Genomic DNA, 144,179 nt, shown 5'->3' on the forward strand with positions numbered 1-144,179 from the left:
TTTTTGTGGTGCACAGGTGTGCATGAAGCTGTGAGTTCTGCTGATTTTTTACGATTTGATTGAACTAAACCTTTAAATCAACATTTTTTCACTGCTTTGCTTCCAGGTTTGAACTGGTTTGAAATGCGTCGGACAGTTTTAACCCCATTGTAGTTTCCCCTTCTCCTTATATGGAGGCCAATAATGCTGTAATAGCAGAATAACATCTTTCACACGACCACGAGATACAACAAGTGTTCCAGTGTAGCTGTTGAAGAAATGAGAAGCTAATGGCAACATCAGTTAGCATTAAATAACCCGAAGCCTGCCGAACAATATTAATAACTGCAGCAGTCATGCAGTGGAAGCACATATTTGCTTATGTAAGAAAGCTTCTTTTGGGCCAGTCGGTGTAAAAAATATATCACAAATAATAAGGTAATTTTACATTTTAAAGTCTCATCAAATAAATCTTATTCGCTACAGGCTGACCTTCACTCAGCAACACTGAGGTTTGTGCTTAACGGGACACATCGAAGAAAAATTCCGCGACATGCCAGCATGAATGTGATAGTGTGGATCGGATCCATACAGACATTTGTAATGATCACTGGTCTGACAGAATATTAGTCCCAAACTAACGCGAGCTTGTTTGAGTGTTTATGCTGTGATGCTGCATAGGTAAAGTGTTTTTAAGGGAATTTTTAACCCTTTGATTCTCTGGGAAACATAATGTCTGTGTGAGATTTAAAGCCGATCCTTAAATGAAGCATAATCGTCAAAGTCATCGTGGAACTACAAGGAAAAAGTCCAGAAATCCCCAAATGTGTTCAGGACTTTGAATCAATCCATTCTTACAGAGTGAATGTTAATGCTCTCTATTACCTTTGACTACCAAACTAGATTTTGGCATTATAACGTCATTATCGTTGTCTTTATATGAAGAGAAAATCTGTCTGGCACGAGATTTTCAGTGAGAACAATCAGGTTCATGTGTGAGGACACTGCCCTGCAAAGACACATGTTGGTTCTCTGGAGTTTTGTAAAGTTCAGGCAAGAAAAACATACACGGCAGGTCTAATAAGACTGTAGTGCATTAAAATAAACCATTTCAAGCACAGTAACGGGTCACGTCCCAAATTGCTGGAAATTTTACAAACATTTTCACTGTGAGAGGTCACCTTCGTACCCAGCAGCCTTCAAAAATCCAAACATTTCCTAGTTAATTCAAGCTGCCTGGAACCAAAATAATATTTTTAATTTGGATTTTGGTAATTTTAGTAAAAAAAACAAGAAAGAAAAGAAAATCTTGCATGTGTAAACTTGGAACGCGCGGCACTTTTACTAACATTATACTTAAACGTTAATTCAAAGTGAAATGAGAGAAAACTTTTTTTAAAGGATGTAGAAAATTCATCAAAATCGAGTTTTTAATGAGAGACGGGAGTTTAATTCTGCAGATTATCTGACGCTTCAGCGGAGAAGAGAGCAGGTTTGAGGTTTTTGATTAGTTCTGATGAAGCCAGCAGTTAAAAAATATCTCCAAAATCACCCCAGGTGATCAAATATTTGCAGGCGTGAGGCAGCCGGTACGTGCGCTCTCTTCCAGCGCACGCCGCCGTGCTGAATAAACCATGCAGCAATTAAAAACGCTGTGAATTAATTAAGTTTGCATTTCCAATTAAAGCTCTGCCCCCAAACATGCAGGCACATCCCACATACATAAAAGGGCAGAGGGTAAATTAAATTACACCGGAGCAGCCCTGCTGAGATTGGAATTCAGAGGGGGAGGCTTGCTTCGATAATAAAAACAGCCATCTCGAGTATCAATAAAAAAAAAACTGGCGGCATGCTTCAGGGAAGATCGAGGTGAAGAGGGCTGGAAAAAAAGGAGATGCCAATTACCTGCAGAGCAGATACAAATACTGCCAACGGTGAGTGTGTGGAAGTATGAATGCAAGAATGTGGTATGACTGAGACTCTGATTCATGCATCCAATTCCAGGGAACGACTCTTAGAGTTGGAGAATGTGTCATGTTTTTGGACTTTTGGCACCCTGATAGGGCGGCACAGCGGGAAGGTTTGAATCCAGTAGAGGCCTCTCTGCGTAGTTTGCATGTTCTTCACATGCCTGTGGGATCTCTCTGGCTTCCTCCCACGGTCCAAAGACATGCATGGGGTGTACTGGTGACTCTAGAGTGGCCCTTGGTATGAAAGCTTGTTTGTAATTTATGTGTTGGCCATGAGACAGACTGATGGCCCCGCCTCTCGCCCTATCACAGCTGGGACAGCCTCCAGCAACCCTGAGTTAGAAAAGCAGAAGAAAATGTACGTATGGATGATTCTGTGAATGGGACAAACTCTCGTAATTAGACTGACTGAATCTTACAGGAGGATTTGATCATTTTGGAGAATCAGTTATGGTTTTGAAGTTTTTGCTACTTTGCTGGTTAAAATACTTTAATTGCATCACTACTAAGATTTTCCACTGTTTTAGAGTCGAGTCAAAAGACACCAGAGGATGAAATTGTTACCTGGTTTCTTCAAACACGCCAGAGGATGAAACCTCTGAACACCATCTCAGGAAAAATTTCCACCCTGTCTGGCCATCTTCTCTCTGCTCAGTCTTCAATATGAAATAAATAAAGTGAGACCTGTCTGGACCTGAGAAATGTAAACAATAGAAAACATCTGGCCTTTCACGGTGCCGTTTGTGCTGTGTTAGCTTGGTTTACTCTAAAATGTCCTGCAGCAGCTCCTCTTATGTGGTTTGAATTTCAGCGATCTGGTGGTGCCGTTCTGGTTTTTAGTTTTGGTAGAAATGCATGAAACAGGTTCTGGACTGGCACTGGTGTCCCATTAGTGGGCCACCTCAACACCCACAGGAGTTACTCCACCAGTGACGCCTACGCCATGAAGCTCCCGGCACACAGTTTTTGTGCTGATGTTAATGCCAGAGGTGGTTTGCAGTTGGTCCCTTTCATGCATTCAGTGCCCCCCTCTGTAGCTTTCACTCTGTGGCTGAGTTGCTGTGTTTCCTAACACTTCCACTGTGATATAATCCACTCACAGCTGATCGTGGAATATCTTGGAGACAAGATGTCGCACAAACTGACATGATGCAATAATGGCATTCTCTCACATGACGTAACCACGGGCTGTAAAAAAGGTGGATGCAGCAGAAGCAGAACGCAGATGTAACGTCTGCTCCTATAGAAGGTCTATGGAAACCTTTCATAATGAGTTTATGGGCTCAGGCATCGTATTCGGATCAATTTTGCAAATTTTCGTCATTCTAAATGTAACAAAGCTGAAGATTTCAGTCCGATCCGTCTCTCGTCACCACATAAGGTTTCAAAACACCAAGAAAAAGATGATTTTTCTTTTCCATTAACAAACTCGATCAGTTTTGAAGTAACAGTTGATACAGTACGTCAACCTGGACCTCCACCAGGGACGACAAGTGGAAATCAGCGTCCAAGTTTTTATCACAAATTCAGAAACACAACAGAGCTGATGCTGTAGCACAAAAGAGAAAGTTATGTTGTGCCACTTTGTTCGTGTGGTCATGCAGCGTATCTCAGCGGTTAATAGAATATCACGGTACAATAGAGACCAGATTTGTTTGAGTCTTAAATGTTTGACAAAAGGCTGAAGTCACCGAGGGTTAGGAAAGCAGAGTTTTCCTTCAAGGCTGATGCACTTCAGATGAATATAAATCATTTATTTCATTTATTTAACTTTTTTGTGAGTCATAAAAACCAAATATTAAAAAAACTGAAAAAGAAAAACAGAATATCCATTAAAGCAGGAAACATTACAGCCTGGCCAGATCTCTGTAAACAAATATCGGAAACACAACTCTCTGAAACACAAGATGTAAACTTATGGAAGAAAAACAAAGAAATCAAACAGAAAGAAAAGAAAAACATGGGATTGTAAGCTTGGCAAAACACAGATTGTCATTTTTAAAGAAATGGATTAATGCTGATGATGTCGGGCACGCTGCTCTTCAGATATAAAAGAAAGTTTAGGCCCCCCCCCCCCAAAAAAAAAAAAAAAAGGCACGTTTCATCGCTGATCTGCTCACATACACACATGTTGAGTCTGCCTTCAGGTGAAGTATTAAACATCTTTTCAGGGTTCACGTGTTCGTATTTTTCGCTTCACTTCAAGCGATTGCAAACATGTAAATGGCTTCTAAACATCACCGCTCCTCCCTCCATCCAGACCGAAGCTGACGGGCGTCACACCAGCGCGACCCACCGCCGATATTTGCAATAAATTAGATTATTGGCGATCGATCTCGTTAAAGACGAGCGTGTTCTGCTGACGCCACAGCCGCCGTCACCCCTGTAACCTTCAGCAGTGCTGGACTGATGCTGCAGTGCCTTAAAAACACTCGAGTCACAGCACATTACCTTTCAATTTAAACTGCATTACAGCGGTTGATGAAAAAGCTGCGGCGCCTTTCGAAGCGCTCCGCGACCCGCTGAACCCTCCCAACACCCTCAAACTGTGTTTGCATTTAAATTGACCACAACTGTTAATTCTTCTACAAGATGAGAACAACAGCAACAATTAAGACCCGGAAGAAAATACTTTCCCACAGAGTCTCATGTAATCATCCTGTACACGCTGCATATACTGTAGGAAGTTTTATCTGTGCTTCGGACTAAAAGTGTGGATATCTTTGCCGTTTCAGCTGAAAATGCCCTTCTTCCTTTGACAGATACTCAATTTAACCATAAAGTGGCCTAAAGATAACCAAAACCTGAATCTTTCTTTTGAGATGTAAACAAAAACAATGTAAGACAATGTAGAAATGTTTTTACACAGTAAAGGTGCAGAAAATCCTTGTAAACCAAAACTATTTCCCCACTGGAAATACTTACAGACCATCTGATGTTCAATCAGGCTGACTGGGACATTTGGACTCTTCAAACCAAATAAAAGCTCCATTTACTGGGTTCTGGGTTCACCAGCAAGCAGTAGAAATCTGTACTGGTCTTCACTCTCCATTTGTTCCAAACACTGAGGTGTGGAGCCTCAGACACTCGCACTAATAATCCAAAATTAAAATCCACGGGAGAATTTCACAGCGGAACAGAGAAGCACACATCCAGGCAGAGATAACCTTTAGGTGGTTTTTATTAAACTTGACCTCTGGAATCTGGAACCACTGAAATTAAATTTATTTAAATAATTATTTATTTTATCCAAACAACTGGGCAAAGACTTCAAGAAGGACTTTGGTGTTTGGTGTCACGATTTAAGCTTCTGAAAGTCAAAGCCTTACATAAAGGGAAGTAGTGCTAATCTAGAGTAAACCTAGAGTTTATTATTAGACTGGCCAGTCCTCTACATCCAACAGAGGGGGTGAAGCAGCAGATGGAAAGGGCTGCCTCCGTCACCCCATAACCCAGGTAAGTGGTAGAAAATGGACGGATGGAACCAAACTACATCAGCCAAGCAGAAATCTGTATATGTTATAAAGCAACACACCTCCCAGATCTACTTTCTCGCGCCTCTTACATGCTAAATTTTGTCTTTGGTGGCTACAAACAGTCACAAAATCATATTTAGAAATTTCCAACAAAAAGAACAAAACAAAAGCTCCGTCACACTAAAGCAAAAATAGAAAAGCGACTGCAGATTGGTGAAGGATTGCAAATAATCACAGACTGATTCACAAACACAGTCTGAGTCAGTCTGCACAGATGTGCGTCTCTACGCAGCAGGTGCTTCACTCAGCTGGTGGCCAACGGGTTGCATTCTGGTTACATTGTTACATAAAAACAAAGGTTGCTTATATTACTGTGCAGTTAAGTTGCCGTCCTGCAGCAACTATGTTGCTATCTGTGGAGGGACTTCTGTTCCAAATCCGATGTTCTGCCTGGAGTCTGAATGCGAGTAGTCAGTGTGGGTTTCTGCGTAAGTAGATGCCAGGATGAGTGTAAAATGCCAACTTGACCCTGTCCAATGGCACACTGACTCCGTTTTACTACCTTTTTATTTCCATCATTTATCCATTTATTTCCAGAGATGTTTGTCTCCAAAGGCTGAAAGTTCATCGCCCCTGATTGCATTAATCATGGGCAATGGAGGATCTCAACTGTTTTCCTTAAAGCAGGGTTTTGTTCACCGTGCTTCGCGTTGCGGCTGGTGCCTGAGCCTGTCATATGTCAGAGCCATCACAGCTCAGCTCAGAGTTGAGGTAAATTTAATTTGGGATCTGCCTGCTTTGTACTGCTGTTAGTTTGCATTTCCCTGAGATTCCTCACTCTGTGGTCACCACGCTGCTGGAGGTCGCTGCTGCTTGGACTGTGAGCACCGCCTACATTTGCCTGCAAACCTTTTTTACGTCACTATAAGTCGAGCATGAAGGTTTTTCTGGTTGTTGTTAGTCTGAACTTAAGTATTTCCAGATGATTTCCACTATAATGTGAAAATCACACAGACAGAATCATGCAACGGGTCAAAGATGGAAGTGTAAGGGCGATAATGAAGTTGGACGAAGCTGCCAAGTGTCAGTGAAGTTACCATTGGTGCACAGTACAGTGTGCACTTTATGAAGCTGTGCAGTTGGCTCCCTTCGCTTTTGGCCGCGGATGCCTTCGTCACAGCCAGAGCTGAAACGCTGTAGATCTCCATTATCCTGTCAGGTGTAGCTGCGTGATGGATACAGCACGAGGCTGACAGAGTCATGAATGGGTGCTGAGGAGTAGAAGACGGGAAGACATGCCCTGTGTGTGAACTACAGGCGCGAGTGTCAGGTGATAAACAGAGATGGAGCTCCTCCTGGAAGCCTATCTGTCAGTGGATCTGTCACGGACGGAGCTTCATTGTTCACCAGGGGGAGGCGAGGAGATTGGAGGCAGGCGCCGCTGAGGAATGGATGCACGTCAGACATGAAAGAGTGATCGTCCCCGATCCCTTCGTTTTTCTTCTTCTGTTGGTTCCTGTTCCAATCTCATTATCAAGTTTTGCAACAGAGCACAAGTCTGAATGTGACAGGCTCTTTTTCATGTCTGCTCTTCCGCTTGCTTTAATATATTTTTACTGGAACATTCTGCCCTCGAGGTCCGTCAGATCTTTTCTATAGTTTGGAATATGAATGAGGCAAACTTTAGGAGCAACCCACAGAGCTGTTAAGCAGCACAGCGTGTTAAGTAGCATGTTAGAGTACTCAGATTACCATACACCAATGAGAACATATGTTGCTGCAGATCAAAAGCAGCACATTTAAAAAGTTGTTGAGCCAGCATGATGACAGAGCAGACGCCCTTTACACTGTGGAATAATTCATATTCTTGTGTATCAGGGTGATACTACGTGTCAGCTGCTACTTTAGAAGCACCATTACTGTTGAAGAGGTGAACTGAACAAAACCAACCTGCTCTGCAACAGAGTCAGAGCTAAACGTCCAGCAGGCTACAAATCCTCCAGACAACAATACGATCAAGCTAACTGCGAAGGAAAAACTTCAATTTTTCCATTTTGTAGCATTCAGAATTACTTTGTTGCCCGTGATGTTGTTGTAGTAATGTGAGTAACACCACCCGACTCTAATTTTACGCCATACGTTTGCTTTAAACGAAGCGTTTGCTGGAAGAACTCCAGTGATGGTTGTGTTGACAATTTTGGCAACTTTACAAAACCGATACTCGGACAACAAACACGGCGGGGATAAAGAAGGTTTAAATGTCTTTCTCTTCTTTTGTGGTTTAAAAAGCCACAAAAAGCCCGTTGGATACATTTTTAAAAAGTGCAAAGCTTTGTGAAAAACTCAAACTGTCTGCTGTTTATTGACAAAAAATCCTATTAATAAATTCCCTTTAACTGTCATGCACTGTTCCAGCTTTAGTTTTGTGGAACATAAAACACGTGACATTTGGTCCCTTTTCAAAAAATATTTGATAAATTACTCTTAATTACATTTAATTTATGCAACAAAAGTTCAATAAAAAGGCACACTGCCCAACCAGCAGCAATAAGGCTTCCTGTACGGGAACCACAAACTGGTCACACAGATACGAGTTCTCACTTCTTGGTGTCAGTCAGGATGATGTTGGCTGTGACAAACATGAGGCAGAAGGCAGCCCACAGCAAAACGAACCACACCCAGAAGCTGTGGCGGAAGGGTGACCGGTGCTTGTTGACGGCATCTCTGCCCATCACAGGCTCCAGGTGGCGCCTGGCGTAAAAGACGAGGAAGGCTGGGACAATGTACTGGATCCCTGTACCGGCATAGGCCCCCGTGATTCCCACCAAGGATTCCAAGTTGTGTGTGCAGAAGGCCACCACGATGGGGGGCACGAGCGTAATGAGGGGAAATACCACTCGGTCCACCACCCACGGGTAGGTACCTCCGTCCCGGTGGAACAGGGTCTTCCAGTTGTTTCGAAGCGTGACGGCGATGATGGGGAAGTTGGTGCTGATGGTGAAGACGGGGAACAAGCCGAGGAAGTAGCGCAGCACCGGGATGTCTAACACGTCGCAGTTGTCTGTGAAGTTCAGGGTGTACATGTCGTAGAGCAGCGCGCTATCGAAGCAGAAGATGGCGGTGAACGAGAGGAGCACGTAGAAGCCGAGGATGAGGATGTAGTCGAAAAGCACCAGCGAGCCGACGCGCTTCTTGTTGGAGATGGGCGTCACCAGGGACGGCAGCGAGTGTTGGCACATGAAGGAGTAGACGCACACCCCGAACAGGTTGGGGACCCCAGACAAGGAGGCGACAGGTGGGTGTCCTGCGCCGTGGTCTTTACCGATGCGAATTAATGCCAAGATGATCATCATGGTGAAAGCTGGAGGGACAAAAACACAACAGGAAATAGATTTAAAAAAACCCACTGATGGCAGAAAAGGTATAATACTATTGTACATTCGACCATGCTGGTAGAAAGGAGAACTATTCTGCTCATTTATAGCTCCACTTTATTTTTCTTGAATAGCTATGAAAGAAGTTAAAGTTCAAAACAATCCATAGTTGGCAAATTCAATTAACCCTTGTATGGTGTTCGGGTCTGTGAGACCCATGCCATTTAGAGGCCGTTGCCCCTTTAGGTAGTATATACCATCAAAACCTGCAAAATATGGTATAAAGATATTTACACTTGATTATAACTGATTTTATTTTTTTTATAACATTTTATTGAAAAAAAAAAAAAGAGAAGCACATTAATTCATAAATGTGACCGAACAAAGGTAAAGGGGAAAAATTAACCATGTTTGCTGTTCACATGGCTCGTAATTGGGATGAAGTAAACATCTGTTGAGTAATTTAACATAAAATTGTTTGATAGTGTTAATTGGAAAGCCAAAACTCTAGCGGGTCCACCAGACCCGTGAACACTGGCTGAGTAACAAAAATACGAACACCATACAAGGGTTAAGTACAGTTTTATTTATACAGCGCTAAATCACAACAACAGTTGCCTTAAGGCGCTTTATAGTGTAAGGTAAAAACCCTACAATAATACAAAGAAAACAGAGAAAATCCCAACAATCATATGACCCCTGATGAGCAAGTGCTTTGGCAAAAGCGGCAACGAAAAACTTCCATTTAACAGGAAGAAACCTCCGACAGAACCAGGCTCAGGGAGGGATGGCCGTCTGCCTTGACTGATTTGGGTGGGGGTTGGTGGGGGGGTTGGGGGACACACAAATATTTGCAGACAAGTTGGAGTCCTCAGTGCAACTTGTGGGTGACTGTAGAAATCTGCAAGCAACCTGAACAATCACAGGGAGGTTTTCAGTAGTACCCATATAACTCTGTGCAACCAAGTAGTAACAGGAAGCACTTGGCAACAGGAAAATACCCGTTTTCCCTTAGCGATCGGTGGTTACTACGGGGTGCCTGACCGGTCTCTAGGGCTGTGTGACTGGAGCCTCAGTGTGGTGGCTGACAGGAGTAAAAGGGAAATGTTGACCATTACACTAAATGAGTAATTTCTCTGGGTTTAAATGCCGAAATATAAGTCAAATAAATCAAATAAGCATCTTACATCTATATTAGAAACTATATAATTCTTGCAGATTATATTTTTTAAAGATGTTTAACTTGAAACTTCAAACTTGTGCAAACTATTACAGTAAATATACTTCTTACACATTTTCAATTAAGTTATTTTAAACATATGATCTGGTCATCTGGCTTTCAGTGTTGTTCAAATGCAGCTCAAAAAAAATCTAATTTAGTTAAATATCAATAACATCACTCTAACATCTACAGGGTTAAATCTAATCTTCCAAGTGTTATTAAAGATATTTAGATTGAATCTTGTGTTTGTGAGTGGAGGACTGCGACAGTGTGAGGGAGCTGTGGCTTCCTGAATAGTTATTAACTTTCCAAATAACAAATAAAAGAGATGAAAAATAGAAATGAAGGAGGGTTTATGTCAGCGTTTTTCTCACGGTCTCACTTGATTTTAATGTACTTATAAAACAGCAAAGTGTACCCAGTGTGCATGACAATGAGAGCTGAAACAGCCATGGGTCAGCTCGGGCTCAAATGATGAAACGATCCCTTTTGTTGCTCCTCCCTAATCCAAACGCTTTTGTTCCTTTACATCCTCGACTAATTTTGCCTTTTACAGAAAGAGATAAGTACACCTTTTAATTAAACCCTTGTTTCAGTGCTAATCACTGACAGATTAATGTGGTATTTTGTTGCCTTTGTGCAATCACAATGGAGCCGTCGAGATAAATTAACACCCTCCATCTTCACATTTTTCCCGGGCAAACTGGGAACACCAAGCTGCTTTTTGCTCTCTCTCCCTGGTTTTGGAGCAAAATCTCTGAATGTTTTTCAGCATGAGCCCTGTTTGATCATTTGGCATCTGGCTAACTGTTTCCAGCTGGATTAAAACTCTGGCTCACCCAGTCTTTAACTATTAATTTGGTTTAAATCCAGGCTTAAATGCAGTTTAATTCAACTTTTTAAATGAGGTATTTGGTGCATATAATCCACTCAACTCCAAATTGGCCATCAGATTATCTGAAAAGTGTGATAATTAAAAATAAAATATAAACGTGAAAATATCAGAAATAATTGTCTTTTTTACGCTTTTATTTTGAATTTTATTGGGCTGCCAAAAAACACACCATACATAAAGTTGAAGGTGAATTTGACTGATTTCTATAGTTATAAGGTGAATTCTTTCAAAAGATTAACAAGGTGAAAACTGGATATGGTGACCACATTGTATTCTGGTCTCAGTTCTCTCAGAGTTTAACTTCATGTGGATAAAGATGGCAGTGCTGAACTGCCTTCCAGCTGTTTGTTCCAGAAACATCAGGTGTAAAAAACAAACCAGCGATCGTTTCAGGGCCCAGTATAAAACCGTCCCGCGGTTCCCACTGCAGCTCCAATTGATTTCGGGAGGTGCATCTTTGGCAGCTGTGTCTAAAGGAGACTCCTGAGAGCCGCATGCAGTCCTGTTACAGGCTAACGGTCATGTGGCCCAGCACGCCATCTCTCCTCCAAATGCGCACACACACACACACACACACACACTCACTCAATCAACCCGTGACACCAGGAGTTAGTCATAGCCCAGGCCAGGAGCCAGCTCCTCAGCTTTCATTATCAGCTGTCCTTTAAACACTCGGTGACATTTAGGAAGTGCCACTCGGACCATTATATGCTGCATATCTGCAGTAAAATAATTCTATACCTTAAACTCTGACATCACTCTAAAAGACTGAGACTCACACTGTCTTTGATGGGAATATCTAACAGCTGCAGACCAGCAGCTAAACTGGAGGGATGCAATATGCCACAAGGCAAGCTTTGTTCATCTACAGTGTAGATTCTACACAGTACAAGAGGCAAAGTAACGTGTCAAGAGGATCTGCTGACCAAAGAAGAACCAGGAAAAAAAGCTCATTTTGCCTTTGTTTTAGTGTTTCAGTGTGGCTGTAGAGCTTTACAAAAGAGCCACAAAGAGCTCTTGAGGATTGAGCGGATGAAAATCTGATCTCTGAAAAGGAATATTCAGACTTTTAATGTTTCATGAAAGTTTGGCACTTTTATTCACTTGCTTAAATTTACCTGCATGCATAAAGAACGAAATCAGCACAGATTTCAGTACAACAAGGTATATATGTTTTTTATCGTGAACAATTTAAAAAAAGGCAACGAGGCGACACTGCAAGCTCATAAGGTAACGACTCATCTATCACAAAGCAGAGACACTTTAATGCGCGCCATACTTTATCTTCTGTTTTACTCAGAAAGTGAACATCATTTAACAGAGAAACATGGCGCTCATCATAAGCGTTTTAACTGAGGTCGAAAGTCAAAGGAGAAGTAGGCTAATTTTCTCATAGACCTTCACACAAACAGACTTCTTTGCAGAACCAGAGAGGTCGCCCCCTACTGGCCATTTCAAAGAAAGCAACTCCCAGAAGCTGTGTGCATCTTTTAGCTTTCTTTAAAGCTCCAAAACTCGGGCCATTGTCTCCAGAGGCTAAATTTATGAGATTATAACTGGTGGGCTGCCTGATTGAACACTTGCTGAAAATGTAGCCGACACAGCTACATTTCGCACCCTTGTTTCACGCTTGCCTTGAATTTCACATGTAAGCACAAAGTCTGTAAAACCTGTTTCACGACTGTTCAATATTTAATGCATCTTTGGCTTAGGCCCAATGTAATCTGTGGCTCTGGGGAAAGCTCTGCGACTCCCCGCTACGACCTCAACCCTCTTACACAGAGATGTCAAACGAATGGGCAACACACCAGCTTTCAAGGACAATGACACGCAAAAAAGTTCCTTAATATATCTGTGCTGTATAGATACTCTCTCTGAATTGCTCTCTCTTCCTACAAAACATCTGCAATGTGTGAAAGAGTCATCACCAAAACCATCTGTCTGCTCCCTTTGCTCCGCCTGTCTTCTTTCTCCTTCAAACTCTCATCTTTTTCCGCCTTTCTGTCTGCACGAAGCTGTGTGTGAAATAGCTGGCAACTATACCCGTCTGCCTGCGGTACACCAGGGAGACGGAGGTGCAGGGGAAGAGAAAGAAAGCTTTTCTCCATCTTGACACCAACACTCACAGGCTGCACAGGAAGGAAACTAGCACGGGGCTTTTAATTAAGAGTGCCTCAGGGTGGCTGGGCACGGTTACATTACCTAAAGCACCTTTTTCCAAGTCTGGCCAAGATTAAGATGCTGCAGGAGAGCCTGCAAGGACAACGGGGCTGGTCGTACTGGGAAGCTCCCAGTCAAATCTTATTGAAGCTTAAAAATGAAATATTACTCCAAATGCTTTTAAATTGAAGAAAAAAAAAAAAAAATCGATTGGAAAACATTTTTTTGGCCCACAATTAGAACATTTTTATGCTGATCAGAGACAAAGCACTCATTTATCCCACTAAAGTCACAGGAACCAACTCATTATAATTCAAAGTAACTGAAAGTCAATCAGATGGTAGAGAGGAGCTGAGCACTAAGAATAAAAGCCACTAGATTGAAGCCTTTCATAATGTGCTCATTTGTCACCGGCCCTCGCCTGCATAATGCTACACGAGGTGGGCAAATCACGTCCGGCCGTGACAATTTTATCGCACTCATTGCACCTATAAGCCATGAATCTCAATGCTGGAGCACTGTACAGCCGTGAAATGAAAGCATATTAGCTTTGATCACCTTAACTGAGTGTAGAAGTTTATTTACATAGTAAATTCAGTAAGGCCTCATAATTCTCTGGATTGACGTAAGAGACGAGCATAAGGGGCATTCATTGCTCCTTAAAATGCATTATTCAGTGACAAATTACAGAGAACCGGGTAGCGCATACACATGACTCTGCTTTAATCTAAACCCATCATGTCTTCTTGTAGCCATTAACGCTCCTGTCTTCTTCTGTGGTTTTTATTTGCTCGCCGACAAGACTGGAAACATTTCGCACATAAACCAAAAAATGATTTCAGGAGAATTAGACCCAAAGATAACTTTTACCAACTATGTGAGCGAGTAAAGGCCTAGATGTTTAAACTAAATAGTATTATTTTATTGCTCTATTGTAGTCTTAGCCAATCCTAAGACCTAAAAATGCCAAACCAGTTAACTGACCTGCAAATTCGGTGTCACAAACATCGATGTAGTCCACACTTGCATGTATACACAACAGGAAATGCTGTGCGCCCTGCTGAAATTACTCCTTTTGGTTTAGGTGATGGATTGAGCGTGCAAAAGGCAATGGAGCTGTTAATGCTAGTATTCGCACGTTGATGCAATCTGACATCTCATGGACTTTATCATAGGAGTGACTAATGTCTGATCTGACTGTATACTTGCATATCTACCAGTCATCAGCCATCTTTGGCCTCTGGGAGCTTATTTGGGCAGCTATACTGAAATGATGGTCACAGAGAAATAAAAATGATCTGTATTGAATCACAGGTTATAAATGTTTGAAGTTAAACTTTCACAATCACCTTCATGGACTAGATTTCAGTGCCACGTCTGTGCAGTGCACATGTGGAAACGTGAAAACAACACCCGTCTTTCAAAGCCCTGCACAACATACCATCACACAGACAGGATGAGCCATTGTCTCTGCACCTACCCGTCGAGATATGGTAATTCAATGCGCCTTCACATAGACACACTGAGCCCAGCCAATACTCTCCAACCACATTTGACGTGCGACAACAAGAGCCGAGTAAATTGAGCAACCACGTATCCCAATCCCCACGACAAGGCCCGTCCATCTCCTTGAGCCAGTGATTTATATTACCTGGATGGGAACGCGATTGACCTTGTGAGGAACGCTTCAACTTAACGACCCTCCAGAGCAAGCTGGTACGGCTGTGTTGTATCTAATAGCAAACATAGCAGATGCGGTTAGAGCCAAGGCTGGCAGACTCTCTCAATGCTCCAAGAAGTCATCGACTGCCTTGAGAGAAAGACTCCCAGCTGCTATCTGAGAAGAGATGGGAATCCTGGACTCAATTAATGAGGAGAAAATGGTAGAAGGTGAGAGGTGATCAATCTCATGTGCAGCGGAGCACAGGAAAGCTGAAAGTTGGGAGGTCCTGCTCTTTGAATGGAACAACGTGAGTACTTAAGTGTGAGCAATTCACTGATGACTGCAGGAAGGTCAAGGACTTCTGCGCTGTGTTTTGATGCTTAAAAAAGCAGCCGTGCTGAAGAGGAAATGCTGTGCAGTCAAATGTAACACAAGGTTCTGGTGATGCTGCTTGTTTTCTTGTCACGTTGGCCAATTTAAGCATCCTCCCTCTGGCAGTTTTAACGCACCACAATCTTGCCATCGCTAATTAAGAGAGTTACTCCTTGAGCACTCTTGGATAATCTCTGCAGTAATTAGTAGCTCCGGCTCTTTGCCCAGGTCTCACCAGGGTTCCAGGAATTCTCACTGTGCCGAGCCTCCATCACATCAAGCCTATCAGGAACAGAGGTAGCAAACTGCCGGGGCTGTTGAATTACTAGTATTTGTTGGGTGATAAGTGGCTTCCTCGCCTCCTAACGTGCTCTGTGATGTTGGATAGGGCTTTCTGTATACACGGCACAAAGCAGCGCAGCAGTTGGCTGCACCGTTTAGCACCCCATGCTGCAGCTGAGGTTCACAGACACGAGCCAGCCAAACCTCTGTTTCACTGATTTAAATGCTTTGATAAAGATGCTCAATTTCATTTTATTCATATAGCAACAACTGGCAACATCAGTCACCTCAAGGTGCTTTATAAAAAAGGAAACAAACAATATAAAGAAGTGGTTTAGTCTTCATTTAAAAAAAGTTTAGGTCTAAAAAAAATGACCATTTATCTGGTTCAGTCTATTTTCTCAAAAGAAATTAATAGATCTCTATACTTATACTATGATATACTATGACATAAATATGTTGATGTTAAATAACAATGATGCTTTTTTATTGTCCATGTCTTCAATCGACTGAAAAGTAACTTATAAATTAGACTGTCAGGACTCCCCCAGTAAAATGGTTTCCAGGGGAAGAACGACGAATAAATGTTAAACATGTCAAGTTTAACATGCAGTCATACGTCATCCACAAAACAACTCTGCTTCAATAAAGTATAAAACGACAATAAGAGGAAGTCCGTCTGCTATCAGTTTGCAGCTGAAAGGGGTCAAACTGGTAATGACATGCGAACTGTGATAGCACGGCAATTAACTGTGACACATCAGGGAAAATTTGCATAAACAGATATATTAACTCGCATTAAGAGTCCAGCCAATTATCAGTTTTGAAAAAACAAAAGCATAGCTCCTGTAGGACAGCAATCAACCACAAAATGAAAAAGGTGCTCAGATTCTTAATAAATAGAGTAAAACCAATTGAGCTGACTCTCCTGTTGCAAAAAGACATTGCAGAGTGCGAAAAAAATCAGCAAAGTTTTATCACCAGCTCAACACAAACTCCATGTTTGGGAAAAATCCACAGTGGATTTTGCTACTGATGTTTACGTTGCATATGTAACACTTTAGACAGTAACTAATGAAGCCCATCTTACCAAACAGGAATTTGACCATCAGGGGAAAGTACAGTCAACCTCGGTCATTAGACTCATGGAGGGATCTCTCCTCTGGATAATGTTAGCTAATACAGGTATCCACGTTAATATTTAAAAAAACCTGTCTAGACAAGGTCAGTTAATTGAGTCAGACCCTCATTGCTGGTTTAATAACTTCACAAAGCATTTTCATGTTATTTTATCAGCTAATGTTACAAACTAACCATCACCAGATTCCTGCAGTGTAGCTAGGCTACAGCTAGCTGCTTGCTAACATTGTACCGTCCTGCTATTAGCTGCTTTGTCATGTCCAACCCTACTTTCTGTAAGTATACAGTATATCCACTGGTTTTCTAGTTGTTACCCAGCAGTGAGTGCGTGCAGTGGACAGTGTCAGCAGTTTACATTTTAATCAATGTTTTTAAAAAAGCCTACAAAACATAATTCTAATATTGCACCTAAGATTAAGGTCAAATGTCAAATAAACGACAACCACAACGCTAAGTGGATTAAGCATTAACGATTTTTTTTAACAAATGGCTGAAGCTGCATCACATTTTAATCACTTTAATCAAATCTTTCTGTGTAATGATACCACCTCTGAGGTAAACAAAGACCTGACGTCAGTGTCTCTAATCAAAAGCTTAGTTAGTGGATACAGCTGTATTGGATTGTGATTCCCGAACCACCTCAAAACCATCTCAGCAGAAAATCAAAGTGGCCATCACACAAAGGAACATCAATGCTAAGCAGGGAAGGCAGGCAGACAGTAAAAACACTGTTAGAGCAGTGAAAGTGGTCGTGATCATATAACTGTTTAGATGCAAAAAAAAAAAAAAAAAAAGTTCTTTACTCCTGACAACACGAATGTCACTGAAAGCCAGAGAAGGACTGATGCTTTCCAGCTGGTCTTAAAATGTAATTTTTCAGGACCTCTGAACTGTGATTCTGGCTGCGGTTCACTTCATTAAGACCAGCTCATAACTCACCACTCGCTCTGAATGAGCAGAACCTTTCCAGTCAACAAGCCACTAGAGTCCCCCTGACCTTCAAAAACAACATCTAAATCCCTCGCCCATTTAAAATGGCAGTGGGCAGCTGTGAGCATCCCTGCGGGGAATTTCTTAGCTCTTTACATTATGTTGTTGTAAACTAAGAACATTAGATGATGGAGAGACCTGCAGATCGCTGAAACTACCAGCATTTGACTTACAGCAAAAGTCAAGTTATTTATGAAAGATGAACTCAGGACACAATCTTAAACTGTTTTAAATGAATTACACTGAAATCAAAAAGTACTATTTTTTTGGACAAAACTAAAGTCACTCCATCTCCATATCCTGGTGCCAGCCAGTAGAGCTAGAGTTTAAATCTATGTTTTCATTTTTCCCAGTAATGGGAGATGTTTCTGACCCGAGTGAACAGTTTAGTGATCGAGGATGGCCAACCGCTTCAGCCACAAACATCGAGTACAAATCTTTAAAGGCTTTCCTGTTAAGTAAGCCTCATGGCTGTTTTTGGGAGCCCCAGGATCCATATGGCAGTGACCTGGCTGTTAACTTTTTCCCTTCGTCTCATATGACTCAATAACAATTAGAGAAGCTGTGTAGCTGTAAGTGTTTGGAAAGTGTCCTTCTGGAGCACCAGTAATGATCCACTCTGCTGACAGCGGGCAGGAGGAGGCCGTCTGCAACAGGTTACAGCAATACCTGCCTTTACCTTACATTTATCAAGATTAATGTGGAAAAAAACAACTAAATATGGTGAAGACCAGTAATCAGTTACTAATTACTGATTACTTCCCCCAAAAAGTAATCCCGTTACTTTACTGATTACTTATTTTCAAAAGTAATTAATTACCTAGTTAGTTACTTTTTAAAAACATGATTTACAACCTGATCTTTCAGCCCAATTCTACTTTTTCTGCATAATCCATCATACAAAATGTAATCAAATGGAAAAGTCTCTTTTTAAAACTTGTTTTATTAGTTTTAATCTTTTAACTTTATGCATCAAGCAAAAATTAAATTATATGCAACATTCTCTGACTGGAAGAAATTTGTTTAACATTTAAACCTATTTTCTGCACATTCCAGCACATAAAATAAAATATTTTTTGTGTTTACACTCACTCTTTCAAATAGATGCAAGTAAAACACAGCAGAAAATAAATAAAATCAAAGACTCAGCGGTCCTGTTGCTCTATTTTCACCTGGGATGGCGGATGTTTGTCCTGGTGCAGGTGTGCCGCAGTGGTCAGTGGAAGAATCCGCAAGTTTCTCTGTGAATTTCCCACTCCGTGGCAGCGTACTCGGTGCTTGCTCGGAAGTTAAGGGGTTTTTTCGCTGTAAAAAGAAGTTTTCTTCCCACGCAGTGAACAGCGGACGCTAATGTTTTTGTCACTTTTTATGGAATCAAACTCAAAGTAACGTCAGTACTTCCAAGCTTTAAACGCTGCACGCTCATACTCTCTCCGCATATATTATCCATTGTTGATCTGCACACAGCTGTTGTCACGAACGTCGCACTCGCTTACGTCATTGTCATGAGACACTCTTGCAAAAAATCACAGTCTTAGTAACGCAGTAACGCAGCGTGCTTACGGAAAAGTAACAGTAATCTAATTACCGTTTTTGCAATAGTAACCCCTTACTTTACTTGTTACTTGAAAAAAGTAATCGGATTACAGTAACGGGTTACTGCCCATCTCTGGTGAAGACACTCCAACTACATCTAACTGCAGCTATGATGCACTGTGTATATATAACCCTGAATATTCATATCCAAGGTGTGCACTGTGGTTCCTCCTCTCTCTCCTTGTCCTTCACCAACATGTGAGGTACTTTTGCTGTGAGACACGTTATCGCAGAGATGCAGATGGCCCTGATGACGTCCTTTATTAGTGACTATAAAGCATTAATTTAGATTTATATGGCACTGCTGCAAACAAGGTGACTAAATGACTGCAGCTAGGAATTCTGGGTTGTATAAAAGGTGTCACGCTGACCCAGGCTAATGGTGACTCTGCTGAATATCCCAGCATGTCACCGACAGCCGAGCAGCAGGCAGGTACACCATCACTCATGTTTGGTGCAAAAATCGGGCTCTCTGGACAACAAGGTGACTACAGTTGAGTGGCAACAACTGTGACAAGGCTGGAGCCGAGGGCGGCGGGCGGGGCACCGACGCACCGGCCAGCTGCTACCTCTGACATCAAACGCACCCCGTCCTCGCTCAGGGCAGCACATGTGACTGCAGGTGCATCCGGGGACTGGTGAGTAATGGTCAGGAGGGGAGGCAGGGTCTCCTGTCTCATGTGTTCAGTGTCAACGCTTTCAAATAAAGTGGATACCAAGACCCAGGGACACAGTATAATAAACAACAACACAACATACATTTTCCAGATGGTAGTATTACAAAACATGGGGCTACGAGTACGAGCGCCCCAGCTCGCAAACAAGCTCCTTATCGTTTATTTGTTCATACTTGTTAATATTCTGCATGCAGCCTATTTGCACCAGTGCATTCACTTCTCTTTGGTTGTTCTTCTGAACATCACACTCAACAGCATTCACGAAAAGAGGCTGAATTCTAGTGGGACAATACACCGACTTATCCTCAACACGCAGCTCATGCAGAAATACTCCAACAAGCAATCTATAACTCAGACTGTGTCTACACACTGGGAAGGCTGCTCGGTGCTCCGCACGAAAAACAAAGATGCACAACTGGACAGAGCAAAGAAAAGGAACCAGGCCGATAATAAGGATTGATGGTGTGATGGACAAAGTAGGCCACGACGAGGGCCAAGACATCTGTGCACAGGTCAGCATGTACTTGGACTCTAAATGTTACAGAAGGTTATTAAGTCCTCATTCTAAAGTGTAATTCAGGGTATTGAAAGTGGAGCGTTTATTTATTCTGTCCAATTTTTCTCACATGGCAGGTGTTTAACAAAGTGGAAACTACTGGATGTAAAACATGAAAGAGTCGACGCGAAACTCAAAAATGTTTTAAAACAGCACTAACGCTTCAGCCGTCCTCTCGTAAAGAGGTCGGTGAATTTGTGCTGTGCTTGCTTCTGGATTGTTGTAGAGCGCTTTCATGTCTGAGAACAGTCCTGACTTTTACAGACACCGTGACTGATGTGTGCCGTTTGTGTAGTTGACCAAACGTACGCCACTGACAGAGCTGTTTGGTATGAATGTCAGCTGATAGCCTGCCTTTTCCCCCAGTGTATCCATCTGTTTATGCATGTCGGTAGCTTTGAAGGGTTTTTAACTTTTAGCATGTCATATCAGTATTTATCCTATACTGGTAATATGGGCAGCTGAGAGGCCCGTGCAGTTATATTTAACTACTCATTTTAGCATTTCTTATTTCACATTTTTATCCCTCAAAGAGCCGGACAATGACCGTGATCACTTTACTAGCGAGCAATTCATTCACTCTAATGTTCAGTAATCAGCTAGCCTGGTCTCATTCAGCTGCTCCCCCAGCCCAGCACGGTGACGCAGAAATTCATCCAAAGGACGAGAGACTCACTGGAGATGCAGCTGATTTTGATGCTCACGTTAAAAGAGAATTATTTAATAGTTAGTTTAAGAAAGCACATCTCTCTGCCTCTCATCTCTGTCAAAACTCTAAATTCTTTTGAAAACGGCGCACGTTTAACCAGATTCAGCGCTCCACATTTAGCGACCTAAAGTACAGCAGATCAAGAATATTATAAGTACGACAAGTTTATCTTTGGCTTTTATCAACAACTTCAAAGTGGTTTCCATGGTTTAGCTCCCGCCCTACAAGAAAAACAGGCTGTTTTTTTTTTAACGATTTGCTGTTCGGGTATCTTCCCTCGTCCACTGGAGCAGTTTTAAATCATTAGCCTGTGTTGTTTGGAGCCCTGCAAAAGTGACACAACCAATCAATTGCAGAGCCAGGGGACGCTGAGATGAAGAAGAGGGAAGGATGCAGCTAAAACCCGCGTGTTATTTAGTCAGACGATGGACAGAGCACGAATGCTGTTGTGTCTGCGTGGCGTTTACGCGAGCAAGCGTGCGGTCGTACGGGGGCGGCGGGAGTGCCATGATTCAGTGGTGTTGTGATTTTAACAGTGGACCCAGGACGGGCGGTTTATTTTCATCCGTCGCCATGTGAGTGACGGTCCAATCAAGCTTGGGACGGGCTGTCAAGCCTGTCAGGCTGAGGAATGAGAGGAGATGGGAATCAAAGACACAGAGCAGGACCAAACCATGATGGACGGACCTTAAACGCAGCAGCCACACAGGCAGGTGAAGGCAGGAGGGAGGGATGAAAGAAACTCTGAGGGAGACGCCGATAAAATGGAAATATGCGTGGGTGGAAAAAGAGGATGCAGAAATAAAGAGGTCAAAGAAAGCGAGGGGAGAAAATAGTGAAAAGAAAAACAGAACGTAATGAGGGAATATCGTAGGAATGTTTTCTTACCAATCCATCGCATGAGTGAGGTGAGAATCTGGAGATACTTTGTCTTCTGGGCGTTGAAGAAGGTGAACGGGCCCAACAAAACAGTGAACACGCTCTGCAGGAAGATCAAATGGGAAAGCACATTTAGCTAGCTGAATAAGGCTTCAGAAGTGCTTTACATTTCTTAATTAGGTCAGAAATCAATCACAGTCATGTAAAAGCTGCCTTTGAGTGCTTCACTGTTAAACCATAAGAGCTGAAAAATACAGAGAGTATTAGACAGAAGCACTTTTTATTAACCCCCAAATTAGAAAAATAGCCACGGAAAAACCACCAATGCAAACTAAAACGGCCCATTACAGCAAAATCACTCAATAAAAATAAATATGTCAGAGGAAAAAAGGTCAATAATAGAAGTAGAAATGAAATGACTCAATAAACTAGAAAAAATATATCAATAAGGAAAGTGTTTTTATAAAAAACATACAATCGTTCTAATGAATATGTCCATTATATAATGCAGAGTAAAGCAAACAGTGCAGGATGCTGAAACTAAACCAAGAGATTAACAGTAAAATCACATTTTCTGTGTTACATGAATAATAAACTGTCAATCATTCTGTTAAATGAAAGAAAATCACTTCCAACGTGATGTTCTGCTCGTCTGTATTACTGGAAGCTACTGCAGTGTAAAGTATCTCTTGTGTTCTTACACTGGGCCACAGTTCACCTTCTGTCTGATACAGGTCGTTTTAGCTCCTCCCCCTTTAATCAACAATATTCTGATCGGCTGTCACTCGTGAACATGTTTGGGCTTCTCTGCTCACAGGAATTACTTGCACATACACTGACCCCATTATTTGAAACTGTGGCCACCATTATAACGAGATATGTCACGGTTTTCTTACATATGAAAAGCAAAAATACACTTTTAATTTTCAAATGACCAAAAAGAACCATCTGCCCATTTTAAGCCAGAAAAATATCCCATATAACAACTAGAGATGGACCGATCCGATATTAAGTATTGGTCCGATACTGACCTAAATTATTGGATCGGATATCGGCGAAAAATAAAAAATGTAGCACGTTGCAGCAGTATGCGTCACGTGATAGAGCGGCTGTGTGTATTTGTAGCCTCGCTACCAAACCAGCATTTAATCTCCGAGGAAGTTATCCCAGAGAGAAGTAAAGCAAGTGTGTAAGTTCATCTCTGAATGTTTGTAAAGCGTTCCCACGTTAAGCTTAACAACCGATATATGGAGCGACTGCCTCTCTCTCGATCAGCTGATCGGCTTTTCTGTCGCGAGTCCGTCTCTCTTCTTTGTTTTTGGCCCACTTTGCACCAGAAAGAGGAAACCAACGGCGGAACAACAGCAGCACGTTTAACCTTGATAAGCTGTTGTTAGAATGTATTTAATATTACTTTCTACACCAGGATCCTTTTCTACGTAGCTGACGGCTGGTAACTGTGCAGGGGCGGATCTAGCAAAGTTTAGCCAGGGGGGCCGATAGGGCATGAACAGGGAAAAGGGGGCACAAAGACATACTTTTCTTTCTTATTCTCATTTAAAATGTCTAGCTTTTAATAAATAATTATCTGAATCTTACACCCAAAGTTTTAATCTGATGTAAAATGTATAGAAGTCCATTACTATATATAGTAACTCTTAAGTCTAATATACCCTAGTAAGCTATAGTACTTTTTCCTTTGGGAAGGTACCATCTGTGCAGTCTGCAATTCTGTAGAAGAAAGATGTTGAATCTATTTAATTATTCTTGAAAAATAATTTGTTTCTGTGCATTTTTTTTCACCCTGCATCAAATTAAAGTTGATTACATCGATTAAGCATCATGAGGTGGAGGGTGGGTGGTTCCCTATTTTTTTGTTTTTTTGCTGGGAGTTTGCAACCCTATTAGTTAGGTTGCTTAATATTTCTGCTAAGTACTCTTTAAAATACCAGAATAGGAAGGATGGAGTAGGTTTAAGTTAGGTAAGGTTTATTAGATTGATCAGTGTTGCTGAACTATGAAATATTTTGGGTGCAGTGTATTTTTTACATACAGGTATAACAGAATAGCTTTAGTGTTGTTGTTTATTTAAACTTGAGTATGAACTTATACAAAATGCAGCAAGATATTAAAAAACACACAATATCGGATTCATATCGGTATCGGCAGATATCCAAATTTATGATATCGGTATCGGACATAAAAAAGTGGTATCGCGCCATCTCTAATAACAACAGAAAGTAAGGAAATAAATAGATCTGCTTTTAGGCTACGTTCACACTGCAGGCGAAAGCGCATCAAATCCGATTTTTTGACCCTATGCGACCCATATCCAATCATGGTATGACAGTGTGAACGGCACAAATCCGATATTTTCAAATCCGATCTGGGTCACTTTCGTATGTGGTCCTGAATCCGATACATATCCGATGTTTTAGAAAGCGACTGCTGTTTGAACGGTCATGTCGCATTAAATCCGTCTTTTACGTCACTGACACAAGACAGACGCCAATTATCAGCGTCGGAGAAGCGCCCTAGAAGACATTGCGAACGCTTCCTGGCCATCCAGTGTAGATGTTAGTGAAACTGTTGGGAAGACAACGTTGGAGAAACGTGAACATTTTATTTGTACTGTATAATCTGCAGATTCTGACAGAAATCTGCAGATTATCCTTTGAAGCACCGCTCCTCTAAAACAGCAATAAGGATAATTTTTAATGTATTTACATTATTATGTAAATAACAAAATAACTTAAAGCAAAAATTGGGAAACGTAAAGTCTGAAGTCTTTATATTAAGGGCCATCAGTCAAACAACACTGTTTGGTCTGGGTCTAAACAGAGCGCGTTGTGTGTGACATCATCTTTTGTGCATGCGGGCCGCTTTGAGCGTTCACACTAGAGCGCGTTTGCTGTCGCATTTTATTTGTAGTGTGAACAAGCAGACAAAAAAAAAATCGGATTTGATCAAAAAATCGGAATTGAGCATTAAGACCTGCAGTGTGAACGTAGCCTTAGAGTCAGGGTATTTGGGACCACTGAGCAACGCTGAAGGCGCTTCAGATTTAAAGAAGAAAAAAAAATCTCTTCAAAGTAAGTTAATTTAGTTCTGTGTATAAACCTGGTAAATGATAGGAAGTTACTGTACTTGAATAATCAAGTGAGCAAACTGGTAACTGGGCTCTCCTGTCGTTTTTCTTTCCTTTTCTGTTTCATAACCTGAAAGAGGCCGAGTGGTTAGGACGTATACCACCCTGGTAAAAAGGCCCCACTTTACAGCCAGCTTTTGGCTCCAAGTCATTTCCTATTTTGCTTATTTCCTTTATTAATGACATAAATAATCATCACGACTGTTTGCTCAGTCTAAAGCATTTATAGGAAGCGTGTCCCTCTGGATATGGGTTAAACGACTTCTTTACCGTTGAGAGGTTAGAGAAAACCAGCTAATTGCAAACAGAGAAAACCAGCTAATTGCAAACTCTTTCTGGCTTCAGCATCGCAGCTTTTCCCAACTCCTGAGTCGGACTGATCCTGCAGATTTTAGCCAGCAACTCTTTTTTGTCTTGCAGTTGTGACACTGACATGCAATTCTGAAACGCTATCGAAGACGCAACATTCCTCAAGTGCTGTCAAAATCCCATCAGCGCTCTCAAAGATGGGTGAAAAGATGAAGAGGTGGTCCAATCCATAGCACAACAAAAATTTCAAATCCTCCTAGGCCACAGCTCTGATTGCCTATCAGATACTTTCTTTATCAAGAGCTGCAATCAGACGCAGCTCAGCTACTGTAGCTCCAATCCCATCAGCTCCCATCACTCCCTCTCCCCCACGCCTGCAAACGTATTGCCTTCATCCGTCTCTTCCATATCCCCGCTCTCTGACACTCTCAGGTCTGACTGCACAGTTTGAGTGGCATGTGATCTCCGAGGCAGTCGCTTGTGTGCTTTTTCATCTGAAGAGCAGCCTGCAGGCTTTCAAAGAGAGGATCTCGCCCTCCCATCAAACGCATGCAGACAGACACACACCGACACAGACCCACACACACACACACACACACACACCCCTCTGTGAGAGTGCAGGATTTCAGCCCAGCAATGGGGGTCTACAAAGAGGCTGCTTAACACCTTCCAAAGTACTTGAAAAATAAAAAGAATGAGGCGAATTTGGCACTTTTAAAATTTTGATGAAGAAAACACGGGGGGCAACCAGAATATCCCTGAACGAGGACTTCACTGGCACAAAATCAAATAATACCAGAGTTTGTATAAAAGGGTGGGTGGATGGTAACACAAAGGTGCTTTTATAATTTTTGAAGACATCGATGGAACTGCTACAAATGGGTTTCTTATTTCTTTGTTTTTTTTAATTTTCAGACCTTTACCGCCCCCAAAGGATGGGTGATAATGACTTCAGTGCTATTCTTTTACAGCAACACAAGTTTATATTAGTTTTTTCTCCATACGTATAAAATGTCTCAGGAACTACGTGATGGATTTGTTCAGACACTGAGAATGAATACAACAACGTGGGCTGTCCACGTCCTATTGATCCAAATGTACTAAAACTGGCTGCAATCCAGGAGCACCTGAAGTCCTCAACGGAGTGAATGAAGCTGAAACACTTTACATCTGCTACTAAACATAAAAAACTCCCAGTTTATTTTAGTTTTCACAAATTTAACATTGACTGCATGTGCAATTTTATAAAAACAATGGTAGCATTCTGCTAATGTATGCTAACTGGTTGGTTAAAGACTCATCACTCCCTTGATGGTGCCTGTTTCCAACTATAGACGCTAGAAGGATGGTTAAAACAAACAAAGTCACATGTGTGTATAAGAAGGAGTTTGAGTTCTCTTTGGGTGCTTCGGCATCCCTAATACTTTTCTAAAACTAAAAGCTGATGAAAGAAGGCTAACAGTTATGGACCTCCTGTGTTGAACCCCGCCATCAAAAACACAATAAAATGAAAAGACACTTTGTATATTTAACAAAATTGTGGGACTTTTTTTTCTTCACAAATCTAAACTGATAATTGACCATAAAGAGAGAAGATGGTTGAATATGTCAACCAACTAACTAACCAACTAACTAGCTTTACTAATTTGCACTAATTTGTGCAACTCCAGACCAACTTGGTGGTTCAAAGGTTCCCAAGGAGACCTTCAGCAGGTATGTCAAACTCATTTTACATCATAGGAGTTTCAGTAAAAAAGCAGTGTAAAGAACTTTAACCATAAATTTAATCCCTGATATATTTTAATATAAGGAAAAGAAGCAATTTCAGCAGTACATGTTGGTTTTTCTACATGATAAAGAAATGCTGCTGTAGTAAATGAAAGTGTGTCAGCACGACTCTTTGGGCGAAAACTATTTCAGTTTAGATTTCTTACAATGTGTAAAATGACAAAAAAAAGTTCTGGTAGCTCATGGTCCCGAGGGTCCTATAAGAATAAAATGAAAAGGTTTTCAATTTTTTTTATTTGTTTTGTTTTGTTCTACTGTGAAGCCACTGCAAACATACATTTCTATAGTAGATGGTGGAAAAACAAACTTTCTGTTATTTAATTGTTTATCTGTTATTTACATTGGGATAGTATGAATGACCACTGGTTTGGTCTTTAGGAGAAAACCTGCGAAGCTGATGAAAATATAGTTGGAAACTTATAAAATACACCCAAAAGTTGCACCTTAAGTGGCTGTAAGCGACTGCAGCTTTCAACCAGGTGTCGTCAGGTGGTGTCCAAATATCATCAGGCATTTTGACCCTGAACCAAAACGCCCTCAGGTCAGCAGCGATGACCAGTCGCATACTGAGCCACTTATGGAGGTGTTTGTTTACTTGCCTCTCGATACCTATCATTTATGTCCTACTTCACATTTTCCAAAGCAGCTCAGTGGCTCAGGTTGGAGCCTTTGGCAGGCCGATTCTGGCCCTCGAGCCTTAACTTTGACACCCCCGCCTTACAGAGTTTTTCCAAAGTTGAAATCAATGAATGAGGAAACAAAGGAGCAACTTTAGACACAGTAAGAGCTCAAAAGATGTTGAAAAGGACAGCTGGGCTATCTGTGAGTTTGACAGAAAAAACCCCAACAGCTTTTAATCCTGCTGAATAATGATGATGCCTATGTCTCTATATATTAAAGTATTACCAGCTGTCCCCTTGGCAAAGTGCAGTCTAAGCTCGGGCTGAGCCAAAGCATAAATCTGCAACAGCCATTGGAGGTAATGAATGAACCATTATGAAGAGAGATGTGTCTGAAGAAGAAAGTGAAATTAATGGCAGCCGGCTGACAGAAAGCTGTATTTTAGCCCTGAAGCATGGTCGGCCGTTCTCCTGTTCCTTTATTTTCTGTCTAAAGATCACTTTGCAAACTACAGAATGACAATGTGAGGTCTAATTTTAGACTGAATTCATCTATGGTGTGTTTGTCGCGCTGGACGACAAAGGCTGGTTCGTATCTATCTTAATCTTTTTCTTTGGATTTTGTGGTGCCAATGATGAAACTGTGCTTAGCCTAGTTTGCATATTAATAGGCACAAAGTTCACCAATCATGCGTGCAATCTGTACAAAATATACCAGCATGATTAATTATAAGTGACTTTGCATGGGCTTAATATTCTTCTATGACTTTTAATTGAAAGGGTAAATGTAACGTTTCCGTTAAAGGGGTTCTTTGATTGTAACACTTGTTTCCAGATACAATAAAACTTGAAGAATTAAAAAAAAGTATTCATCTACAAATCCTCTATATTATGTGTTTGGCTGATTGCATCCATCTAGTCAACTAACTCTGACTAAGTTTGATTTATGTAGATTATTTATCCCTCAGATGTCTTTGAGCCTGAACAATCCTGTAGCACTAAAGTGCCTCCAAACCAAATTCAATTAAGAATTTTAGAAGCTGCATGATTGCAAACAAAGGGTAATCGGACAGTTTGGCCAGGACGTCATGAAGCTCCATCATCCATCAATTAATGTGCAATAATAACAGTGTGCAATACAAATACACTTCTTTTTTTATTACTAAGTTAATCTACTGTGTTGTGTTGTTTGTGTTGCGTTGTCATGTGTCGTATCGTGTCGTGTTGTATGTAGTGCTGGCGTAGGACAGTTTTCCAATTTCATTGTACTATTGTACTATGTGTGACTGTGCAATGACAATAAGGAGTTATCTTATTTTATCTTATTAACATAAAATCATGCATAACTTTCCAGACAAGATGTATTGAGAGAATACACCTATGATGCCTTCATAGGATCAACAAAAAAAAATACTAGACATATACGGTGGCAATGGCCAACATTTGTTTGTTTAACATCGATTATTTTGATAGCTAAATAAATTTAACATTGTACTGAGAAGAGATGATGGGTGTCACAATAGCTCTTAGGTTCTACCTCATTAAGGTGCATTTCACCAAGTCATGTGATTATTTTTCCACACAAAACAGACCAATCAATCACCGCCTGCTTCAGTCAGGTGATCTGGTCACGGAGAGTTGTGAAGAATAAGGGTTGTTTTAAAGAAGACCGCCCCCAATTAGGGCTCCAAAACTTTAAACAGTGATTTCTAAAAAAAAGTGCAAAACCTTCCAAATATAAATGCTGCGCTTGAAATCATCACCAGTCCTTTAACCTGCTTATTTTATAACGAAATAAGTAAGAGTAGTCCCGTACCTGTAGAAAAACAGCTGTACTTACTCATTGGTCAATGTCTACTCCTGTACCTATGAGTCCCTGTGATCTTAGATTTGTAACTTGAATATTTTTGGTAAAAAGATAAAACAGAAAGTATGTCAGCGTCCAAAAATGTGCAATGTACTCCCTCAGGTGAGATTCTATATTTATCTTAGTGATGACAGCATCTGAACGTGACCTCCTTCAAGGCAGTTCAGATGTACAGCATCAGTTGCCGTGGTGATCGAGCCAGGTACAAGCAGAGCCACCTTTGTGACTCCGGCTTTAGGCAAAACGTGTCTTCATAACCCATTAATTTCACTTTGCAGTGCATCCCTCGAATGTGGCACAGATTCAGGTAATATCCCTGAGGCTTGTCTGTTGTTGTCTGCGTGGGACTCTCAGCAGTTTTTGGACTGATCGTGACTCAAGACCGCGCCTCCAACAGCCCGAGGACACCGGACTCCACTCAACTGGGCCTCAGCTACAAGAGTACTACAAGAAAACAGTCCAAAAATGAAGAACTGCAACACATCTTTACTGGCGTTTCCAGCTAAGGTTTGGACTTGCATCTGTATTTTGATATTTGGTGGTTTTTATCCCACACTGATCATAACCTTCAAAACATTGGTCTGAATTTATGTTCATCTGTTTAAAAAAAAGAGAGAGAAGAAAAAGAAAGAATGAGTGCATTAACTGGACAAAAACGACGAACCTACTTCGACACAATAACAAGCTCTTGATTTTGGCAGATTTGAGATCACAGGAAACAGAAGACTGGAAAGATGACAGGATGTGAGGGAGCGAGAGAGCATGGGAATGGAGCAGAAGAAAAGGAGAAGTGAGTGGGCGAGGAATCAGATGCCATGTGTTTGTGAGTGAGTCAGACCCACAGAGCTGGCATGACCCACCCAAAAGGAGAGAAACTGGTAGGGTCACACTTCACAGTTCCACTTTAAATAACACCAATCCAACCATGGACTTTATCAGTTTACCTGTAACATTAGCAAATATGTCTGAGCAGACCTTCCTGTTTTATGAATGTATTTTATGAATGCCATTTGATATTCAGTCCGTTTTAAAGCACCCACATGTCACACAGAGATACTCCGAGCTCTCCTAACTGCTCCGGCTTTTCTGGCATTTTTTAAGAAAACTGAAACATTAATGTTTCCAATTCAAAGCTAAACAGCAGCTCAGAGGCCCTGACCTTCTGCTTCTCAAGCAAACAAGCTAAAATGATTCATTCAGTGATTTACACAGGAGAAACTTAACATCAGAGTGCTTTACAAGGCCGATACACAGCACATGACTTGAAAGAATTAAAAGCAACACATTACTGAAAGATTCTGAAGATTCTTTGAAATTAAGGTAACACAAAAAGAACTAAACACACACAAAAAAGAAACAAAAAAGAAATGTGAAAGCAGCTCAAACACCAAGTACAAAGCCAACCTGGTGTATGAATATAATGTAAATTCATGTTGACAGAAACATGTCCTTAGTGACTGCCTCACAAGCTTGTACACCCAGGTTCTCTGATGCCACACGTATTGTGTTGTTTGGTTGGTGTTTTACTGTCATTACAAGCAGTGATCAAAATGTTTCAGGAAGAGAAAAGGTCCATAAAATAAATAATCTTAAAGTTTTTAAATGTTTTCATTACAAAGTCATCTCGTCATGCACGCGCCAACAGACTCGCTCTGCTCGACCCGAAGAATAACGAAACAAAAACCAGCATTCTCCATGTTCACAGGCCTTACCAACCATCGACCATCGAATGACCGGGTCGCTTTGAAACAGAACTTGATGTTTGCTCTCTGTGGAAGTTCTGGGTTTGTGACGAAGCTGTCAAACATATTTGTCCAAATTTAAATCAGGTAAGGTTTAGATTTTTCATCCATTCATTCCCCAAACGTCTGGATGACACCTTGTACAGCAGCTCAGAAACTCTGTTTTTGCCTAAACTGATCAGAGTGTCAGTGGAGCTGAACACCATCTTTACAGGTAAACTTCACCCTCAGAGCAGAGCCAGTTTTCTTGTTTGGTCGTGTCAAAAAACAAAGTGCACATAAAATTGGTGCTGAGAATGAACCGAGGAGCTGCTGCACTACACCAACGTGTTTTCCACTTCAGCACGTCCTGATGTGGAAAATAATTCAGCACCTTATATAGCAGATAAAACCGAAGCTGCACACTGAAGAGCCATCACTCATTGTCCTCTGATTATGTTCTCTCTAAACAGCAGTAACTGCTTTCAAATCAGACAGAACAGCCTCGGTGTCGTTGGAGTGTACATGGCCTGCTTTAGCTGGAAATGTCCACCGGAAAAAACAAAACGGCCAGACAGCAACAGATTAATATTACCAGGATTTCATAACGCAGACAGATTGAATGACACTTGCTTCCAATGCATTTATTCATTTAATACTTTGTTCGGGCTGCTCCAGCAATTTTGCATCCGGCTCCTGTTTGTAGGGCCAGTCTACAGATTCTGTCGGTGTTTTTGCTTTCTCGCCACAGAAACTGCTTACGTTTCACGCTCACTTTAATAAATGTCACAATAAACAAAAACAAATTCTGTCAGGAGAAAAGTGGCATGAATCAATTTAGTCTGGACGCTCACCTCACCCTTCCCACACTCAAAACCCCTGCGTTCCCTCCTCTTTGGCAGGCTGATGGGTTTTGCTCCTCCGCAGCACACCCGTCAGCTATGAGCGATTCGGGTTTGACAACAAAGACATTCTTAAAAATCGTCCATTTCTCCTCCTCAGCACGACACAACACTCTCAGCCTACTAGGCTGGCTGCAATCACACACTTCAGTGAAATGCAATAAACAGCAAGTCTGAGATGAGAAACTGCAAAGGTGACCAAAGCGACAACTGACACAAACACCGAGATCTGTCCTATTATGTCTCAGTGGAGAATACTGAGTGACGGTGCACGACTAAACACTCAGGAAAAACTGTTTTCAACAACCTGAACGCACAAATATGGGGTCAAAGCAACTGTAATGGTACAAATTTTTAGGGGGGGATCCATTTTATTTCTATTTTTGCTGTATCATATCTCCTGTTTCAGTGCTGGATGCTCATTTAAGCAAGGCCAAAGGTCAGTGTATGTACAAGGAATCCACGTGAGCCAGAAGTTCACTCAGTTTATCACATCTTTTTTCTGCTCTTGACTCTGTATGATGTCAAAGAGAGGGGATATGCCTAATATGGTCATGTTTTGTCTATGAGGGGCAGCTTGTTTCAGACAGAGGATGAACTGATGGGGTGGAATAAGAAGGAGAAGAAGACTGAGAAGATGGAGGAGGAGAAGATGATGAAGGAGAAGAAGTAGCAGCAGCAGCAGTTGGAATAAGCACATTTTACAATAAAACTTTCTCGTGCGATTAGTTACATGAAAATGATTTTCATTTTTCATGTGTTTTTATAACATGTATCTGAATGTTGGATTAAGTGAAGATCCAAATTCTCTTTTTCTTATTCACATTCAGAGAATCGCACATGTCCACTGATGCAGCACTTATGTAAACAAAGTGGAAAGTGGTACTGAGTACGCAAAAAAGTTTTTAAGAGAATTAAAGTCATGGATTGTAAAATCTGACATCTTTTTTATTAGAAAACACAATTTACAGAGGAAGCTTGGTAGCTGATTAAACAGATTGTTGGAAATTTTCCTTTAAATATTTTTTACCGGCGAGTCACTATTTCTTCTGCAGTTTGGATTTCATTAGATCAAGCTGTAGGAAAAGTGAATTTGTGTGGTCCCAATAACCTGCACTGTGAATGAGGCAGACTATTTTTTATAAGAATTAAAAAATGATTGTAATGAACCTTTAATAGTCATTTTATAGTGAGGTGTTTTGCAGTGTTGTGTTTTTCTCTCCCCACAATCAATATCTAATTTTCACAGTAAATAGTCTCAATTTTTTAGCCATCTTTTGATGATATAATCAGATTTATAGCATCCGCTGACACTGAGCATGCTCAGTCAGACCACCTCACAGCTCATCTGGTCCACTTACAAAAAAACAAGAGGCAAAACAGCAGCTCAGCTTAAAGCTTTTCAACAGGACTTCACTAACCAACAGGTGGAGTTATGGTGACTACATCATCCATCAGACTCACACTGTGATGCAAACATACGTCAACAACACGCATGTTGCCATTCCTCATCCTCGTACCAAGGGTCTCATTAAAGCCTAGGACCCAAATCATAGTAAACCACAGGGATCGGAGGGTCCTACAGCCTGACGCCTCCTGTTTTCTTAAACTAAATGTCCCATTTTCCGCATTTTTTTTTTTTTTTGCATGGCAGTCACAGTCAGATAACAGAATGCTTGCAAATCTGATCCAGGAAGAAAGTCTCACTTAAAAAATAAAAATCTGAAACAGGACCATAACAGCCGCCTTGTACTTTATGATACTGACCGTGTGACCACAGCAGCTGTGATGGAGTCTGACCGGAGATGTGTGTTGCACATCGTCCCCCTTCTCCATTCTTTCTGTTCAACAAAGTACGAAACTTTTCAAAGTGAAAAAACCCCACTTGCACTTTGTGTTGTGCCACGAAACAAAGTTATAATTTGGAAGGAGGAGATTAACGGGGCTTAGATATGGTGCATGATCTCAGTAATGGCGAAAACCCGCCACCAACTGGCAAACCAGACGATAGCTGTCAATCACTTTGTTTTGGATTTGTGTGGCTGAGAGAGTGCAGGGACTATGAAAAGGCATTTAATTGGCGGTAGATTGCGTAACTCGGCGCTCACGAGCCGTTCCACTGGTCTCTTTTAATCACCACATATGTGAGCGCCTCTCCTGAGCCACGTGTCACTTAGGCTCTTCATCCATCACAGTTGGGCCATAAGTCAACCCCTGACCGTCCACCCCATTTAAGTAATTAATCAGCATATTTTTCTCTTCTGTTGGGTCAGCCAAACACTCGTGGCACAGATGTCCTAAAGCTCTCTGATGTCACCGTAGCTGAATTCATACCCAGAAGAGTCGTTCACGACTGCCACGCTGTCAGGGATTGGGTAATTGCAGATATTGCGTGATAAATAATATTGGTCGGACGCCTCATCAGACTCAAAGCGGGTCAGGGGGAAAATACCCCGAGGACTAGCAGTGATCACCTCAGGGAGAAAGTCCAGCAGTGAAAATCCTAAGTGCCCTGATGGTCCAGCCTGGGCACTCGTAATCCCGCCCCCCCACAATCAAACAGAGAAAGAAGGATTATGATTCCCCGCCCCCAGAGTCCCAAGCTCCCAGGCCATTTGTGTCTGATGTTAATCTTTATTCTGAACAGATTTCAAACAGAAAGCGCTGGTACCGAACGTCACCACTCATCCACACTTTTATTATTATTATTATTATTATTGTTTTTTTGTTTGTTTGTTTGTTTGTTTGTTTTTACCAGGGATGCAAACACAAAGTTAAAAAACAGCTTAAAAATCATCCACCCACGTGAGGAAAACCTATGCTAAGGTCAAACTTTTACTTACTTCCTATAATTTGTAGATTCCAGAGAACGCTTAAATTAAAGTTTCAAATAACAACATGAGTGTATGTAAAAGTAATCCTGCTGCTGCTCTGAAAACTCTGATTTGTCTACTCTGTGTGTTGTCAATAAAACGGACAGAGACAGAACAGCAGCAGAGTATGGTATCGAGTTATCATATCTGAAAACTTCGGTGTCCACGCCGCCCTCCCACCCACCAGGTTCACAAGAAGCTCCAGTGTCCACCTTTAAAAATCAGGTGATCCTGGGCACTGAATGCATTTCCGGTTGCAGCTAGTTGTGCTCTGTGCAGTCGCACGCTGCTGCTGCTGCTGACAGGGGAAAGATGTTAGTGTTGTTTCTGCATGAAACTCAAGTTTATCGTCCTCTCAAACATCCCCACCTGCTTTTGATTGATTGAGCCATTCCCTCTCAGTTTCTTTGCCTCTACCCACACACAGCTGCCCTGATTAATGAAAGCAAAGTGAACGTCTTAAGTGATTGATTAATCATTTTCATGTGTTGGGCAAAGCCAGACAGGCCCATCTCATCTCATTATTATGACGTTTATGATGACCTCAATCAACATGTAATGCATACCAATACATATACCTTTGATTTATGCACATATGTTAAGGTGAGGCAGCATTACACACTGCACTGCACAACTGTGATCTATTTTCATCAATCTGACTGTAGATATGTTACAAAAACAATGAGTATTATACTGTAATTATACAGTAATGCCTCCTGCATGGAGACTCCAGCACTAACTAACACAAATATCTGTATTTTTCTCCCACACAAAGACTAACTTTATCTTTAAAGGAATATAAAAACAGATTTATATTTATTACCATCTGTAAACAAGATCCGCTTGCTCTTATTTTGAAAGTTTGACAGCTAACCAGCTTGCTGCCGTTTTGGTGGTCCTCGAAGATCATTCAGCTGCCTCCCAAGAGACTCTTCAGTCGTCCTGCAGTTAGTTTTGATTCCACTGTTGTGATCTGCAGCTGGAAATCGTAGTCTTTGTTCTGTTTTGGAAACCTGCTGTGAGCTGGAGGGTCACGCACTTGGAGCAGGTGAAGTAAGGACTAGCATCTGCAGCTGCAGTTTGACTTCATTCATAGGATGAGGACGCTTCTTGAGAGGCAGCTGACTATTGCTCCATTATTTACAGTCTATCTCCATCAGTCTGGCCCACACGGTGGCTTTGTAACACGTGGAAACTCTAAAATGCACAGATTTTCATGATGTGATGATGCCAGCACTTGTCTTCTAAACACAAATGGAAATAAGGGAAATAAGATAAGCTGTCTGAATCAAGATGTAAAATAATGTCAGTGTTTAGTTTTTGCTATGATCTGTAAATTATCACGTACATCTAATAACAGCAGACTCCGTGAATTTGGAGGATTGTTCAAACTGTACTTATGTTCTCTTAACACATCTTACGTCTCTGTTTTTGTCCCAGTGAGAGCAGTGCATTGGTTTTACTGGCCTGACCCTGTTGAGATCAAACTCGTCTGCCATGGCTGGTAGGATGTAATCTAGAAGCCATTCACCAGCAACTATTATTTTACCAGTGCATTACACTGGTAAAATGTGCACGGCGCAGTGAAATTGGATGGTACCAAAACAACAAGGGCTGGAGACTCTTTGGGATGAAGTCGACAAAGAACAGTGAGCTAATTCCCGGGGAATTTTAAGGAGTATTTTTGCTTGAAATCCTCAATCCTTTCATTTCTTACGAATGTTTTTATGAAAGTGTGCTGTCAGATTGCACCTCCTTCCTTTATAAGAGGTCTCTCTGTCATTAAACTTATCAGATGAAGATGTAAATGTATTTTTGCTAGTTACTCTGAACAAGTTTGTCTCATTCCTAGATACCTGCCTTAAGAAATGCATGAAATGTTATTATTTTTTGCTTCAAATTTTCAAAGTGTAACACTTGAAATGCCAGCTTGAATTAATTACAAGACGCATTTCACAGCAAACACAGTTAAATAGCTGCAATGCAGACAACTCAACAGTGTTTGAAATGGAGCTGAGCTGCTTCCTCTGCAAAACTGCAATTATTTAAGACCTCAACAACTGCAAGCATCATTTAACTTTAATTAAGACCTTGAGTTGAGACCTTGAACGTGTAAATCTAAGAGGTTTTTTTCCAACCCTCTGACAGAAATTAAGACATTGCTCACATTCACTGTGCGAATGAAGCAGTTTTCTTTCCATTATGGCAGACTGAAATTAATCAGCAATAAAAAAACGATTCAATTATTCAACATATGTTTAAACAGCTCGACGCCTGAAGACATGCTTTGTATGTTCATGACATGAATGAAAGCAAAGAAAGAAAGATTGTTGTTTCCCGGCAATATTTAACCTTAATGATGCACAAGAGAGTAAACCACTCCGTGACTGAATGATGCTGGAAACACCACTATGACTGCATCTTACATACAGACCACGAAGAAAAATGTATCCATTGCTACGATCCTGACATGTATGATATAAGACGTGAGGACACCCCGACAGGCAGCGAGTAGAAATGGCCTGAAATAGTCCATAAAAGCCCAAAAGATAGATGCAAATCTTCATGATAGCAATAACGAGGCGACTGATTTGCTGAATATACAGGCAGCGAGGGGGAGGAGAGGCAAGTAAGACAAAGAGTGTTGGAACATGATTATGGTGGAGGTGGTTGAGGGAGAAACAGATAACATAGATGGAGCATGGAAGAAAGCACTTTATAAGAGTGTTCGTTCAGCACCATTAATCACCTGAAAACATCCCCATCAAGCAAACGCATGTTTCATCACATTAAACTCAACGTGCTTTACATACAAAACAGGGGAAAAACATAAGAAAATGGATAAAACGGACACTCGTTAATCAGACAATAAATGCACAAATAAATTAAGCTGACCTGACGTGATTGGAGAGTTATGTTTGTATACAGCGTGTGATTACACAGACATACATTTGTATTGCTTAACCCATTATTATACATTATCTTCTTTCTTTTTAACACAAATGAAGTGACTGCGTACAAAAAAAGGATTCATTTTAGATTCATTTAAAATTTGTTTCCCTTTATGAATCAGGATAAAAAATAAAAAAAATCACAGACTGTATACAAAAGATGTAAGGATGAAGCCCATTAATTTGACTATTTGAAATCATGATTTTCACACAACTAGCTTGTTGTCATAGCGCTGCAGCCAAGACCAAATGAACCACGCCCATCAACCATCGCCGCCTGATGAGCTCAAACCACGATCACACTTGTTAACTAAACTTAACATTGGGGGGTCAAACTGCATATATATGTGTGAAAGTAGGGACCGCTTCTAATAATTACACTGAGAGGAACTGGATGTACATTAGAGAACTAGACTTTATTATCATTATTAATATTATTATCATTATGAGAATAACTGCCTGTGTTTAGCCTGAGAGAGTAGATAAACCTTGTAAATTCAACACAAAAAAAACCACACTGAGGAATGAAATGGGTTCAAATTCTGCAGGAAAACATTCCCAAAGTAGACAAGTAACAGTTTTTGTCAATCTAAACATAAATATTATTAACAAAAGACAGATTCAGGGTCAACGTTATGCTAATTCCTCATTCTGTGTGTGCATATTTGTGTTTTGTTAGACAGGATTTTGTTTGTTTGTTTGTTTGTTTTGTTTTAAAGGTGCTTATCTGCTGAAAGCAGAAGTGTCTCCATCCGTGTCTTATGTAACTGTCTCCATCAGCCCTGGATGCTCCTTTCACCCCTCTGAGTCTTTGGGCCACCATTTGGCTTCATATATTTAATTACACATTCTGCACCAACACAGAGAGTATTGGTGAATATCTAAATATATCATTGTGTCTTTCTCTCAACACGTTTTACAAAAGCAGGCTTCTGGAAGTCAGTGAACAGGCCTCTGTCAGGCCAAGGGGAAGTAGGAATGTGTCTGCCGTGATTAATGAAACTAGAACATCGAATATTGTGTATCAATAATGGCCTCAATAAGATTACAGTGAAGAACGCAACTATTTAACACCATCTATGCTCTTCAGTAAAGGTCTTTTTTAATGCTGCTTTGCTTAGACTGTGTTACTTGTTGTCCGCTTATACTAATTGAGGCCATGTCTAAAGAAGGAGCGACTTGGCCCAGGTTAGATTTGGAGTCACATCTTCAAAATCACTCATCAAACAGCAACATGAAAAACGAGGAAACATTATTTTGATGTTCTCAAAAATCCCACAAGCAACTCCAGATTTCCAGATATCCTTCAGAATCCAGGAGTCAGTTCATGCATGATGTAGAGGGGTTTACAGCCTTAGACTGCTCTCGTTAGGAACACGGCCCTGGAGACCGCCATACATATACAATTAAAGACAGGACGACAAGGAGGTGGAGAAGTGAGGACAGAGACACAAGGAGAATGGCTGATGGTGTTTCCTGCGACAGCACTGCAGAGCGGGTCATTACATTTTAAAGAGTAAGTGAATATGCAGCACAAACTAAAGTTCAGGAACAAAAACAAACAGTGGCTGGTTTGGGATGTGATTCTGACCGAGGTCGCCGTGGAGAGAGGGTAACGCCGTCTGAAGTTTGGATAATATCGCCCAACAAAAAAGTGGGAAGATTAACTATGTGACATTCAAGTTCAGACCGCAGAGCCAACGTGATGGAACAATATAGAGCAGAGACACCTTTATTTCACTGCAGTGCTCCTAAATCACACAGATCTCATCACTGTCAAACAACGACTGTTGCAATATGCAAGCGCAGTAAACGAGCTGGCTGGACCGTTTGTGGCAGAACTCGTGTGTAAAAGTTAATCACACATCGGTCATCTGCAGAGTGATTTAGAAGGTGATTAGGATGTTCCACTTCCACGATTTCAATAACAACAAAAGGTCTTTCGACAGACAGCGCTTACCTTCGGGTAATGGGGTCACATTTTCCTTGCATTCCGCTCACAAACTTATAATGAAAACTAAACAAAGACAATTCAGAAAAACAAAAACTAATGCTCCCATTAACATGGAGCATCTCTGAGGCTGTACGTCACAAAGTGATTATGGCAGTTCCCCAACATTACGCATCTGGCCAATCACCAAATAGCAAATGTTAGATTGTTGGTTTCAGATAGAAAAAGTCGTAACACCAGTTACGACATTAGAAAAATGTAGGAGAGAGTTATGGGTGTTGCACAACCATCCAGCAAGCACTTCTATTGGAATATGCTACCATCTTTGGCCTTATTATTACTGTAGAGCCAAATACATGTTTCTTGAATGCCTCCAGTCATCATAAAGATGGCTTAAATTGCTCAGAAGTGTCAACTGAGTACAGAGATAAAAACCATAAAACTGAGCCATCTGAAAACACAGAATCAATCTACAAGCAGAATAAATCGGAACAAACAACAGCAATGGGAAACAGAAAACAAACACTTTCCAGCAGTAAAACAAACGTGAATGAAGAATGATCAGTGTAGAGAGTTTTTAGCCTTCATGACTTCACATTGTTTAATCATCAGTAGTGCTTGTTCTAGTCTACAACCTCAGTGATCTCTGCTTGTGCTACAGGCACAGAAAACAGTGGTTTGAGATCGCAGCACAAATGAATGCGACTATATGCAATGAACTCAGTCTTACTGCCTTTGAAACAGGTGATTTAACCAGGTCTGCAACCACTTGCAGCCTGTCTTAAGGGCATAAAGACATCAATAAAAGAGCAACAAGATGAAGTCAGTCTGCTGTGAGTCAATCTGGCAATTAAAATGAAATCTGTTCGTCATGAATCTGTTCAGAGTCGAGCCAGAACCGTCATCAGTCCATCATTATTTGGAGACAGGCTTCCTGCTGTGTGATCAAAATGTGGTCGCTACAACTACTTGCAATCATTTGTTGAATGTGAAAAAATGAAATGCAATTACCAGATAACCCCAACCAAGAACAGCAAAGTGATGGAGTTGGTGCATGTCCCACTGCAGGACAAACTTTTTTATAATTTTTGTTTTTTGTGAAAATTTGATCAGTTCACCTGTTTTAACCCCCATTATTTAAATGCTAAGACTTAAGGTATCAGGGAGGTAAGAGACTATAATTGCTGCTGAAATAAAAATCAATAGACTCCAGCAAGATAAGTTCCTTCTGGAAAAACTGTGTTGAGGAGTCATCTTTGTACTTTAGGAGTGCTCTCTTCTGGATTATTTTGGGAGGGAATTAGTTGGTTTACTTGATAAAATATTTCAGGTACCCAGGACACCATTTCTGCCCATCCATTGGACTATGAGAAGTGGCAAGGAGCAGAAAAAAGTAATATTGCTGGTTTAAAAGTATATGGAAGTCAGCAGTTAAAGGAAAACACACAATAGACAAGATAACTTTTCAGCTGAGTCTGGAAAATATGCAATTCAAAGAGTGATGTTATCCTGGTTAGAAGTGATGAGAGAGCTGGTCGAAGATGGGAAACTTTCATGTCTTATCGATTTACAAGATTGGGCGAGTTAATGGTGAAAGAACAGATAACTGCATCTGCGCAAGTCAGTGTTTGGTTATGATGCTGACACGATTCTTGGTGTGTGAGATCGAATTTTTCTGGTGCAGGATTTGAGTTTTTTATTTTTTGTTTTCTCTCTTTGCTTTTTGTGCAGTAGAGCTCAAGGGGTAAATGGTGGTTATTGGAATATGTCTCTGACATTTTAATAGTCTGCTCTCAGCATTGTTGATTCCAACCATCAATCCACGAGAGGAGCAGGAAGTAGAGCAGGGACACAAGGAGACGACACTGAATGGGCTTCAGTTTAAATTAGACAAAGGTTTTAATTCTTCTAGACAAAGCTGCAAACTTTTAATCACTCCTCATTAATGCGGTGGAGAAAAAGCTCAGAAAAGCAACAGCAAGTGTAAATAATTTTATAATCTCGCTGGCACCACTTTCCTTTATGAACACCCATCCGTCATTACAGAAATCTGAACATTTCACACATCAGGCAGTGTTGGAAATAACTCTCAAAGGAATAATTGCTCTTTTGTCCCATAATACTCCTTTTACTGTCAAACCTGTTTGTATTCAAAAACATCAGGTCATTCATTGTGAAAGAAAATGACAGTAAAGAGTGACGTGCGTGCATTTGCTGCAGACTTTTACGGCTTTGAACAAGCTGCTGTTTTGGAGACATTTTCCTAATTAAAACCTACAAAATGCAAAACGGCCTCTCAAGAAAGAAACCGTTAAACACCTACCAAGGTAAAAATAACAAGCAGCAGGGCACAGTGAAGATTTATGACGAGCTTGAGACATATCTGGGGGGACATGAGAAATGATTATTTGCTGTTGGTTTATTAGGACGACGACCATTTCACTCCTCCTGCCATCACGAGTATTGGAAAAATGAGAGCAAAGAGAAGGAGGAAGAAGTAGGGATAAAACAGATTGCCTCCAAAATGATAGACAGAAGAAAAGAATCAGAATAAATCAATAAAATAAAGCCTTATGTGGATTTTTCTTCATTGAAAAAGACAATTGCTCAATGTTTTATTTAGCGAGGGGCATTATGGGTCAGTGGACAGCATTTAAACAGATGCTAGAGAGAGCACCGTGACCCAACTACCCAATCAATTCAGGACACTGGAATGAACTGCAGTCTTCAGCACACGATCCCCCGAAACATGCAGCAGGACACGTAATGAGCTCAAGGTTATACCAGGTCTCAGTGTAGACAGCTATTGTTAACCTGTCTGCATTTTAATTGCAGCCAAGTACTCCTGTATGTTTGATGTAAATCACATTCATTCGCCTTCAGATCCCTCTGAAACGTCCTTGTACCAGATAACCGGCTTTAGACTCCTCGCATTCTGCATGTTGATTTCCTTCCACTTCACATGGAATACAGCTCGATGAAGCAGTAAGAGAAAAAACAAAGTATATATGTAAAGGTTCTCATATGATGTCACGCACACTTTGCCCAACAATACGGCTCCTAGGTGAAAATGTATATTCCTTACTGGCTGGCAATGGTTGCAGGAAGTTGCTGGGTAAAAACTGCTAAATCAAAGAAAAAACAAAAGTGCTACTACCGCAGTTGCCTGTAGTTGTTTTACTTGCTTTGTGATAGTAAAACTTGAAAAGTTATGATGCAAACCAGTGACGGAGAAGGTTCACCTTCAAAGTAAAAGTTGTCCCTCAGCGCTGAAGCAACACGTGAACAGGTTGTTTTTCTACAGCTCAGAGAGAACCTGGGCAATGTTTGCAGAGAAGTCAGTTTTTACTATTCAAACTGCAACTAGCAATATGGTAGGAACCAAAGCAATCACAAGTTTCAACATTTTCCCCAAGCAACCAGAGTCACCCCCAAGGTCACTCACCGGTCCTGCATCACTGTGGCTTTAACAATCATTTTCCCAGCGAGTGCCATCAACCTCCATCAACCACTGGCAACACTCATTTGTCTGTTACAACTGATGGTTGCAGACGAGTCTCTAGGTCTGTGTAACTTTATTTTATTTAATTCGCTTCACTTCAGTGAAATTTTATTTCTATTGTGCCAAAGTACTTGCTTTAATGCACTATATATCAGAGGATAAAGACCCTACGATAAAACAGAGGACCCCCCAAAAATCAGATGACCTCCTATGAGCAAACACTTGGTGACAGCGGCAAGGAGAAACTCCGTTTTAACAGGAAGAAACCTCAAGCAGAACCAGGTTCAAGGAGTGGCAGCTATCTACTGTGACCTGTTGAGGGTACTTGATCGTACATTGTTACCAAGACTCTCATAATTTCAAAATGGTTAGTGGTCACATGATTAACATCACATGGTTAGTGGTCATGTGCCTATAAAAGCTCAGAAGAAACAATTGCACCACATGGGGACATCATATGACTCATTTTTTCCTTTTATGCATTTATTTTCCATCCATCTGCAAAAATTTACCATTTACTACTCTGTCTATCTAATAAGAAACAAGAACCAAACTGCAACATTTTGTTGAACCACTTGATTTTGTTGTGATCTTCTTTTACGACACATTAAACTTAAACTTCTGACTTTTTTGCATTTACTGAAACAAATGATGCTGATTCTGTGAGGACAGTCTCATCAGGTCCCCCACCCTCACACCCTCACACTGCCCTTGAACATGCTACTGCTTAATAAAGGCATGATGCGTGAGTGTACAGTACATTATCTCTCCTAAACAAGTCCCCATTATTAATCATTCTGTTTATCAGGCTACATGAAAATGGCCTGAATAACTATCTAAACCTAATTTTAAAAAATTTAAAAAGGTCCATCAGTTATTCCCCAATGACCTCTACGTCTCCTTGATAACTGCTCCCTCCTCTCCAGTCTCCACCATTCAAACAGCACCATGCTTTCCCCCCTCCCCGCTCTGATCCGCTGCTCTGATACGGCTTCCTGCTGTTGCATGGAGTGGACTCCCCCCCGTGGATCGTAGCTCCAACACTTCATCCCGCTGTGATAATCCCCATTAAACCATCTGCACTGCCGTCTCCCTGCTGCTCCGGCCCTGACTGGGATAGCCACTGCCATTACATACAGTATATATCTGTCCTGTACAAATCAAACACGACTGCTTCAGTCATGTGCAGCAGATCAGCAGGATGGAAACTGCTCTTAAATACTAGGCTCCAATATAGAAATGACACGAGCTGTCAAACTTCAAGGATAAGGAGAAATGAGCTCAGACACTGTAAAAACATCCGCTTTTTATCAAGTTCAAGTACACATTATGTGTCATTTAGAGGTTTATCTAGAGTGAGTTCACAGGGATCAGAACCAGCCCACTGAAAAATGTAAACAAGAGCTGAAACTGGGAACTTTAAACTGGAATAACATCATAAGAGTCTAAACTCTAAGCTTTGCAGACTTCTTACAAAGCCTACATCTCACACAGAGTAAATAAGCAATAGATGAGCAAATAAACTGAATATTCTTGGTTAGTCTTCCACTGAATAAAACAGAGGTTTTTGATTTTTTTTATTGCATGTTCACCATTAAAATTATTTAAAACTCAGCATTTTTGGTGAATTCACAGAAAATATCCTCTTTTTTTTTTTTTAAATCTCAGGACAAAGTGTGAGTAATACTTTTTCTGTAATTTTAGGGATTTATTTCTCAGAGTTTAAGTCTGAGGAAGCATGCCGACGGCTTTCATTGATTTACTACAGCAGCATTTTTTGTAATGGCATTAAACTCAATGAATGTGGAAAAACTGAGACACATTATTTTTCTTAAGACATCTCAGGGTGTTCATCATCACTTTGTTAAAGTGAACTTTTTAAAAAATGCATTTAAAACTTCTTTATGCTAAAAGAAAAGGTAATTTTAGTGGTCTGGTCCACATTAGATCAAACTGACCTGTTTAAAATGAGCTGCTTTTAATGCAGCATTTGACTTCATGTAAAACTTGTTTTCAGTGTTGGGATAATTAACTGTCACTAAAACAGTTCAACAGAGCAAGGAAAACAAACAGTCAGATGATCACATAGCTTTAAACAAACCAACAAACTGTGGCAGACAAATGTTTTTAGAAGAGAACAAATGCATAACAGGGAAAACGATCCCCCCAAACCGTGCACAACCATCACAGTCTGCAGAGCTACAGCCCAATAATACACTGACGACAACTAATGGCATTTTTCAGTTTCATGTCTGAATGAAGTGATTTAGATTATCAGGACAGTATGAGCCTGTTTACAAGCACTCAGTTATCCCACTACTTTTTCACATCCTGCTGTTTTGCCAGACCTACGGAATAAACGTATAAAAAGTACACATTTATCACACTGCATTTTGTCTTTTGATATCAGGTCCAAATTTGGTTTTAATGAAAGTCAAACTTTTGCTCACCACTTTCAAGGTGCATGGAGACAACCACAAAGAATGCTATACATAACTATGCAGAAAAACCTCAGGTCTGCAGAGACTCCAGGCTGCTCTAATGGTTTTCTGCATGACTTTATCAGGATCTCACAATATGACAGATCTGGACTTTGGATCATTGCAGAACCTTCATTCTTTTCTTTTTCAATAATTCAGTGGGAGACTTGCTGCTGTGCCTGGGATTATTGTCCTATTGATGACCAGGTTGGGCCGAGCTTTAGCGTAACATTTCACTGTAGAATACGTCGGAGTTCATCGATGAGCACACATCCCTCCACCATCATGTTGACAGTCGGTTTGAGATGTTTGAGCTGATATGGTGAGTTTGGTTTTCTCCAAACACAGTGCTGTGCATGATGGACAAACATCTCCTCTTTTGTCTCATGTTCAAAGGACATTGTTTCAGATGTTTTTTGTGGTTAGTTGCAAACGTTAGGTGTGCTGCCATATTCTTTTTAGAGAGCCACCCAAGCCATCTTTGGTGTTTATTTAATCTGAACAAGCCCCTAAAAACAGTCAGTGATCACTGTCGGCCTCTGTTTTTATTACCACTGTTCATTTTAAAGCTCAGTTTTTAAACCCTTCTGTTGTAACTACAGCCCGGTTTCATTTGTCCCTAACCATCGGGAACCCTCATGTTAACTTTTATCGAGTGGAAAAAAGTTAGCATTCATCCTCCAGCTTCACTGTGTTTATGTTATGCTAGCATAGCTGTGTCGCTAGCGGTCACGTAGCACATCATTATATAGCAGCTAGCCCAACTTCAGTAACCCTACAAACGTCACTGCTGTTTAGTTTTCTGTCTTCATTTATGTTGGAAGTGATAGCAGAGCTGTACGTTTGAATTTTTCATAAATCTCTCAGTCAGAACATGCTATATCATGTTTAGGTGGAAACTAGCGAGCTAACTTCCTGCTAACTTCAAACTCCGTTAAACTTCCTAAATTCTGTTTTCATGGATGCCTGGATGTTAAACTTCACTGTTACACCTGGTAAAGCAGCAACGCTGATCATTTTATTGAAGATGAAAGAATTTAGACAGTTTGTAGCTCTGAGTGATGCCGCAGTGTTCGTTTGACTTTGGGACCTGAAGCGGAGTTTGGACCCGGAAACAGCTAATGACGTCAGACTTAAAGACTGGATAGTCAGGTTTTTTTCCCCCCCACTGCATAGAGTCCCTTAGGCTACGTTCACACAGCAGGTCTTAATGCTCAATTCCGATTTTTTGATCAAATCCGATTTTTTTTGTCTGCTTGTTCACACTACAAATAAAATGCGACACCAAACGCGCTCTAGTGTGAACGCTCAAAGCGACCCGCATGCGCAAAAGAAGATGTCACACACAACGCGCTCTGTTTAGACCCAGAGCAAACAATATTGTTTGACTGATGGCCCTCAATATAAAGACTTCGGACTTTATGTTTCCCAATTTTTGCTTTAAGTTATTTTGTTATTTACATAATAATGTAAATAACCTAATAATGATCCTTATTGCTGTTTTAGAGGAGCGCTGCTTCAAAGGATAGTTGCAGATTTCTGTCAGAATCTGCAGATTATACAGTACAAATAAAATGTTCACGTTTCTCCAACGTTGTCTTCCCAACAGTTTCACTAACATCTACGATGGATGGCCAGGAAGCGTTCGCGATGTCTTCTCAGGCGCTTCTCCGGCGCTGATAATTGGCGTTTGTCTTGTGTCAGTGACGTAAAAGACGGATTTAATGCGACATGACCGTTCAAACAGCAGTCGCTTTCTAAAACATCAGATATGTATCGGATTCAGTACCACATACGAAAGTGACCCAGATCGGATTTGAAAATATCGGATTTGTGCCGTTCAAACTGTCATACTATGATTGGATATGGGTCGCATAGGGTCAAAAAAATCGGATTTGATGCGCTTTCGCCTGCAGTGTGAACGTAGCCATAGTGCATCAGGGTAAAACAGGGAAAAGAATGAAAAGGATGGTTTTTTTTAATGACGTTATTCTGAGTTATTCCCACAGATATGATACTGTTGTTGGTTATATTTGTTTCCAGTAGTTTGTTGGCGTTGCCACCATTTTCTGTAGTTTGTACTACCAAAACCAACCAGTTTTTCCTTTGTTTAACAACATCATAATTTAATTTCAGATTTGTGTTTTGAACAATTATGAAAACAAGATCGCTGGAATAAAACCAATTTAGCTTTTTTCACTACCGTGCTTGCTACAGTGCATTTCCACCTCTCCATGAAAGCTCAGACTCATTCACAGTTCAGTGCAGCGCAATTAGATTCAGATTACTAATAGAGAGCCTCTCATCAACTGTATCTATGCAGACAAAGTAAAACCAAGTTTGAATATGAAGAATACAATTTCTCTAAAAACAATAATTAAGAGTCGTATGATAAACCAGTGCTGTCCTTTAATTCACTCGAGGTGGATCCTGTTTTCACAATTAATTCTAAATAAAATACAGAGAGGTGTGCAGCAGTTGACTTTATTTTTTTTTGTGGCGTAGCAAAAATGAAGCCACGGCTTAAAGGCAGGGTGAAGGAAACATCTTGTTTCAGAGAGAAGATGAACTGAGGGGCTACACCAAGGCCATGTATAAGAGAGGGATTATTTTGAAGTGTGAATCATGCAAAGCTCTCTAGTAAAAGTTACTTAAAGTTACTTGTTTCAGGCTGTAACAGGCTAAAGTACTGCAGTAACAACAAAGTGGGCGGCCTTCAAGGGGAACAGCACTCAAGGTCAATGAAACTCCTCTTAGAATAAATCTTTATTAGTCAGTTAATTAATCAATCAGGTCTGTATTGAGGAAAGTGGCAGGTTGGGTCATTTCTGAAGCCGTGGGGGACAGGTGAGTTAAAATTAACTTTATTTCAACACGTGAAACTGTGTAATTGAAATATCTGCATGACGATAAGCCGTGAACAATGCAGCGCAAGCATAAACTGCCTCTGAGCTCATATACGCCATCGATTTTCCATCACTTCCCACATACTGGGAGAACAATAAATCAGCCATTTAAAATGTACTGGCCGTCCAGCAGGGTGGAGTGTACCAACCACTGCTTGGCTAGTCACTGTGACACAGACCCTGCGGTGAAATTCAGAAAGAAAACTTATTGGGGGACAATCAAGGACAGAGAAGTTTAATTGAGGTCTCGGGAATCTCTGCTGGAGCTCAAGCAAAAAGCCAGAAAGACCCAGCTCTTTCACGGCCGCTTAATCTTTTCAATCAAAGCTGTGTAAAGGGCCAGGATCAACACTGTGTGCTCTGTTATGCAATGGCCTCTATCGTCTCCCCTTCACACCCCGGAGCCAACAAATACTGCCAGGAAGGAAAAAAAGAACACATTCAGCCATCCATTTATCCATTTGGGTGGTGAACATGAGAATCAATCAGCAGGAGAGCAGATCGCAGGCAACAGCTTTTCAGAAGTTGAAGATGAAGCAAATCGCTGTCACGTCACACCCACAGCTGATAGTGCTGATGTGCGAAGCCGATACCGATTAAGGAAAAGATGTGACCTGATAAATTATCAACCGGGCTGCTTTCAGGCCTTATTATCGTGAAGTAATTAGTCTGTCTCTTTGTGAATTCTTCATAAAAATGAGAGGTTAATGCACAATAAAATATTCACATCACACTGAAGTGGCTTGTGGCTGAGTGAAACTAAATATGACAATGCAAGATCACAGGCAGCATGCAGCTAATTTAACTCGGTGCACTCGACAAACATCAGCCATCATCTCCCTGTGGGGAGAAGAGGCGTCGGTGTCAAGCCCGTCACTCTGGGTGACTGACAGATGGTTGGAGAACAGGCCTAAGGTGAGGCGCTAAAAACAAACCATAGGGCCTGAAACTCCGAGGGGGAAGAAAGAAAGGAACTCCGAATCAAACAGCTTAAATTCGGACCCATTTGATTACAAATGCTGCCAAAACTCAAAAACTGAACCAAAACAGGTGTCATCCTTAATGTTCTTCTCATCCCTCCTCATCTCTACAGCGCTGCTGGTAAAGGTCTAATCATCTGTACGGGGACAGCTGCTGTCAAACCTAAAAATAACCCACAATCTGTTGTCCACTGCGAACAAAGCACCCCGAGTGCTGCAGACTGTCCGTCTGGGGGAAAAATCTGCCAAAACTGTTCAACAGATTCACACATAAAAATGTAACAACGCAGCGCCCGGGCGGACGAGACGCGGCCAAACAAACCGAACGAAGCGAAGCGCCGTTAGAAACCCAGCTGCTAAACTGGTCTCAAAGATAAGATGGATTTTTATCTTATCTTATCTTATCTTATCAATCAAACAGTAAAATTACACATCTGATATTCAGATTCCTGCTTAAGGTAATCTGAATATTACTTAACATAACTCCCTTTTAAATAACTCAAATGTCTTTATTCTCATGACATGGTCATATTTGGTCATGGAAACCTTAAAACTTGGACACGGTTTAGTAGTCCAGAAGGGTGTTAACATACATACATGTCAGAAAGCATTGTCCTTTTAGCAGACAATGTTTGTCAAATTTCCAGGAGGGACAAGATTAGAAATGAGTATATCAGAGGGACAGCTCAGGCCGGGATGGACAGTGCAGAGGAGGGAGAGTTGATATATTGGGCAAAGGATGTTGAAGATGGAGCTGCCAGGCAGCGGGTGGTTGGTGTGACAGAAGATGACAGAGATAGGGTGAGATGGAGGCCAATGATAGGCTGTGGCAACCAGCCATAAAACAAAAAAAGAAAAAAAAAATGAAGATTTGTTAAACTTGAGTTTAAATGAAAATACAAAACAAGCACACTTATAACTGTGTAAAGCACTTATTACATTCTCAGGTTAAATGTGACCATGAAATGAGAATAAATACATTATAAATGTTATTTAACAGAAAGTACCTTGGAGTTAGTTGATTTTGATTTTTATGCATTACCTGCAAAGAGCAAAATAATATGAATCTAGTAAATGCAGCTCCTGAAGGGCTCTTTACCCTCAAAGCTGTTTATGCTGCTTTTAAGTACATGATGATCATTTTATCCTGTTTTCTGTCTAATCCTGTATATCGTTTGGTGGAATAACTTCTAAGAAAGATCAGAACCGTTGGTTTTTTCCAATATTTCTTAGTTACAGTTATTTTTCTAAGGTTTAAAACACACATACAGAGTATACTTTTAAACATGTCCAAGGTTTCAAATAATGTGTAACGCTTCAGACAGAAACACGTAATGGTAGGTACATTACAATAAAGAAATAATTATACTGTAATTATATTATAAGTAACTTTAATACATAATTTTTTATGTATTACATAACTTAAGGTATTATACAGGAAAGAAGAAATAATTTTTAAGTAAATGTGAAAACAAAAGTAAACTATGAAAATTATATAAGTAATTTAAGTAGTGCCTAAACTGCGTAATTTCGCGGAAAAACAAACAACCATCTGACACTGTACGTAGATATATTACTGGAAAATATTGTTTGATCAAATTATACATTGAAATTCCATTTATTTACGAGGCAATTACGCTCTTAGTCGGAGGTTGTATAATAAAGTCCTACCAGCTTTTCTATTATTCGTTTTGTAAGATGTCAGTGGGATCAGATTCTTATCAATATCACTTCAGCCAATCAGGGGACGGTTAGCTTCGAGGGAGGGTGAAGGAACCTAAAACGTCTCGTTTCACTCAGCGGATCAGCTGCAGGGTCCGTGGTATTCAGGATTTTTAAAAAAGAAATGCTTTGAGCTGTGAAAGCCACTCAAGCTCCAAAGGTACAAACGTGGAGGTGGATATGAGCAGGACAGGTCTCCTTTAAGAGTGTGAGACGAGAACGTCCTTGCAGCTGGTCTGGCTTTAGTTAAGTATGTATTATCTTTAAAACATCAAGGTTACAGAAAGATTCATTTAAATGCACAGCTTTGGTATTTTACGGCGTGTCATTTGATGCCAGTTTCAATTTAAGAGAATATCTGTCCTCTAAAAACTTAGATTAAAAAAAAAAAAAAGTGTGACCCATTAGGGTGGATGTGTGCAGGCAGACTGGAAACGCTTTTTAAAAAACATACAGCAGGAAGAAGATATTTCTACAGATAAATAAAGGTGAGATATGTATAGATATCATAAAACTCTGCCTTTCAGATGCAATTCTGAGCATAGCTTCCTGGGTGACCTGCCCTAAACTTGGCAACTGAGTGAAAGTGGTGGATCCCAGAAATAAACTCCCAGTTCAACACGATGGAAGAAGAAGGGCACCTTGAACCCTGCAACTGAGCTCCCAATGCAACACTGGAAAAGACACTTCTGGTTCTGGGTGGGGCTGGCTTTGATGGTTCCCCCTGCAGGCTAAAGAAGAGCTGATAAGAAAGAGTCAATTATTTAGAGTCATCAGTCTGGGTAGTGACTTTAGGCTAGAGCCTCTGACCCCACACAGACCTGAGTGAAGACGCAGGCCAGCCACTGTGAGCCGACCACAGGACTGTTTTATCCCCCCTCACAGAATTATGACTTATTGAAGATATGAAAGAAAGATCTGATGGATAAAAATATTGTTAAAATTATATTCCTAATGAAAAAAACAAATAAAAATGTAACAAATTATTATTTGTCAGCTGTCAGCCCATTATGATAAAGATCATATTATTTCTAGTTATTTCTAACTTATTAACACACACACTGAAAAATCTAACCCAAGGTGTGTAAGTTTAACTAATTTAGATCAGTGTAATGAACAATGAATTAAGTTTGTGTCATTACACAGATTTATATACAGTTCTCTGTTCCTCTTCATTTGTTCAAACTGCAACTTTTTGCTAGACAAGACTTATTCACATAATCCCACGCACGCACGCGCACACACACACACACGCACGCATGCACGGCGTTGACAGGTATAATTACGTGAAGGTTTATTGCCACTTCATTTCTGATAGAAATAGACGTTAAAAGTTACATCTACTCTTTCGGTGTTAGAACCCTGATGTCCATTCAAAGCGCTGTAACCGATTTTGTCTTTATCCGGTGGTGACCTCGAGCTCGCACTGAGACGGTTTGCTGCTAAGTGTGAAGTGGCTAGGATTGTGAGTTAGCACCTCCGAGTTTGAAGCTACGGGTCTGGAAAAGGGCGGAGGGCGCGCTCAGGGTTGGGAATGAAGCACCGCCCCAGGTGGAAGAGTCCTTGTCACAGGTGGGGTGAGAGCAGAGTGGGAGACTGACAGATGGATTGATGCAGCATCTGCAGTCACTGTCTACAGTGGTGTGGACGCTGTAACGTCCTACTTCGGTAAAGAGACACTTGAGCATGAAAGTGAATGTGTTAAGTATTAATTAATCTATGTCTTTACCCTCAACTACGGCCAGAAGCTGTGTGCAGTGACCAAACTATAGGTTGGTGGATAAAATGTGGCAGAAATGGGCTCCCTCTGAAGGTTGGCTGGGCTCAATCTTAGAGATAAGAGGAGCTCAGGGTAAAGCTGTCACTCCTACAAAAGAGCCAACTGAAAGGCTTTTGGTATCTGAGGATGAAACCTCCTGAACAGCACCTAGCTGAGCACTTTCCAACTGCGGCGAGTCCCCGACAGACCCAGGACTGCTGGAGAGATCGTATCTCTCAGCTGGCTTGGAAACAACTGCTTACATGGTTAGTTTGGTTTGGTGGCTGGACGGCATATTTTGTGCCTTTCCTAAACAATAGTCCATTGTTGCAAGTTTGAAATACCTCCACAGACAGCACAGTTTTCTTTTTAAGCATTTCAAAGCAACGGATAAAACTGCAGAGTAGCTGTTATTAGTGTATGAGAGTGTATGTCTTATAATTTATAGACATAATTCTGTTATTACTTAGCCATAAAAATCTTTTTTTTCCTCGTCTCACATAATCATGATTGATTGTAATGAAACTGTTGAATTAGTCTGCAAAACTGCAACTGTAAACGAAAAGTCCGGAGATCACAAATCAGCATTATTTAAATTAGTTTTATATAATAAGAAGCTTCACCCCAAAGGAGACAAAGGAGGGAAAAGTTCACTTATTAGGAAATTATTTTGTCTGCTCATTCTGTTAAATATAAGCAAGGACTGGACGAAGAGCGCGAGAGAGAGAGGAGAGAGAGAGGAGAGAGGCGAGAGGCGAGGCTCCGAAATTATTCAGGAGAAGATCAGCACATCGATCACTGTCTCAGTGCAAAGTTAAAGCTCGAGTGGAAATCACAGTTAAGACTTCAAGGACACAAAAACACTTCCTGTGGGCAGCTGAGGTGGGGTGGGTGGAGGGTGTCGGGGGAAGTTTGAGTGAAGAAGAGAACAGAAAATGTTGTTAAGATCAGAGTCTGACAGAAATGGAGGCGAGGCTGGGCACATTACGGCTTGTTCTTATGGGAGACAAAAATATCCATGCAGGGCGTACGAACATGGGCTGCTTGGGCCAAAAGAATATTTTTATCCAGTGCCCAGTGAAGTCATCACTGTGGAATACTGTTCCCTGGAAAACATGCTGTACTTGCACTGCTGAACAAACCGTATCTATTCAAACCTCTTGTACTGTCTTTGCTTTTTATGCCAGAAACAAACAAAGTCCACAAATTCACTGAAAGCAGTTTTTTCCTCACATGTGGTTCCCACATTTAACCACTGTCATGCTGTTTGTAAATGCAACTTGACTGAGGCAACACATCGAGCTGAACAGAGCCTGAGGGGACCACGAACTAAGGGGTTAGCAGGAAAGTTGTTAGCGTCTCAAAGGTCCAGAGCTGCAGCTTTAACTCCACAGGAAATACAAAATTCTCACAGATTATTGTAATAAAGAGTTAATGAATAAACAAAGTTGTGTAGAAAATGCAAACTACATGCAACAGCTTGCAGGTGATGCAGAAAATCCATAAATATATTTTTATGTTTACTGATAACAAGCTGCAGCAATTAGAAAATGGATCAGTTAATCTGTAGACCATTTACAAAGAATATTCAATCCATACAATTCATTTCACTTTGATCTGGCCACAAATTGATTTCCACATCTCCTTCATTAGGGTATGAGACAGACCTGAATGCACTCAGTGGCCTGTTCTGTTTAAATAAATGAGAAACCAACCAGCTCTGAGAAAGCCCTGAGTGATAAAATATTACATATTAACCCTTGAATTCAGAAGAATGCTGATTTTCTGCAAACATTGTTCTCTTAATTTGCTTTGGGTCTTTTTTTTTTTTTTGTGACTGAAACAGGCGGCATGCATTTTGTGCTAAGAGTCAAGTATCTACTTTTTATGTTAGCATGCTCAGAGCCTGAAGCAGAAAGCCTGAGTAACAAAGAGAGGCTGATAACCACCATCATGCCACCTCTCATCTCTGACTGGACTTCAGGTTTTGTTCCGAATGAAGCTTGAAGCGGAGAGGGTGAGCAGGTTCAAATACCTGGGCATCTACATCAGTGAGGACCTCACCTGGACATTTAACACCACACAGCTGGTTAACAGGGCCGAGGAACTTTAATATGTCACCTAAGACCCTCAGAGACTTCTACAGCTGCATGGTTGAGAGCATCTCAACACAGCAACGCCAATGCTACAACTAAACTGCCCTCTCTGCAGAGTCCACAGGACGCCTGCCTCCATCATCACAGACCCACCTCCAACATGGACTGTTCACACTTCTACCCTCATGTGGAGGTATGAAAGTGTGAAATCTAAGATGTGCAGACGAAAGAACTCTTTCTTCCCGCTGCCATTAAACAGAAGTTAACCTTGGCCTACTTTCATCTACGACTGTCTGCATTTCTCAGTTTGCACACTCACTGCTGTCTGCTGCACATACAGCTGATCAAGTACTCCAAACTGCATAAATATGCACATAACTCATGGCAGCTCAGATTCTTTTATTTTATTTCTATAGTTCTATTTTTTGCACATCTTATATTTCAACTACATTTTTGATATGCTTTTTTTAATAATCATTTTTTAATTATAATTTATTCTACTTAACTGTTTTATATGTGGATTTTGCTGTTTGCCATCTGTTGTGGACATCAATGGAAGAATGGCACAATTGTACATGGAAATGACAATAACACTTTGAGAGCAAACTGAAAAGCCTGGTTGGGTTGGACTTGTACACCAGCCAGGTGTATTCTGTTGTTGCTAACTTTTCTCAATTAGATTTTAAAAACATGTTTGACAGTTGCAAAAACCGCACATGAGAGAAACAGAAATGTGAAAACCTCTGTGGTGAAAGCTATCCACTTCTTTGCACATTTCAGCCGGAAGACAAACAAAAAGAACAAAGTTCTGCATGTCTGCTGATCCAGAGGATGCTTTCAGCTGCTATGAATACAGGCGTGGCTTTAAATTGTCACACCTTTTGGTGTGTCCCAAACAAAAACACACTATAAGTTGAATCTTTAGTTGGTGGCTTGCACCGGTTAGTTGGATGTTGGAGGGATTTGTTAGAGCAGCTACAGTATGCCAGCTCACCACAGTTTGGCCTTAGTCCTAACATTTTGAGGTCAACTGACTGTGGCTGCAGAACTGGGCTAAGTTCCACTTCCCGAGGCTTGAAAAGTGACCGTTAGCTGGAAACTGATAAAAGTAGGGTAAAAAATGAATAAATAAACCCTTACCAGAAACACTCGGTACGCATCTTTCCTCGTGACAGAGCCCCAGCACGGATCTGTGTCGTTGTACTTCACACTTCCAGCGCTGCAGGAGTGGTTTCCACTGCAGGCAGTCACAAAAAACAGAGCTTCATGTTAAACCCCGTCACCTGTCGGCTGTGTGAAACACCCAAACCGTCACCGCGGCTCTCACTCTGACTCTAACTTTTATCAAAGGTTTAATTTAAAATGTCTGTGTTTACACAACATCAGGGACAAAGATCTCCGCTGAAGGACAAGCTTTAGAGCGTATCACTTAAGAGTGATCACTAACCCTGTCACTGTTGTGTAACAAAGCAAGCGTTAGGAAAATCATCTAGTTCTGTCAGTGTTACTAGGAGGTCTCCAGTTTGTGCCTTCAGGCGAGGCACACGGCTTCTGAAGTCTCAGTTACATCTCACATTCGCTCTAGCTGGAAGGTTAGCAAGGTTGGGACCACAGTGAGGAGAATTTAATACAACGAGACCGCATCAGCATGCCACACCCTTGGACAGGATGGGGAGGTCAGTTTTGTCATCACACCAATTAGAAGAGGAAAGGACACATTTAATACTGTGAGCAACTGTGAATTTTAAAGTTATAAATTAATAAATAAAAATATTTACATTAAAATTTCCCTTCAAACTTTAAGAAAAACAAGGCAATCAAGTGTAAAGTTCATCAGTCGTTTAGTCTTGCATCTGAATGATGTCATTGAGAGGGGGCATCGCTTATATGGTCACGAGGAGAAGCCATGAACTTAAAGCGAGAAAGAAGGGAGATAAAATGACTTTTTTCATACAGATGAACGCAGAGGCCCAATTTAATAGAAACAAGGATCATTTTGAACAGGAAATCATGCAAAGCTACCCTAGCAGAGTCAAAGAACAAAAATATGGAGCTGAAAATGAGAACAACAGGTCCCTTTAAGCACATGTAGTATGTTTTTCCTTCTACTTCCATTTTGGCTTGTGTTTTAAAGCCACCACACTAGGACTGGGTGATATGACCCAAAATTCATATATCGATATTTTTAAAAAACTCGATGTATCGTCCAGTCCTACACCACACCTGTTTCCTTTACAGTAGCCCTTTTTTTGCCCCCTCTCTAAAAGCCTGAATGTTTACCAAGGGTTGGATTGTTCCCCCATTAACAGCCGAGAATAGACTGCTCTCAGACAGCTCAGTTTTACACTGCTGTTGATGATGATGACATGTTGGTACAAAAATAAGGTTCAGACATTGTAATCTTTAAAACTAGGGTTAGACGACTGGATGGATGTGTTAGCAATCCCAAGTGTCCATCACAGGTCATTTTGTTTTTTCCATCATAATCATTTGCTTACTTTGTGCTTTTTGAGAATTCAGCTCAGTAAAGCATTCTGTTGTAAAGCACAACTGTTAAACGGCACACAAGGTGGGGGTTCATTCTTTAGAAAGAGGAGATTAAGACACTTTTAAACTTACTGAGATGAAAATGATCTCAAACCGACAGAGTGTAAGGTGACCTCAAACTCACAAAAAGTCACTGAAATAAATCCGTTAATAAAGGATTGTGCATTATAGCTTCCTTAAAACTTCTTTGAAACTGCCTGAAACTATTAAAAAAAAAAAAATCACTGTCAGAAACTGTCACAATCCACAAATAATAAAACAACACTGAAGGCAGAATGACTATTTCTGTGATCTGGGCTCTGAAGGGCTGAGTCCACTATAACTATATATGAAATACCTCATTTTCACCCAGACACTCGCAATAAAAACCTTTCTGGAAGCAAATCAACACGACTCAGGCGCCAGCAGCACCGGTATGAGGTGAGCAGGCCTAAAGGTGAGAGCGAGGCTTTATTGTCTTAATCTCGGGTTCAGCAGGTCACAACAGGACTAAAGAGAAAGGACAGAGGAGCCAATGAGAAGAAGACGGGCGTGCTTCATTGTGCCAAAAGTAAAAGCACAAAGGTTATGAATACTTTTCACGAAGAATATGACCAGTAATCCCCAATTTTCAGCTTCGTATATTTAGGCTTGGACTCTACTTGAGCAGCTTTGCCACTTTAGCCCCACCCCCTTTAAGGCTGCACTCCCTATTAGCCAACTTTGTGATTGGCTGCCCCTCAAAGAGATGTTCTGAATGCCAGGTGGGCGGGGTTTCTGCACTCAGAACAGCCAGAAGTGGAACAGACGGCGATCACAAGATAATGTTTAATAAAGGAGTAATTTCAGCAAAATAGCTGAAAATTTATTACACTGGCTCCTACACCAATGTCCAAATTAATTTGAGTAAATAAATGAAAACAGTTTCAATAATACAAAAGTAAACTCAGTATTTATGTGCTTTCAGTTTTGTTATAAAGTCAATACCCATAAAAGAATTGAGACTAATACTTATTAATAGTCCCGATAAGATTCTACAACAGCACACACTCTTTTATTGGCACGCGTTTCCAAACAATAGGAAGAAATTAGAAGTGAAGTTAAACCACAACAGAAATGTCCAGGTGTTTAAAAAAAACACAGCGGATTGTGGTGGTTGAAGGTAGCTGCTCTCAGGAGGCTGCTCCCAGAAAAATGCTTTGCAGTGCTTCACCACATGTCTCAAAGCAAAATGGGGCTTGCAGCAGAGAGGACCCTTGTTATTCAATGTTAATTAATTCTGTACAACTTCACAAGCGCCTCCTATGAACTGGCCCTATGAAGTCCAGCGAGTAGAAGTTCCTGAGTATTTAGAAGTCTGACCTGAATGAAATCACTAAAGTGAGAAGAGATTACCTGTACATACACTGACCTCTATGGTTTGAAACTTTAGCCATGTTTAATCTAGAGAATAAGGACAAGCAGAGTAGGTCTACTTCTAATATGATCTCTTTATTTTGAAATAAATCCAAAAATAATCCTACCAGGCAACTTCCATCAGCGATATCGGCACAGCTGCTGCGTAGATGGCCAGGTCTCCATAAAGATAGACTATGATGCAGATGTAGAACATATTGACACCGACTGAAAGACAAAAACAAAAACATTAATGTATTAATCAGTCAGGGATGCATTGTACTCAGTGCTGAGAAAAGCTACGGACGTTAGTCATAGATTAAAGACTTTCTAAAACGATGACGCATTTTAGTCATGTGATGCAGTCATGTGACCAGTTAAACAAAGATAGCGGAGGGCATTATACAGCGGTTGTTTTGATTGCTGATTAATTCTCACTCGCTTTTGCGCATGCGCAGGACTGGAGCGTAAGCGTTTTCATCCGTTTCAATGTCGACGCACAACTCAGTGAAAACGACTGAAAACATTAGTGTGGACGCGGAGCGCTTTCAGACGAAAACGCCGTTTTCAATTCTATCCGGGCCTAGTGTGGACGTAGCCTAAGGCATTCCCTGGGCCCCAGCAAGAACACCTCACCTAGGAAGAACCCAGCAGGCATCATGGTCAAGTGGCTCCTCGAAATATGGAACCAGCTCTACTCGGAGCTCCTCACCCTCTCGCTAAGGTGAGACATCCTTCAGAGGCTCAGTTCCACCTCTTGTATCAGCAATCTCATTCTTTCCCTAACCAAAGCTGACGTAGACTGACCTGTAAATCAACAACTCTCCTTTCATAACAACAGACCAGTACGACATCCACGCACTGTGGAAACTACCTAGAACTAAGGATACTCAAAACCGCCATAAATATACTGATGGGACATTTACGTTTGAGTTTGAGGACAGGAGTCTTTTTCAGAGTTTCTGACACAAAGAAGGGTAGAGCGTTGATGGACGGTTGGTTTCCAGATTCGGTGAGGTGTTTAAGGACAACTTGGATCCAAACTGAGTGCAGATGGCAACTCAACAAATGATGGACTTTGAAATGCGCCATCAGGGATTAGCAGGCAGCAGGCAGACACGTGGACAGAGCCACCACAGCCTGGTGTGGGTCACTCCTGTGTGCACCTACCACTCCCCATTAGCTTAGAATTTGGTAATTATGTTTGTGTGACGCAGACGATCTTTACAGATCACCAAAGCACGGCTGGTTTCTCTACGCGAATAAAAACAGCAAGTAACACGAGATCAATAAGTGACAAGAAGACGCAGTTTTCATTTTTAGCAGCCATCTCAACATTTCATCATGAAATATGACCGATGGACCACGAGTGTGAAACTTTGCCATCTCTATTAAAATGTACTCTCATCTACACCTCTGCTCATTACATCCCTCCATCCCTTTTCTGGGACAGCGGCCTGCACAGCGTAAGCACGTCTTACTGGTTCAATGAAATTTATTAATAGCGTTAATCAAAAAAAACCTAATCGCTCCATGAAGGGAATTTTCCTCATCAGCTTTTACTCTTTACGAGTTCTTTAACCATCTGTCCTCCTCTCGCCATGCAGCCAAGATCGAGAGCTTTCACCAGCAGACACATCAACACGGTGCCCCACACATCCATCATCCTCTTGAATTCTTAGAAGGGGTTTCGACCGTCCAACCGGACCCCTCAGCTAATTCATTACTGCCAAGGAAATTAGAGCATACAGTCGATTAAAAAGAAATAAAAGTTGACAGATTTACGGCTTTAAGGGCTACACTGCTTCTTTTAGGGCTGAGGGTGCCCATCAAACAGTTAAATTAAGCAGTGACAGAAGTTGGAAACACGAGGAAGTGGCAGCCTAATAAACAACCATTCATCTCGTTGTAATTAAAGCTGTCAGCTGACTCACAACAGTCAGAATGCAACATTAGAGTCTGGAGCCCTAAAAGAGTAATCCGAGTCTAATTTAGCCCATACTCTATTAGAGTGTGCTGGTTATTATCATTATAAGAAAATGAAACAATTAATCATGTGGTCAATAAAGTGTCAAAATGTAACATACCCATTACATTTTAATAGCATATGTACCACGTATGTCATGGTGAACGGCTTGTTCTGTTAGAAACAAAGACGCAGTCACGTGAAAAATAAACAGGACGGGGGTTTTGCAGGACTTTACGCAGGCCTGCACAAAGAACACCCGTACTGCAATTAAAAGGGGAGCAGCAGCCAGGTGCTGCTAATCAAATGCACTCTATTAATTAGTCACCAGTAAATGTGAGAACCTCTATAAAAGCTGTAGTCTTGGCACCCAAAGATCTGACCGTGCAAAAAACCCAAGAACTGCATCTCAGACTCCACAGGCCTCAGTTAGCACGTTAAAGGTCAAAGTTCATGAAAGCACAATTAGAAAAAAACTGAACAAGTACGGCTTGTTTGAAAAAACATGGCAGTACGGACAAACCACAAGACTTCTGGAACAATGTCCTTAAAGAGATGAGACCGAATTGGAGATAACTGATGATAATGCACAGCACCACAAGTAGAGAAAACCAAACACAGAACATCAATAAAAACACATACAAAAGGTGATGATTAGAGCACCTTGCAGTCACCGAGTCGCCCATAAACTCCTCAGTATACCAAAGTATTCTAGAGTCAAATATAAAGTTAAAGCTTGGCCCAAACTGGATCATAAAACAGGACAATGATCTCAAGCACAGCAGCAAATCTACAGCAGAAAAGCTGAAAAAGAATAAAAGGTGCTGCACTCTTCCAAAGTCCAGACCTCAACCTGTGGTGGGACTTCCACAAAGCTGCAAACCTCAATGACCTGAAGCAGCGCTATAAAGAAGAATGGGCCAAGAATGTGACAGACTGATACAGTCATACAGAAAACGGTTACTTCAGGTCATTGCTGCTAAATGTGGTTCTGCAAGCTGCTGGAATATGGTGTGAGCTTAGATGTTAACCTGCTTGCTTTGTCTGCACTGAGTCTGGCTTTCACACCAAGGTTACTGTGCCTTCGTATTGTAATATGTATTGTAATACTACAGAAAGTACAGGTGCAGGAATTAAACGGCAGGTATTTCCACACAATCCCAAGTTCAGAATCTGCTGCAAACTAACGACAGCACTGTGGTCAGCACCTCGCACTATGATGACCTAAAAATGTCCGGGTTCAGACTGGACAGGCATTAATAATTTGAACATGGATGAGACTTATCATTGAGAAACAGGTAGCAGGGCATTCTGCTGCTGCAGTCGGTAAATGATAGCAAGGCGAGCGCTCCACATGACCACGGGTGTGCAGGCCTTCGCTGCACCGCAACTAATTTTTCCCAATTACCCCGAGCCGCAGGCAAGCGGGCTACAAAATGGGCCTTCATGTAGGAGCTGAGGACTCCATGTAGCTGTGAAACACCACCACCATCCATCAGCACATTTCCTCTGACTGACAGCAGACATGAAAACCTGCCCGCGAGGAGCCGAGAGAACAGCACAAAGACCACATTTAGTTAAGACTACAAGGAGACTTTGGAGGGATTTAATACCATTTAAGTCCTAGGATAATATTTTATTCGTACTGTGGTACTAAGCCACCTGTGGCCTGCTCTTTAAGGTGAAGCAGTTTCGTTTTGTGATGCCTGAAAATGAGCTGTCACCTTATGGAAAACCTCTGAAATGACAGGAAGAGAGAGAATCTTAACTTTTATTCGGACCTCTAGTCACCCTCTCCTCAGATTCCAGTTCTGTGAGATTATCAAAGGGAAATTCTGATGAACACAAACTACAAACAGTCACTAATCAAACTGATATGGAGACATCACCACCATTAAGAGTCTGTTTCCAAAGGTAAGTAAACAGAAATGGAAAAATTAGGTCAACACACGACTTCTGTGTGATCCAGGTAAAATCACACCAAACCTGTCAGCACAAACACAGTCTTTTAAACATTAACACACACTTTAATCATGTCTATATTGATTTCTGTCTGAAAATGAGGACGCCATGTTTTTTTTTTTTTACTCTAAATCAGGGATGTCAAACATAAGGCCTGGGGGCCTGAATCAGCCCAGCAAAGACTCCGTTGGAGCCGCTGGACGGCTTGAAATATTTATCATGTAGAAAAACTGAGATGTGCTGCTGAAATTGCATTTCTTTATCTTATACTAAGGGATGAATGTGTAGTTAAACGTCTTTACACTCACAGAAAGAGGAGTTTCACTCGTCCAGCTGTATGTGGCCATCGATGTGAAATGAGTTTGACATCCCTGCACTAAACAATCACTGATCTCTCAGATTAACATCTGAAGAATATGTTAGAACCTGCAAAGCTCCAGCTGGTTTGGTTTTAAAAAAAACAGTAACTGCGATAATGAGTCCATGTTTTTCAATGGATCCTAAATGCTTAAATTTACTTTAAATGACACAAAATTAAAAAAATGCTCTCACTAACAAAATGCACACTGATTATTATGTTTTGTAATAAAGTAAAACGTGATGCAAAAAAAGTTTTATAATCTTTTTGTCGAAACACAAAAGAGACAAAATTCCTGAGAAGCTTTCATTGTTTGGTCATTTCACCTGCAAACTGTGGCATTAACACAACGTCATAAACGTTCACTCCTCAAGGTGGTTTTCTAAATGATTGCTTACTATGATATTCTGCAGTAACAGCAACAGGAGTAGTAATGTCCAGGAATTACATTAAACACTCGGCTTTCCATCAGTCCGATTCCATGAAGCAGTCTTTCGCTCCTGCACTGATGGACGGTTGTTTGTCTGTTTCACAGATTACAAACGCAGCGAGAGGGCTGGAGAGCATCAGGCCACGGGTGAAGACAGCTGAATGACAATAAGGACAACAAGACAGGAAGTGCTGGCGCTAGTTAGTTAGCAAAATAAAAGTATTGCCTACTTGTGAATCTCTAGGAAAGCAGATGGTTCTATCACATGGATGAAACCACTGCAAGTTACACAGACAAAGGTATGCAGTAGTACAAGGGGGGATAGAACAGAAATAAAGCCTTCCTGGAGCAGACCGCTTTCCCAGGACTGAACTTGTGACGTTGACCAAAACTTTGAAATTAACTTATCCTAAATCTGTTACAGGAAACAGGCGTATGTGCGACTTATAGAAAATGATCAGGAGCCATGCTGGAGCAAACGTGCCCATTCATCTTCCCAGTGGCCCTGCTGGTTTTCATTTTGCCAGAGCTCTGCATGCACAAGTATGACATTTAAGTAAAAGTCACTCACGTATTAAAAATGGACGTGCCCATGTTTGTCTCTCATTAAAGACAGAGGTCTGTGTTACAACAGATAAATCAGTATTCATGTCCATGGCGCTCCATATGTCAGGGGAAGGACGGCTCGCGTTGAAGAAACAATCGTTCTGTTTGCAGAGCCGTGGACAAACGGCAAATCATATCAAAAGTATGAAACGCCGGGACGAGACGCTGATGCGAGGGCGGCACTCCCGTTCGCCTCTCTCTCTCTGCCTTTGTGACTTTAGCCAAAGTCGTCTCCTAATCAACTTTTGAATCGTCAATGTGAAGGTTATAGTAGCACCTTTCCACAGAGGTGCAGATAAACCTGCCTCCATCAACATTCCTGTCAGTGGCTGCAGGTCAGGCTGATACGATATCCATGGCCTTATTCCAAGCCTGCCTTACCGCTGCTGCCACCATCACGTCAATTTCAGCCCAGGAGGAAGTCGAATGCCCTCTAAGAGTGCCTATTCAACAGCAGGAGAGATGCCTTTTAATTGCTTGCTACGGTGCGGGACAGGAAGACAGTGTGCAATCACGCCTGCAGGTCTGAAGAATTGAGGGAGGTGATAAAACTGTTTTAAAGTCCTGTAACTTTAGCACAGCGTGAAGGCGTTTGTTTGCACCCATTCTTGTTAATAACGCATGAAGAGTGCTGAATGCGCCTGTCAGTAAAGACTGCAGTCTGCCCTCAGCTCATTTTGTTTTACTTGGCTTTCCAAGAAAAGACAACTGCCGGCTGTCAGATGTCAACATCTGTCCCCTCACGCCCATAATCCCTCACAACTTAGGGTTGGGGGTTTTTTGGACTTGGGTTGGATTAAGTTGTCGCCTCGGAAAAGAAACAAAACTGCTCAGCCCAGGCATAAAGAAATAGTCCCTGAAAGACTGGCTGGGATTATGTTTCATTTACATTTTTAATTTTAGAGAAAAACTGTAAACTCTGAATAAACACCGACTGACATACAGAACCAAAAAATAAATACGTATCTCGATTTTTCCCTCATTATCAGATTATCTGCTGATTATTTTCATCTATTATAGCAAAAACAATCAACTCAAATTGAATTAATATTCATATATAAAGACGAGAGACAAACACACTGTTCAGCTCACTTTATGTGTACCTCAGTGACGAGTGTTTCCTAGCAGTTGTATCAGTCCTCAGGAGGTGTTTACATGAATTCAAATTAGCCTGAGCATGTAAAGGTCACGTGAAGTAAAGTGGCCACTGAATGAGTCTGTCAAACGCTTTCCTTACACTAATAAACAATGCCCATATCAGGAGTGTGTCATTTAGGTTTTTATTATGGTTTTATTATGAATTTAAGAAGCTTGCAAAGGATAAAGTGCTGCTGAAGGGCCTGAAAGATCCCTTTGTAGTCACCTTTTGTGGCTCGAGAGAAAGCAGATCATGCAATAATCAGAAGGTCTTTGGTTTGATGAAAGCCTTGACCTGCAACCAGGGTGTGATCAGTGTGTACGTATGTCTACGATCAAAGTGCTGTATGTGTGTATTTCAATAAGATTTTGACTTTTAAGCTGGGTTTAGACTCCATTACATCGAAAGGCCAACAAAGGTTCAGAGTTCATGTTTGGAATGAAAATGGGCGTCGTGGACAACACTCCATTTAAGTTCCCACAGAAGTTTCCTCCCTTCTGTTATGCTGACTGGTGAGAGTAAAGAGACGTCTGCTATCGGTGTCAGCGGTGAGGTTTTTGTTTTTCCTACCACTCAGTCCAGCGTGCTGGGGCTAGTTCACTTTTTTCAGGAAACTGGGAACACACAACTCGACGCAGCGTCCCTACAGCAGCAAAGAGCCAAACATTCAGAAGGTGCTTTTTATATTTATGACACCAATTTGGTGATTTAGGAATATGATATTATTATAGAATGTAATATTTCAGACACATTAAAGTTAAAGACATTTCTCTAACTTTTGCTGTGTGCAGATTTGTATTTGGTTGTTGTTTTTTGTCCGTGGGGAAGTTGCAGGTTGCCTTTTGGTGGCCAAACGATGCATCGTCAACATTCACAGCTCAGTTTAGTTTAAATTTTTTATTTATCAGCTGTTATAAATGCAGACATCAACAGATTAGCAAACAGAGAATATTGGCCGATAAATAAAGTCTGCGCTGCACTTTTTCAGTGAACCAACCCTGGAAAAACGCTCCCACCTGACTCTGTCAGCATCAGTTTTTCAGTGTGTTAAATGTAAAATTTTACCTTCACTATGAAAAATGATCTGAACTGGTCCGTTTGTTGCTTTGTTGTCTGTTAGTCTTGTGATTGACAAGACTATCAGCCAATATGCACACCTTGGACAATCCTGTTTTCTGACTAAAATGACGGAGGTCAACGAGCAAACACAGCGAGGGAAGCTTTCTCACGTCTTTGTGACCCAGGGAGTCGCTCCCTGCTGGCCATTAAACAGAATGCAGGTTTAAAACGCTTTAAGACGTCTACAGATTTGAATTTTTATTGACCCATATATTAAAAAGTCAATGACTGCTTATTATTACTGCATGACTGCAACAGACAAGAAGTGGATGAAGTGGACAGGAAGACTGGCGAGCAGGTAGAAGCTGAGCAGGTCGGTGTAATCGGGACAGAGAAAAGAGCTCCGTCTCTTTCCTCGTCCAGCACGTGTTGGGCTAATTCATTTCTGATCAGAGTCACTGGGCTGCTTCTCACCACATGAGGGAGAGAGAGGAGGAGAGAAAACTCATTTCCTTATTACCAGTCGATACCTGCCCGTGTTTCACCTGCATGGAGTCCGTTTCGTGGTGGGAAAGGTCGTCAGTGAGCCTCGTTTTTATGGGGTTTTTAAGCACCATAACCAGGCAGAACAGGCGAGTGAGTGACGAGCAGACTGGACGGAGCACACTGCAGCTTTAACAGCATGAGCTGCATGACGGCATGCATGAGTGCGTTCACACGTGTGGGTGTGAACATGGGCTCAGTGTTACACTGAGTGTGTGCCAAGTGCTCCACCTGGTGCCGAAACGCTGAAGGACCGAGCGTGTCAGTGCGATGTTGTTGTCGGAGCTTTGACCTTTTGTTGTTCCTCCTGCAACAACAGGGACGCTGCAGACTGTAGAGGCACCCGCGCCGGGTTAAGAAGAGCCGGCTGGATTAATGCAAGCGGACAAGAGGAGCGAGGAGACAAGGAGACGAGAGCACTGATATGAGCCTCGAGGCTTTGTCTGTCTCCGGTTCAAGGTGATTCTGCCTTTAATTCAACGGCAAAACTTCACAGAGAACTCATTATCCCCCAAATCATTCAGGAATTTGCCACAAGTGTAGGTTATACCCTCACTCACCTACTCACCCACCCACAAGCAAGGCAGGGAGATTAACAACCTTGATAGGGTCTCAAACAGGTAATTAAAACCAGAGGCAGTTTTTCCATTTATAATTACATCCAATTAAACTGCCAGCAGTCTTCCTTTTGTAAATGTGAGCACCGGACATTAAAAAAATATCTCTGCTGAATTATCCCACACAACCCTCACTACTCCTCCATATAAATGTTACACATGGCTAATGATGGCGACGTCGAAAGTTAATTGAATAATGGCTGAATAATGGGCAGAGAGAGGAGATGAAGAAGGAGCTGGAGGCGAGAAGATTATTACCTTTGTTGAAGAACATGGAGGCCATCTGACCCATCTCCACCCGCTCCACGATGTCAAAATGATCGGCCTGCCCTGATCTCTCTGTGAAGACAGGAAGCAGACGGCGGGAGTAAAGAACACGCCTCGTGCTGGGAGTCAGATAAGCCCAGACTGATATTAAAAATATATATATACAGACAAAAAACGCTTTGGTGTTTAAACTGGCCTAACATATAATAACTTCTTTATACTCGATTTAAAATGTGCTACAAATTTACTACATTTATTTAAAGAATTCATATTAAAGCATTTTAAAAAAATTTAACTTTTTTCTCAGAAAATACCAGAGATGATGATAATTATACTCAGAGGCTGTTCCACCCGTTTCATTTGTCAAATTGAGAAAATCTCACAAATATTTAATATAAAATTGCATAAAACTGACAATTTTTTACATTTTTGTTTGATAAATGACAAAGTATGAAATTCATGTTGTTAGCCAGTCACTGGAGCACCTGCTTGAGATGCCATTTCTCTACTGTTTCATGTTAATATTAACTTGTCTGTGTCTGCACTGCTGTCATGTGACTTGCTGATTCAGAGGAGCCTGAGACGGCACACCTCGACTTTAGCGCCTGGATCCAGAGCACGATGAATTTGTGATATATTAAGATGATGTCTCTTTTACGTGCATTTGTGAACACGTCCTGCAAAATGAGCAATTTTGCCCAATTGCATAAAGGTAACCTGTGCTAAGCAAGCCATGCAGATACATCTGTAACGTGTAATAACCCAGATAGCAAGACGACATTGAATCTATGTTGATTTTTCATCCGAACCGTCGTATATGGTCGGGGTTGAAATGCCAATGTTGTAACAACATTGAAATACTGTGGTAAACCGACGGTCTTACTATAGAGACGTTGTAACGATGTTGATTCACCGTTGTTTTTTTGTCATTGATATTTGATCTATTTATAGTCGACCAGGTGACAACAACAACGTCGAGAAAACGTCTATTTATAGTTGACGATCATTCGGCTCCGGTCACCATCAAAAACCATCGATTTGTAGTTGAGCATTAAATTGCACTGCAACTGATCAGGTATAAAGTACCAGAGAAAGTAGATTTATTGTTCATTTGTTATCAATGACTTGGTCTAGTTCACCAGCTTTAAAAAATCGTGTCTACGTGCAATTTATGTATAGTTGACCGGGAAATTAAAGCAGCGATCACTTGGACTATTCCGCAGCACCCCTCTCACATTGGTACATCCCCCCAGGTATTCATTGTCTTCTACAGTAGAGCGGGACATTTGATTTACTCTCAGCGAAATTGACCGGAGAAGGCATCAGTTCATGCACTGCGCTGGCCTGCACCACGATTAGTATAAGGTAAGAATGAATGATTTTTTTTTCCTACTTGTTATTTCCATGTTTACATTTGAATAACAGTAAAAAACTCGTTAATGTTGTACATTAACGAGTTTTTTTTTACTGTTATTTACGTCCGAAATTGTGTCTACTTCTTGCAATCCGTCAACAAATAAATTGCACTGCGAACAAAGTATATCAAGAAAGAAAAGATTTTCGTTTCATAATTTCTTCGTTATATTCCCTTACAAAGCTAGCTTTAACGCTTCGAGGTTTCCTTTGTTCTTGGAACAAAGGCGCTTGACCCAGACTTTCGCTCTGTAGTTGCTTAGTACTACAAAAAATTCTAAATCTGTGATATATGATTGATAAACGTAAAGTTAACTGTATAAACGTGTTCAATGACTTTGTTACTTTTGATGATTGGAGAGCACTCGCTTCAATTCGCACACGAAAACTTTAGACTCAGTTTGAATGCTCACGCAGCATGCCCACGTGACTGTACGTTGCACGCGTACGTGACTTTCCGTTTGTGCCTTGAATAATGAATAAGGCTACGTCCACATGTACCAGCGTATTTTTGAAACCGCTGATTTTTCTATGCGTTTGCACCTTTTGTCCACACGTAATGTATGTCTGGCCGTACGTTGTGTTTGTATTTCCAGGCACATTTCACGAAGCAGAACGCAGTCGTCAGAGATATCCACGTGAACGCTGTGATACGTCTGACCTTCAGTCCGAAGAAGAAACCCAGACCAGGCTTAAAAGAAAGCACAAGTAAAACCTTTTTATTCACAAACATATCTTTGATTGTTAAGAATTTATGATCTTGTCTTTTATACATATCTGCAATATCACCACATAATATAGTCCAAAAAGTGGAAGTTTGTAAACTTTTTAAAAATGCAAAGCCGTGTACACTTGTGCACTTCAAAAATTCATTGTATACTGTACCTTCTTGCACGTCTCTGTTTCCTGTGTGTGTTGTTAGAAATCAAACTAACTTTAGGAAACAATATGCCAAAAGCATATTTACAATTACTTAAGACCGTTTTTAATTTCTTTTCTTTAGACCAAATCCCCTGTACACATATATGGACTCAGAGGATGAGCAGCCTACAAAAAAACGGTTTCCCCAGGCCCCTCGAGTGAAAATACCAGGTAATAAAATACTGTCTAGTGTCTGTGTACATATCTGTGTCTGACACGAGGAAACTTTTCTGACAAGTTGTCTGTATTCTTAAATACTTAAAAAATTATCTTTTTCTAAACAGCCCTCATCACTCCACAGTCTGCCCCCCAGACCACTGATAGCAACCATCATAATGCCACACCCAGCTTCCGGCACCTTTCGCCACTCCGGCACAAACCGACACAGCTTTGCGATCTCGCCAGCATGCAGAGTCTGATGTCTTCCCTATAGATGGTATGCTTTTAAAAAAGCTTTAAAGCTGCATCACAATGTCATTGTACTCTTATCTAAAAAAAATCCCCAATTTATACTCCTGAATGTCATCTTGTTGTGATTTTTTTTTTTTTTTTTTTTTTTTTTTCTGTAGATTCCAGAGACTCTGTGAGGCCACTATTACAAGGCAAGTTTGAAAATCTTGGAATTTCACAGTTTACATGGTATAACAAATATATGTGACAGGCAAAAACTAGTAAACACTTTTAGCAGTTACAAGAACTAACAAATGAATATCCAACAAAAGGGAATAGAAATACATTGTACTGCCAATACTTTGGTTTATTCTTTGTATGACTTGAAAATCAGGCTTTAGGGAAAACTAAATGACATGTTTCTATCATCAATTACATGAAGTAAACACACAAGCACTTGCATACACATTTAAGACATGAGACACGCTAATTCCATCTCATAAAATGTGTCTATAGGTGAGACGCTTTGCGTTGATTGGTGCTGCTGGACCACACTGGAGGTGCGAGTCCGCCGTGTAATGGTTTATGCCATTACAAAGGAGCTGGCCTCTGTACTCAACTGGGCAGGGGAAAAAAAACCAAGGACCAGACAAAGCAAAAAAGGGCATTTAAAGAGACAGCGCTGTGCAGATGCATATTTGGTAAGTTTTAACATTTATTGTAGTTTTATGAGCCTAAAGTGAACAATAAAGGGATCAATTGATGTGCTGGGTGCGTTTCACATTTCCTATGTCTGGTTTTTGCTATATTACTTTGTCTTTCTTAATAACAAGACTTTCATGTCCGGTTAATCTGGAGATGGAGTCTTTGGTTTTTGGCTTGTTTTGTCCTCGGGTTGTACACTTTGTACAGCCCGAGGACCCCATGTTTTCTTTCTTTTTTTTTAAAGGATACACGTGTATCCTTTAAAAAAAAAAAACGGCACACCATGCTAAGACATATCACATTTTCAGCTTATAGCTCTTTGGGAATCAAATGCGGCAGTTTGCTGATTTCCGCCTGGTGACTTTCATGTTTATCAGCCTAGGAGTTTACATACTTTCTCCCTGCTGAAGACAATTAACAAGAGCTTATTCATGTGCTCTAATTCCCTTTTTTTTGTCTTTGTTTTTTTGTGTGTGTGTCTATTTTTGTCCTAGATGGCCTGGCGCAGCAGGTAGGGGCGAACTCTATGTCTGAGTTGGTCTTTGCTCAAGCAGTCCAGAAATGGCTCAGATATGCTCCAGATCGTACGGGTGGCGCGCAGGACGCACATCATCCATCCCCATCCCGGAGTAAATGATAAAAAGTGACGTGAAACATAGAAATGTAAATAGGAAACTTTGTCTTTTAATAAAGTATTTTGCAAATGATACATGTCTATTGACCTTTTTTGTTTTTGTTTTTTTTTTTTTTCAATAAAAAGCAACTGTGCGAAAGAGGTGGAAAATCAATACCATAGCTCAACAGTGTTTCAATATCAGAATCTGACATTGTTTCAATGTCAACAGTGTTAGAAAATATAACGTAGAATCAATGTCAGGTTTCAACATTGATTCAACATCAAAACCTGACGTTGTTTCAACGTTAAAAATGGGTGCAAGAGTGACGTTGGGTCAACGTCACACTTCAACGTTGCTTCAATGACGTCGCCTGATATTGACTCAACATTGTTTCAATGTTTCCTTGCTATCTGGGAAAGCCCTCGGTGAGCGTATTTGTAGAGGTGAAACCTTACAACGAGAGAGAAAGCCTGAACTAAGCGTGTGGTCTTGATGTAAGACTACATCTTCTTTCCTATTTCTCTAAAGAGAGCGACACTCACGAACAGACAAGATGGGCCTCGTCTCCGGCTCCGATCGACCCCGGCACGTGACCTCGTCGTCGTCTGAATACTCGGACGTGGAGTCGCTGTTGTCAACCTGTTGAGGACGACAGGAGGAAAGCGTGACTTCCTGTTTTCCTAATTTCTAAACACAAACAATCAGCAGTCAGCTGACGCAGAGGAAGGTAACATCTGGAAACTACAAGCAGCAGCTGGGAAACCCCGTGGAGGATGGAGGCAAACGCGTGCCCACAGATTCTCTGCAGATTAACGTCGATTATGTGTCGATGACGGTCAGATCTGTGCGTGAATTAATGAGTGACAGAGGAACAAAGAGCGGACGAGCAGTGACGAACAGCAGCTACATGGCCCGCCTTACAGCGACAACCACAGTTTAAACAAGAGTTCAACAAACACCAGACTGCAGGATGTGAAGCCCGCCTCCATCTGTGACAAGTCGTATTATTAAGTTATGATTTATCTTTGGACAAAACCAGCAAGCTTCCTTTTAAACGATGGTTAATTCGTTTCTTGGACTCCAGCTTTAGCCTCACCTCACAGGTTTTAGGCTGTTTTCACACCGACAAAGTTTGTTTGCTCAGGTTCAAATCAGTGATTTTTGTAAACTCATACATTTTTTCTGTGGTTTAATTTGTTTTCAATCTCCAAGTAAGCCAAAATCTTCGGTACAAACATTTAATCTGCCTATTGGTCAGATGTGTTGGGGGCAACAAGAGTAAATACAGGAAGAAGGACAGAGACCACCTCCTCCTTCACAGCCTGCACCTGAGTGTGATCACCGTGTTTACAGATTATAGCATCACTCGGATCACCTGACCCTCCTCCTGATGGATCCCAGATCTTAAAATTAAATGTGATCAGCTTCTCTAAAAGCTTCTGCAGGTTGTGTAAAAAAAGAATCTGTTTCAGATTCTTTCATACACTAACGGGCCAAACATTTATTATCCTTCCTGAAACTCTAGGACATGTTAATCCAGTTACACTCCTCCTAAAACACCAGCAGAGGGCAGCCATGTCTCCCAAACACCCATTAATCAGAACATCAAGTGTCTGAAGATGGAAGATGACCTGTTACTTGACTTTAATACCTCAGGTAATAAAAAGTAATTGATTGATAACAGCTGGTTGTGTCTGATAGTTTTCCTTGCCTTGAAAATGAATCCCTTTGAATTCTTAAATGTTCAGACAAAAAAAGACATTTGAATGAAACCCTTTTGAGGGTTTCACAACTGAGCCTCCAGTGCACTGCCCGACTGCCCTGCTGGTGAAATATTTTAAGCTTTGGTATTGAACTGGTATTTAATGGCAGTTGGTGGGAGCACAGGTGGATTCAAGCAACAACATTTTTGTGCGGAAATATTTTGGCGTAGCACCACAAAAGAGCCGTGTCCTCAAAAACTGTACTTCAAACTCAGTCCTTCTCTAATATATAAAACACTTTAACCTACAAAGTCACAGTGACGACAAGCACTACGTACGCTTCATCATATCTCCTCGTCTTAGCTTTCGGGAGACGTTCGTTTGCCCCGTTATCGCTCTCTCTCTCCGCCTTTCTTTTCATCACTGTTAAATATTTTTCCATTTTTCTTGAGAGTTTGTTTACTGCACTTCATATCTCCTTCATATCTCCTGCTCTGTGCTGTGTGTGTGTGTGTGCTCAGTGTAAAAGCCCTGCCACCTACCGTAGTGGATGTGCAATCACACTCTATTCTAGTACAGCAAAAAAAGCATGTTCCCCGTGATCACACGCCCCCCCTCTGACATCGCGCCCCACTGTTTCAGAAAGCCTGCAATAAGGGATCTGTGTTGACTTAAAGCTGGGAGAGTATGGACTTTACACCTGCTCTCATCATTAACCGTCAAAAACATTTAATATAAAGAGGTTAAAAAATTAATAAATAAAAAACAGAAATATCACAGCTTAAGATCAACTTATATCCATCCACCAATTATTTTTAGTGAAATCATTTAACAATATGTTAACTGGCACTCATTCTCTCTCCTTTTTCCCCATTCCAAACCAGTGGACAAAGGTATGTCCTGTGTTCAGTGTTAGAGTTTAAATACAGTGCACAAGAGAGCTGAAGGATGGAAGCAAGAGTGAAAGGAGAGGTTTACAAGACAGAAGTGAGACCTGCTGTGATGTGTGGTGTGGAGATGGTGGCACTGGGAGAAAGACAGGAGACCGAGCTGAAGATGTTCAGATGGTCATTGGGAGTCAGCAGGATGGACAGGATTAGAACAGCTCAGAGTCAGAGAGGCTGAGAGGGTTTGGACATGTGCAGAGGAGGAGGCTGGATATACTGGACAAAGGATGCTGAGGATGGAGGTGCAAGGAGGAGGAGAGGAGGAAGACCACAGAGAAGATTCATGGATGCAGTGAAGGAGAAGATGCAGAGGGTTGGTGTGACAGAGGAGGATGTGGGGACCCCTGAGGGACCTACTGCACGAACAGTTGAAGATGATGTCATTATTCTGTTAGCTTAGCACCCGCTGAATGACCGAGGCACTGAAAAATGAAGCTGATGCCAAAGGACAGTGCATATAAGCTTTCTGGGGTGTTTTTAATGCAAATATCTCCCCTGCTGTGTGCTCGGGTGGATGAACTTCATCAGTATTTATTTAGCGTGTAGCTTGGCACTAATTAGCAGGTGTCTGTGTCGCCACCTCTCATTCAAATACGGTAACTGTCAAAAAACCAATGTGGTGGCGTCCAAATCAGTAGCGCCGAGTCCAAAATCAATGGGTGACATTTTCATAAGTGACGTCCAAACATGACAAACATGCACCGGTGCAAACTAAAGAGCAGGTAATGGTGACTGACTGTTCTCTGGTTTTTGCTAAATAAACTCATTTTGAACCTGATGTTTTGTTGTTAATAGGTTTCACTCATGCAGAGGGAAATAAAGTGTTGAGCAGCTCTCCCGTTTCCATTAGATGGAGGGAAAATGCTGAGCAGTACAGCAGCCATGAATCACGGCTGAGTGTTTGAGGCTCAGTTCGAGCCGAGCTATTGTCCTCGGGCTCATAACTCCTCGACTGGAAACCCACAGGCATTAAGCAAGATGACTTCTGTACCCAGGGAGAAACAAAAAAGCAAAGGCCGAGCCATTTGGAGTACACAAAGATTTTTTTTCTAAGGCAAAGTAAAAATGATTTAAGACTCTGTTGTTTCCTCTGGTAATCAGTATCGTTCTACACCGACGGCTTCATCCAAATTGGGTTTCTTATAGACGGGTGGCAAGAGGCGCATTTCACTTCTGCTAGGATTGGGCAATAAAACAACAACAGCCCCCTAAATAAAAAAATACAGCTTCCCTTTTAAAAGAGAGAACTTTCAGGCTTTAAACTTTAAATATTCTACAGTCAAGTGATTTTTACTGGGAGTGAAATGAAGACAGTCACCGGATCTATAAAGAAGGTCCAAATGTCCGTGTGGTGATAAACTTCGGCTCAAATAAGGAAGACGTCAGCCGTGTTTAAAGGTCACAACCCTCTAAAGTCAGACTGTCGTTCTCAAACAGCGCGAGCTTCTTTCATTCTCGAGTCAAATGACTGCACAGTACAGCGGACACTTTAATCTTCAGAGCAGCGCTATATCACAGTTACAAATTTGACTTGTGTCTGCTCAAGTAGAGCCAAATCCTCAATCTAAAGAGAAGAGCAGGGTTCCTGCTTCGTGTCAAAAGTCTAAATGGATGCAAATATCCAGAAAAACAGAAAACAGATTCCTGCAAGACGACAAAGCCCGACGCTACAGTTACACTACAGGAAAGAGTGGTTGTAGTTGTTGCTACAACCAAAATCACTGCAACCGTAATGAACTTGCAGTCTTGTTGCTTTTAAATGGGTGCTGAACGCAACAATAACACAAAGTTTGTCTGCTGTCAGTTTGAATGGTAATTACACGCAACCTTTCTGTAAAAATAATGCAATAAACGTAACAGGGGGAAAAAAAAAAACTGTGAAAATCGCAAATCTGTTGCCATCTTCATCTCCGTACGTAGATTTTTCACATCCACTGACTGCACTCAGAGTGCAGCCAGAGCCTCGCAGGTCGCTGCAGTACGCTGATCAAACTGAAAAATGGCACAAGCGCTCGCCAACTTTGCAATTATACAAGAATAACTAGAATAAAAAGAGCTGGTAGCCAGTCGAGTCGAGTTCCCTACTTCCTACCTAATTGAAAGCGGTCGCTGAAGGTTGAAGGTGTTTCTCACTCAAACTCAGGCGGATCAACTGCTAAAAATTCAACGCAATCACTGAGTAACCACCAATTTCTCCTAGTCGCAAGGAAGTTCCCTCCTGATTTTACTTGATATGACTGAGACATTACTGGCTTTACATTATGCAGACCAAATGTGCAAGGAAGCGAACGCCTCCTCTGACTGCTATGTCTCCCCGTTTCATCTCTGGTGTCTTTTACTCTCAGTGTTTACTGTAAACATTTTACAGCTTTATCGCTGTTCAAGTTCTGCTGCTTCAACATGTCAGAATGAGACCTTAACCAGAACTAAGAGCTCGAAACATCCCTGCACTGCTTTTAAACACTAAACATTAAACATTACTTTCACCTTGCTGCAGGGTCGCAGCTCTGTTTGGCTAAGTGTCTTATTAAACTCCCCCTGACAGGGAGGAACATTTACTTCTTCAATATTTGGTTTGTCTGACACACATCCTCACAGCAAACGGAGAGCGATCTGTCCAGCACACATCTTATTAAAAAGGATATTTACATATAGAGTAAGAGCCTGATCCTTCTGACACTTTATCATCTCACCTCTTCCTGCTCTCTCCTCTTCCAGCGCAGCTGAGCGTTGGCCGCTGCCATCACCTCGATCACGAAAGTGGTGGTCATGTAGCTGTAGAGGAGATGATAATCAAGTTAACAGGTCATATTTTTAATGACAAGGAAAAAAAAGACAGTCTGATCCATTATCAAATGCTGCCGAAGGTTTTCCACAGTGCTTTCACCAGCAGAAACCTTCATTTATTACGCCTCCGCAGGCTGGCGATGAAAGGAAAGCACCAAGTTTCTGTGTATAACAAATGAGGGATTTGTGAAAGCTTCAGATTAGAAGAAGTTTAATGAAAAATTTGTTTAAAAAAAGGTTAATATTTTTAGGAAAAGCCTACACTGGGCCTTACCTTATAAACTTTCTATATTAGCAATGACAGATTGCAGAGTTTGGATGTAACATTCCCATATTTATGCAGGTTTGGGTGTAATCCCAACTCTGAAAAACTGATCCAGTATCAGTAACATTTCTTTCCATGTCATTCTGTGTTTACTATTCCATGTGTCTGCAGGTATACACCAGCTACTAACATGATGTGGAAGAAGCAAAGTTTTATACACATTTATTTGGTCCTTATTTCCCTAGTGCGCCCCCTATAATTAAAATCTCTTATTCAAAGCACACTGCCAACAAAACAAAAGGGTCCAAAAGCTACAAAATGAAGAGACAAAAATGAAGAAAATCAAACCAAACAATTACAAAAAAACAAAAAAAACAAAGTCCAGCTCAGGAATAACACGCTTGGAAACTCTGAGCTCTTCCATGGAGATGAATTTCAGCTTTAGTGTGTTCTGCAGATTGCTCCCTGACCAGGGTGCACAGTGAGTTTGTTCTAACAAACGGTCACCAGAGAAATATATTAAAATATATACACAATATAAAATATTTTATACTTGGAGTAAAAAACTGAAAGTTCACAACAAAACAAACCAAGAAAAAAATAAAGCGATTCCCCCTAAAACAGGGGTGTCAAACTCCAGTCCTCAAGGGCCAGCATCCTGCTGTTTTTGAGATATCCCTGCCCAACCTGCTGCTGATTACCTGGATGAGGTGTGCTCTGCCAATAAGAAGCTACAAGGCCAGGTTAGTTGGAAAACAAGCAGGACAGCGGCCCTCGAGGCCTGGAGTTCGACACCTGTGCCCTAAAACATACTTTGGTGTCTCTGAGCCTGAAACTCAGAGCGCTGATGTCATCACAGTGATTATTTCTTTTTATTTCTCCACCTGCTCCTCTCCGTGTGTGAGGAGGTGCATTCAGCAAAGACTCCCTGTCATTGATTTATTGATAAATCCCAATTCAGTAAAGTTATACTGAATTTTTTCATTTTTTATTTTTTATTATTATTAGTTGGGTAACCAAACCCTGATCCGACCTTGCACAGAAAGAATTACGTCCAGTGTATTCTTCACTTCCTGACTCCAGCTAACTGGAGGCTAGTTGGCACCAGAAGCTACACATCCAGGTCCAGTGTGCTGAACTATGAAAGCTCCCTGCTTCCTGCACTTGTTTGGTTTTTTTAAATAAACTTCAGCTCCCTGAGTTACTACCAACAACCACTGAAGCAAGCCGTGCTCCACGCCACAACGCTTTTGTTAATTCAATAGTCTTTATGTATTTTTTAAATCAGATATTTTTCTACATAATATTCTAATTTTAGGGGCAGAGTTTGGCACGAAACACTCAGACCTACAAAAGAAATGATCATTTGAAAACTCAACATGACTGACCCTGCACATATTGTGCCAATAAAGGCTGAATAATTGCAGTGCATGAGCATGTCTTTAATAAACAGTGCTGCAATCATTCGGCCGAGCTACTTCTCACTCTGTGGGTTCACTGATAGGGACCAAAGGAAGTTCAGTGTCATGAAGTCATTTGAATGAGCACTTCTCATATTTCAGCTACAAGCTCCTCTCTCTTGCACTTAACTACCAGCATGCATCTGAGATGTTTAGGCTACATCTGTAAATGGAAGATAAAAACAAAACAAAAAAAACAACAAAAAAAAACAGGGCTGCACGGTTTCACTTGATTACAATTTTGGCTTCTCTCGGTTAAATCAAGATAACTGACCAATACTGAAGGTAAGTGCTAGAACATAAAGCAAATCAAATCCACCTGCTGATGTGCCTGCATGAGCCAATCACAGCTCCTCCCTGCACCGTGCAGTTTTATGTTTCCAGTAAACAGTCTGAACGTGTAACGCTACATTAAAAGACGATAAACAACAAAAACCAGACAAGAAACAAATCGAGAGCTTGTTCCTGGAAGCAGCTCAATCTTTCAGATTCAGGGCCAGCGATGTTAACCACGAACAAATTACAACCGGCATAATTGGACACACCAGTGTTTTTAAAATGTGCTGTGTTATTAGTGAAAGAGGATGTAAAAGGCGGCCTACTGGGTGGCAAATATCAACCAAAGAAAGAAACCCACGTTTACACTGTTCCCTGTGAATGCCAGACAGAAAAACAAGGCGGAGGTGGAAGTCAGTGACTATTATTTATTTAACTAAGGTTGGATCAGAGCAACACTCACCTCATAAATCCTAAAAAGGTGATGAGAGCCAAGCTGACCACCCACCCAGCTCGAGCGAAGGCTTTGGGCATCGTCAGAGCTCCAGTCCCCACAATCAGGTTGAACATGTACACCAGCCCCACCTGGAGAGGAAACCACGGGAGGTAAAGACATGCACAGGTGTGCTCCTGATAAATACTAACATAACGCAACCAAATCCCCCGCACAAGCTTTTTATTTCACCTCTCTGCTGACCAGATCTCTCTACAGACATTCCATTATTTTCTACTATTGTGTGATAATATTAGAAAATATTATTAGAAACCATTCATGGTTTATTTTAAGCCTTGTTCCCCAAGTGCAAAACCTCAGGCACCACAGTATCAGGTGCTCCTTGGCACCCGGGCTGATACACATCAAGCTACTTGGGTGGAAGAATGGGCCAGTGCCAAGGGAGACAGTTGGGCTTAATTGGGCAGCACTTACACTATCGGATAGCTGAGTGCTTTAATCATTCAAGGCTTTTACTTCCTGGAAAAAGAAAAAAACAAAAACAGAAAAACATCTGACCAGCAGAGCTGACTCTTTGTGGCAAAGTCATGCTGAAGTAAGCAAAGTCAGGGTATTACTAAGTGAGCTGTCAAACTGAGTAAAGACGCCTGACGTGACAAAAAGAAGAAAAGAGGATGTAGAAGGATCTTTTAAGCTTCCTCTTTTTTTATCACTGCACTTTCACACATAAAATTTCTTTTTACAAGCAGACTTGATGAGCTATTTTCACTAAAAGTCATCTCAAGACCCTTCGTTTGTAAGAATATTAGAGAGAAAACCAACAATGAGATGATCCCCTGCGAGCAGCACTTGGTGACTGTGGAGAGGAAGAACTCCATTTTAACATCAAGAGACATCCAATAGAAGCAGGATCAAAAATGGAGCATACAGTGAACATGAACAACAACTAGTAAATATAACTACAAGCCTGCAGTCTGAGAGTGAAGTTAGTACTCTCACTGTGATATTTTCAATCAACTGAACACTTTTCAGAGAGCTTTTAGGACAGCCTGATAATAAGGAAGTACAATAGTCCATTCTAAAAGCAACATGGATACATTTCTGAGGCAACTTGACACAGACGTGTCCTAACTTTATGAAGTATTTAACGTGGTTATTCAGCTCACAGGGTTCTGGGTTTCTGAATGTCAGGGGTTCACTCTCAGGCCCTGTGACAAGGTTTTTAACCCTCTCTGCTTCAAGGTGCTTTGCTCCACTGCACTGTCGTGTTTAAGTGACAAACAAAGAGAGGCACATAGTTCAAACAAGTGAAAAAGGTTGACGATAAAGCAACAATACTGCAACTCCAGCATTTTCAAAGAGCCCCGTCAGGTGGTTAAGCATGTGCCTGACCTTAAAAGGAGCTCTGACAAAGACAACAGCTGCAGCTTTTTAACCTCAGCAGTTTCAATCTGTTATTTTTTTATGTCAATTTTTCTAAAATTTGAAAGATCATTGTTTTCCAGTCTTTGGTTCCTACAGTGACACCATCACACACTCCAATGTCCTCTAATTTTCTATCCAGGTCAAGTATATCATTCCCTGGCCGTCATATAGCTGCTGTGTTACTCTTTCTTTGAAAACACTTTTAATTAAATTAAACTATCAGCACTGGTTTTGTGTTTAGGTGTCCTTACAACCAGGACCATTTTTTTTAGCTCCTTTAGTGACTAAATGCATCAGCTGCTTCAGGACAGAAGTGAGGAGAACACAGCCACGCTTGGAAGTCAAACAATTTCCCTCAATTCTCCTCTTTTCATTGACAGGAAAGCTGTGACTAAGACACCTTCCTTTGTTTCCTTTAAACATCAAATTACAACCAAAAGCAGCACAGCATGGCAACCTTTATGTGTTGAACATTAATCACCCTTTCATGTGTTCATAACAGTGTGCTTTAGTAGGAGAGGCTGTTTTAAACCAGCAAAGGTGTGTTTCAAATATTCAAAGAAACTCCTGCATGCTGGAAACTTACAAATGGAGAGTAGGGCTCTCCTGTGTCTGTAATTCCACCTGCCATGGTTGGTGACCCTGGTTCTCACCTCTCACCTGGACAGAAAGAAAAAGCAATCAGGTAGCTTACGAAGCCTGTTGCGTTACTGCCATGATGATAACAATTATCTTCAGTTTTTAAAAAAGGTTCAAGGAGTAAATAACAAAGAGATTATCATTCGAAGTGCTAAATCTGTTCTTACTTGCATGGAAACAAAAACCCGGTAACTTATCGTGCAATTTAGTATTTACTTTAACAATTCCATGAAGTATATTGGCACAAAATCCAACTCGGGACATTAATTAATTTTTAGGAGCTGCTTTGTAATTCGGCAGAAATATGACGCCTAAATCTGAAGGTATGTGTTCAGTGTCACATGTCTTCTTACAGCTGTCACTGACAAAAACTGTACTGCCATGGCCACAAATATGACCTACTCAATGTTTGTAATTCAACACGTTAAGTATGTGTATCTTTACTGGCCACTTTGCCTTCATTTAGTTGAGTTTATGTAATTTCAGTGAGCTCATATTTGCATGGCAACCGCTCCTTCGGGAAGCATAACGTCAGACCAGCACATCTATCACGTACGAATAACAGCATAAAATAATTACTAATAAAAAGAGATAAATTCATCAGGTCATCCTGCAGATATCTAGCTGCCACAGAGCTGTCATTACTGGAAATGAAAATAAACACTGCTCACCTCCCTCCTCTCAGGTTTGTGTTGCTAACTTAGCTGCTAAGCTAGCAGGATGCTCGGGTTCAAATCCTCACTCGCTACCCGAAAAAAGCTCACTTTTCCAGCTCAGCCAGCACGGACTGGTTCGCCTTTATGTGGCAGCCTGGAAGTCGGTGTAAAGGGGAAAATAAAAACACATTTCCACAAAGAAATACGTCTCTAACACGGCGCTAACTTCAGCAGTAAACTAACCGAAACAGCTGACCTGCTCCCGCACGAACCAGTCAAAATACATCTATCTCTGACGCAAGCACACATTTCCTGATTTTCAAAATAAAGGCTTGTTTACCCTAGTTGCAAGGCAGCCCGTTGGCTGACAAAATAAAGCTTTTATTTTGAACATTTTGCCCCATCTTATTATCGTTAACTTGACGACCCTGCTGTAAAATCACGGTTGAAATTTGACTCCATGTTTTAGAGTTTAATATCACATATTATTTATATTTATTTTTTACGGTAACCTTTAGCCTATTGTGCATCACGTTTTACAAATACATTTGATAAATTTGTCTTTTTGAATTAGCCACTATTTTTTACCCGCCTTTTCGGACTGTCAGGGTTATCAATATGAGCGACCCTTCGAGCGGCATGTACACGTGTACATGTCATATGACAGGCATACCTGTCTGTGCCATAATAAAGCAGAGCCTCTTGGGCTCACACTGAAATCCCAGTGAATGAAATCCATCTTTTATTGGCGTTTACAATTCTGGCATCAGACAAGTGAGATTTGGTGTAAAATTACCACGGATGCCAGTATGAACCAGCGCCCTTCTATAATAATCACATTTACTGGAGATGAGTTTATAAACGTGTCGCCTGACACAGTTGTTTTTACGTTATTTCAGTCCACAAACTGAGCTGAACTGGCACTTCCCTCTCAGGCATTTAAACACACCCTCAGCTGCAGAGGTGTTAAATGAAAAGCGGTTGTAATCCATCAGATCCTCCTGTGTCTTAACAATCGAGCAGTGATTCTGAGAAGTCTGTTAAATTACAGCCAGCTTTGTAGCTCTGCAAATATGATAGATTTTATTAATACTGTAGCTTAGGTCTTTTACATACTGCTGACCAAAGCACTCATTGCAACACAGTCTCACAGCAGTTGTACAATCGTGACTGCACACTCCCACAGAGCTTTGAAAACTCTTCACTCACACACACACACACACACACACACACACACACACACACACACACACACACACACAGCTGCTGCTTTAACTGCTTTCAGTGTGTTATATGTGTTTAATCTCTTGATATTTTCTAATATTGTAGTTTTAATTTGCTTTATAAAGTCAATCCGCCCCCCTAGGCTCATCTGTGTTTCTGACTGGTCAGCTGCTCTCAGCTCCAACCATGTGAACACTAAACTGATTAACCCTGTTATCAAGTTGATAACCTCCGTCGTGTTACTGCTTAGCCTTATTGAAATGAGAGTGGCAAGTGGGCAGATTCAAACCAACAAAGAGTGAGCGTTTATTTGGTTGAAAGCACAAAAAATCCATAAGCTTGAAGATGGAAGCATAAGAAAAAGATTGATGACAGAAACAAACAAAAAAGACACTGAGAAGAGTTTACCAGTTACTGATGACTAACATATCCTCTGATATTTGTCTGTGGTCTGTTTAAGATTCAGTTCCAGGTTTAAGTCTGAGAATTTCACGTGACACTCACTGTGGTGGTGCAAACATGCAGTAGCATGGCTCAGCACCTCCTCCCTTTTTCACATTGGATGCTCGTCAGACGGCTGGTGGGTGGGGCTTCTGTGCCTGAGATTACCACATCAGATATCCCTTCTCACTGACTTCATAACGAGCCGTGAGCAGTTAGAGCAGTCTGACCCCTTGGCTTTTGACAATCAGGGATTAAGTCCAAACAGGCTGACCTCATTTGAAACTTTGGCCATGGTTAATAAAATAATAAAAGCAACAAATAGCATAAAAGCAGAAGAGGCCCCCATAAAAACAGATACAGTGCAAGTCTGAGAGTATATGAGAGTTGGGATTACTTTGGGGTCGTCTGCAACAATATGTGAAACAACAGGAATGAGAATTGGCACCTCCAAGTCTGAGGCCAAGGTCAAAGGATGTAGTGTCAGGGCAGCAACTCTTCCCAGACCCAGGGAGGAATTTAAGTATCTCAGAGAAGCGCCAACACTCCTCCATATTGAAAGGAGCATGTTGAGGTGGCTCGGGCATCTGATAAGAATGCCTCCTACGCTCCTTTTAGGTGAAGTTTTTCAGGCATGTCCAACTGGGAGGAGATCCCGGGGCAGACGCAGCACACACTGCAGAGATTATTTCTCAGCTGCTTTGGTGGTCCCCACATTAGAGGTGGAGGAGGTGGCCAGGACAGGGAGGGCTGAACATGTGATTAGACTGCTGTCATGTGACAAAAACCTGGTTAAGCGGATGGATGGCAAACGAAAAGGCACAAAAATACATATTTTTTTTAATGTAAATTAATCAAAATTGATAATAATTATAAAGATTAACACGTGTTCATGGATCACTTCTTATTTATTGATAGTAAAGACTCAGTATATACAACAGTATATAGTTCTTATGTTATAATCTGTATGTAGGTTGTTTTCTGAAAAGATGAGTGAGATTTGCTCAATGCTGTAGAATATTTTTGGTGCATTTGATGTTGCAGTAATGTGAAGTTCTACTATCATAAAGCTCAGTCTCAGCTGCACTGAAGAGCATTCACTGGCCGATTATACACACAGAGTCTAGTCTTGTCCATCAAATAAAAATTAAGTCACCTGTGCAACCCACGCTAAATATATAAACACCAGAAAACGTAAACTACTAAAGAAATACAAGACAAAGAACGCACGATCGATGATCACAGCCAGCCTTCTATACCTCCCCTGCTTTTCATTGTCTTTGTCTTGTCTTTCTTCTTGTTTTCGAGCTGCTGTGATTTCACCTGGACTTTCTCATCAGTTGTTTGGTTATTTTTAGAATTGGCAGAGTATGAATAAAATGGGAGTAAATGCAATACAATACATACCTGACTGGCTGCTCACCGATCATTGGCAGGTATAAGCAGTAAGACGGAGATGGACAGGAGCAGGGTCACTTTGAAGCTCAGCTTTTCACCTCTGGCCTCAGTAATCAAGAAGGAAGCCAAATCCAGAATCAGGAAATAGAACAAGGGTCCGATAAAGTTTATTATATAAAGCGCCGACTTCCTCTTCATTACGACTTGTAAGCAGCCAGATTCATTACAGGTGAGCAGACTTGGAGAGTAAGGAAAGATCAATAAAAGTATTTTCTCACCGTGTATAAAAGTTTGCTTTGACGCATGTCGTTAATTTCTGTGATTTTGATGCTTCTGAGTTCCCCACCTGCTATCATGATTTGTTCAGAGATGGTAATGAGCTCTGTGTCATTCATCAGTGTTTCCACTTTTATAGTTGCAGCTGTACAGACAATAAGTACATTAAATATTTATATACATGGGGTTAATATATATATATATATATTTTTACAATTAATTGTGAAAATTTACCGCTGGAGGTCAGGGATGAAAGTGTGATGTTACAGTATTGAGTATCAAAAGGGAACATCTTGAGATTGAGGTGACAAGCATAGGTCAGCTGCTGCCTGATGCTTGTGTACACCAAACCACTGGAACGCACACTGACGAGTGGACCACCCTGAAAACTCCCTGAATCAGAAATACTGTGGGAACAAGGCAAGACAAAGAAGGCGGGGTTACAAAGACATTTGCTCTCAATTATTCTGCATCATGGGGACAATGGGCTCTCTCTGGGCTTATTAAAAAACCTGTCAGTGTTTTATCAGGGACACTGTGGTGGCAATCTTCGGACCTTCCTCTGCAGGATGTCTTTAGATGGCAGCTTTCAGCTTCCACCTGGAATCCTGAGCTCAGTATCTTAAATTACAAAATAAACTTAAATAATCAAGATCAAAAACTACAAAGACTACAAATTCAAGACCATAAGAAAAAAACTGTTGAAATTTGGCTCATTACATTGAAGCAAAATATAACCCTGGAATAATTCTGCCCCCCCCCCAAAAAAAAATAAATAAATAAATAAATTGCGCCATGGTCCGAGAGCTTTGTGGTGTTCTCAGTTTGGGTTCTTGTCCTTTTCCCTCATAGCAGCCAGTGTTATGTTGTGTCCTAACAGACTCAAGCATGCAGAAACTACACCACATCAAAGATTGTCTCATCCCCATATTGTTGTGTTTTCTCATGTTTAGCCTTTTTCAGTCATTCATGAATCAGCTTCAGATCTTTTATCAGCTTAAGTATTGTCATGGAATAATGAGGGAATAGGCCTCACCTGGCGAGAAAACCTCTACTAAATTAGTTGTCCAATTACTTTTTAGGCTCTGAAAATGGGGACTAGGTTTAAAAGTGAATTTAAGTTGAATGTTTGCACTTTAAGCACATCTTAATTGTTTGATTTAAACTGCCTGGTGGACAGGGGCTTTATCCAAACACTCATGAGCCTCACAAAGACAACGTGCAGCTCTGTAATGAACAGCACTTACTCCTCTTCGATTCTTATATCTGGAACCAACAGCGTTGATATTGGAAGGGTCATGTCTTCAATCCCACAGAAGTCTGAAGAATTCCAAGTTAGAAATTCATTTGTCCCAAAAAAATAAAAATAAAAATAAATGCTAGGTGTAAAATGTTTATGAGTGCATGGAACTATGGTGAGAGCTGAAATCACTGTGAGCATGTCTGCTGATAACAGACCAGTGCTATAAAATGATCCATGTGCAGATTCTTACTATATGGAGCCAGATGATGTTGGTGACAGTCCGAACCTTCTCATCCTGCAGGAAATCAGCAGCACTGACTTAAGTATTCCACTGTATTCAAACTGAAACAGGTGCTTTTCTTCAGAGGAGCAGTTCAACAAAACTTCAAAAACACACATCGCTGGATGTATTTTCTGATTACATCCTTCCCTGTGAGACTTCCAAAATTAAATTAAATGCTGTGAAACCAAAATAAGCTGTGACACACACAAATCATGATGATAACAATACCAGAAATATGCAAATGCACAAAAGCTAGAGGAGAATTATTTCACTGAGTCTGTAACGTTTGTAATGTTTAAGGCTTTTTTGACCGATGTCAGAGTGATGCAAGAAGAAGAAGTGGGTTTATACGTGTGTGGTGGAGGTGTGGTCCCTGCTGCAGGGGAGGGATGGTGCAGTGAGCTCAAGGTGGCGGTGCCAAGGAGGCAGGTGAGGCCACAGATGGTGGCGATCCGACTAATGACAGTCTCTTCTCGTATAGTGAGGTGGGAGACCGGTGCGGTGTGCGTACTGAGACCAGCTCTGAGTTGAGACTGAGTGACATTGTTGGCAGAAAATACCAATAAAATCTGCAACCATGAGCACAACCACTGTGTGTTGGGTCCATCTTTAGAATGTGTCTATAAGGAGAAATTTATAATAAACATGAACATTAGTAGCATCATAGATCAGTGAGTCCAGTACTGGACTGACAGAAATAGAAATCAAAATATTTCAAGATCTTTGGAAACACAGTAAAAGATTTTGATCCAAGGGACAAATAAGTAAGTTTTCCATTTTTAATTTTTAATATTGTTTATGAGAATTAACATAAAATGTCTTTGTTTGTTTGTTTGTTTTTTAAAGACTGTGGATTACAATGTGTCAATAAAAGGAGAAATTTTGTTTCTTTCACTGCTGTTATCAGTGTTTTAACTGACTAACAACTCTGACATCTTACTGGGTGGACAGCACTGGATTTTCTTCATAAATGCAGGGGTGGATGCATCACATGTAACTGAAAACTCAAGTAAATGTGATTAAATTCCTTCTTCAAATAAAACCAGAAAGAAAAAAGAAAGAAAAGAAGAAATCTTTATTCTTTTTGTAAATTAAGAGATTCATTAAGATAGTTATAGAAGTTTAACCCGCACAGCCTGGACGGTAAAGAGACTTACCACTTCTAAAATACCCAACAAAAACATGTCCAGCTGAACGACGGTGGCACCGGTCCAGTTCTTCACCAGTCGCATGTTCTGCAGAGCAGCATTAGATTCAGTCAGGTTTAAATGGTCCAGCAGACTGTCGTATGAACAGTCTGAAGTCTGACTCTTGGAAAACCCTGCTGGGAAGAAGAAATCCGTATGAACAGTGCAAACACCTCAAACTCCATTAAGTAATCCAACAGAACCTCAGAAAGAGTTTCAAAATATCAGAATCCATTTAATCTTACAGCTCACCAGTTAAAGAAAGAAAAGCTAGAGTCTTTAGAGCAGCCATGGCTCTTTGCCTTCACCCTATTCTGATTAAACTGTCTTACGCTGTGAAGCTGCTTGTATTAAACAGAATACAATAGCATGGATGAAATCAATATATTAAATCAAACGGCCTTTGTGCATCAGTATTGATGGCTGGCAGCTGAAGCAAAAAGTAAACACATGAAATCTCATTATCAGACCAGGTGGGAGTGGAAAGGTTGACAGTCAGTATAATGACCTTAAGATTGAGTACTCCTAAGCACGAACATAAACATCCTTCCAGCTGTCCATCCAATTTCTCTACAGCATATCCAGCTCAGGCTCACAGAGGGGCGACCTGTTCTTCACCACACGGTGAGAGGTAGTGTGCACCAAGAACCATCCATCCATCCATGCATCCATCAATCCATCCATCCATCCATACATCCATGCAGCCATCCATCCATCCAACCATCCATCCATCCATCCATCCATCCATCCATCCATCCATCCATGCAGCCATCCATCCATGCATCTATCCATCCATCCATCCATGCAGCCATCCATCCATCCAACATCCATCCATCCATCCATGCATCCATCCATACATCCATGCAGCCATCCATCAATCCAACCATCCATCCATCCATCCATGCATCCATCCATGCATCCATCAATCCATCCATCCATCCATCCATCCATCCATCCATCCATCCATCCATCCATCCATCAATCCATCCATACATCCATGCAGCCATCCATCCATGCATCTATCCATCCATCCATCCATGCAGCCATCCATCCATCCATCCATCCATCCATCCATCCATCCATCCATCCATCCATCCATCCATCCATGCAGCCATCCATCCATCCATCCATCCATCCATCCATCCATCCATCCATCCATCCTTGCATCTGTCCATCCATCCATCCATCCATCCATCCATGCAGCCATCCATCCATGCAGCCATCCATCCATCCATCCATCCATCCATCCTTGCATCTGTCCATCCATCCATCCATCCATCCTTGCATCTGTCCATCCATCCATCCATCCATCCATCCATCCATCCATCCATCCATCCATCCATCTGTCCATCCATCCATCCATCCATCCATCCTTGCATCCATCCATCCATCCATCCATCCATCCTTGCATCCATCCATCCATCCATCCATCCATCCATCCATCCATCCATCCATCCATCCATCCTTGCATCTGTCCATCCATCCATTCATCTATACAATTCAGGCTCACAGAGGGTCGAGAGCCTGTAGCAGCTACCACAGGGTGAGAGGCAGTGTACACCAAGAACAGATCACGTCCATCCATCCATCCCAGTAATGTGCCCCTGCATTTTTAAGAGGTATCCTCAATTTTGAGGTATCCTTAATTCTATTTCACTTCCAAGATTGTGCTACCACCAAAGATTTAAACTTAAATACACAAGACTTCCAGCTTTGATTCAGGCGGTTAAACAAACATTATTAGGTGAATTTCGAGGAATTGCAGCTTTGTGTAGACAGTCTCCTTTTGTTCAAATGTGATTCCATTTCACGGACAGGTGTGTGTGATTTCATTCAGCCCACACACTGTGTAAACAGTTCTTTCACAGCTATCTGAAAAGTGAAAAAGACAACAGAGCTCAGTTTACATCACTTCAGCTATAACATTTCAAACCAGCTGTGCGTTACAGTAGAGCCAGTATTTACTGATGAACAAACTGTGCTTTGATATTTCTCTCTGAGCCCAGTTCAGTCATCACATCAAGCAGATAATAATGACAATACGCCTGAAATTCTCCCCTTCACAGGAGGAGAAGACAGCAGCCCAATCAATCCCTCCCACTGACCCCTGAAATAGCAGGGTCATTTTATTTACTTGTACATTAACTGTAGTATATTTAATAAAGTCACGTAAGATTTTATGTTCAAACCAGTCTGCCTCTCTAAGTCTCAGGGGGCCCGCGCTGCTCTGCTGGCCCACCAGTTTCTCCTACCTGGGGTCTTTTCTTCGAGCGATCGAGCTCTTTGTATTTTCAGGCTGGATGCTGCTGCTCTTCACTGCCAGATAAATCAGGTCCTCTTCGTTACCCGCTAGTCTTTGTGCTCTTTGTTCTCTGCCCCAGTTTGTCTGTCTTCTTCACAGCAGCCTGTCTAGAGCCCTCCTTGTAAACCTGTTCACCTGGACCCCTGCTTACCTGAGACGTTTTGCAGTTACCACCAGTCATGGTCAGTAATTCCCAGTAGCGGTAAAGAGAAGGACTTGCCTGCCCATTCTCCACTGACACACTTCTGTTTTGGGCTCCCGCCTGCCCAATTTGCTCCTCAAAAGCTCAAGAAACAAACAAAACTGGAAATAAATCACCAATTCTACAAAATTGTTGAAGTTGAACAGGGACAAAAAACAAAATCTTCCTTTTTTCCAAGTTAATTTTCTATACCTAACTTTAGGTATCGATATGATGGGATATAGAGTCAAGTATTTAAACTTCTCAGCAATAAATCTTATATAGCTGGAAAGCCTGTTTTTATTTCCCCTTAACGGTGCCACATTTGTGAGGAAAATGTTGCACTCATGAAAACATGAAGTATTGTTATCACAAAAAGCCCATTTTCAAGGCTCATATCTCCATGTGAGAAGGTGGCTCTGAAAACAAGCTAGAGGATATGAAACGTCTCCTTTTTATCTACATTTGATACCAGGCTCATCCTCTCGCCGCTCTGTGTGAAAATAATTTTCCAATATAGTCATGTTTCTATAACCAAGCAAACATTAACATTTTGATTTTTTTTTACCTCATTTAAAATCATCATAATAATAATAACACTTTGGTTAATGACAGCATCCTTCCAAAATGTTGCAGTCAGTGGAAATGTTTAGGCTGTAAATATCCTCGTACTGCTGCTGGGATGTGAATTTCAGCACTTTCCTTCACGTCACACAAACTTTCTGCATGACTACTTGGAGGCTACAGGCACTTTAAAGCAAACTTAACAAAGTTAAAAAGTAATACGGCTTGGAAACCTTGACTTTTAATGATGACACTTTATTTTTAATTTGCAGAAGTGAACAACATCAACAGTTATAAATGCAAATCAATAATCAATCAATAGTTACATCAGTCTGTGTCTAAATAATCTATTCTTGATTCTGTGAGGTCTCATAAAGAAGAATCATTAAGCGCCGGCCTCCTGCACTGGCCTCTCAGCCGGGCTAGTTTCCATCAGCTGTGCTTTTATTGTATTTCTATTTATGATTTTCATGCATTAGAGACAAAGTAGCTTTAGCTTTAGTCGTCTCTTTACTTGATTCCAAGCACACCACACCTCTCAGAATTTAGGACATTTCATATAATTTTGATCTCCGTAATTGGACAACCTGCATCAGCTTATGCTTGAGCTACAAATCACATGGAGCGGGGTGACTGATGACGTGATGAGGCCATGACACATGGGAGTTTTATAGTGACTGAGATAAAATCTCCTGAGTGGGACGTAGCTTGGATCGATGTGTGTAAGCTACACTTATTACATTAGATAAAAAAAAAAACCCCAAACCTTACTGAAACCTACAATCATATAGTAGTATAATATAGTATTATACATTATATCGTTACATTATATTACTATTCAGAGATCAATCGTATATTTCATAGCTATGCACTGATTAATTGTGATATATATTTTTTACTTTTTGCTCAAAATCCCGTTTTTATCCAGTTTCATCTTGTCTAATATTTTTTCTCTTTCTATCATCTTTACACAATAATTAGTATGTAATTAAAGATCTATGGTGCACAGTATAAGCATGCACTGGCAGATTATACACAGCGTGTTGGCAGGTCCAACGAATCTAAATCAAATCACCTTCGCAATCCACACTAAATACATGAACGCCAGAAACAAAGCAGAAGCACTAAAATATAAAACAAAGAACACATGATCTGTGATTTCAGCCAGTCTCCTGTAGCATCCACGCTTTTTATTCTCTTTGTACTGTCTTCCTGCTTCCTCTCGAACTGCCCTCAATTCATCCAGGATTAGTTTCAGCAGGTCACGGTGATCAGGAAGGTAACACCTGTCCTCTTTTGCCTGGCCTCTCTCTTCAGCTTCAGCAGACTCTGAATGGGAAATGAAAGACATCATTTATTGAGCAAGCTGCAACAACGTTTCTGGTCTGGTTGATTTTTGCTGCTTTCAGTGAAAAAGCTTAAAAATGTTCCCATCTGCCCAGCACTGAATAACAGATGAGCCTTTGGCAGTTAATAGACACTTTCTCCCTAACAGTATTTTTAAATTCCAGATAATCTTGCCGGAATCTTGGAGTAATTTCTGACAATCAAGGAATCAGAGGTTGGAAGAATGAGGCAGGGAATAAAGCCCCAGGAGACAAGAAATGAAACCCATTTCCAAAATAAAACAAGAGAAAGACAGCAAAGCAGCTACAAGAAGTGTTTCTCATCCTTACTGATCTTTGTGTTAGTTTCTTTGCAAAGAAACTCTCCAAACACATACCTGTGACATCGCCCATTTGCAGCTGAATATCCTCACTGGCATTTACAGAGCTTTGAGCCTTCTTACCACAATAACAATCGAGATCGATTAAGAAGGTCACCAGCATGGCCTCCAGGACACTTATCCCCACCAGGGCGAAAACTCCAACGCAGTACATGGCTAGAAGGTGCAGAGAAACTGCTTGTTGGTGTACTGTTACTAAAATCCCTCTATCTCATTAAAATCTCAATGTTAGATCTAAGAGGCTGCTCACCAATCATTGGCAGGCTCTTTTCAGTGGAGGGCAACATGTCCTGAAGAATTAGCAGTAAGACGGAGATGGAGAGGAGTATCGTCACTTTGAAGCTCAGCTTTTCACCTCTGGCCTCACTAATGAAGAATGATGCCAAATCCAGGATCAGGAAGAAGAAAAGCGGCACAATAAGGTTTATGACATACAGCATTGGCTTCCTCTCCATTGTGACCTGTAAAATGGGCAGATTCATCAGACCTGGACATGAGATAAAGAGCTGTCCGCAAAAAAACCAAAACAAACATCACTAAACATATTTTCTTACCATGTATCTAAGTCTGTTTCTGGCTCTAGGTCCATTAAAGGTTATCAAGCTTTTGAGGTCCCACTCTCCCATTGTAACCATGGCCTCCGCTGAGACTTTATTCAGCACTTCGTCACTGTTGAATGTTCCTAATTTTATAGTTTTCTCTATCGAGACAATAAAAAAAGGAATAAATTGTTACATCAATTGTTCTGGAGCTAATCTGGCTCTGACTCAATTTACAGAATTTACCATTCAAGCTCATTGTTGAAAATGTGATGTTGCAGGATTGCGTATCAAAAGGAAACATCATGAGGTCCAGACAGCAAGTGTAGGTCAGCCGCTGGCGTCCACTCATGTACATCCAACCACTGGAATTCACGGTGACCAGAAGACTCTCCTGAATGCTCCCGGTATCGGAAACGCTGAGGGGACAACAGCAGACACAGGAGGAGAGTCAGAAATTAACATTGTTTTTCAGTCTCACTATTGTAATTTCGAATTTCACACTGAGTGTGTAATATAGTTGTTTATTCCTCTCCTGAGAACACCTCTATAAATGGTTTGGTAGCTCAGTGTACACTTCAGGGTTGAACAAAAAAATTGCATAAAAACATGAAGAACTAAAGCATTATTTTTTAACACAATCTTTTCATTTCAAAGTAAATTAACGGATTCTGCTGGAAAGTAATTGGACAAATTAAATAACTGAAAATAACAATTAATTTCTAATAGTTGGTTGAAAACCCTTTGCTGGCAATGACAGCCTGAAGTCTTGAACTCATGGACATCACCAAATGCTGAGTTTCCTCCTTTTAATGCTCTGCCAGGCCTTTACTGCAGCCGCCTTCAGTTGCTGTTTAATTTGTTGGCCTTCCTTTAGTCTTTAGTCTTCAACAAGTGAAATGCTCAGTTGGGTTAAGATCAGGTGACTGACTTGGCCATTCAAGAATATGTCACTTCTTTGCTTTAATAAACTCCTGGGTTGTTTTGGCTGTATGTTTCGGGTGATTGTCCATCTGTTGTATGAAACACCGCCCAATCAATCTGACTGCATCTAGCTGGATTTGAGCACACAGGTGTTCTCTGAAAACCTCAGAATTCATTCTGCTCCTTCTGTCCTGTGTCACATCATCAATAAACACTAGTGTCCCTGTGCCACTGGCAGCCATGTACACCAAAGCCATCACACTGTGTCTGCCGTGTTTTACAGATGATGTGGCATGCTTTGGATCATGAGCTGTTCTGCACCTTCTACATACCTTTTTTTTGCCATCATTCTGGTAGAGGTTGATCTTGGTTTCATCTGTCCAAAGAAAGTTTTTCCAGAACTCTGCTGACTTTTTTAGATGTGTTTCTGTCAAAGTCCAATCTATCCTTTCTATTCTTGAGGCTTATGAGTGACTTGCACCTTGCAGTGAACCCTCTGTATTTACTTTCATGCACTCTTCTCTTTATGGTAGATTTGGATATTGATAAGCCTTCCTCCTGGAGAGTGATGTTCACTTGGTTGGCTGTTGTGAGTGGGTTTCTCTTCCCCATGGAAATGATTCTGTGATCATCCACCACTGTTGTCTTCCGTGGATGCCCAGGTCTTTTTGTGTTCCTGAGTTCACCAGTGCTTTCTTTGGACCAAACTGTAGATTTTGCCACTCCTAATATTGTTGCAATTTCTTGGATGTTTTTTTTTTCCTGTCTTCGCAGCTTAAGTATAACTTGTTGTAATGGCATCAGCCACACATGGGTAAATCAAGTCTATTCGTTCACTTATTAGTTTGGTTTGCAGTTTCTTCATTAATATAATTCATTAATCATTTTATTTAAACCTAACACTGACATCATGAGGCGCGCGCATAATAGCGTATAATAGAGTTATATTTAGTTGACCTCTTTTATGGGCCTACTAATGATATGTTTGAATTTTGTCTTTTGAACTTTTGTTGAGGGTTAAAATAAAGAAAACCCATTTTGAAGACATTTTCCTGTGTCCTCTATGCCTTGGCTGCTTGGTCCCTCACACTTGTTTCACCTGCATGGAGAGCTCCTTTGACTGCACGTCGTCTGTTCACAGGAAACAAATGCAAGCACCACACCTCAAATCAACCGCAGGCCTTTTGTCTGTTTAAAAAGATAAGGACATAACGTAGGAACTACCCACACCTGCCCATGAAAAAGCCTTTGAGTCAACTGTCCAATTACCTTTGGTCAATTTAAAAAGTTGGTGGCACACGTTAAGGACCTGAAACTCCTAAACCCTTCATTCAGTTTGAAGGTGGATATCCTCAAATGAAGCTGAGAGTCTATACATTATGTTAAAATTGGAATATGTTTCAGTAAACGGGTAAAAACAAACTTGTGTTAGTGTCCAAATATATATGGACCTAACTGTACATCTGACAGAGAAGAATTCTGGGATACTTCCTTATAATTGTTACTCTTGCAGCAGGGGACAGTGTTCCTGGATTTATGGATGCTGGATTGTGGCTTTGATACTCATTAATTTTTGTTGGACTGTGCGTTGTGAGAAGTATTGACATCTGTGGCATGTCCTGTTTACTTTTCTGTGGCCAGTTGGATATCTGATGACTCGTAGGGCATTTATATTGACAGCTTAAATCTGCTGAAGTGGAATCTTCCATCTTTATCATGCTTCATGTTGGCCTATGGGACACTAAGGTACTTGTAGGTGTTCTGTATGTTTGCTGTTGCAACTTCTCCAATCCAACTGACATCCTGATGTCCTCGCTGCAGAGCCTGGTGAGGTGGATCCGTGAGTCAGTGTCCTGCTCACTCCTGGAGATCAGTTTGATGTCATCCATGTACTAAAGGTATTACTCTAATAAAAAAATCTATAATTTATATCCACTTGTTGTGATGGCGTGGGTGAGACCTGTGCAGGGTCTCAACCCCCAATGTGCAATTAACAAAATATCTTTGCAAGTGTCTGAACCCAGCTGTAGATAAGTTATGTCTACAGTGTTGTGTGTATATTTCACACTCGGACCAAAATTTAAATTTCAGTATTGTTAATCAGGTAATTGTGCTTATATAAGCCAGACTTTTTCCTGGCAGCTTGCTTTCCTTGTAGGAATTACCCCAGAATAAAACTGTATACAAGCTCAAATTATTTTGCACTTGTGTAATGAACAGTACTTACTCCTCATTGATTCTCACATCGGGGATCCACAGAAGTGATTTTGGAAGGGTTATCTCCTCTATCCCACAAAAGTCTGAAGAATTCCAAGTAAGGAACTCGTTTGTCCAAGACTGGGAAAAGTAAAAGCTTGGATTTAAAGATAATTCTGACTTAACAGAAACTGTGTGAGAGTTAAAACAGCCAAGAATGTCACTAAAGTTGATATATTTACTGATAACAGACAATGGTTTTTCAAACTGGAAACTCGACATGACGACAGTGCCAGTCCACATTCTTACCATGTAGAGCCAGATGTGAGTTGTGATAGTTTGAGACTTCTCCTCCTGCAGACAATCAGCAACACGAACATCAGTATTTACGGACACTTTTCAGCTTTCTTAAAATGCTGAATTTAGACAAATTATCTGCTCATATATATATATGTATATAGCAATAGTTTCTGCTGTCATTTATTCTTTTAACAACTTTCTCTAGAAATATGGGAATGAGGCAGCACAGAGGGAACTAACCAAATGCCACAACAACAAATACCTGAACCAAAGGGGCGCATAAGAACTTCTAGAAATCAACAGAAAACAGAGACTTAAATGTAAATGAAACCAACATTCAAAATACCCAAGGCTTGAGGTTACAGTACTAAATTTTAAATTCTTTCTGGTAATAATAATAATAATATAAACACATATGAGATACAATCAAGAGACAACCCAGACAAAGACCCCTGGGGTAGATCATAGTCATAACAAAAAAGAAGACACCACATATAAATAACATTAACAAGTATGATCAGGAATCAAAACTGTAACAAGGACCATGAACCACTTAAGTAAACCAATTAACTATTAACCAGTTAATAAGCCAGTTAACTGAATCATGGATATTTGACAACTTAGGTGTTGAGATGGACATTAGATGAGAAGAGAGCTGAAAATCTAGCTATCAAGCTCCCAATAAAGACTGTACACTTCTCGCTTGTATTCAGACAGTAAGTTCATTTTATGGACCTCCACACCCCTAAGTCTATATTTACAGAGCCGTAGTACAACATATTTCCCCTAAAACCTTTGAAGGACCAGGCCATAATTCCTGTTATGATGTGCATCTTTCCCCTGGAATGTTTTAACACAAATCTGAGTTGGTTGGATAAAGTTTTTCTTGTTTTTCAAATTTGATAAAGAACAGTCACTTGTATTTATTTTTGAGTAAACGTAGCTTTTAAATAAAGGTCACAGAGTCATGAATATAATTCAATGTAAAAGTACAAAAATCTGTGCAAAAAAGGAGTATGAAGACACTTACCACTTCTAAAATACCCAATAGAAACATGTCTAGCTGAACGAGTGTGGAGTTGGTCCAGCTTTTCACAGGTCTCATGATTTGCAGAACAGAGTTTGATGCAGTCATGTTTAAGTAGTTCAGCAGACTGTAGTATGAACAGTCTGAAGTCTGACTGGTGGAAAACCCTGCTGGCAAAAAACACAAAATCCTAACTTACAGGCAAAATCTAAGACCTAAACATCAGAAACTGATCCAAGTAAAGCTCAGAAAAATCATTAAAATGTTCAAATCAAGGTCAAATTTAAAAACTTACCAATTAAAGAAAGAAACGCCAGAGTCCTCAGAGCAGTCATGGCTGTCTGCCTTCAGTCCCAGTAAACACTTTTAAAATGCACAGCTGCTTACATTAAACAGAATCATAGAGGAGTGTGGAGGAGAAATTAATATATGAAAAAAATGAACTGTCAAGTACACTAAAAATCCTTCTATTTGTTCCTGTGTGCTGTTGAAAGGGAAATAATGCTAATCACCTCTACATTCATGTCATTGGCTGGCAGCTGAGTCAAAAAGTCAACATGTAAGTATTAAACCAGGAGAGAGTAGAAAGGTTTTCAGTGAGCAAACTCTTCGCAGTGCCCATAAATATTTAATGATAATTCAGTTTTACTTTGATTTGCTGACTCTACATACAACAATTTAAAAGTGACGCTCTAAGTCACTGATTATGAATTTATATTTTCAGGTATAATACAGAATGTTACATCATTACCAGAGGTTTTATGAAATTATGTGTGTAAACACACTCATTCGCAAAATTTTCAGAAAGTTTAGGGACTGTTCAGAATGTACAATTCAGCTGTTTTTAAATTAACTCAGTTACTTGCAAAATACTTTACAGACAACAGATCAAATGCTGAAAGTGAGAAATAAAAGATTCTTAAATAAAATGTTTGATGTGAATATACAAATAAAATAAAGGCTTCCTTGTTTACTCAGCTTTCTCATAAAATGTTCGAACAACGGTAAAATATTCTGAAGTTTGGCTGTGTATGGGTCGACAGTAGATTATAAATGTAACAGTTCAAGAGTTTAAAAAACATTTATAACCATTGAGAAATTATAGCCATTTTTATGTATGACTATACCCTGTTTAAAATTCAATCCATGATCTACTTGGTGAGCCTGACGATTAATCCATGTAATTTATTAATCGTGATTGATGTTATGCCTGCAGTTGCCAGAAGGGGGCGGAAAGAGAAGCATTGTGTCTGAGCATCGCTATTGGTTTGTCCCCTTTTAGGTATAAAATAAGGTTGGGCGATATGTAATCAAAGTCATCGTAAATTTTCCAACCGACAATGGTCAGTCCAATAACTGACGATAGGCGGTATATTCACGCAGGTGACTCTTGTAAAAACAATCGGTAAAAGGCTAAGCCTGTTGTTGATAGTCAATATAGTTTTCCAGTTGCCCAACCTTAGTATTAAATGAACATTTCTGCTTTTGAACTGTATAAATATATATGTTGAGATGTGCTGACTGTGTTTACAAATGTACCAATAGGATACTAGGAATGTTTAGAGTATTTATGTTTTCCTGTATTGTTGGGACACTGTTAAGCTAAGCCCTCTGTTGCTGGCTAGCATGGAGCACCATCCTGCCAGAGTGTGCATAAGACATACAGCATCATGTGCATTTTGTATTTGATTTAGTTAAGGCTCTTATTTTATTTTCTGTGAAGGGAAAAATGCCTATTGATATTTTTATATGAATGCTTTGTTCATTTTCAGTACTTTTAACTTTAATGATCTATTATGCTTATTGATTTATTAACCATTTTTGTAAATTCTCTGTGATTTTACATGAACTATGACATAGCTGAGTTACAGTTCCTACCAGTTGCTCCACTTTGTTATAATACAACTTACTACCAACGACTCTCTGGGCTGTGGTGAAACAGCGTAACATAAGCTGGAAACAGAGAGTAAAATTCTGCACCTTGAAACATGGCAACACCAATGAGCACAACTTTTACCTTGAAGGCAAATATTCTGTTTCCAGTTTGCATCAGCCTTTTTTTTTTTACAAGTTTTGCTGCTGCACAGCAATTAGTTACAAAGAATTTGCAGCAAGTTAGCGTCTTCATTGAAAACTACAGGCAATCTCGTCATTCTGCTAGCCACCAAAGAAATCACATGAATGGTTGGATAAGTTATAACCATGCAAACTACTTGCAACTTGATTGTATCAAGTAACGACCACAAACATGCAAGAAACCCTTATCAGCTTGTTTGGGAATAGCAACCACTGGTCGCAAGATAGTTGCCAACTTGTCTCTAGACTTATGTGACTGAAGTTGAAAACAGAACAGTTTTGAGTTACTGGATACTTTTATTATGCAGCAAGAAAAAATCCAACAGACCTTATTTATCCCACAAGTTGGGAAAGTCATGTGTTACAGCAACCAAAACATTATTTAACCCAAAATAAAAAGCTTGAACAATATATAATAGGTCAAATATATAGAATCTCACAAAACGTCAGTAAGATAAGAATTACACAGAAGAGTCATTACTGCTCCTGCATTCCTGTTGTGGAGGCCCATCCTCTACGCTGTTGACCCTGGTCAGGAGTCTTCAACTGGACATAACCTGACCCAAGGTGAGATTTTTTGATTCTGCTCACAGGCAGCTGACGAATGTGTCTTCAGAAGAACCATTCCTCAGAGATTTTGGTGCATATTGACATGATAGCATCATACAGTTGCACATCTATGATATGAGTCTCCCATTCCTATACATGCCAAAGGTGCTCTATTGGACTCAAAGTGACTGTGGAAACTATTTGAGTACACCAAATTCATTGTCATCTCCCAAAAAACCAAATTGAGATTGTCTGAGGTTTGTGACAAAACGTGTTTTCCTGCTGAGTGTAGCCAGTAGAGTTTAAGAGGCCCATTTGGACCAGTCTCTGTAAACGCTGGAGATAGATGAGTAGGAAAATCAGACAATACCCTTTGGCAACAAGAAACCTGAGTTATTATATATATTGTATTTTATAACTAGTCTTTGTTCTTATTTTGTTTTCACTTCTGTTTTCAATTCACTTTCTTTTCAGTTACCTTCCAGAGTGGGTTTCCTCAAGTTTTGAAAAAGACGTGCAGTAGTTATTAACATGTTTCATCCTGCACTGCATGCATTTAGTAACATTGCGTAGGCAATGTTTCACAACTAAAACATCTATTTTCATGCACTGACCGATTATGCTCACAACACGAAATCTACTCAAATTTAAATCAAAGCATTTGTGGAATCCACATTAAATATGTCAACACCACAAAAAGTGTGGAAGCAATCAAATATAAAACAAAGAACACACGGTCTATGATTACAGCCAGTCTCCTGTAGCATTCTTGCTTTCCATTGACTTCATCCTGTCTTCCAGATTTCTCTTGAACTGCCTTCACTTCGTCAAGGATTAACTTCAGAAGGTCACAGTCACTGAGTAGGTCACTTCTTTTCAGTTTCCCTTCACCCTTTTTTAAAGTTTCAGCAGAATCTGTGTAGGAAATAAAGACAATAGCCAATATAACAATCAGTTACTATAATACTAATAATATGAATATGATGCTTGTCAATTATTCCTAGTTGATTATTCCATGTCAGGGGAAAAGCTTGGAATTCTCAACGAATTCTATGTACACGGCCAGCGCCACACAGCAGATGAACAAAAAGTGCTTCATAGAGACCAAACTTAAGGTCAAATCATAGGGACTAATGGTCTGTAATTTCATTTCCATATCTCAAAAAAGAGGTTACCTTCCACAGCCGTGGCTTCCATGGGTTCCAGCTGAACATCAGTCTCGGCATTTTCACAGTTTCGAGCCTTCTTATAAAAACAACTAAAACCTTCAAAGTCCATTAAAAACATCACCAGCATGGTCTCCAGGACACTTACAGCCACCATTGTAAAGATGACCATGCAATAACTGGCTAAAAGTAAGATGCAGAGAAATGATATGTCAGTGCTATTTTACAAAAGTCTGCCACAAAGAAAGATAAGATAAGAAATAAGATCATCTTTATTGTCACTGTTGCACAAACAATGAAAGATAGTTTAGCAGATCTTTGGTTTAGCAGCATAGATAGAGCAACAATATAACAATGTGGAAAAAATATATATACAACATAGTGCAAGTAAAATGTCTTATCTGAATCCTCACATATGATTGGCATGTCTTTTTCAGTGGACGGCAATATGTCCTTAAGAAGCAGCAGTAAGACAGAGATGGACAGAAGAATCGTCACTTTGAAGCTCAGCTTTTTCCCTTTGGCCTCACTAATGAAGAACGAAGCCAAATCCATGATCAGGAAATAGAAGAGGGGTATGATGAAATCTATCACATAAAGCATTGGCTTCCTCAACATCGAGACCTGTAAACACAGACAGATTCATTAGAGACAAAGAGATATGGGCATCTGTGAAAGAGCTATTACTGAGATGTCATCCCAAATATTGTCTTACTCTGAATGAAACGTAGCTTTTATTTTCAATGGTTTGATTAGTTGACTGTATGTCGATGTGTTTGAGTTCCCACTCTCCCCTTGTAAGCATGACTGTATCAGAGACTTGAGTGAGGAATTTTTCGTCGCTGATCGTTCCAAATGTTATAGAGTCCACTAAGAAGACAATAACAAATTACTCCAAATCATTTGCTCTGACAAAAAAGAGCAAGTGAACCAATTATTACAGTTAATCTGGTGTATTTTACCATCAGAGTTCAGAGATGAAAATGTGATGTAACATGTTTGCAAATCAAAAGGGAACACGAAGAGATTTAAACGGCACGCAAAGGTCAGCCGCTGCTGAAAGTCTGCGTTCACTGAACCGTTGGAATATACAGTGACCAGTGGACTCATCCGAATGCTCCCGCCATCAGAAACACTGCAGAGAGAAGAGGAAACGGATCAGTCATCTGCCAGTAAAGTAATTAAGGGGTTGGTTATTCATCATCAAAGCTTGCCCACAGCTGGCTGTTTCAGTTTCTTTCCTTTAACCTTAGAAAACTCCCTGCAGGCTGACAGCTCAGAGGGAGTGCAGGAATCCAAAGCACTCTCCTCTAATTTCAGACTAAATACTTGCTGTATCGCAGTTCACAAACAAACTCTCATTCTGTACAATAAAATTGTATTATTTTTCATGAACATTCAATTCAGTTAAATTCAATTTTATTCATGTAGTGCCAAATCACAAAAACAGTTGCCTCAAACTGCTTTGTACTGAAAGCTGAATTCAATTCAATTCAATTCAATTTTATTTATATAGCGCCAAATCACAACAAAAGTCGCCTCAAGGTGCTTTATATTGTACAGTAGATCGCACAATAATAGATACAGAGAAAAGCCCAACAATCATATGACCCCCATATGAGCAAGCACTTTGGCGACAGTGGGAAGGAAAAACTCCCTTTTAACAGGAAGAAACCTCTGACAGAACCAGGCTCAGGGAGGGGGAGTGGACCTTATTGCTGTTTCTGTGTGTGTCTCCATTTGGGTCCACTCCCATATACTGGCTTCCGGGCCCTATTGAGAAAACCAGTGTTTTTGCACCAACAAACTGATTCACAATGAGATGAAAACTTGCAATATCTCACATGGTGTGAAAATATAAAAATTACGGAAGCTGAAGAAATTGAGGACAAAATTGAACAGTAACTGAAAATCCTTTTCCTGGGGAAAAGGAAAATAATCCAGCAGATAGATGCATTTGGACCATCAGCTAGTCCAGCTAAACCAGTTCACTTCAGCCTCAGTGGTGAGTGCTTGCTTCCTAAAGAACGGTTGTTTAGGAAGGGAAACTGGGAGGAAAGGCTGAGTGAGGTGTGGCAAATCACTCAAGAACTAGACTGAAAATCAGCAGCAACAGGTCTGAGGCACTAATGACTGAACATTTTTGGTTCATTTCTTTATCGAGGAGGTCAGTGAGTACAGCAGTGAAAGTCTACAGCCATCTGTAAAACACGATGGAGGCTCTGTCATGGTTTGGGGCTGCATTTCAGCCAATGGTGTTGGAGATCTTAAAATTGATGAAATTATAAAAACAGAAAAGTACTGTTAGATTTTTAACCACTGTGCAATATCATGTGAAAAGCATCTGGTGTTTTGTGTTGTTTATTATTAATAGTCTTTGCTTTTGTGCTATTTAGAGTTCTTAGTCTCCATGTTTGCTCTGTTTTACTTTGACAGTCTGTGTCCTATGTTTATGTTTCTAGTTTTGCTTCCCTTGTCTCGTCCTGGCTAATCACTCCCAGCTGTGCTCTCCTGTGTCTCATTCCCCTCGTTATCCCTCAGTGTATTTAAGCCCCGTGTTTCTCTTTGTCAGCGTCGTGTCTTCCCTCATAGCTGTGTGTGATTCTCCCTGTGTCTCCTTGTGCATTAGTTTTTCCCAGCTTAGTTTTGTATTGTTATTTGTATCACCACCTCGCCAAAGCTGTGTTCGTTTTGAGTTTTCTTTTCGTCTCTGCGAGTTTGTATTTGGGTCCTCTCCTGCCTACACACAGCCAGTTTGTGACAGTTTAAATCACTGCACCCATTTCCCAGCAAAATATGGCTCAAGACTTTTGCATAGTCCTGTACCCTTTCATATAAAATCCCTGCAAGCAAAAACTACATTTCTGCAATGACCTATACTTACTCTTCAATAATGATTACATCAGGGAACCACAACATTGATGTCATAATGGACAGCTTTTGTATCCCACAAAACTCTGAAGGGTTCCAAGTCAGGAATTCATTTGTCCAACTCTGGAAAGAATGAAAAGCTGAGTTTTAAAAAGTGCCAGAAAAAATATGAATAATAGAAATAATGAATAAAACACGAGCCTACAGAGCTTGTGTTTATGTAACTGCTGATTGAACAATGAATAGAATAGAATAATCCTTTAATTGTCAATGCTGACAAATGGACCAAAGTGATCATCTTGGTTTTGAATGTGCCAGACCAGATTCTTACCATGTGGACCCTGATTTCATTTGTGAAAGTTTGAGACTTCTCATTCTGAAAACAGTAAACAGCAAAGAGATAAGTTATCGAGGGAATTTCCAAGGAACTGTGTTGTTCTCTTAAAAGGATCAGTATTTATTAATCCACATAGTCAGGGGTGTATTTCTTTATGCTCTAAGGTTCTGGTGCTCTAAAACAATAATGCGTCCAAAAAATGTTGTGCTGTGTAAAAGGTAAACCAAAATTATTTGCAAATCATCAAAAGTCTATATCTGGTTAAAGATCAGACACACCCTAAGGTATAATGTTTGAAATGCTTTTCTGCTTTTGTTCAGTCCATGCAAGAAGGACGATAAGGATGCTTACCGATTCTAAAATGCCCAACAAAAACAAGTCCACCTGAACAACGGTGCTTCTGGTCCAGTTTTTCACTGGTCGCATGGTTTCCAGAGCAACATTTGATGAGGTCAGGTTTAAGTAGTCCAGCAGACTATAGTATGAGCACTCTGAAGTCTGACTGCAGGAAAACCTTGCTGGGAAGATGAAACATGTAGACAAGTAAAACACATGACCTGAAACTTCAGATCCTACACAACTACAGAGAGAACTCCTCTTTGATATTTGGTTCCCGTCAAATGTTAAAATCAAGTCTAATGTAAAAACTCACCAATTACAGAAATAAAAGCCAGAGTCCATAGAGCAGCCATGGCCTTTTGCTTTCACCTCAGTCTGGGTAAACCCTTTTAAACTGTAGAGTCTTACACAAAACAAAGCAACACAAACGTGTGCATGAGACCTTTGCATTGTCTATTATAAACAAACTCCTATTTGTTCCTCTGTATGATTGAACATGATACCAGTCACCTGTACATTACTATTGTTGAGCTACAAATGAAGCAAAAAGTCAACATAAGAAGATCTCATTATCACATCAAGTCTGAATGGAAAGGTTTCCCACTTCCACTTGATGTAATGGTGAATGATCCCACAAAGTATTTGGCCTCTAGTCAAATAGAAGCTTGGCAGGTGGCTATAAATCACTGTAATTAAAAATGCTGAAATGCGCACAAGAGGATTTTCAACAGTCAGTTGGGAAGTTCAGGAGCAAATTCTGACTCTACCATTCGAAAAGTCACAGCAGAAACTAAGACTCATCGGGCAAGGCAGCATTTTTCCAATCTTCTGTTGTTCAGTTTTAGACAGCTGTAGCTTCAGTTTCCTGTGTTTAGCTGACAGCAGCGGCACTCAGTGTCATCTTCTATTGCTGTAGCTAACCTGCTTCAGGTTTCAACATAATGCGTATTCGAAGATGCTTTTCTGCAGACCTTGATTGTAACGAGTGGTTATTTGAGTTACTGTTACTGTTACCTTCCTATCAGCTTGAAGCAGTCCGTCCATTCCCCTCTCACTTGTGACATCAACAGGATACTTTTTCCCAGAGAACTGATGCTCACTGGACATCTTTCCAGAACATTCTCCTCTTGACTATATCCAAATGGTTAAATGCACTGAGTGGCTGCCATGTGATTGGTTAAGTTAATGATTGTGTTAATGAGCTGTTAAAGTTGTGTAGCAACTAATCATTGAGTATGTAATAAATACATGTACACAGAATAACTTTTCAAATCCCATTTTCAAAAAACTGAAGTTCTGTGTGAAAAGTAAACAAAAATAAAACACAATTATTAAACTGCCTTCAGATATTGTTGATGAATTGCTCTAATATAGCTAAACTAAACTACATCACTTAGAATATACATATTGCTAACTGTAAAAAATTATATACATTTTTTTATGCATTTTTATTTATTAGTTTTTTCATAAATTGGAACTGATACTTTGATGCAGTTACAAAACTTGGGACTAGCTCCATCAGTTCAGTACTTACTGTGATGAGACCAGTTACTACGGTCTGAAAGCAAAACCGTTTCCAATTCACGCTCTCCGAGGTATGGAGGCCATCTCCCCTCACCACACTCCCTGCCAGTGGCTGATGCCCTCAGACGTTGGTGTGTTGGTGGTTCTTGGTGTCTGGGGCTGGGCGCTCATGTATGAACCGACTCACTCTTGGTGGCCGATTGGCGGCCCCTTTCGGGGGTGGGGTGCCCTCAGGCCTCTGTCCTCTGGGCCTGGGGCTCAGGCCTCTCTGGCACGTCACTGCAACCCCCTCTGGCCTCTGCTCCGTGGCTGCTGGGTGACCTCTCGTTTGAGGCTCTCCTCAGCTCTTCCCAGGAGGGTGGCACAGTTGAGGTCAAAGCACATTGTGCACTGTCGATCTTGGGTGCTGCACAATAACGTTTAATATTTAGTATCTATTGTTATCTACTGTTAGCTAGTTTATTGTGATGATGTTTTATTTATTATGTTGCTCTTTTTTGTTTGTTTTCTCTTCTGTTTTTTCTTATCTCCATACAGGTGATCCAGGTGTTTTGTTTGTTTTTCATTTTTTTTTCTTCCCCCCTTTCTCACCATCTCTTCTCCCCTCTATTTTTCTTTCTCTCCCTCTCTTTCTTTCATTCTTTCTCCCTGTCCTATCCCCAGTCATGTCTGTCCCGTCTGTAACAACCGAAAATCAACTAAAATAAATACATAAACATAATAAAGGTCAATCAAATGGACCAATATGGCAAGGCCATGATGATCCACTTGGTAAAGTAAATCCACTTGGCATCTTTCTGGCCTTCAGACAACAATTCTGATGGCTAAAGATCCAAATGGGACAGGCAAAAAAAAAAAAAAAAATGTTTCCAATTTTTTTCGAAGCAGGATTAAACAGTTATGTGTTTGCTTTTATCCCATCCAAAGTTTTGCTGATTTGGCGTGGTAAAAATGTGGCATTTTGCTAAATCACACACTGAGAAGTCTATGTAAGTGCTAATGAGTAGGAACCCTGAGACAGAAAGTGTAATTTGCCCTGATTAGTTTCACTCTCAAGTCTAAAGATTTAAAAAAATAATCTCTTCCAATAAAATAGTATTTGTGTAGCGGTCCTAACAGGTGAAACCTTTTAGAAATCAAAGATGAATCAGATCAGAAGTATCTTTAAAAAGTTGTATAAGGATCGAATGGCCGGTAGCAAAGGCCCAAACACCCCATAGTCCCGAAGCACCTCCTACAGGCCACCCCAAGGGACACGGTTGAATGCCTTCTCCAAGTCCACAAAACACACGTAGACTGGTTGGGCAAACTCCCATGCACCTTCAAGTATCCTTGAGAGGATTAAGAGCTGGTCCAGTGTTCCACGACCAGGCCTCTCTGAACTCCTCCCACACCTGGGTTTTTGCTTCAGCCACTGCCCCAACCGCATTCCACTTGGCCTGTCAGTACCTATCAGCTGCCTCCGAAGTCCCACAGAATAACCAAGTCCGATAGGACTCCTTCTTCAACCTGCTGGCTCCTTTTACCTCTCGTGTCCACCATTTGGTTCGGGGGTTACCACCACAACAGGCACCAGCAGCTTCGGCAATGGAGATGCTGAACATGGTCCATTCAGACTCGATGTCCCCAGTCTCCCTCAGAATGCTGTTGAAGCTCTGCCAGGGATGTGTGTTGAAGATCTCATGGATTGGGGCTTCTGCCAGGCATTCCTAATGCAAACTCAGTATACGTTTAGTCACGCCAGGTCTGTCCAGCGTCCTCCCCGCCACCTGATCTGACTCACCACCAGATGGTGATCAGTTGACAGCTCAGCACCTCTCTCCACCCGAATGTCCAGAACATATGGCTGCAGAGCTGATGATACGATTACAAAATCGATCATCGACCTGCGGCCTAGAGCGTCTTGGTGCCACGTGCACTTATGAACACTCCAAAAGTTGAATCTGTTCATCTGGATGTAGCGTTTGGTGGGAGAAACGTTTCGTCACTCATCCAAGTGACTTCTTCAGTCTCAGCTGACTGCAGGTTTCCCCAAACCTTATAAACAGTACATTTGCATAATGACTGAAACCAGCCCACTTATGAACACTCTTATGTTTGAACATGGTGTTCGTTGTGGCCAAACTGTGGTTTGCACAGAAGTCCAAAAACAAACGCCCCTGGGGTTCAGATTCGGTAGGCCGTTCCTCCCAATCACATCCCTCTAGGTCTGAATGTCATTGCCTACATGAGCACTGAAGTCCGTTGTCCTACTAGGAGACTTCAATGCTCATGTGGGCAATGACAGTGAGACCTAGTCCCCAGGCTGAGCGCCCTCTAGCACTCCGCCCAGGGACTCCAAGAAGGCTGGGTACTCTGAACCGCCACTCGGCGCATAAGTGCAGACAACAGTCAGGACCCGTTCCCCGACCCGAAGGCACAGGGATCAAACCCTCTCATCCACTAGGAGAAACCCCAACGTACAGGCAGCAAGCCGAGGGGATACTAGGATACCCACCCCCAGCTCCTGGCCCCTGCCCAACACACAATGCACATGACCCCTATGGCGCTTCCTGCGGGTGATGGGCCCGTAAGAGGATGGGCCCATGACCCTTTTTCGGGCTGTGCCCAGCCAGGCACCATAGACTAAGAGCCGGCCACCACACGCTCGCCCTCTGGTACCCTATCCCGGGCAGGGTGAACCGTTCCCTTGGTGTTCTACTCATAAAGGGTCTTCTGAATCGCTCTTTGTCTGGTCCCTTACCCAGAACCAATATGCCATGGGAGACGCTACCAGGGGGAAGAAGCCCCCAGACAACGTATCCCCTGGGATCCCTGGGACACACAAACCTCTCTACCACGATAAGGTAGCGATTCACAGAACTTGTCCAGACCTTAAACCTTCTTTGTGTTCTCCCTAGTGGTAGTACATGATTAAAAATAGGGCTTTTCTGAAAACACTAAATACAAAAAATAATTTCCTTAATAAAAAATAAATTTACAGTTCAGTATTGAATATTACATAAAATAAACTATATACAAAGGGTATTTGAATGGCAGAGAATCAGACATGTCTGCATGTAGCACAGATCCTTAGTGTCTGGCTAAATGACTCTCACAGGCCTGAATGTGCACTTGAAGCCATTAATAATTAAAATGTAAAATTCATAACTTTTTTAATCTGCTGCTCACCACAAACACGCACAAGCACAAATTTTAACTGTATTTTCATAAGTTTTATCGCTTATGCCCCCCTTATGGCTATTCATGCTACACAAAGCAATTAAGCAATAAATAATTAAATGACAGAAAAGTTTCTGTTTTTCTCTTTTTAGTATAAAAATGTTTGTTTTTTAAAAACTACAGTTAAAATAAAAACAAAAAACTTGACAGTCTGAACAATGAGCTAACAGAACTTTTTCTGTAATTTTACACATTTATTTATTATAATTTAAGTCCAAAGAGCCGTGCTGATAGTTTCTTTGTTTGTCACAGCAGCTTTTTTATCATGTAGAAAAACAGTTAAATATGTGACTTCTTTACACTGACAGAAAGGGGAGTTTCACTGGTCCGGCCGACTTAGGATCAACGTGGGCTGTATGTGGCCCGCGATGTTACATGAGTTTGACACCCCTGCTGTACAACATAGAAAACATATCAAATGCTCAAACTGAGAAAATGTAGTATTTAAAGAAACATTAGCTCATTTTGAATTTGATCGCAGCAATATGTGTCAAAAATTTGAGGCTGGGACCAGTCAGTGATAAAAAGCTTGAGAAACACTTTGTAACTATTTAGATTAATTGCCAACAGATCAGTAACACGAGTGCATATAAGAGCATCTCAGAGAGGCTGAGTTTCTCAGAAATAAACATGAGCAGAGGCTCATCAATCTACAAATTGTGCAGCAATTTCAGAAAAATGTCCTCCAATTGTGTAAAATTGTGAAGACTCTGAACATCTTGTCATCTATGGTACATAATGTCATCCAAATATTTAGAGACTCTGAAGAAAAGATTTTACTAACGTCTTGCTGTTTATTTAGCTGTTTAACTTAGTATCACTTACTTTTACAACCTTTTCTTCTCCCTGTCCCAACCTTTTCAAGATGCTGCTGCCATCACTTTCCAAATGAGCCAAAGTTTCTTAACATTTTCTCAGTGTAAACATTCAAAATACTTTCTTTGTTCTATTGTGAATAAAATATGGTTTTATGAGATTTTTGAACCACTTTGTCCAAACTCAAATCTAAATCAAATCCCTTTTTGAATCCATGCTAAGTACATGAATGCCATAAAGATAACAGAAGAAATAAAATATAAAACAAAGAACACACGATCTATGATTTCCGCCAGTCTCCTGCTGTGGTGAAACTTTTCCTTTCTTCCAACTTCCTCTCGAGCTGCCTTAAGTTCATCAAGGATGAGTTTCAGGAGGTCACAGTCACTCATTAGGAAACTCTTTGCTGGTTTCTCATGACCTCTTTCGTCACCTTCCATTGGCTCTGCATGGCAAATGGGGGAAAGAAATAATAAGAATGCGCTGCAACAATTTTCCTGTTCTGACTGACCTTACACAGTTTTTAGTGTTCCCGTTCAGATCCAACTTTTCATTTTGCCATCAAGCACTACTGTCTCAATGTGAAAACTACCATTAGCTAAATAAAAGAGAAAACCACAGTTTCAGAGCACCAAATTTGACAAGAGCCTAACATAAAATTACCAGAAATATTAATCAGGATGAGAATCAGCATACTTTATGCTGATTCTCCTGAGTGACAAACACACGCTGATCATCCACATGAAAATTCAGTAAAAAATTTCTGCAACTTCTTGTTTCAGTTTGTCAAACTGCAGATATGCTCAGGGCCGCTGTTGGTAACATCAGGCAGAATCTTGGTATGAAGGGGTCTCTGATGAAATGTTATGTGCAGGCTACACTGTAAAGCTACATCAGCCAGTTAGAACCTGTGGACCCTGATGCTGCAGAACACATTATACAGCCAAGCTAACTTCACACATTTACTGAGTCCTAAACTCTTAAAGCCTGCTGTTAATCTCAGTAATGTGAAAAGGGTTCCGTCTCTTGCGTAAAATTAGAAAGTCATCAAAGCCGATTGTTTTCTTAGGTAAACTCTACTTTAGTAGAATTTGTTTTTATTTAGTATTTTATGATGTTGTATTGTGAGATTATGTCATATTAGATATTGTAGTTAAACAGCACATCTGGCCAAAGGGGAAGCAGATTAATTATCATACATTAACTTTTTGTATTGTTATGATTTGATCACATGTATGGAGTGAGGACTAAAAATATCGCATTGTTGATCCTGGATCAACATTAGGATGATGACAACAACACTAACACGGGGATATCAGATCAAGTGCAGGGAGGCTTTCTCCTTACACATTTGATATAAAAAGAACACAGCAGCACAGCCTGCAAAGCTACATCTGAGCAATGTCCTTTGGAGACAAGAGAAGGTGAAAAGTTTGGCCATAATTTGGACAAAGGGCCAAATAACAACCACAGCCGCCTGATTTGGTACTATACAAAACAATATTGCAAAGTGAGATGCTGATAAAGTCATACAGAAAACAGTCACTTTAAATTATTGCTGCTATAAATGGTTCTACTGATTCAAGTAGTACATTTTAGTTTTCCCACACTGCTTCTGTATTTTGGCTCACGTTTTGTTAAGTAACTAACAGTGTAATGTGTCGCAATTTTGCTCATCTCAGATTTTATTTACCTCATTTTAATACCTGGTAAGGACTATTACAGCGTGATATGCAAACCCTTAGATTTTACCGAGGGTGTTTTTACTTTTTAAAAATACATTTACATCTGAGTTGAAAGCATACCTTCGTGATAGTTAGCTTCCAGTTGAATATCCACCTGGGACTTTTCAGTGTCCTGAGTCTTCTTACTACAGTAACCATCAAGGTCCATTAAAAAGATCACCAGCATGGTCTCCAGGACACTTACACCCACCAGAGTAAAGATTCCAACACAGTACTTGGCTAGAATAAACAAAGTGTCAGCGATATTGCTTGTCAATGTGATGCTGTTGGAGCCAGAAAAAAGAAAAATCAGCACTCTATCTCAGTGACGTCTCACCGATCATTGGCAGGTGCTTTTCAGTGGACGGCAACATGTCCTTTAGAATGAGCAGTAAGACGGAGATGGACAGGAGTAGGGTCACTTTGAAGCTCAGCTTTTCACCTTTTGACTCATTTATTAAAAATGATGCCAAATCCAGGACCAGGAAATAGAACAGGGGTATGATTAAATTTATCACATAAAGCAATGGCTTCCTGACCATTATGACCTGTAAAAAGAGTCAGATTCATTAGACACAAAGAGACGTGAGAGGAAATCTATTACTGAAATTTCATTGGAAAGATTTTCTCACTGTGTATAAAAGTTTGCTTTTATTTATGTGCACTGCAGAAGTATAATTGATAGTTTCCAAGCTGTCAAGTTCCCATTCTCCCTTTGTAGCCATGCCAACCTCAGAGATTTTTCCAAGGACTTCGTCACTGCTGAATGTTTCCAGTCTTATAGATTTCACTACGTAGGCAACAAAAGAGTAGTTAATGATGACACGACAACTGTTCAGATACCATTCTGAATGTAAAACAATAAGTGTAGCTTCAGTTAATCATGTGTAATTTACCATTAGAGGTCATGGAGGAAAATGTGATGTTACAACTTTGCGTGTCGAAAGGGAACATCCTCAGACTGAGACGACAGGTGTAGGTCAGCCGGTGCTGTTCACTTGAGAACACCAACCCACTCGAATACACAGTGACCAACGGACCCTTCTGAACACTCCCAGTATCAGAAACACTGAAGGCACAAGAGGGACTTGTAGTACTAGTAATCACAGATTTACTGACATCTAAAATAATTACTGTACACCAATTTCCACCAACTACAATCCCAGATTTGGTGATGAATTATGTACAAAAATGTTGCTTGTTCTCTCCTATTGAAAGGAGTTTTGCATTCGTGTTTATTGCTGAGTTTTGGTTTCTGTTTGGATTTCATTGCTACTTTTCTGTTTCTACTCATTCCTGTGCTTGGTTAGTTTTTGGTTCATATTATAACTTAATTGTTACTTTTGTAAAGACTTTCAGCTTTTGTGCTATTATTGTCTTTTGGCAGCAGAGGATTAAATGCACCCCTACAGCACCTCCAGTGGACATATCATTGTGTTTTGGCTCGTGGCGTCGGGCCTCCCTTCATCACAGATTCTGTTTACATTGATGGGAATTTCTAGAAAAAGCAAAGAGGTGGAGGGTGTTAGGTTCAGTGGTTTCATGATTTAATTTCTGCTTTTTGCAGATGATGTAGTTCTGTTGGCTTCATCAAGCGATGACGTCCAGCTTACACTGCAGAAATTTACAGATGAGTGTGAAGTGGTCAGGATGACACCTCAAGTCTGAGACCATGGATATCAGCCAGGACAGAGGTAGAGATATCTCGGGGTCTCATGAGTGAGGGAAGAGTGGAGCTGATGTGGTGCAGCATCTGCAGTGACAGGGACACTGTGCTAATCTGTTGTGGTGAAGAGAGAGCCGAGTGTGAAAGCAAAGTTAGCAATTTACCAGTTGCTCTACATTCCTACCCTCGCCTACTGTATGTTCCTGCTCTCACCTTCACTGTAGGGAAAATATCACCTGACCATGCATGTTGGGACCAGTGTAAATGTATTTACATTGGAAGCTCTGCGTAGCGACAGAAAGAATGAGATCATTAAAACAAGCAGTAGAAATTAGTTTCTCTGCAGGGTTTCTGGGATCAGCAATAAGCTGGAAGCAAGTTGCTAAATGTGGCAACAAGAGACCATACACAGTAAATGAAATTTCACGACTTCAAGAACTAAAGGCAAAATAACAGCTGGGAATGGGAAGTGTCCGGGACCAGTGACAAACTTGGACGAATACCTTTAGTTTTTTTTATATTATTCTATTTTCCCCAGTGTTTCCTGGTCTGTACTCTCTTTGTGTTATATGATTGCTTCTCATATAACAGCACACACATAAAATCTATGCTTGTGTCAAATCTCAGCCTCTCTCCATGGGTGAGAGAAAATACAACAATAATTATGAGGTAACACAAACTCACTGCAATGTAACACAAATTGTGCCCAAAATTTGCAGCATCAGTTATGACCAACCCAACAGCAGGAAACTTCTTATTATGAGGTTAAAAATGCTTCTATGCAGATGTTCTGTGCTGACGGGCATTATAGTGGTACCTGAGCCCCCAAGGGGGTGGGACTGCAGGGGAAACATGGTCTGACCATGAGTCTTGGGACCATTGTAAAGCTGTTTACATTGGAAGCTCATTTATTTATGGAAATATTACTTACTCTTCCTCAATTCTCACATCTGGAGCCCACAACAATGATCCTGGGACACTCAGGTTGTCTATCCCACAAAAATCCGAAGGATTCCAAGTTAGGAATTCATTTGTCCAAGCCTAGGAAAAGAAAAATCTTGTATGTATAAGAGCCATGGCTGTAAACATGCTTCGAGACTATTGATGACATACAAGCTCTGAATCACTCTGACTTGAATGTGGCAGATCAGAGTCTCACCATGTTGACAACGATGTGAACCATAACAGTCTGAGACTTCTCATCCTGAAAACAGTGAGCAGCACAGAGGTAAGTATTTTATGGAAACTTGCCACAAACGTTTCAGTTCAGCCAAATTTAACCTTCTCACATCTACTACTATTCATCCAGCTCTGTGTGCAGTTTTAAGTACAGTATATATTTCATGTCTTTAAACTATCGCTGCCCTAATTGACCAATGTTTTGCAAAAAATGGGATATAGGTATGAATATGAATTCACTCAAGTGCAGCAGTTTCACAATAACGCACCCTTTAAAAAAAATCCAACTTACTGTTAAAGCTCAATCCATGCAAAGGGGACTATAAGACACCTACCACTTCCAAAATGCCCAACAAATACATATCCAGCTGAATGAGGGTGGCGGTGTTCCAGTCTTTCACTGGTCGCATGATTTGCAGTGCAGAGTCTGATCCTGTCAGGTTTAAGTACTCCAAGAGACCGTAGTATGAGCAGCCTGAGGTCTGACTGCTAGAAAACCCTCCTGATGAGAAGAAATGTTTAGAAATAAAGCAAACACACAAAGTTTCAGTAACTGATGCATTCCATGTATAATGTAGTGCAATAACTCACCAATTAAAAAAAGGAAAACTAGAGTCCTTGGAGTGCCCATTTGCTCTCGTTTACTTTCACCTGAATCTGAAGAAAATCTCCACGGTGACGCTGCTTACAGTAAAACAGAATAAAACAGTAATGTGGATGAGACCTCAGTACATGAAATTAATTTCACTATCAGATCCCAGATCTTCGACCACTGCAGTAGTCACAAATGACTGCATATAATGTGATGTAAATAAAGCTTAGATGTTGAATATTCAGTTTGGTATCCGTGCACACTGAAACAGAAAATAAATACTTACCTGAAAAACTCCCAGACAGGTTCTGCAGGCTGCAGTAAGACGTCCACCAGAGGATCATCTGCTGGTCAACGATAAGTCAGTGACCTTTTAATATTGGGGAGACAGAACGTTCCACTGTGATATGGGTGGGGCAGAATAGTATAAGTGGCACTGTCTTTAATTTCCGGACTGTAAATAAATTGATGATTTTTGAAGGTCGGTGTTTTCACTCCTTGACACACAAATCAGTCCATTTTCTGAGTTCTGTTTCTGCTCGTGTTTTCTTGTCTGCCTCACTTTTATTATTTCTGTTTTATTTTCAGGTATTTCTTATTTTGAAGAGTTACTTTACATGTAAATCTCCAGTGTTTCCTTTGTTTTCCTGCATTAGTTGTGTTTCACCTGTTTGCCCTGTGTTTGTGTGTGTTTAGTCTTAAGTTTGTCTGTTTGTGCACCATTTGTTCTTGCCTACATTCCTTTTTGGGGGGTTTCTGTTTTGTTTTACTCTCTGGACTTTGTGCAACTTTCGTTTTTGTATCAGCCAATAAAGCCTCGCCTTTCGTTTATTTGACCTGGCTCCAGGTCCTGCAATTTTCTAAAGTTAATGCTTAAATAATTATAATCCTGACAACAATACATCTGTATTACTGTGATGTCATTGTCATCACATCAGGTTTCAGGTTTCAGGTTTCATTTAATGTTGATCCTTTATTTATTTAGCATCATGTCTTCGGTCTCAATCATAATAACAATCCAGATAAAAGTCAATATTTGTCTGGCTGTCTGACGGCAGATTGTTATCATATTCACTCTATGGACAAAAATATTGGAACACCTCCATCATCCACAGGTATGGATATAGAGTGTGGTCTCCCCTTTGCAGCTATAACAGCTTCCACTCTTTTGGGGATGCTTTCTGCAGGATTTCGGAGCATATCTGCCGGATTTTTTACATCCAGAAAAAGTATTTAATATAGTTGAGGTCATGGCTTTGTGCAAGCTCATCTGCACCACATTCATCCTACCATGTCTTAATGGACTTGGCACGTGCACTGGAGCACAGTCATGCTGGAACAATAAACAGCTTTCCCCTAACTTTCCACTGAGTTGGTTTCTGTAAGCTGAAGTATTAAAGTTCCTTTGAATGGAAATAAAAAGCACAAGTTAACCAATGAAAAACAGCCCCGTGATCCTTCCTGCACCAAACTTTAGAGTTGGTACAGTGCAGCCAGGCAGGTAATGTACTCCTAGCATTTGCCAAATCCAGACTCATCCATCAGGCTGCCACACAGAGAAGCATGACTGGTCACGCCATACAGCACATTTCGATTGCTCCAGAGTTCTTGGAAACCCATACCACGAAACTACAGGTGCACAGTTTTTGTGCCAGTGTTATTCCCAGAACTGGTTTGGAACTGCGTAGAGTTTTCCTATGTGTGTGCTTCAGCAACCTTGTCTGTCACTTCATGGCTGAGTTGCTGTGGTTCCCAAATGCTTCCACTTTGCAATAATACCACTTAAACATGGAGTATACTTTACGCATCTATGAGTCCACTTGGGTCCCAGTGACCTAAATTTCATCATCAGATGGTTAGTGTGACGGTCTGTGCAAACTGATGTGATTCAGTGGTGGCTTCCTATTACACAGACTTGTGTCTGTAAAGGCAGACTGCATGGCTAGGTGCTTCAGTTCATACACCTGAATTCAAATATTAATTCAATTCAATTTAATTCAATTTTATTTATATAGCGCCAAATCACAACAAAAGTCGCCTCAAGGCGCTTTATATTGTACAGTATACTCTATAATAACAGATACAGAGAAAAACCCAACAATCATATGACCCCCTATGAGCAAGCACTTTGGCGACAGTGGGAAGCAAAAACTCCCTTTTAACAGGAAGAAACCTCCAGCAGAACCAGGCTCAGGGAGGGGCGGGGCCATCTGCTGTGACCGGTTGGGGTGAGAGAAGGAAAACAGGATAAAGACATGCTGTGGAAGAGAGACAGAGATTAATAACAGATATGATTCAATGCAGAGGTCTGTTAACACATAGTGAGTGAGAAAGGTGACTGGAAAGGAAAAACTCAATGCATCATGGGAATCCCCGGCAGCCTACGTCTATTGCAGCATAACTAAGGGAGGATTCAGGGTCACCTGGTCCAGCCCTAACTATATGCTTTAGCAAAAAGGAAAGTTTGAAGCCTAATCTTGAAAGTAGAGATAGTGTCTGTCTCCTGAATCCAAACTGGAAGCTGGTTCCACAGAAGAGGGGCCTGAAAACTGAAGGCTCTGCCTCCCATTCTACTTTTAAATACTCTAGGAACAACAAGTAGGCCTGCAGTGCAAGAGCGAAGTGCTCTAATAGGGTGATATGGTACTACAAGGTCATTAAGATAAGATGGGGCCTGATTATTTAAGACCTTGTATGTGAGGAGCAGGATTTTGAATTCAATTCTGGATTTAACAGGAAGCCAATGAAGGGAAGCCAAAACAGGAGAAATATGCTCTCTCTTTCTAGTCCCTGTCAGGACTCTTGCTGCAGCATTTTGGATCAGCTGAAGGCTTTTCAGTGAGTTTTTAGGACATCCTGATAATAAAGAATTACAGTCGTCCAGCCTGGAAGTAATAAATGCATGAACTAGTTTTTCAGCATCACTCTGAGACAGGATATTTCTAATTTTAGAGATGTTGTGCAAATGGAAGAAAGCAGTCTTACATATTTGTTTAATATGTGCGCTGAAGGACATGTCCTGGTCAAAAATGACTCCAAGGTTCCTCACAGCGTTACTGGAGGCCAAGGTAATGCCATCCAGAGTAAGAATCTGCTTAGATACCATATTTACCATAACATATCTTCTTCTTCTTGAGGACTCTGAGGAAGAACCACATGTCCTCAGACATCCTGGTGAACTTCTACCGCTGCACCATCGAGAGCATCCTGACCAACTGTATAACAGTCTGGTACGGGAACTGCTCCGCCTCGGACCGGAAGGCGTTGCAGAGGGTCGTGAAAACTGCCCAGCGCATCGCCGGAGCACCACTTCCTGCCATAAAGGACATCTACAGGAAGCGGTGTCTGAAAAGGGCTGGGAAAATCATCAGAGACCCCAGTCACCCATCACATAGACTCTTCACCCTCCTGCCCTCTGGGAGGCGCTACAGGAGCCTCCGGACTAAGACCACCAGGTACCGGAACAGCTTCTTCCCCACAGCTGTCAGACTCCTGAACTCTGCCTCCTGACATCTGACCCACGTTAAACTCATGGACTGAACATACACACACCCACAACCACTAGCACTTTATCACTATCACAATTATCCTAACTGCACTACTGTATAGTTCTGTGTGAATATCATTCTGTACATATGATAATTTTTCAATCCTACAACTGTTTATAACTTGCATAGTTCACATTTCTGTATAACTGTATATCTCAGATTTCTGTATAGTTTTTATTTCATATTTATATCCTGTACATAGCTTGTACTCACTACAGCCTGTACATACTTATAGTTATAGAATATTCATAACATAATTCACACCGTGTACATTATAACATACCATAATAGACCCATTTCTGTAATATACTTACACATCTATATTATTGCTAATATATATTGTAATATATCTATATCGCGGCTAAAGCACTTCTGGATGGATGCAAACTGCATTTCGTTGCCCTGTACCTGTGACATGTGCAATGACAATAAAGTTGAATTCTATTCTATTCTATTCTATTCTATTTCTAAGATTTTCAGGGCCGAGTACAATAACCTCAGTTTTATCTGAATTAAGAAGCAGAAAGTTAGCGGCCATCCAGCTCTTTATGTCTTTAAGACATTCCTGCAGTTTAACTAATTGGTGTGTGTTACCTGGCTTCATGGACAGATAGAGCTGCGTGTCATCTGCATAGCAGTGAAAATGTATGCTATGTCTTCTAATGATGCTGCCTAAGGGAAGCATGTATAATGTAAACAGAATTGGTCCTAGCACTGAACCCTGTGGAACTCCATAATTGACCTTAGTGTGTGAAGAGGACTCTCCATTTACTTGTACAAATTGGAGTCTATTAGATAGATATGATACAAACCACTGCAGTACAGTACCTGTAATACCTACAGCATGTTCTAATCGCTCTAATAGGATATTATGGTCAACAGTATCGAACGCTGCACTGAGGTCTAGCAGGACAAGCACAGAGATGAGTCCACTGTCAGAGGCCATAAGAAGATCATTTGTAACCTTCACTAAAGCTGTTTCTGTGCTGTGATGAGCTCTGAAACCTGACTGAAACTCTTCAAATAAGCCATTCCTCTGCAGATGATCTGTTAGCTGTTTGACAACTACTCTTTCAAGGATGTTTGATATGAAAGTGGTGTGACTCAATACGCCAGATAGTGTAGCTAGCAAGCTCCAGTAGTTAGTCAAGGAACGTGCAAAATGATGTTACTCAGAGCTTTCTGGATGATCCGCACTCCAGGCCAGGTACAAATCAACAAAGAGATAAAAGGTTTATCTTGAACAAAAGTCTTCAGTTCTAACAAAGTCTAGCAAGTCTAGACATCCAGGTGAAGACTGACTTGCATATCTTGTATACAACTTTGATTTTGGAACCACTTTTTTAAACACGATAATGTTAATTAGATAATTAGAACAGTAATAAGGTCAATCTCAATCCAAAGTTAACATCGGATTAAAGTGTAAAATGGAAATAAAAACAATGGCGTGATTAGCAGATCTCATAGAACCATATTTTATTCCCAACAGAACAAAGAAAACATGTATGATTTTATTTAAAAAAAAAAAAAATCAGCTCATTTTGAATTTGATGGCAGCAACATGTGTGCAAAAACTGAGATGTGGCAACAAAAGGCTCTAAAAGTAAACAGCTGGTTAACTGGCAGCAGGTCAGTAAGATGATTGGATTAAAAAGAGCTTGGAGAGGCAGAGGTTCATCAATCTGCAAAAGAACTGCTTCTACCAACTGGGGAGTAATTTCAAAATGATGTTCCTCAATCTAAAACTGTCATCTACAGTATATAACCGATCAAAGGATTCTGACAAGAAATCTGTGTGTGCAAGGGACAAGGCTCGAACCAAGGCAGGGGCGACACTGAAGCAAACCCAGCCAAGACGGGTAGGGCCAGGTATCGTCACTGATTTCTAGATTCTGATTCACATGGTCCCGATACGATTCGATCCACGATTTCGATTTGATTTGGGGACATTTTGACTCAGACAGTCAGAAATATAATTCTGATCATTTATCAGTAAGGACACTTGTGAGACTTCATCAGAGGTGTAAGCATCACAGCAGATGCCTCTGTGTCAAAGTAACTGAGGATAAAACAGAAAAACATGAAGGAGATTTTCCTGCCCTGACTTTTTATAGCAGATAAATTTAAAAATATTCTGCAGTAGAACAAAAACGGAAGAAAACCAAGAATCAACATATGAACATTACCTGATGCTGCTGAAGTGAAGCAGAGCAAAGGTACAAAGGTTTTATTAGAGACACAGCTAAGTGTTTTGCAATTTGGCATCATTTTAAAAAGTTTACATTTCTTCGGTATCGAACAGCAGAAATGAGGCTTTCTTGTTAGAAGTTCTAAAAAAGGAGAGAGAGAGAGAGCGCTGTGCAGGAAGTGTCATTTTATCGTGGTGGAAGCAAAACAGCAAAAGTCAGAGGGAATCCATGACGATGTTTATGTGAAGCGAAATGTGAAGCTTAGTTTGGATCTTCTTTTGCTGCTGGTTCAGTCAGTTTCGGTTGGAGAGAGATGAAACCTGCAGCTTCAGAATCTAGCGCAAAAAACCCGTAAACACAAAGCGCGGACCCGCCACATCAGAATCTGTGAGCTGTGGGCTTCCAGCTCTGATGCCGTGTACGTGCCGTCGGGTGAGAAAGCCGACAGCCCACCGAGGAGCCCACCAGGGGCTCTCAAAAAACCCTGCCCCAGAGGGAAGGTACCAGGTGAGATCCTGGTATCCATAATGTGGACAAAGTTTCCTGATCCCTTGTTTTCATCATCATAAAGGACCTATGAGTCAAGATGATTAATAAAATTGCCTTTAGAGGTAAACTGGAGCCAAATTGTATGCAAACACTGTCAGAACACAGTTGTTATTTTTGTTTGTTTGTTTTTACTAAAACCATCTTTCCACCATAAATCACATAAAATGCAGCCAGTCCAGCAAACAGAGGTTTATTAAAAAGTCCCGGGTGGGTGGGGGTGGGGGGGCTCTTAGGGGTAAACATCAGTCGGGAGCTGGAAGTCTTTGAACGTGTAGAAGGATATGTCTCCATAGTCCACCACAGCTATGACCACTGGGATATCTCCACTCTGATAGGCCAGCAGCTTGATGGCTCGCAGGTCGGGCACGGGATCATGGAAACTGGGACACAGCAGAGAGGGAGTCACAGCAAAGCTGTCAGTTTTATGAGATCACAGCAAAGCGAACAGTAACCAAGTGGACCCAGCCATAGTTTACTATATTTTCCACCATGAATTGGTCTAATTCTTCTACAGCTCCTTAAAGTTTACTGAAACTGGTAAGAATACTAGAAAGCTGCACACAAAATGGAAGTTTTTCATCTTTTTTTAGGTTTTAATTTTATTGTAATTTTACATTTTTAATCTCTACACTGTGACATTTTGCATTGAACCGTGGCTGAAAGACCGACAGCAGAATGATTTGCTGCTGCCGAAGCTTCGAATTTTGAGTATTCCTGCAGAAAATGTTTGAACCATCAAACATCTCCAAACACAGACGACACACACAAAAATAACAAAGCAGGAAAAAACAGCCTGACTGTGAGGACTTCACTGTAATTTGTTATTAATCCAAGTATCACAGAGTTATCAGTTTTCTTATACTCTGCTGTGGAAAAGACTGAATAAAGATTTGATTTATAAGTTGTCACAGATTAGGGCTTTCTGCACAATTAGTGTTTTTTGTATAATATATATATTTAAACTGTATATAAATATTTATAATTTTGTATCTAAAACCACAGTTAAGATATTTTAGACACTAAAATAATTCGATTGGTTGAGCCAGCTTGAGAAATGCTGCTGCTTTATCACAGCTCTGAATAATTAAGCAGTTATTAGTGGTTAGAATCACACAAAGCAGGAGAGAGAAAGGCTCCATTCATGTTCAGCTAGCGGGACATTCATTTAATTTGAGTGAAGCATCTTTTGTTTTTCCTTTAAACAAACTAATCCTGAATAAATACGCCGTCGGGCGGCGATGTGGTTGCTGACCTGCACACACACATGCGTGAGTACGGTTTCCCCGGGTTGCTCTTCTTGAAGTCGGCCACCGTGTCGGGCTGGTAAACATTGAAACAAATCCTCCAATCATCCGCATCTTTTAACCTGAGAGGACAAAGCACAAGGTCATCCTGAATGACGCTGACTGCATCAGTACAACGCCCACGGACTTTATGGTCTGTAAATTAAAGACGGCAAAATGTGACACCGGCGAGACGAGTGAGCAATGACTTCGTTTCTTTTCAGTTCATGTTTTCTAATCACAGTAAACAGACGGAGGCTGCACGGCGTCACCGCTCAAAATCAACCCAGTGTGATTATATAACCCCACACGAAGTCTCAGATCCAGCTCCAGAAAACAGAAAACCAAACATCTGAAAGTATCGGGGGAGATTTTGGGGGATTCAGTCACTGCCCAACCACAACTACCAGAACAAAAGTATCCAGATCATTGACTGAAGGTCAGAGGTCAGGCTCGGTAAAAACGGTATTTTCTTCCATTATAAAAAAATGCAGTGCAAATTGATTGAGCAGACTTGCACCATTGGCATAAAATTAAGTGTTTTTCAGAAAAGGTCTTGTCTGAGATTTTCCGTAGGTGCACCTCTGGCATTAATTCCAAAATCCTACGTCGCCTTTTTCTCCAGTTATCACATTCACGAACTTGGGTGCGCATCAGCTTTGTAGGACTGAGGGGTAAAAACGTCCGACTGGTCACTGAATGTGGATCAAATCTTAACAGCAGAGTTAAAAATAACACATCTGCTCATGTGAGTAGAACAAATCCTGGATACCTGGACGCTCCCTCCAGCAAATGAGTCGGTTTAATCACGCTGATTTTTTCCAGAAGTTCTCCTGGAAAAAAAACCTCATATCACACAAAACACTAAAAAAACATTTAAATAAAAATCTCCTTCAGGGTCATGTGATCTCACCTGTGGCGATTGGCTGTGTCGGGTCATGTAACGGAGTAACTTCCCTGTTCCACAGGTGTGCTGGTCGACCTTCCCGCTTACCCTTCCGCCTCGCCATCAGCTCCTGATACTCCGCCCAGTTTCTGCACCGCCGTACCTTTAAGGAAGCTCCGTATAAATTAAATTTCATCGTCAGTTCCTCTGATAACTTTAGTTTTTACAAACCTCTCTGTTTTTGTTGACGTCCCACCGCCGCCTGTATTTTTCCTTCTTCTGCTCATTGGCTGACATCTTCACCTGCCGCAAGTTTATTTTCTGCCTCCAGGCGCCAACGTCACAGAAACCCACCTTCAAATCCCCGGGCAGCAGAGAGGGGTCTGGAGGGGCCAGGCCACCGGGGAAGTGCTCCCTAGAGGTGGAGCCCAGGTCAGGGAAAGAGATGGAGCTGAAGTCCCAGCACGAGGAGACAGATTTGGAGCCATGACCTGAATCTTTGTCCGAGTCCCCGAGAACATCCGTCATCCACCAGCTCCTGCCCCCGCCCTCGTCTGCTGAACTCTGGGCCTCCGGAGGCTCCGGAAGCTTTTTATCTTCCTCGCCTTCATTGCATTTATCCTCCTCCATCTTCTCAGTGGAGCATTCCTCTTGAGCTTCAGCACGGCTACACAGAAGAAACCTCTTATAAGACTTCTTATATTTTTGTTTTAACAGACTGAGGTGACATGTTAAGCTTAGAAACAAAAAACTGACCAACAGCGACTATAATCGGTCACTTAAATGCACCACATTCATCACGCTGAACTATGAAACAAACATTAGCAGCTCACACTGCCGTCCAGCAGAGAGCAGCACAGACTCAGCTTTCATGTGGAGGCATCCAGATTTCTTTTTGTAGCTACAGAGAAAACTAAGAGTCCTGATATAATAATAATAAAAAACAATTCCTCATTTTTATTGTACAAGGCAACAGCTAAATAACAGGTTTTGTTACTAAGATGTAGTTTCACAGATTGCAAAGCAGCTCTTTACCTGCACGTCGCAGTGGGGGTGGAGGAAGGGGCGGGGCTGAGGCTGCGTTTCCTCTTCAGCGTCCTCCCTGCTCGGTCACGTGACTGCGGCAGGTTGAGCTGCCTCGCATAGGACGACGACTCAGAACTGCAAACACACAAACATCCACCTACGGAGGCTGTTCCCACGCATACTTAACTTTCCGAGGCCGATTCATATATTAATAGATACACTAACGCTGCCATCCCTGATGCTCAATCATCTTTATTACCTTAAATGACTGAAGGGTAAATGTTACCTGGGATCAAACCTGAGCACCACATAGCCGAGCCTCTTCAAATGCCCAAACACCTTTGTGATGAAAAAGAGTCGTTAGCTCATTTCACAGGTGACATTTTCACAGGTGTGCTGGAGTAAAAGTTGCACCTGATATTGCTGAAGGCTCACGGTGTTCGCCGACAGAAACTTCTCGTACCCGTCCTGGATGGAGAGGGGCAGGTCCTGATAAAACACCTGCAGGTTTCCCTGTTCCCATAACAACACAGACACAGGACTAATTATGTGCTCCGAGGAGGAAAACTGTACCGCAGCAACAGGTTTTATCTGCAAACTCACACACTCCATCAGGTACAGAGCCTCCTCGGGGAGCAGGCACTGCTTCCCGTTTGCGGAAAAGCCCATTGTCTGCCAGAACTTCCCCTGTGGAAAAATAAGAAAAGATCCAGCAAAGGAGCGACTGAGGAGGAGCAACTATGGAGGAGCGACTGAGGAGGAGCTATCGCAGCAGCTTTTTCTAGGTGATGTTGTGACAGTGAAGCAACTCACAGCCGGAGACTGAAGCTCCACAATCTGCTCGCTGGGAATCCATTCGCCCTTCACGAGGTTTCCCCTGTGGATTAAAACAGATGGAAACCATCTCACATCAGGACACACACACAAACACATGTTGCTGTATGTGTGTGTGTGTGTCCACCTGATGGCCTTATAGCAAAGATTTGGGCTCATTTTTGAAAAACCTTTAAGATTTTAAACCTAAAAGACGTTAACGTTCACTTCACTCAGCACTGCAAATGATTAAAAGTCAAATGTATTATTGCTGTTTATCCACCTGGATTATTTTGGTGTTACCCAGTTCTTGTTTTTAGGATTCATGGTGCTTTCAAGGTTTTCTTGTCTGGAATCATGTTTCTATTTTTCATTTATTTTACTGGATTTTTAAAAATCTACTCACACAAACACAAGAAAAGCTTTAAATCCATCACTGTGCACATTTACCTAATTTATCCATCCCCTTCTGTGAAAGGACTGCTGCTATCTACCCAAAGAAATGTGATTGGAGTTTGTTTCAGAACTTAGATTTTATGCTATTTATGCCTTTTTTTGCTGCTCTTTTTTTAAACTCATTCTTTTAAACTGTATTTATTCTTTTTAAACTGTATTGCTTGTTGCACTGTAGAGGCTGGTAAGAAACAGTATTTCATTTCAGGCTGGGTAACACCATACCAAATGACAATAAACTTCTTGAGTCTTTTATTTTGTCCAGAAAAGCTGCAAATAGTGGCTGCTTTCAGCTCCTTTCAAGGACAGAAAGGTAGTCAACATCGATGGTCACCCATCAATCTAAATGTTATTTTGTCTAAGCTAAGAATGGAGCTTGTGGATGTTGAAACTCAGGTGAATATTAGACAGCCAAATTCTTATATGCACCACCAAAGCTGGGCCTGATGAGTAATCCCTCCGGAGGGGATGAGCAGTACTCACAGCCTCTCCACTCTCTCCTCTGAGACGAGGCTCCAGTGTTCATTCAGGCTCTGCTCGAGTCGCTGCTTCTGCTCGTCGGAGTCATCGGGGAAGAAGTCCTTCTGTCCTCTGACGGGGATTTTGTGACTGCGGGAGCGAGCTGCGAACAGCTCCGACGGGCTGAAAGTTGTTAAAGATAACATGGCTCAGCTGTTTGATGCACACATGATCACAGTTACTGCCACTGAAACACTGAGAAGGAAAACCACTACACTGCTTTTAGATTGGAGCCTGAAACAAAATGTGCTGGAGGTGTTTGAGGGGGGCTTTCTTTCAAGAGTGAGCATCTTTTCTGTGAAAAAACGTGTCCTTCTCCATTATTTTGGAAGCTTTCTGCTAGAACACAGTAAACGTGTGAATAACTGTCAGCTGACAGTCTTTTCTTGTCTCAGTTTGAAAAACAGCTTTAAATAATAATCTGTGCCGGGGAAGAGGAAGGCGGTGTACAGCAAGTGTTTCATATTTTCCTTTTAATAAAATGCAATAACAAAACCATTCTTGATCAGCAGAAGAGGAAGAAACTCCAGAAAAATATTCAACACAAGGAGAATCAGACTCTAAACCTCCCACTCTGGAGTCCCTCTTTTATCTTGTTGCTCTAACTGATACAGACACTCAACAGAAACACAGCAGGGCACAATAACGCTCATGCAGAGCAGCAGGGAAATGGTGCAGTTTTTTGGGGGGAGAAAATGCGACCAGATAACATCGTTGTTTAAGCCATATATGCTGGGAACTACGAGCCAACGAGTAAGAAACCTCAGAGCAATTGCTGAATCAGATCTTAGCGTGAGGGCCACAGTGAGGTCTGTCACTAAATCTGGATTTTATCACATGAAAAACATAGGTAACTTTTCTCTCTCAGTAACTCATTAGACGAGCCGCTGCAGTGCTCCCCAAAGGGAGCAACTGGAAGAAGAAGAAGAAGTTGAGGCTCGACTCATGTAATGCTCTGTTGTCTGGGCTATGCAAAAATGTTTCATATCAACTACAACTGATTCAAAACTGCAGCCAGACGGTGCGCACACACCGAACGCGATAGAGGCGGCCAGAGCGTCAGGTGTACATGTAAAGTCAATGGAAAGAGCGCGATGACACGCGATTGCGCATCCGGCGAACATGCGGAAGCAGATTTGCGTCGCGAAAACGCCAAAACCTGTGAAACGCGCGTCAGTGTACCGCGTGGGGCGCGTTTGACTCGCGAAGAAAACCACGCGTGTCAGATTGTGTGTTGCATTTTGTGCACACGCCCGTACCGCGCCAACCGCTGGAGTTGGAAAATCTGAACTCCGGCGTCAAATCGCGGCCCGACAACCAATCAGGAGGCCGGTGACGTGGCTGTAACCAGGTCACAGGGGCAGATCAAACCAAAGCCCTTCATTCTTCATTCAGTATGGAGGAAAAACTCATCACTGCCGTGGCTAATCACCCAGAGCTGTATGATGCCAGCTGCTACTTCTACCGAGACAGGAATAAAAAGGACCGAGCTTGGAGGCACAGAAGTGAGGAGATCGGGCAACCTGGTAAGTTCATTCATTCTCCTTTTTAATTTTCAGACTGACCCGATAAAGCCGCGCAAAAGGTAGCAAGCCCGCCTACTGTCCCGCTATTTTCCCACTGATGTACAAATACCTTTCCGCTAACAAGATAATGTGTTTATTCAGAGGACACTGAATAAACACTGATGTGTTTATGACGCCGGAGTTCATATTTTCCAACTCCAGCGGTTGGCGCGGTACGGGTGTGTGCACAAAATGCAACACACAATCTGACACGCATGGTTTTCTTCGCGAGTCAAACGCGCCCCACGCAGTACACTGACGCGCGTTTTACGGGTTTTGGCGTTTTCGCGACGCAAATCTGCTTCCGCATGTTCGCCGGATGCGCAATCGCGTGTCATCGCGCTCTTTCCATTGACTTTACATGTACACCTGACGCTCTGGCCGCCTCTATCGCGTTCGGTGTGTGCGCACCGTAACGGTGCGTTCACACCGAACGCCGATTGGCGCGAGCGAAAACGCCCCAAATTTGACGCGTGCACATTCGCACCTCAATGTGTGTCCAAGAAAAATCCATCGCGCGTCAAAATTGCATATTTTGACGCGCGTGAACTGGAAATGTGGGAGGAAGTTTTATTATGCTGTGCTTTTTCTCCGTCTGCGCGCCACTTTCGTGCGCCTTTTTCCCTCGCGGTGCAGGTGTGTATCTCCGAATGAGGGTCATAGTTATGAGTGTTTTTGTGCTGTTTTTTCTATTGGACGTGATGGTTATCAAAACCAAACATGATAAGTTTGGCAAGCGCAGGAGACACAGCACGGAGGAGATTTGTCAATCAGGCTGCAGAATGCAATGCGCATTGTTGAAAGCTGTACGGTGCAATAACAAAAATCAGCGAAATGTGACGGGTGAACAGCGGGACCACTGTATACTGTTTTATTAATAAACAAAATATATTCCTATATGACAACACGCATAAATTAACTGCCTACATTAATTCACTGTAAACCTTGTCCTTCTGACTGACACTCCCCTGCTGCCTCTCCGGGCTGTCCCTGGTCCTCGGGGGGGGAAGTTCTCCACGGTCCGCACCATATTGCCGCTAGTCTCCCGCGGGGTGAGGAAGGGGTCCAGAAACCCCATGACCGCGAAGAACTTCCATCTCTTCCCCGATCCTGCTGCAGACCCACTCCTCTTCTCCTTATTATATGTGTCCCTGAGGCTCTTCCACTTTCTCCTGCAGATGTCCTCTGAATAAACACATTATCTTGTTGGCGGAAAGGTATTTGTACATCAGTGGGAAAATAGCGGGACAGTGCGCGTCAGTACCTAGGTCACAGCCACATCACCAGCCTCCTGATTGGTTGTTGCGGCGCGATTTGACGCCGGAGTTCAGATTTTCCAACTCCAGCGGTTGGCGCGATACGCACGTGTGCACAAAATGCAACACACAATCTGACACGCGTGGTTTTCTTCGCGAGCCAAACGCGCCCCACGTGGTACACTGACGCGCGTTTCAGGCGTTTCAGGCGTTTTCGCGACGCAAATCTGCTTCCGAATTTTCACCGGACGCGCAATCGCGTGTCATCGCGCTCTTTCCACTGACTTTACATGTAAACCTGACGCTCTGGCCGCCTCTATCGCGTGAACGCACCGTAACACCAGTTTTACAACATGCTGGCTGCCTGCTAGTTTGTGCAATGACTTTAGAATCCTTTTAGCTGTTTTTAAGGCACTTCTTAGTCTCTGTACATCATATTTGTCTCACATGGTGCCAGGCTACGAATCATGACAGGCCCGTGGGTCCCAAAAAGCAGCTTTTAGCTTTTATTTTGTGTACATTACATTGCTAAGAACTGCATGTTACTTGTTTCGCTGTCTAATTTGTTCCGTTTCTGTTTCTCAGTTATCTGAAGCATTTTGAGCTGCACAGGTTGTTGTAGTTTATTTGTGTTTCATTTAACTAAAGTGATTTTTCTTGCCCACGTTCAGTTCATACCTGAGTTTTAGGTAACTGTAAAACTTGTTTATCTTTCTAGCAAAGCTGCATCGATGTGAAAGATTATCATGACAAGAAAGCAGCAGTCCCCAAGTTACTGGCATACTTTCCAGGCTTTGCATGTTGGTGTATAACGTTAGTATCACTTATGAAGTCCATCTGCGTGTAATTAAAGTGCCATCCTGAGTCATAAAGTCGTGACTCAGTGCCACGGGATCTCGCCCAGACTTGTTTTAAAAGGACTCCACCCTGATGCTTTGTCTGTGTGCAGAAAAACAAAAACAGCAGACTTCCAAAAAATATTTTACTGTTACTTAATTCCTAACTTTCCTAATGCTTTCTCTCTCTCCCACGGCTGTTTTTACCAAAACACACAACAGAGGGAGACAGAGAGCCGAATACAGAGTGTCAATATTTCAGAAAACGTGTCCAGATAATATTTCAGTAACAGTGTTTCTCTGGAAACAGCTGTGCAGCTTCGTCAGTGCGTTTTAATGAAACTATAGGCGTTTTCTCTTCAGCACGTATTCGCGTTGAAGATAACAATTAGCTTTAAACTAACCCGTGCTACCATGTGCACAAGAACTCTGAGAGTTCCGACCACAGTGATTCAATGACAAACAGACGCTGAGGGAGAACACCAGAGAAAATACCGCTACCCTGCGAATAAGCCCGCTCACAGGTACCGTTAAAGGTAAAAACACACCTTAAAATTTCACTGTAGAACTTCCCTTTATCGTCTGTGTTGTTTTGATCCGCCATGATGCCGGGTCTCCCTGCTACTGCAGCGCTCCTCTGGGTCCTAGTGACCGTCATATTCATCAGTTATAAAGTGGCCATCAGAGGGCGCCAAAGGGCTTAAAAATAAAGCACAGTTTAAAATCAGGGAAGGTTTTTTTTTTCCAGAATACTTGATTTGTTCAGGCCAAAACAAACCAAAGGGTCCCACAAGAAGGCAGAAAATTGGATCAGGCATAAATACTCTCTCTCTCTCTCCCTCTTGGTATGTGTGCTTATGCTTATTGCTCTGTGTGTGTGTGTGTGCTTATGCTTATTGCTGTGTGTGTGTGTGTGTGTGTGTCTACTTACCCTGCCTTACCTTACAGGGCGAGAATGCTGGTGGGATCTCTGCCCTCTCCCTGACACACCTGAAGCAAAACACCTGCAAAACATCTGGCAAACAGCTGACTATGCTGGGATGTGACATTCAGTCTTTGCCTGAGCTTTGTTTCACTGTGGCAGGTATCTTCTTGCTTGTTGCTTATCTGAAAAACTGGATTTTGACTACTCAGTCTTGTGTGCATTAATCTTATTATAATCTTGTTTTGTCTTCCATGGAATTTTATATATTTAATATTTTAATAGTTTGATATTTGTGTTATCATGTGTGTTTCTGTGTGTGTTGACCTCAAACTTTTGCTGCTGTACGTGACAATTTCTTTAACATCTAACCTTGAAACATGTTTATTTTTTGCTCAACAGATGTTTGCTTTCTACAAATCTGTCTGTTACTGTCTGTTGCTGGAAACAGTGGCATTCATCCCTATTTTGGTTTGTTTGCCCATTTGACATGTGATATGATCCAGTCCTGCCAGTAAATAATGCAGCCCACTTCAAGCTACCAATCAAAGTCCTTGTACAGGGCATCAGGAAGCAAGTCTTGCCAGTTGATGCCATTTGGCAATTCACCCTGGCAGTTAATTCATGTACACCCTTTTGAAATGAAACAGGAGAGAGCTTTAACCTGGAAATGACAGGCGAAATCCGAACAAACTATTCAAAATATTTGGAAAAACGACTTCAAGATAAAATTTAAAACACTTGTGTCTCCCAAGAAAAGAAGCCAATACATTTGTGTGTAATGTGTTTTTCTTCCTAAAGGTCAGCAGGGGGCTGCTGCTTTCTGCAGTAGATTGCCTGCTCACCCACCAAGCCAAACGTGTGCCCAGGTAGCGTTAATTCTAAATTAACTCCACTCAAGTTCTCTACCAGTCAAAAGTTTAGACACACCTTCTTTTCATGACTATTTACATTGTAAATTTTCACTGAAGGCTTAAAACTGTGAATGAGCATATATGGAATTATATAGTAAACAAAAAAGTGTGAAATAACTCATAACACGTTTTATATTTCAGATTCATCAAAATAGCCACCCTTCGCTTTGATTACTGTTTTGCACACTCCTTCACCTGAAATGGTTTTCCAACAGTCCTGAATGAGTTCCCAGAGATGCTGAGCACTTGTTGGCTCGTTTGCCTTCACTCTGTGGTCCATCTCATCCCAAACCATCTCAACTGAGTTTAGGTCAGGTGACTGTGGAGGCCAGGCCATCTGACGCAGCCCTCCATCACTCTCCTTCTTGGTCAAATAGCCCTCACACAGCCTGGAGGTGTGTTTGGGGTCATTGTGCTATTGAAAAATAAATGATGGTCCAACTAAACGTAAACTGGATCTGTTGGCATGTCACTGCAGGATGCTGTTGTAGCCATGCTGGATCAGTGTGCCTTCAACTTTGAATAAACCCCCACTAGTGTCACCAACAAAGCACCCCTACACCATCACACCTCCTCCTCCATGCTTCACGATGGGAACCATGCATGTAGAGACCATCTGTTTACCTTTTCTGTGTTGCACAAAGACACGGGTGGAACCAAAGATCTCAAATTTGGTTCATCAGACCAAAGCACAGATTTCCACTGGTCTAATGTCCATTCCTTGTGTTTCTTGGCCCAAACAAATCTCTTCTGCTTGTTGCTTTTCCTTAGTCGTGGTTTCTTAGCAGCTATTTGAGCATAAAGGCCTGATGTAGAGATGTGTCTGCTACTGGAACTCTATGTGGAACTGGGGACACATTCAAAGTTTTAGCAATTTTCTGAACTGACTGACTTTCAGTTCTTTAAGTAATGAAGGACTGTCATTTTTCTTTACTTAGCTGCCTGGTTCTTGCCATATGAATTCTGACAGTTGTCAAATAGGGCTGTCAGCTACCAACCTGACTTCTGCACAACGGAACCTATGGCGTAACCTCATTAAGAAGGCAAGAAATTCCACGAATGAACCCTGACAAGGCACAGCTGTGAAGTGAAACCATTTCAAGTAACTACATCATGGAGCTCATTTAGACAAGGCCAAGGGTTTGCAGCACTGTCAACAAAGCAAAGGGTGGAATCTAAAATATAAAACATATTTAGAGTTATTTATCATTTTTTGTCTTTGCTACATAATTACATATATCTATGTTCCATATATAGTCAAACTTATATATACACCGTTAGTACATAAGATACACCATGTCTTTTTCTCTCTCTCCCTCTTGGTATGTGTGCTTATTGCTCTGTGTGTGTGTGTCTACTTACCCTGCTTTACCTTACAGGGCGAGAATGCTGGTGGGATCTCTGCCCTCTCCCTGACACACCTGAAGCAAAACACCTGCAAAACATCTGGCAAACAGCTGACTATGCTGGGATGTGACATTCAGTCTTTGCCTGAGCTTTGTTTCACTGTGGTAGAGATCTCCTCACTGATCTGCACGTCGTGGTCCTTGTTGTCATCACAAAGATTTCTAATGTGTCTTGTCCTCTGTTTAAGACATCCCAGTGGTTCCCATCAGTTTTGGAAACGCTCCTTTGTTGGATTTTGTAAATAAGAAGCTTTTGAACTAAAAACTGCTGAAAGACTGTAAATAGCACAACCCTCACCTGCATTATAACTAAATCTCTAAACTTGCACTACTGAGTTTTGCGTTTGAGTCTGACCAGACAGATCCAAATCCATTTTATTTATGTAGCACATTTAAAAACAGAAAGTTAGCCTAAAGTGCTGTACAGAAACAAAGGGGTAAAACACAAGATAAAAAACACTGACACTCACATAAACACATAATAATACACATAATAAACATTAGACTTGTAGTCAAGACCGCCTAAACCAAGACCAAGACAATACCAAGACCAGAGGGTATCGAGACCAAGACAGACCGAGTCAAGACCAAGACAAAGTCGAGACGAGACCGAGACAAAAAAAGTCTTTAAACTGCAGCCAGATGCTGCCTCGTTTACGGGTGTCAGGCATATTTATGTGTTTTTGCGATGCACTCACACAGCCCTCCTCACCGCTGTCTACTGGCTGACTCACGTACTGAGAGGACAGACGCACGCTCCACTTGACTGTCGCGTCCATCACCCTCTCTGTTTTTCACATAATGATATTATCCTATATCCTTGCATGTGATTGGCCACAATATGGAGGGATTGGAGCACAGCTGAGCCACTGTGTGAGAGCTGAGCAGCCAAAGGAAATTAAGTGAGGAGCCGGCTCTCGCTCAATGGGAGTCGACACTTCTGATTCATTACAAAGCGCTCTCTAAGCACGGCTCTTAGAGCTGATGCTTTGCGCATGACACATTATCGAACGTTACGTTGTGTGTCATGGATACTGTTGACTCCAAATCTCCCGACCACTATGTTGATCTGAGACAACAAGACTGAGACAGCGAGACCAAGACAAGACCGAGACCATGTAAAAGTGGTCTCGAGACCGGTCTCAAGACCAAGAAGGGTCTTGAGACATCCAACTCTAATAAACATATCAACTCACACCAGTCTAAACGCTATCGAAAAAAGGTGAGTTTTCAAAAGTGACTTGAAAACTGGAATGAAGATGCCTGTCTAATATTTAAAGGCAGCATATTCCAAAGTCTGGGAGCCATAATTGAAAAGGCTCATTCTCCTCTACGCTTTAGCCTAGATTTTGGGACAACCAACAGCAGCTCATCTGATCTGAGGGTCCGCGAAGGAATATATGGCTGAAGTAACTCGGAAAGGTATGGGAGAGCAAGATCATTTAGGCATTTCTAAACCAGCGTTAGGATTTTAAAATTAATTCTGTCATGAACAGGAAGCCAATGAAGAGAGGACAGGATAGGTGTTACATGTTCATGCCTGCAGGTACCAGTTAAGAGGCAGGCAGCAGCATTTTGAATGAGCTGAAGACGTGCAATAGATGTTTGGCCGACTCCAACATAAAGTGCATTACAATAGTCAAGCCGAGTTGAAATAAAAGCATGTATTACCTTCTCCATGTCACGTCTTGACAAAACTGGCTTCAGCTTTGCTATTTGTCTCAACTGGAAAAAGCTCTTTTGCAACACAGAACAAATATGTTTGTTCTGTATTGATCGTGACAATCAGCTTTCTTCTATGAAGTAATTAAAGCCTAGAATATGCTTCCAAAAATGTAAAAATTTGAACAGATCATCATAACTTCTTTCACGACCTGAAAAGCTGGATTTTGACTACTCAGTCCTGTGTGCATTAATCTTATTATAATTTTGTTTTGTCTTCCATGGAATTTTATATGTTTAATATTTTAATAGTTTGATATTTGTGTTATCATGTGTGTTTCTGTGTGTGTTGACCTCAAACTTTTGCTGCTGTACGTGACAATTTCTTTAACATCTAACCTTGAAACATGTTTATTTTTTGCTCAACAGATGTTTGCTTTCTACAAATCTGTCTGTTACTGTCTGTTGCTGGAAACAGTGGCATTCATCCCTATTTTGGTTTGTTTGCCCATTTGACATGTGATATGATCCAGTCCTGCCAGTAAATAATGCAGCCCACTTCAAGCTACCAATCAAAGTCCTTGTACAGGGCATCAGGAAGCAAGTCTTGCCAGTTGATGCCATTTGGCAATTCACCCTGGCAGTTAATTCATGTACACCCTTTTGAAATGAAACAGGAGAGAGCTTTAACCTGGAAATGACAGGCGAAATCCGAACAAACTATTCAAAATATTTGGAAAAACGACTTCAAGATAAAATTTAAAACACTTTATTTTGTGCAATTATATTTCTATTATGCATTTGTGCACTTTAACAACATTATATATGAATTAACAGCTCAGCCCAGAGAATAATCATTCTCTCACTCCTCCATGTTTACCATGACAACACAGCTAAAACTGCAGTGAGCGCCAGTGTTGAACTTTGGCTCAAGTTCCCACCTCAACTGTTCTTCAGTGGATTTCTGCTCAGAATTTCTAAAGTGTCTCCCAAGAAAAGAAGCCAATACATTTGTGTGTAATGTGTTTTTCTTCCTAAAGGTCAGCAGGGGGCTGCTGCTTTCTGCAGTAGATTGCCTGCTCACCCACTAAGCCAAACGTGTGGCCAGGTAGCGTTAATTCTAAATTAACTCCACTTACCACTGGGCTGCAAGACCAGACTGACCGACCTGTGCACCAACCTGTGCACCACCTGGACTGATTACATGAAGGCCTATGACTCGATGCTCCACACGTGGATCCTGGAATACCTAGAATTGTACAAGATCAACAGGACACTTGGAGCCTTCATCAGGAACTCAGTGGGGACGTGGTGAACAACACTAGAGGCCAACTTCAAGCCTGTAGCACATGTCACCATCAAGTGCGGGATTTACCGAGGAGAAGCTTTGTCCCTGAATCCTTGCTCAGAATTTCAGTCTTGTGTGCATTAATCTTATTATAATGTTTTTTGTCTTCTATGGAATTGTATATGTTTAATATTTTAATAGTTTGATATTTGTTTTATCATGTGTGTTTCTGTGTGTGTGTTGACCAGTGTTGGGTAAGTTACTTTAAATTTTTTAGGGGACGGTTGGCAACTCTAATAATTAACCGTATGAACAAAATAAAGTTCAACATCAGTAACATAGCACCCACCCAGCTGTATAGAAACTCCGTCATGCTAGCTAGCACGCAGTACGAAAATGTCAGCATACCGAAAATAAACTCCACCTAAACTTGGTTTATATCTGACTCCGATAGACTGCAGGTCATAACTTCTTACCTGAAGTTCAGTTCACCTGACACTCGGACCGGCGGCCGCTTCGGGTCTCTCCTCTTGCCTCCCTTTTCCTTCATCCACCTGCTGGCCTCCACCACTTGCTAATGTTACTGAATCTGTGGAAGCTCCGCGATATCCACCACACGAAGTAACGAGTAACGAGCCTATCTAAATCCCAGTAACGAGTAACGCGTTCCTGGTTTTGGCATAATAACTAGTTACCGTGCTCGTTACCACAATAATAACGTAGTTACTGTAACGCGTTACTTAATAACGCGTTAGTCCCAACACTGGTGTTGACCTGAAACTTTTGCTGCTGTAAGTGACAATTTCTTTAACATCTAACCTTGAAACATGTTTATTTTTTGCTTAACAGATGTTTACTTTCTTTTTCTTTTCTTTTTTTTTTTTTGGTCCCATTTGGCTCTTTTGCCATCAGAATTATTGTCTAAAGGCGAAGAAAGATGCCCAACGGATTTACTTTACCAAATGGACCATCCCAGCCTTGCCGTAATGGTCTATTTGATTCACCTTTTATTGTTTGTTTTATTTTATTTTCACTTGCTAAATATGGGACAGACTTGACTGGGGAAAGGAAAAGGGAGAAAGAAAGAGGGAAAGAAAAACAGCGGGGAAGATGGACGGGGATAAAGGGCAAAAAACAAAAACCAACAAAATACGCAGACAAAAACTACATCTATCAATCACCTGGATCACCTGTTGAGAAAGAAAAAAGAGAAAACAAGCAGAAGAAAAAAAAAGAGCAACATAATAAACAACATCATGATGATCTATGTGAATATAACAGTAAATACTAAATATTAAACATTATTGTGCAGCACGTAAGATCGACAGCGCACAGTGTGCTTTGAGGTAGGAGCCAAAAAGGGTGTAGTTTGTGTGTGTGAAGCAGGTATGGAGGAGATCAAGACTCCAGACATCCAGAGACCCTCAGAACACAAGAGACCAAGGAAGACCAACAGAGGGGCAGCTGCGTCACTATCCCAGAAAGAGCTGAGGAGAGTCCCAGATGAGGGGTCACTCAGCAGCCGCGGAGCAGAAGCCGGGGGGGTTGCAGTGACGTGCCCGGGAGCTCCGCCGGCAGCCAGCTGTGCCTGAGTGACCGAGCCCCGGGCCGAGAGGCCGAGGGCACCCCACCCCCGAAGGTGTGGGCACCCCCAGATGTTTGCTTTCTAAAAATCTGTCTGTTACTGGGAACAATGGAGACAGCCCCCTGAATCGCTTCAGTTAGATCACTGACAAGACTGGCTACAGATACCAACTAAAGAATGGAGCAATCATCAGATACATGGATGACATCAAGCTGTATGCCAAGAGTGAATGAGACATCAACTGAGGAGATTGAACTACCAGAAGGACATTACCTGGGACTCCCGCAGGCAAACGGGAACCATGCAGAGGCTGCTAGAAAAGCCGCAACCACCAAGTATCCACAGAGGGTCAGTCAATCTCTCGTCTATCACTACAGCTGTAGTGTTAGAAGTAGCTATACCGAATGACAGCAATGGGAAGAAGGAACAGGAGAAGCTGGAGAAATAGCTGGAGGGCACACAGACTGCAGCATACCTTCGATCTCAGTGATACACTGAAGAAGAGCGCTCACTCTGCTCTTTAGAAAAATCCTGAAGCATCTTTTCATACCAATCCAGTTTGTCAAGCGACAGAGCTTGCTGGGTCCTTTTCTGGCTGGATCATTCTGTCAGGTCGGTAAAAGCAGAACCCAAACGCAGGACTTCCTGTGTTGAAGACAGTGCGTTTATTTACAGTGAAATAACAACAATGGTGCAAATAGTCCGCAGTGCATGCTCTCTTCATTCTCTTTGTTCCCAGCTCCCGTGGCTGAGTGTCGATCATTGATAAAACCTGTATGTTCTAAATGGAGTTATTTTTTTTATCTTCTGCAAAGGTCTTGCAAAGTATTTTAAGGTCTACATTTATAAGAGAAACTGAGCGATAGCTGGATGGGATTTTTGCCTGGTTTAAGAAGTAGACTAATGATGACAGATTCATGTTTGGAGATAAATTCAGAACAATCAGACTCTGAGTGACCATTTGTTACATCCCGGTCTAGGTGTACAGGAGTACAACATGAGGGTTAAAAAGGGTGTCCCCCTTAAAGGTAAGGTTTATTGCTACCAGTAACACCAAAACTTAAAGCATATACTCAAGGGTGAACAAAGGCCAAAGTAACAAAGAAAGCATGCTACTCAAAAAAGTGCTACCAAATCCCTGCATGAACAAAACCAAAGAAAAGACAAGCACTACCCCTGATGCCTTAATTTTATAAAACAAGAGAAAATGTACGAAAATAAATAGACAGTTCACCCCTTCTACTTCAGTGCTTATTTACACATGGACAAGAATATTTATAACACTATATACACAGTGGCGTGTCTAGAAAATTTTTGTTGGGGGGGCCAGGTAGGGGCACAGATTTGGAGAAGGGTGGCAGATGTAATTGGCAGATAATGTTAAAAAAAATTCTACCAACAGTTAACCATCATTCAATAACCCTGTAAACCTAATAACTGAATTTGCTTTTGACTCTTATTAGAATGAGATTTTAACCACTACGGTGCAAAGTTTTTAGATACTGCGTTGGTGAAGTACAAGAGATACAATCAGTGCTTTGTCAGTGTTTACTCAGCATTCAAGGACAGCAATATTTGCATAGTATTTTTACTGACATATAGGGCACATATGTTTTGGGCAAAAACATTTTTGAATATTAAAATACAAACATTTTTAACATACAATTGGCAAATTAGCCAATGCAAAACTTTATCTGCCTATTAAAAAAAGAAGATAATCTTCTCACAAACTGGTGTTTGATTTTGAAACAGGAAAAAAGTGGGGAAACAAATGAAAAGACTAACATTTGAATGAAACCTGAAAGCAAGTAAATACTTTCTATGCTGCCTTATGGTAAACTTTGGTAATATTGATGTATAAAGAACAACACTGGCTGATGATGAAATACAGTCAGCTGGCATGGTGAAACTGCCAGTATTAACCTGCAGGGCTGGACTGGGACAAAAAATTGGGCATTTTGACCAGAGACCGGCCCACCAGGTATTAAAGCCATAAAGCCTTTGAATGAAAACAAACGCTGTTGTGACAGTGATGTACACTGTCTTGTTGGTTTATGTATGATTTCTATCAATTTTACGTCAGATAAAAACTTTGTTCGCAAGATTCAGATAGTTATTTAATAAAAGCGAGATATTTTAAATGAGAGTAAGTAAGAAAAGTATTTCCTTGTGGCCCCCTTTCCCTGTTAATGCCCTACCTGGCCCCCTGGCATAACTTTGCTAGACCCGCCCCTGCACAGTTACCAGCTGTCAGCTACATAAAAAAAAGGATCCTGGTGTTATTTGTCTCTCAGAAACAGTTCATAACTTCAACTCATTCATGTCACCTAAAAGGTAAACCTGTTTCTCCATCAGCTGTTCAGCTCTGATGATTCAGTAAGGACATCTCCTGGTTTCATCTGCATGTTTCCCTCTCACCACATATCCAAACCGACATCATGACCAGCAGCTTTTACAGCTGTGGCTCCAGCAAACATCAGCTGATACTAGAAATTAATATTAAATAAATTCTAACAACAGCTGATCAAGCTTAAACGTGCTGCTGTTGTTTAACGCGACATCCAGCAGTTTCCTCTTTCTGGTGCAAAGTGGGCGATAAACAAACAAGAGAGAAAAGCCGATCAGCTGATCATTGATCAGTTTCATGATAGAAGTAGCAACAGGAGAGAGAGGGGAGAGAATGAGAGAAGAAGAGGAAGCTGTGCAGCAAAGACACAGAATAACTCCAGCTTTGTGTCTTTTTCATTATAGTTAAAGTCCGGGACAAACTGCGTCTCTTCTCAGCTCAATACAAAACCTGTAATATTTTCTCTGAATGAGGGACCATTCCATTTTTTAAGGAGCCGTTGGCAACTCTACAAACTAAACTTATGAATAAAATAAAGTTCACCATCAGTAACATCACAGCACCCACCCAGCTGTATAGAAACTCTGTCATGCTAGCTAGTACGCAGTACTAGTTATTGTAACTGAGTGTAAAAAGTCAGCACAACGAAAATAAACTCCACCTAAACTTGGTCTGACCCAGATAGACTCCAGGTCATAACTTCTTACCTGAAGTTCAGTTCACCTGACACTCGGAGCAGCAGCCGCCTCGGGTCTCTCCTCCTCCTGCCTACCCTTCCCTCATCCACCTGCTAGCCGCCGTGGAAGCTCCGCCATGCTCGATGGCCAGTCCAGCTACGTTAAACTGTTAATCTTTCGCCGAAAAACTGTTTTCTGTGATGCTGTCTTTCGTGCTTGGCTCTCCTACCTTTGCTAACATGATGCTCATAGCGCAGAAGGCGATGCTGCATTCACTTACACTCGGATATCTGAGCTTCACTGTGAAAACATAATCGTACATTTGATATTTCATTGGATTTTATTGTTTTGGCTTCGGGGTGGCACCTGGGGTGGCCAGTCTGGTTGGGGGGGTGGCCTGTGCCCCCCCAGGCCACCCCGCTGGACACGCCACAGCATATACAAAACCTAATTGTTCTCAGAATTCACACACAAGATCAATCATTGATAGTGGGCGCCAATCAGCAGCTACCGGGTCAATGCCAGCCCAGAACTGCTTCCCAATAAGGAGGAGGACCTGCAGAGACTCTTAAGGCACAGAACACACATATGCAACACAGTCCAGACATACTGACACTGAAAGAAAATATGGCCAGGTCCATAACACCATTGTGAAAGAAGTAGGCGCTAGCGTAGGCCAAAATTCTTTCTGAAACTCTCCTGGAAAACCACCTGGACCTGGGGCTTTATTATTTGGGAGATGCTGCAGGGCTTAATGCAGGGGTGGGGAAATCCAGGCCTCGAGGGTTGGTGTCCTGCAGGTTTTAGATCTCACCCTGGGTCAGCACACCTGACGCATTTGTCAACCGCCTTTGGAGCAGCCTTCGTCGCGTCGCTGTGACGTAATCGGCCTTCAAATGCAGCCTCCGAATGATGCAGCCCCTGAATTGAGACACAGCCACATGGTTGAGTTTTGGTCACGGTAAAGCTACTTGTACTGAAGTGACTTCAGTACTGGGGCAATATGCTCTAACTTCCAAGTACATGTAAGGACTCTAGCTGCTGCATTCTGAATGAGCTGAAGTTGTCTTTCTGATGATTTGGAAAATCAGTCAGTATGAGATTAGAATTTTCTAACACTTGTTATATTTTTTAATTGGTTGAACACAGTTCTGGTGACATTTATAATATGATTATAAAAAATTAAGACCCTGTTAAAAATGATGCTAAGGTTTCTGATGTGCTCTCAGTGTTTTAGAGCAATGGATGATAAATAGAAACAAACAGTTCTAGAAAGTTTCAAGACATCCAGAAGCTACAGCTCATAAGTGGGAACAGAGGTTGGATCGTCTGAGGAAAAAAGTACAAGTGCAACTTATTCTTATGCATAATCTGCATGAGAATGCATGTAGAGCTTGAATTTTCATTTCTGCAGAGCTAAAACTTTCTGATTTGATTCTGATTGGTAATTTATTTCAAACATGTAAACAATATACAGGTACATTTAGAAAAGAAAAGAAGAGAGAGAGAAAAAAATACTACACAAGAAAATCAATACATTTCA

General features: G+C 41.2%; 5 protein-coding genes and 1 long non-coding RNA gene across 7 annotated transcripts; 1 reads left to right on the forward strand and 5 right to left on the reverse strand.

Annotated features, from left to right (window-relative positions):
- Positions 1-4,340: 4,340 nt before the first annotated feature.
- tmem104 (transmembrane protein 104) lies at positions 4,341-83,423 on the reverse strand. Of its 2 annotated transcripts, none has more exons than XM_005469081.4 (11): positions 83,284-83,423; positions 83,056-83,194; positions 82,332-82,405; positions 80,330-80,451; positions 77,772-77,853; positions 72,971-73,067; positions 68,374-68,454; positions 59,565-59,664; positions 56,656-56,752; positions 21,950-22,043; positions 4,341-8,786 (listed from the first exon to the last, which is right to left on the reverse strand). In XM_005469081.4, exons 3-11 carry the CDS (start codon positions 82,374-82,376, stop codon positions 8,023-8,025), a joined length of 1,482 nt encoding a protein of 493 aa, XP_005469138.1. In that variant the 5' UTR covers positions 82,377-82,405; positions 83,056-83,194; positions 83,284-83,423; the 3' UTR covers positions 4,341-8,022. The 2 variants fall into 2 exon arrangements, with proteins under 2 accessions (XP_005469138.1, XP_013125270.1); XM_013269816.3 differs by having other exon boundaries at positions 83,297-83,313.
- Positions 83,424-92,974: 9,551 nt separating this feature from the next.
- Positions 92,975-98,943, reverse strand: LOC109201767 (5-hydroxytryptamine receptor 3A). Its single transcript, XM_025906534.1, has 8 exons — positions 98,855-98,943; positions 97,834-97,878; positions 97,556-97,665; positions 94,651-94,823; positions 94,420-94,565; positions 94,116-94,326; positions 93,863-94,021; positions 92,975-93,468 (listed from the first exon to the last, which is right to left on the reverse strand). The coding sequence occupies exons 1-8, from the start codon at positions 98,927-98,929 to the stop codon at positions 93,206-93,208; spliced, it is 1,182 nt and encodes a 393-aa protein (XP_025762319.1). The 5' UTR covers positions 98,930-98,943; the 3' UTR covers positions 92,975-93,205.
- A 2,914-nt stretch (positions 98,944-101,857) lies between these two features.
- On the reverse strand, positions 101,858-107,864 carry LOC102078059 (5-hydroxytryptamine receptor 3A). The gene is made up of 11 exons (XM_019357459.2): positions 107,724-107,864; positions 107,204-107,485; positions 106,503-106,592; positions 106,202-106,368; positions 105,845-105,889; positions 105,527-105,636; positions 103,605-103,777; positions 103,358-103,512; positions 103,056-103,266; positions 102,652-102,825; positions 101,858-102,391 (listed from the first exon to the last, which is right to left on the reverse strand). Exons 3-11 carry the CDS (start codon positions 106,540-106,542, stop codon positions 102,129-102,131), a joined length of 1,338 nt encoding a protein of 445 aa, XP_019213004.1. The 5' UTR covers positions 106,543-106,592; positions 107,204-107,485; positions 107,724-107,864; the 3' UTR covers positions 101,858-102,128.
- On the reverse strand, positions 107,470-117,753 carry LOC100703248 (5-hydroxytryptamine receptor 3A). The gene is made up of 12 exons (XM_025906660.1): positions 117,199-117,753; positions 116,912-117,001; positions 116,656-116,822; positions 116,301-116,345; positions 116,073-116,182; positions 114,372-114,544; positions 114,108-114,265; positions 113,813-114,023; positions 113,557-113,715; positions 112,029-112,196; positions 108,035-108,119; positions 107,470-107,485 (listed from the first exon to the last, which is right to left on the reverse strand). The coding sequence occupies exons 1-12, from the start codon at positions 117,254-117,256 to the stop codon at positions 107,470-107,472; spliced, it is 1,440 nt and encodes a 479-aa protein (XP_025762445.1). The 5' UTR covers positions 117,257-117,753.
- Positions 117,754-122,952: 5,199 nt separating this feature from the next.
- On the reverse strand, positions 122,953-132,625 carry tsen54 (TSEN54 tRNA splicing endonuclease subunit). Its single transcript, XM_003442487.5, has 12 exons — positions 132,384-132,625; positions 128,143-128,301; positions 127,207-127,270; positions 126,997-127,080; positions 126,808-126,906; positions 126,680-126,732; positions 126,403-126,528; positions 125,599-126,034; positions 125,395-125,530; positions 125,254-125,314; positions 124,451-124,564; positions 122,953-123,578 (listed from the first exon to the last, which is right to left on the reverse strand). The coding sequence occupies exons 1-12, from the start codon at positions 132,497-132,499 to the stop codon at positions 123,428-123,430; spliced, it is 1,599 nt and encodes a 532-aa protein (XP_003442535.2). The 5' UTR covers positions 132,500-132,625; the 3' UTR covers positions 122,953-123,427.
- LOC109201879 (uncharacterized) lies at positions 132,570-135,405 on the forward strand. The gene is made up of 4 exons (XR_002061802.2): positions 132,570-132,680; positions 132,784-132,919; positions 133,559-133,626; positions 135,051-135,405. It is a non-coding gene; the product is annotated as an uncharacterized LOC109201879 (long non-coding RNA).
- The last annotated feature ends 8,774 nt before the right edge of the window (positions 135,406-144,179 follow it).

This window comes from Oreochromis niloticus, linkage group LG4 (assembly GCF_001858045.2).
Source record: "Oreochromis niloticus isolate F11D_XX linkage group LG4, O_niloticus_UMD_NMBU, whole genome shotgun sequence".
In the NCBI taxonomy this organism is placed as follows: domain Eukaryota; kingdom Metazoa; phylum Chordata; class Actinopteri; order Cichliformes; family Cichlidae; genus Oreochromis; species Oreochromis niloticus.

Coding starts and splice junctions, on each gene's coding strand:
- LOC102078059 (XM_019357459.2), bottom strand. CDS start 106,542: ATGGCTGCTCTATGGACTCTGGCTTTTATTTCTGTAATTG. Junction 106,369..106,502: donor GGCTTTTATTTCTGTAATTG/GTGAGTTTTTAC, acceptor TCATCTTCCCAG/CAAGGTTTTCCTGCAGTCAG. Junction 103,267..103,357: donor AAAGCTACGTTTCATTCAGA/GTAAGACAATAT, acceptor CTGTGTTTACAG/GTCTCGATGTTGAGGAAGCC.
- tmem104 (XM_005469081.4), bottom strand. CDS start 82,376: ATGGCAGGTGGAATTACAGACACAGGAGAGCCCTACTCTCCATTT. Junction 80,452..82,331: donor GAGAGCCCTACTCTCCATTT/GTAAGTTTCCAG, acceptor TTTCCTCTCCAG/GTGGGGCTGGTGTACATGTT. Junction 68,455..72,970: donor GAGGCCCATCTTGTCTGTTC/GTGAGTGTCGCT, acceptor CTGTCTTCACAG/AGAGATCAGGGCAGGCCGAT.
- LOC109201767 (XM_025906534.1), bottom strand. CDS start 98,929: ATGAGACCTGTGAAAAGCTGGACCAACTCCACACTCGTTCAGCTAGAC. Junction 97,879..98,854: donor TATTGGGTATTTTAGAAGTG/GTAAGTGTCTTC, acceptor GATTGTCTGCAG/GAGGAGAAGTCTCAAACTAT. Junction 97,666..97,833: donor CTCACATCTGGCTCTACATG/GTAAGAATGTGG, acceptor TACTTTTCCCAG/TCTTGGACAAACGAGTTCCT.
- LOC100703248 (XM_025906660.1), bottom strand. CDS start 117,256: ATGATCCTCTGGTGGACGTCTTACTGCAGCCTGCAGAACCTGTCTGGG. Junction 116,346..116,655: donor TGTTGGGCATTTTGGAAGTG/GTAGGTGTCTTA, acceptor CACTGTTTTCAG/GATGAGAAGTCTCAGACTGT. Junction 114,545..116,072: donor GATGTGAGAATTGAGGAAGA/GTAAGTAATATT, acceptor TTGTGCCTTCAG/TGTTTCTGATACTGGGAGTG.
- tsen54 (XM_003442487.5), bottom strand. CDS start 132,499: ATGAATATGACGGTCACTAGGACCCAGAGGAGCGCTGCAGTAGCAGGG. Junction 127,271..128,142: donor GAGGAGAGAGTGGAGAGGCT/GTGAGTACTGCT, acceptor TTTAATCCACAG/GGGAAACCTCGTGAAGGGCG. Junction 126,035..126,402: donor ACCCCCACTGCGACGTGCAG/GTAAAGAGCTGC, acceptor TCTTCTGTGTAG/CCGTGCTGAAGCTCAAGAGG.